The 118,735-nt window shown below is 44.0% G+C and overlaps 3 protein-coding genes across 3 annotated transcripts in view; 2 read left to right on the forward strand and 1 right to left on the reverse strand.

The window, feature by feature from the left end:
* The window catches only part of piezo2b (piezo-type mechanosensitive ion channel component 2b), a 285,749-nt gene extending 277,884 nt beyond the window's left edge, over positions 1-7,865 (reverse strand). The window contains exon 1 of the mRNA XM_082961036.1: positions 7,220-7,865. Within this exon, the coding sequence (XP_082817162.1) occupies positions 7,220-7,283 (64 nt within the window). The 5' untranslated portion in view covers positions 7,284-7,865. The remainder of the gene's footprint in view (positions 1-7,219) is intronic.
* A 10,236-nt stretch (positions 7,866-18,101) lies between these two features.
* On the forward strand, positions 18,102-38,465 carry LOC106569716 (cathepsin Z). The gene is made up of 6 exons (XM_014141287.3): positions 18,102-18,284; positions 31,910-32,073; positions 32,596-32,775; positions 34,264-34,411; positions 34,665-34,830; positions 37,638-38,465. The coding sequence occupies exons 1-6, from the start codon at positions 18,145-18,147 to the stop codon at positions 37,749-37,751; spliced, it is 912 nt and encodes a 303-aa protein (XP_013996762.1). The 5' UTR covers positions 18,102-18,144; the 3' UTR covers positions 37,752-38,465.
* A 2,168-nt stretch (positions 38,466-40,633) lies between these two features.
* On the forward strand, positions 40,634-109,425 carry LOC106569717 (metallophosphoesterase 1-like). Its single transcript, XM_045694523.2, has 9 exons — positions 40,634-41,131; positions 41,393-41,501; positions 42,947-43,050; positions 45,172-45,252; positions 95,073-95,184; positions 101,732-101,809; positions 103,537-103,659; positions 105,145-105,285; positions 109,137-109,425. Exons 1-9 carry the CDS (start codon positions 40,875-40,877, stop codon positions 109,332-109,334), a joined length of 1,203 nt encoding a protein of 400 aa, XP_045550479.1. The 5' UTR covers positions 40,634-40,874; the 3' UTR covers positions 109,335-109,425.
* The last annotated feature ends 9,310 nt before the right edge of the window (positions 109,426-118,735 follow it).

The raw sequence follows: 118,735 nt of genomic DNA on the forward strand, positions 1-118,735 counted from the left end.
ATGGAATAGAACTCAACCTGATTTAGACAGCCAGTCTAACTAACATAAAGGTCCTAATAACAGATACAGAGATCCAAGCTCTGGGCCTGGGCTGACGGGGACAGACAGAGAGATAACAGAGAGAATTGAAGACCCACTAACCTGTCAGCCTATAATAGAAACCCTTATACCAGTACATCACTACAGAGAAGAGATTTACTAGTTGAATAAACCTTTTGTCTCCTCTACAGCAGATACAATGGTGTAAGAGAAAAGGAGAGTCAGTAAAGTAAGGTACTGGAAGCAAATTATAGGAAGATAGCCACTCTCAGTGGTGCTGCTCTCAGTGGTGCTGCTCTCAGTGGGTTAAACCCTCATAGTGGTGCTGCTCTCAGTGGGTTAAACCCTCATAGTGGTGCTGCTCTCAGTGGTGCTGCTCTCAGTGGGTTAAACCCTCATAGTGGTGCTGCTCTCAGTGGGTTAAACCCTCATAGTGGTGCTGCTCTCAGTGGGTTAAACTCTCATAGTGGTGCTGCTCTCAGTGGGTTAAACCCTCATAGTGGTGCTGCTCTCAGTGGGTTAAACCCTCATAGTGGTGCTGCTCTCAGTGGTGCTGCTCTCAGTGGGGAAAACCCTCATAGTGGTGCTGCTCTCAGTGGGTTAAACCCTCATAGTGGTGCTGCTCTCAGTGGGTTCAACTCTCATAGTGGTGCTGCTCTCAGTGGGTTAAACCCTCATAGTGGTGCTGCTCTCAGTAGGTTAAACCCTCATAGTGGTGCTGCTCTCAGTGGTGCTGCTCTCAGTGGTGCTGCTCTCAGTGGGTTAAACCCTCATAGTGGTGCTGCTCTCAGTGGGTTAAACCCTCATAGTGGTGCTCACACAGGATGGACAGATGGATATAGATATGGATAGCAAATACTTTCTCTTGACAGTGAGAGAGAGAGAGAGAGAGAGAGAGAGAGAGAGAGAGAGAGAGAGAGAGAGAGAGCGAGAGTAACACAATTAGACCCAACCAAATCATGAGAAAACAAAAAGATAATTACTTGACACATTGGAAAGTATTAACAAACAAAAACAGAGCCAACTAGAATGCTATTTGGCCCTAAACAGAGAGTCCACAGTGGCATAATATCTGACTGACCCAAACTTAAGGAAAGCTTTGACTCAGAATGAGTCAACACTAACCCTAACCCTAACCCAAAATGAGGTGGAAACTGAGCTGCACTTCCTAACCTCCTGCCCGATGTATGACCATATTAGAGACACATATTTCCCTCAGATTACACAGATCCACAAAGAATTTGAAAACAAACCCAATTCTGACAAACTCTCATATCTACTGGGTGAAATACCACAATGTGCCATCACAGCAGCAATATTTGTGACCTGTTCCCACAAGAAAAGGGCAACCAGTGAAGAACAAACACCATAGTAAATGAACCCATATTTATGCTTATTTTCACTTTTGTACTTTAACCACTGGCACATCGTTACAACACTGTATATAGACATAATCAGACATTTGAAATGTCTTTATTCCTTTGGAACTTCTGTGAGTGTAATGTGTACTGTTCATTTTTACTGTTTATTTCACTTTTGTTTACAATCTACTTCACTTGCTTTGGCAATGTAAACATATGTTTCCCATGCCAATAAAGTGCCGGACAGATGGATATAGATATGGATAGAAAATACTTTCTCTTGACAGAGACAGAGACAGAGACAGAGAGACAGAGACAGAGACAGAGACAGAGACAGACAGACAGACAGACAGACAGACAGACAGACAGACAGACAGACAGACAGACAGACAGACAGACAGACAGTGAAGCAGGCAGTGAAGCAGGCAGTGAAGCAGGCAGTGAAGCAGGCAGTGAAGCAGGCAGTGAAGCAGGCAGTGAAGCAGGCAGTGAAGCAGGCAGTGAGAGGGGTAGAGAATCCTGTGGTCTGGCAGTGTGTGTGGTAATGGGGACTGTGTCACTGTGTCACTGTGTACACACTGCCTCCATTCAGCCCTCTGTTTGCTCTCCTACAGGTCCTGTCAGATGGGCAACAGGAAACAGTCGCCATGTAACGTCACAGGGCCAGACACCTCTCTCTACCTCTTCTCTACCTCTTCTCTACCTCTCTCTACCTCTCTCTACCTCTTCTCTATCTCTCTCTACCTCTCTATCTCTCTCTACCTCTTCTCTACCTCTATCTACCTCTTCTCTACCTCTCTCTACCTCTCTCTACCTCTTCTCTACCTCTATCTACCTCTCTCTACCTCTTCTCTACCTCACTCTACCTCCCTTGTTGTGTCCCTCTTCCTCTCTCTAACTATATCTATCTCTACCTCTCTCTACCTCTCTATCTCTCTCTACCTCTTCTCTACCTCTATCTAACTCTCTCTACCTCTTCTCTACCTCACTCTACCTCCCTTGTTGTGTCCCTCTTCCTCTCTCTAACTATATCTATCTCTACCTCTCTCTACCTCTCTCCATCTCTCTCCACCTCTCTCTGCCTTTCTTTGCCTCTCTCTGCTTCTCTCGTTTACTCCCTCTGCCTCTCTCTACCTCTCTATATCTCTCTCTGCCTCTCTTGCTGTCTCCCTCTACCTCGCTCTACCTCTCTCTGCCTCTCTTGTTCTCTCCCTCTACCTCTCTATCTCTACCTCTCTCTACCTCTCTCCACCTCTCTCCACCTCTCTCTGCCTTTCTCTGCCTCTCTCTGCTTCTCTTGTTCTCTCCCTCTACCTCTCTATCTCTACCTCTCTCTACCTCTCTCCACCTCTCTCTGCCTTTCTCTGCCTCTCTCTGCTTCTCTCGTTTTCTCCCTCTGCCTCGCTCTACCTCTCTCTACCTCTCTATAGCTCTCTCTGCCTCTCTTGCTGTCTCCCTTTACTTTTCTCTGCCTATCTCTGCCTCCTTCTGCCTCTCTCTACCTCACACACACTAACAAGCAGTAAAGGGAGACAGCGGGAAACACTTTACTGCTGTATCACCAGAGAAACAACAGGGAGTAACTCTTTACTGCTGTAACACCAGAGAGTAACTCTTTACTGCTGTAACACCAGAGAGTAACTCTTTACTGCTGTAACACCAGAGAAACAACAGTGAGTAACTCTTTACTGCTGTAACACCAGAGAGTAACTCTTTACTGCTGTAACACCAGGGAGTAACTCTTTACTGCTGTAACACCAGAGAAACAACAGGGAGTAACTCTTTACTGCTGTAACACCAGAGAGTAACTCTTTACTGCTGTAACACCAGGGAGTAACTCTTTACTGCTGTAACACCAGAGAAACAACAGTGAGTAACTCTTTACTGCTGTAACACCAGAGAGTAACTCTTTACTGCTGTAACACCAGGGAGTAACTCTTTACTGCTGTAACACCAGAGAAACACCAGGGAGTAACTATTTACTGCTGTAACACCAGAGAAACACCAGGGAGTAACTCTTTACTGCTGTAACACCAGGGAGTAACTCTTTACTGCTGTAACACCAGAGGAACACCAGGGAGTAACTCTTTACTGCTATAACACCAGAGAAACACCAGGGAGTAACTCTTTACTGCTGTAACACCAGAGAAACACCAGGGAGTAACTCTTTACTGCTGTAACACCAGAGAAACAACAGGGAGTAACTCTTTACTGCTGTAACACCAGAGAAACACCAGGGAGTAACTCTTTACTGCTGTAACACCAGAGAAACACCAGGGAGTAACTCTTTACTGCTGTAACACCAGGGAGTAACTATTTACTGCTGTAACACCAGAGAAACACCAGGGAGTAACTCTTTACGCTGTAACACCAGAGAAACAACAGGGAGTAACTCTTTACTGCTGTAACACCAGAGAAACACCAGGGAGTAACTCTTTACGCTGTAACACCAGAGAAACAACAGGGAGTAACTCTTTACTGCTGTAACACCAGAGAAACACCAGGGAGTTACTCTTTACTGCTGTAACACCAGAGAAACACCAGGGACTATCACAAATTGTTTGGGAAAAAAAAGAAAAAGAAGGTGTATTGTTTTCAGCTTCATTGACATAAACTCATTCTCAGGAAATCCCCTTTTACAGGCTAAAACATCTCTTCACATTACAACACACACACACCACCAACATCCCACGTTTATGTTTCCATTAGCTACCCCTGTCTTTGCTTTCTCTCTTCTCTATCAGTTTTCCAGTTACTGTGAGTTGTCCCTGTTCCTGGGACTGATTCCTGATCATTGGCACTTTGTGAATAAACATCAAATATTAAAGGTACGTTTACGATAACAGGAAAGGCAGTTCTTCTCATCCCGCTACAACCACATTATTAATTCATCCTGTTAAAACGACTTTCCACCAATTAACAGAGACAAGCCGTGGCCTCACCATGGCTTCTGGAAGAGACAGAAGGAGGGTTCAACTTAGCCTGTCAAGAGGTGCATTATCGTCCTTAGCCTGCATCCCAAAATGTGCATCCCAAATGGTGCCCTATATCCATAGGGCTCTGGTCGAGGGTAGTGGACTACATAGGGGATAAGGTGCAGTTTGGAACACGCATCTCCATAGGGCTCTGGTCAAGGGTAGTGCACTACATAGGGGATAAGGTGCAGTTTAGAACACTCATCTCCATAGGGCTCTGGTCGAGGGTAGTGCACTACATAGGGGATAGGGTGCAGTTTGGAACACTCGTCTCTACTGATGGAGCTGATCTATAGAAAGCCTCTGGTCTGGTTGGCGTGTCAGTGCTGTAATAGCTAGAAGAGTGGCCGGTCGTGGTCCTATACGGACACAGACATTGTACTCATGGACAGTTGTTAGTGGTTATGTCTTAATCGTTTTCCATTGTGGCCTACCACAGTATAGACTATTGCTGTACAGTACAATACACACACACACACACACACACACACACACACACACACACACACACACACACACACACACACACACACACACACACACACACACACACACACACACACACACACACACACACACACACAGCAGACTTGGCCTACCTATAATGTAACACACAAACAGCCAACCTGAGTCACTGGAAGTTGTATAAAAGGTATGAATAGGACCAGCTCTGTTTTGACAATGCAACATAAGTAGACAATGTTTTTGTGTTAATATTAACATGTACAGTACATTAACTGGTGCCAGTTAAACCTTCAGCTGCAGGCCAAATATATTTACAGGAAATAGAAATATAGAATAGGATAGATATGTTATCGTCCATTTGGTTGGAATGGAAAATCGTCTTTTGCCTCGGGGACTTGGACCAGACAACATTCGGTTACTGGTTCACCTGTCTACCCACATACCACCCTAGGCAATGCTGAAGAATGACTTTGCATATCACTTGACATACAATTTATAAATAAATACAATTTATACCTGTGATAAAACTTATACAATAATCCATGTTTCCCCTTCATGTGTTTGAAACTGAACGAAGATCTATATTGGCTGTGACTTCTAATCTGCATTTCTCTCACCATGAAGATGTTTTTAAGCAAAAACATGGCAATAAATCGGTTATTACCCAATACCAAACGGGTAATAAATCAGTTATAACCCAATACCAAACGGATAATAAATCAGTTATAACCCAATACCAAACGGATAATAAATCAGTTATAACCCAATACCAAACGGGTAATAAATCAGTTATAACCCAATACCAAACGGGTAATAAATCAGTTATAACCCAATACCAAACGGGTAATAAATCAGTTATAACCCAATACCAAACGGGTAATAAATCGGTTATAACCCAATACCAAACGGGTAATAAATCGGTTATTACCCAATACCAAACGGGTAATAAATCGGTTATAACCCAATACCAAACGGGTAATAAATCAGTTATAACCCAATACCAAACGGGTAATAAATCGGTTATAACCCAATACCAAACGGGTAATAAATCGGTTATTACCCAATACCAAACGGGTAATAAATCGGTTATAACCCAATACCAAATGGGTAATAAATCGGTTATAACCCAATACCAAACGGGTAATAAATCAGTTATAACCCAATACCAAACGGGTAATAAATCAGTTATAACCCAATACCAAACGGGTAATAAATCAGTTATAACCCAATACCAAACGGGTAATAAATCAGTTATAACCCAATACCAAACGGGTAATAAATCAGTTATAACCCAATACCAGGCGGGTAATAAATCGATTATAACCCAATACCAGGCGGGTAATAAATCGGTTATAACCCAATACCAAACGGGTAATAAATCAGTTATAACCCAATACCAAACGGGTAATAAATCAGTTATAACCCAATACCAGGCGGGTAATAAATCAGTTATAACCCAATACCAAACGGGTAATAAATCAGTTATTACCCAATACCAGGCAGGTAATAAATCAGTTATAACCCAATACCAAACGGGTAATAAATCAGTTATAACCCAATACCAAACGGTTAATAAATCAGTTATAACCCAATACCAAACGGGTAATAAATCAGTTATAACCCAATACCAGGCGGGTAATAAATCAGTTATAACCCAATACCAAAGGGGTAATAAATCAGTTATAACCCAATACCAGGCGGGTAATAAATCGGTTATAACCCATTTTGGTAGCCTACTTTAAATACCACCTAAGAGGAAGGCATTACTTATTTCAGAAGCTAGATCAACTAAAAAGCTGAAAAGGCAATGCGACAGTTACAAACAGGAAGTGAATGGGAAGAGAGGCGCTTTATGGAATAAGACACATTTTCCTGATCAGCTAATCAACAAACCATGTTTATTATACCTATTAAACCATGCTTATTTCAGATATCAACTTGGAGCAGAAGCGTTTGGAAAACGACTGAAAGGTCATGAGAAGCACAATCAACCAGTGTGAAATAATATGGCTTTTTCCATAAATAAATTGATTTTCAGTAAAAAAGACATGGTTAGTACAAAATCACAGAGAACTGTATACTAGTGGCAAAACAAGAATCCCAACACATTACTCAGACGTTTGATTAGCCTTCTGTAAATGTTTAAGCTATTTTAATTCCTTTATTAAAAGTATAATAACTATTATTATTAGGCTAATATACATTATTATTGTATTATTGTAGTCTGTCATCTGCAATGGCTGTGAGGTTTTTTTTTTTTTCTTCTTCTTCTTCGACTGTTTTCATGCCTATTTGGATGGCACATTCAGTGCACAAGAGATGCGGTATATTTTTTAATGCGCAAAGAGATGCGGTACATTTTCATGTGTTAAAACATACCTGTTGCTAAACATATTGGAAGAAGCAATCTGAAGATCAGCCCGCAGACCACCTCGGACGCCATCGCTTTAGGGTAGCCAGTCTTACCACCAGGTAAACGGGAGAGAGGATGGTGTCACGCACGGTGGTTGTCTGACATCCGTTCCGGTAAAGTAAAGTCCTGCTCTCTTTCTAATCCCAGTAAAATCAGCATCAGTTTTCTTCCTGACAACCTGTCGGAACTATAATTCCATAATTGAGAAATTGTACCTTGACCATCAGCGATTTTACTTGTTTTGTTTATAAAAACATGTATTTGAAATTGTTCAAGCAGTTGAAAAAGCACATTTTACATTTTTTCAAGACATGTTGAGCTTGTAAAAAATACACCATAACGGTCCTCAAACTCAGGTGCGTGCGAAGAGACGGGTTCTGCGTGAGCTACAGATGAATAACGCCAAACCGCGGACAAGTTATCCGGTCCTGTGAAGCCGACCTTTTACTGCAAAATTCATCATTTTTTTAAGGAGAGAATGAAGTAGCATAGAAATCACAACCGTCGTGGAAAACGGTAACGTTATAATGTAACTGTAGTTGATGAAGTTATGACTATAGTTCACTCTCAGATGACCGGTCGCAGATTTTTGACGCATTGGTGAAATGTTACTTTCCGACTTCTGGGTTTGACTGTGGAACTCCGCAGGACCACCATGTGATTGACAGGTCTTTCAGCCACTCACAAGGCTTCTCTGAGTAAGCTGTTTGTCTCTTGTTAATTAGGGAGCGGGATGGGACACTTCCCCTCGTAATGACTGTAAACAGCGCCAAGCCATGGTGGGCTACTCTTATCACAAAAACCAAACCGAGTACTTTCCATGAACCACCAGTTGAGTTGAAAATGCAATGGAAAGCAATTTAACTTGTATTTTTGTTTTTATTCCGTAGCGTACATGGGAATTTAAAGGCAAAAGTTATATTATGGGCACTATGTCATCACGCACTGCCTTTTATCTGCAACAAGTCAATCTGATGGAAACACATCTCTGTTGGGAAAAATACGCGTATTGTTTTTATGCAGATGTCGGAATATTCGCGAGAGAATCTGTCGCTAATTTGATGGTAACCTACCTTCTGTAGCCTAATAAACTGTATGGTTTCCCAAGTCATAACGGGAGGACCACACACCATATCATCACTTAACTACAAGTTTACTTCAATATGATGGTTATTTATTTCAATATTTGTGCATATCAATATTTGCTCATAAAAGCGCTTCCGCCGCCATTTGTCGCATGGTACATTTTACAGACACAAAAAGATCAACACCAATTCTCTGTCTTCCCTGTGGCTCAGTTTGCAACGCCAGCATGGTGTGTGCAACGCCAGGGTTGTGGGTTCGATTCCCACGGGGGGCCAGTACAAAAAAAAAATATTATATGAAATGTATGCATTCACTACTGTAAGTCCCTCTGAATAAGAGCGTCTGCTAAATGACGTAAATGTAAGTCAAACGAATTATTTGTTGGCATTTATAGAATTGTACTGAAACTTCCTGTTTCCATCACAGCTGTCTTCGTTTTTTTTTTAATATAGTGTGACTTTACTCACATAAAACTCTGGATAGAAACGTGGTTAGTGTTAAACTGTTTGTTGTTGCAAAAAAAAACTACAAACACTTTAAATCCCAGAGGATATTTAATCATCTCAACTACAGACCACCACTACATTTATTGTCTATATTTTTTTGCCTTTATAAATAAAGTAATACAACTGTTGGTTCTTCAACCTGTGTGTCCACATAATGGTCCCAAAGATTATAGATTACTCAAACATAAAGATTTGCTGTTTGCTGTCTGTTTCTTGCCTGAATCTATTATTAAAGGAAGGTCCTAGAAGGTCTCCATGGCGACATTGCATGCATCCTGACGGTGGTTTATATACTGCCTAAAGGACATACAGTGCCTTCAAAACACTTAATTGATTCCTGGCTCAAAATAATATAGTGTAGAGAGAAACTGCATTAAATGGCTTTAAAAGGTCAAGAGAATTTACGAGCGTAGAATTAATATGGAGTCCTGATCTTTTATTTACTCGTCTGCCGTTTTGGATCCATCCACTGCCAAGGTATAACTCTAATGCAACATTAATGCAAACGTTGTTAAAAATAAAAATATAAAAAAAAAAAAAAAAAATAGATCAATTATGAATTGGTTGCGTTCATCAATATGTATTAATAATCTTTATTGACAAGGAAATGATCCATGATGTTTCCTCCAAAGTATAGCTAGTGCATTAGGTCATCGCTAAGAGCAAACTAACCATCACCTTTGAAAGCCATAGAAATATAATAACTAGAAAGGAACAAAAAAAAACTCAGAACAAGGCAATTTGCCCTGGAATACTCATCATATGTATTTATATAGCCCTTCTTACATCAGCTGATATCTCAAAGTGCTGTACAGAAACCCAGCCTAAAACCCCAAACAGCAAGTAATGCAGGTGTAGAAGCACAGTGGCTAGGAAAAACTCCCCTAGAAAAGAGTTTTGGGTGATTTTACATTTTAGTCATTTAGCAGAAGCTCTTCTTTTTTTTCGCACTGGACCCCCATGGGAATCGAACCCACAACCCTGGCATTGCACACACCAGGCTGGCGTTGCAAACACCATGCTCTACCAACTGAGCCACAGAAAAGACATGATGATGCAACTACGAATGGTAGGAGGCCATGAAAACTACACGATGCTGCAACTATGCATACAAAATAGAAAGCACTTACAGTGACTTCAGAAAGTATTCCATACCCTTTTGACGTATTCTACATTTTGTTGTGTTACAGTCTGAATTTAAAATGGATAAAAAAATAAATATTTTTTTCTCACCCATCTACACACAATAACCCATAATGACAAAGTGCAAACATGTTTTTAGAAATGTTTGCAAATGTATTGAAAATGTATTCACACCCTTTTGCTATGACATGTGAGGGTGAAAGTTCTATAGCTCTTATTTGCAGGACTTTAAAATTAATGGGTTAGTAATACTTTATCTAGCCCTCTCACTCAAGGTCCCACAGGTGACAGTATACATGTCAGAGCCGAAACTACACCGCGTGTACAAAACATTTCTAATGTTTCGTACACTCTTTCTATGACTTAGACTGACCAGGTGAATCCAGTGAAAGATATGATCTCTTATTGATGTCACTTGTTAAATCCACTTCAATGTGGATTGTGTATGTGTGCCATTCGGAGGGTGAATGGACAAGACAAAATATTTAAGCGCCTTGATCAGGGAGGCGAGAAGCACCTTGATCAGGGAGGCGAGCAAGAGCCCAATGACCACTCTGACAGAACTGCAGAGTTCATTGGCTGAAATGGGAGAACCTGCCCCACACACACACACACACACACACACACACACACACACACACACACACACACACACACACACACACACACACACACACACACACACACACACACACACACACACACACACACACACACACACACACACACATAGTGGACAGGACAAACACACACATTCTGGACATTACTAGGGGTTACCAGGTTTAGCCTGGATGTTACTAGGGGTTACCAGGTTTAGCCTGGATGTTACTAGGGGTTACCAGGTTTAGCCTGGATGTTACTAGGGGTTACCAGGTTTAGCCTCGATGTTACTAGGGGTTACCAGGTTTAGCCTGGATGTTACTAGGGGTTACCAGGTTTAGCCCCGACGTTACTAGGGGTTACCAGGTTTAGCCTGGTCCCAAATCTGATTCTGGATGTTACTAGGGGTTACCAGGTTTAGCCTGGATGTTACTAGGGGTTACCAGGTTTAGCCTGGTCCCAAATCTGATTCTGGACGTTACTAGGGGTTACCAGGTTTAGCCTGGTCCCAAATCTGATTCTGGATGTTACTAGGGGTTACCAGGTTTAGCCTGGTCCCAAATCTGATTCTGGATGTTACTAGGGGTTACCAGGTTTAGCCTGGACGTTACTAGGGGTTACCAGGTTTAGCCTCGTTCCAGATCTGATTCTGGACGTTACTAGGGGTTACCAGGTTTAGCCTGGATGTTACTAGGGGTTACCAGGTTTAGCCTGGTCCCAAATCTGATTCTGGATGTTACTAGGGGTTACCAGGTTTAGCCTGGTCCCAAATCTGATTCTGGATGTTACTAGGGGTTACCAGGTTTAGCCTGGACGTTACTAGGGGTTACCAGGTTTAGCCTGGTCCCAGATCGGATTCTGGATGTTACTAGGGGTTACCAAGTTTAGCCTGGACGTTACCAGGGGTTACCAGGTTTAGCCTGGTTCCAGATCGGATTCTGGACGTTACTAGGGGTTACCAGGTTTAGCCTGGATGTTACTAGGGGTTACCAGGTTTAGCCTGGTCCCAGATCGGATTCTGGACGTTACTAGGGGTTATCAGGTTTAGCCTGGATGTTACTAGGGGTTACCAAGTTTAGCCTGGACGTTACCAGGGGTTACCAGGTTTAGCCTGGTTCCAGATCGGATTCTGGACGTTACTAGGGGTTACCAGGTTTAGCCTGGATGTTACTAGGGGTTACCAGGTTTAGCCTGGTTCCAGATCGGATTCTGGACGTTACTAGGGGTTACCAGGTTTAGCCTGGATGTTACTAGGGGTTACCAGGTTTAGCCTGGTTCCAGATCTGATTCTGGACATTACTAGGGGTTACCAGGTTTAGCCTGGTCCCAGATCTGTTTGTGCTGTATACGGCCATTGGAGTTGGCAAGACAACATAAACAGGTCTGGGACCAGGCTGAACGTTTTTGTGACAGGGGCCCAAAAGATGTTGTTCGGCAAGCAACGAAGAGTCAGCAAGCAACACGGTGCCTTAGGGCCTCTGTCCAACGCATCGATATATACTACACGAAAGTCATCCATCGATTTGTTCCCATACTAGTCTAAAGAGCAAACCTCAGAAACTTCAGCCTCTCACGTAGATGGATAGATATCGTCCACTTGTCTTTGATACATTATTCATCCATTCCTTGAGAGGGAGGGTATTGATAAGTTCATGAACCAAATGGACGGAGCAGTTTTAAGTAGCCCATGTAGGACGTTCTAGGAAGACGGTGGATTTCTGGAACATTCTCTGCCTCTCCTTTACTACACATTAAAGTAAGACATTATAGAGAAGTACTACTGAGACTTAAATGTTAGAGAGTTGAAATGAAAACTGAAGTAGTCTACCTACTGCCAGATTACTGGTTGTAAAACTGTACAGGATTTCTTGACTTGATTAGTCTTCTGCATGTGATGGCTGTAGGACTATCTACACGGGTCACCGTGTTTTTATGGTTTAACGAGACAAATCATTTCGGGTTGTCTTTCAAACTTTTAAACAACGTAGTGTACAGTACTTTTGATTTGTTGAATAGTGAAGTGGAGAGAAATGTACAGTGTCTTTATGTCCTTACTTGTAAAGAAAACGGAATTAGGATTGAGGTAACGCACCTAAAAACGCTGGTTTGTGCACCACAGGTAAATTCTATATATAGAACAGAGGGGATGGATTTGTAAAGACACGTGTTTCAGCAGGTGGATTCAGCTACGATATCATATTCACAATTTACCACACGTTTGTTTTGTGTTTTTAAATTTTTTATTATTTTAAAGAAAACGTATTTCATTTCAGAAACAAGTCCAAACAGAATCATCACAACACATTCCTGCCAGACCAATGACTCCGTGTGAAATCCACACCACGTTTGTTGTTCAATATCCACAAGGATTGTTACTTTTTTTCCAATGCAAAGTCTATTTAAGTGGCTTTTGTATGCTACTCCTGTCCGTGTGTATCCTACTGCGGCCTGTTTCAGTGATCTTTACGGTGTTTCTCTTCTGTGGTTGTAGGCTGAAAACATGCTTGAATCTCAGAACAGAAACCCTCTACCGTCAGGTATATGTTTTGGAACATTGTAAATAGTGCTTCGATCAATAAACTGTATAGGAGGGCAACATCTGATTTGAGACTTTGAATCTCAACAGTATCACACAACACAAGACATTTTGTTTGTACAATCACTTTACTGGAGACTTACAGTAGCAGTCAAAAGTTCGGACACTCTTACTCATTCAAGGGTTTTTCTTTATTTTTGTACTATTTTCTACATTGTGGAATAATAGTGATGACATCAAAACTATGAAAAACACATATGAAATAATGTAGTAACCAAAAAAGTTAGAAACAAATCAAAATATATTTTAGATATTTGCTGTGTCAGATGAACTGGCCTCCACAATCACCCGACCTCAACCCAATTGAGATGGTTTGGGAGGAGTTGGACTACAGAGTGAAGGAAAAGCAGCCAAATATGTTGGAACTCCTTCAAAACTGTTGGGAAAGCATTCCAGGTGAAGCTGGTTGAGAGAATGCCAAGCGTGTTCAAAGCTGTCATCAAGGCAAAGGGTGGCTACTTTGAAAAATCTCAAATATATAGTTTTTTATTTAACCAGGCAAGCCAGTTAAGAAAAATTCTTATTTACAATGACGGCCTACTCTGGCCAAACCCTGACGACGCTGGACCAATTGTGCGCCTCCCTATAGGACTCCCAATCATGGCCGGTTGTGATACAGCCTGGAATCAAACCAGGGTCTGTAGTGACGCCTCTAGCACTGACATGAAGTGTCTTAGACCGCTGCACCACACTTTTTTGGTTACTACATGATTCCATATGTGTTATTTCATAGTTTTGAGGTCTTCACGATTATTCTACATTGTAGAAAATAATAAAAATAAAAAAAAGCCCTGGAAGGTGTGTCCAAACTTTTGACTGGTACTGGATATTCCAGCTCAGTTTTAGATAGACTGCCCTTTAACCTTTGTTAAATTGTAAATTGAAGAAAATGATATGGATTGATGATGCACGGTTTTGTTTGTTAAGTAATGTCCTTTAGTATCATAGCATATTAAATTACCTATAAATCACCTTCCATATCCTTCATTATTACTCTGCCATCCAGGAGAATTGTTCATTTGTTTGTTTACCTAACCTCAAAGTGTTCCAGGAAGCATCTCTCCTATTACCCCCTGGATGATGAGTAACATAAACAGCATCCTATTTCCCTAAAACATTATCCTTGTCTGTCCATCTATAGTACCACGATGAGGCTGGGTTTTGCCCATACAGACAGGCATTACCTTTACAGTGTCCAGCTGTGCCTACGGGACTTAGACTAATACACTGCTGTATGGGTTAATATTTGAGAAAGCCCAGAAAGACATACATTATTGAAACTGTTTGCTCATCGTAGGAAATTCTATTCTCACGCAGGTTAATGCACGGGGTAATACAATTAAAGCTTTTAAAACAGGCGAATAATGATCTGAGATACCGTACCTGAGGATAACAGCACTTATAGAAACAAATATGCATGTCAGTCTCTCTTGTCTAACAATTGAGGAGAGACTGACTGCATCACTTCCTGTTTTAATAAGAAAACATTAGTGTGTTGGAAATTCCAAATCGTTTGCATTGTGAACTTACACACAGCTCTGACACACACACTTACCCCACCAGACATGCCACCAGGGGTCTTTTCACAGTCCCCAAAATCCAGAACAAATTCAAGAAAGCGTACAGTATTATATAGAGCCCTTATTGCATGGAACTTCCTTCCATCTCATATTGCTCAAATTAACAGCAAACCTGGTTTCAAAAAACACATAAAACAACAACACCTCACAGCACAACACCTCTCCCCTGTTTGATCTAGATAGTTTGTGTGTATGCATTGATGTGAAGGCTACGTGTGCCATTTTTTAATTGATCTAGTTCTGTCCTTAAGCTGTTCTTGTCTATTAATGGTATTTGAAATGCTCATGACAGTTGATTTAGTGGCCTATATTCTCATTACAGTTGATTTAGTAGCCTATATTCTCATTACAGTTCATTTAGTAGCCTATATTCTCATTTACAGTTGATTTAGTAGCCTATATTCTCATGACAGTTGATTTAGTAGCCTATATTCTCATTACAGTTGATTTAGTGGCTTATATTCTCATTTACAGTTGATTTAGTAGCCTATATTCTCATTACAGTTGATTTAGTAGCTTATATTCTCATGACAGTTCATTTAGTAGCCTATATTCTCATTACAGTTGATTTAGTGGCCTATATTCTCATTACAGTTGATTTAGTGGCCTATATTCTCATTTACAGTTGATTTAGTAGCCTATATTCTAATTTACAGTTGATTTAGTAGCCTATATTCTCAATTATAGTTGATTTAGTAGTCTATATTCATGTGTATTCTAGAAAATACCTGAGAACGTTTAATAAATATCTATTAAATACATACAGTACCATACCAGAATTAATATAAACGTCTTTACATTATAGTCGTTTAGCAGACGCTCTTACCCAGAGCGACTTACACTTCATCTTATTAAGGTAGCTAAGAATGACAACAACCTCTTACAGTCATTGTAAAACTTTTTTTTTTTTAACAGTACTACCTTCCATAGTAAAGCAGCTATCAGCAAAGTCATTATAAAAATAGACCTGTGTTAATCTTTACATGGCTTTTCCTATACATCAGGAGATGGATCAACATTAGAAGACGGATGACAGCGCAGCCCACAGTAATAACACTATTGACCACTGAGTGAACCGTGCATTGTAATGTTCCTGTAGTGCTAGTTAGCGACCTGATGTAAATGTACCTAATGCATGTTTTTTTTTAATGTCATTAACAGAGACAGCAATGTGTTTCCAAGACTCAGCAAGAAAAAAAAAAAACAAGTGTGAATCCCAAATCGCACCCTATTCCCTATATAGTGAACTACTTTTGACCAGAACCCAATAGGAAACCTAGTCAAAAGTAGTGCACTATATAGGGAATAGGATGCGATTTGGAATGCATATCCCAAAGCCTTAATGGGAATAGACGAGTTGAGGCTCCCATTTACCTAAAGCCATAAGAGCTTTGTAATAGCCATATTAGCTGTGTATTATCCATGCAAAACCTCACACTGATCACTTCTATTGAGTTAACCGGTACCTTGATCATCCAGGCAATGGAACAGAATATGTGTATAATGGTACTCAACGTCAGCTTGACGGAAATCATTCGAAACTTTCCTGCTGAGTTATGAAGAATCTGTAGGATTACAGCGATCACACAAGTTTGTTGGAGAAGGAGCGTGTGTTTAACTAACACTGCCGGATCTTTGTACGGGCTGGTGAAAGAGGGACATTGCAAATATAATGATTGCGCCACAACCCCCCCCCCCCCCCCCCCCAAATCATCCGTAATCAATGGCAGTTAAACAGTGCCCCCTAATGGTACAGTAATAAATTACAGTTAGAAGGCCGAGTACGGTCAGTGTTTTCATCTTCTGGTCTCTGCAAAAGACTGTAGGTTATCTGACCTTATCTCGATGAAACTAAACTGTAGTGGTAGTCTATAATGTTATGATGATGATGATGATGATTACAGAAGCAGGTAGCCTAGTGGTTAACGCGTTGGGCCAGTAACTAAAAGGTTGCTAGATCGAATACCCCGAGCTGACAAGGTAATAATCTGTCGTTCTGCCCCTGAACAAGGCAGTTAACCCACTGTTCCTAGGCTGTAAATAAGAATGTGTTCTTAACTAACTTGCCTGGTTAAATAAAGGTACAAAGAAAAAAAAAGCAGGGTTGGAAAAAGTGCCGAATTGTCATACTTGAGTAAATGTAAAGATACCTTCATAGAAAATGACTCAAGTTAAAGTTAACCAGTGTAATACTACTTGAGTAAAATTATTTGGTTATAAATATACTTAAGAATCAAAAGTAAAAGTATAAATCATTTCAAATTGCTTATATTAAGCAAACCAGACAGCACCATTTTCTTGTTTTTTAAAAATGTATTTACGGGTAGCCAGGGGCAACACTCCAACACCCAGACATAATTTACAAATGAAGCATTTGTGTTTAGTGAGCAGGGATGTTCTCTGTTTAGTGAGTCCTCCAGATCAGAGGCAGTAGGGATGACCAGGGATGTTCTCTGTTTAGTGAGTCCTCCAGATCAGAGGCAGTAGGGATGACCAGGGATGTTCTCTGTTTAGTGAGTCCTCCAGATCAGAGGCAGTAGGGATGACCAGGGATGTTCTCTGTTTAGTGAGTCCTCCAGATCAGAGGCAGTAGCGATGACCAGGGATGTTCTCTGTTTAGTGAGTCCACCAGATCAGAGTCAGTAGGGATGACCAGGGATGTTCTCTGTTTAGTGAGTCCACCAGATCAGAGGCAGTAGGGATGACCAGGGATGTTCTCTGTTTAGTGAGTCCTCCAGATCAGAGGCAGTAGGGATGACCAGGGATGTTCTCTGTTTAGTGAGTCCTCCAGATCAGAGGCAGCAGGGATGACCAGGGATGTTCTCTGTTTAGTGAGTCCTCCAGATCAGAGGCAGTAGAGATGACCAGGGATGTTCTCTGTTTAGTGAGTCCTCCAGATCAGAGGCAGTAGGGATGACCAGGGATGTTCTCTGTTTAGTGAGTCCACCAGATCAGAGGCAGTAGGGAGGACCAGGGATGTTCTCTTGATAAGTGTTTGAATTGGACCATTTTCCTGTCCTGCTAAGCATTCAAAATGTAACGAGTACTTTTGGGTGTCAGGGAAAAGTAAAACGTACATAATTCTCTTTAAGGAAGTAGTGAAGTAAAAGTAAAAGCAGTCAAAAAATATAAATAGTAAAATAAAGTACAGATACCCCAAAAAATGACTTAAGTAGTACGTTAAAGTAATTTTACTTAAGTACTTTACACCACTGTAAATAAGCAATGAACAGTATAAACGTCTAGTGAACGGTAATAGGGCAGAAATAAAACCTGAATAAGATTGTTTATAGTTACAAGCCGTGACGCTAGGTGGCACCGGTTCGCCTTTACAGCATAGACGCGCATTAAACATATCAACGAAGAAGAAGTACAGCAACATGGCGTCAGCTGTCACAATGTTTACGTTGTCATTTTTATCCAACGTATTGTTCATTTTGGACGCAGCGGATAGCGATTTCCTGAGTACGCTAGGAGCATGTTACAAACCTATCCGGGACGGTAGTTCTACATCTGTCAAGTAAGTGGTCGTTGATCAGAGATACTTTTAGAAAGAAGAAAGTCACCGCAAAGATTTTTCTCACTAGACTACTGTGAAGTTACATAAGAGACTGAATGTTATTTATAATAAGGGTTACATTGAGAAAATTGGACCCATTCAATTAAATGGCCATCCCTTTAGCAAAATATGTACTGAACAAAAATATAAATGTTAAGTGTTGTTCCCATGTTTCATGAGCTGAAGTAATAGATCACAGAAATTATCAATGTGCACAAATTTGTTTACATCCCAGTTCGTGAGCATTTCTCCTTTGCCAAGATAATTCATCCACCTGACAGGTGTGGCATATCAAGAAGCTGATTATACAGCATGATCATTACACAGGTGCACCTTGTGCTGGGGACAATAAAAGGCCACTCTAAAATGTGCAGTTTTGTCACACAACACAATGCCACAGATGTCAAACTGTTTGAGGGAGTGTGAAATTGGCATGTTGACTGCAGGAATGTCCACCAGAGCTGTTGCCAGATAATTTCATGTTTCTTTCTCTGCCATATGCCGCCTACAACCGCCCTCCCAACTGCAGACCATGTGTAACCACGCCAGCCCAGGGCTCTCATTTACCAACGTTGCATAGAAAAGCTTCTAAATTATCTAAGAAAATGTATAATGTTCGCAAGTACAAAAAAGTTTCTTTGCGGACGCAGAAATATAACTTTTCACCGAAAGTGGAAGCAAAACAATACTTTTTGGAGCCCTCAGCAATGGCTTGACAAATAAGATTAAAAAAATATTACTTGGGAGCAGGTTAGAGTTGTGGTAAAGTCTGCCTCATCTGAGTGCAGAACAGTTAAAGAAATGTAAAAAGAAATGGTTTGATTTGAAAACATAAAATAAAATTATGGTATAAGTGCAACGGGAGAAGGGCAGAGTGACTCTTCACTGTCTGCTATGGACCAGCACATTGGCACAGTAATTGGAGAGACCTCAGTGTGTGGCATCATTTGTGATACTGAGGACCCTTTCCCAGACCCTGAAGGAATACCAGACACACCATCTGATGGTGGTACTGAGGACCCTCTCCCAGACCCTGAAGGAATACCAGACACACCATCTGATGGTGGTACTGAGGAACCTCTCCCTGACCCTGAAGGAATACCAGACACACCAACTGATGGTGGTAATGAGGACCCTCTCCCAGACCCTGAAGGAATACCAGACACACCAACTGATGGTGGTACTGAGGACCCTCTCCCAGACCCTGAAGGAATACCAGACACACCATCTGATGGTGGTACTGAGGACCCTCTCCCAGACCCTGAAGGAATACCAGACACACCATCTGATGGTGGTAGTGAGGACCCTCTCCCAGACCCTGAAGGAATACCAGACACACCATCTGATGATGGTACTGAGGACCCTCTCCCTGACCCTGAAGGAATACCAGATACACCAACTGATGGTGGTAGTGAGGACCCTCTCCCAGACCCTGAATACCAGACACACCAACTGATGGTGGTAGTGAGGACCCTCTCCCAGACCCTGAATACCAGATACACCAACTGATGGTGGTACTGAGGACCCTCTCCCAGACCCTGAAGGAATACCAGACACACCATCTGATGGTGGTAGTGAGGACCCTCTCCCAGACCCTGAATACCAGACACACCATCTGATGGTGTTACTGTGGACCCTCTCCCAGACCCTGAATACCAGACACACCATCTGATGGTGGTAGTGAGGACCCTCTCCCAGACCCTGAATACCAGACACACCATCTGATGGTGGTAGTGAGGACCCTCTCCCAGACCCTGAATACCAGACACACCAACTGATGGTGGTAGTGAGGACCCTCTCCCAGACCCTGAATACCAGACACACCAACTGATGGTGGTACTGAGGACCCTCTCCCAGACCCTGAAGGAATACCAGACACACCATCTGATGGTGGTAGTGAGGACCCTCTCCCAGACCCTGAATACCAGATACACCAACTGATGGTGGTAGTGAGGACCCTCTCCCAGACCCTGAATACCAGACACACCATCTGATGGTGTTACTGTGGACCCTCTCCCAGACCCTGAATACCAGATACACCAACTGATGGTGGTAGTGAGGACCCTCTCCCAGACCCTGAATACCAGACACACCAACTGATGGTGGTAGTGAGGACCCTCTCCCAGACCCTGAATACCAGATACACCAACTGATGGTGGTAGTGAGGACCCTCTCCCAGACCCTGAATACCAGACACACCAACTGATGGTGGTAGTGAGGACCCTCTCCCAGACCCTGAATACCAGATACACCAACTGATGGTGGTAGTGAGGACCCTCTCCCAGACCCTGAATACCAGATACACCAACTGATGGTGGTAGTGAGGACCCTCTCCCAGACCCTGAATACCAGACACACCAACTGATGGTGGTAGTGAGGACCCTCTCCCAGACCCTGAATACCAGACACACCAACTGATGGTGGTAGTGAGGACCCTCTCCCAGACCCTGAATACCAGACACACCAACTGATGGTGGTAGTGAGGACCCTCTCCCAGACCCTGAATACCAGACACACCAACTGATGGTGGTAGTGAGGACCCTCTCCCAGACCCTGAATACCAGACACACCAACTGATGGTGGTAGTGAGGACCCTCTCCCAGACCCTGAATACCAGACACACCAACTGATGGTGGTAGTGAGGACCCTCTCCCAGACCCTGAATACCAGACAAACCATCTGATGGTAAGTCAAGCTTTATTATATATAACAAAACATCAACTGACCCCTCAGCCATCCCAGGCCTACAAGAAGGAGGGTACAAGAAGGGTGTCCCCCTTTGGCGAGTGCTTCAGGTGTGCCGCATGTTTTGACTGACTCAGTCCTGAAACAACAAGAAGAGATCAACACATCAATTATTGGACTCAAACAGCAGCTGGAGAATGTATGCAATGGCCTGAGAGAGAGAAAGAGAGAAATCAATCATTGCAATCAAAAATGTCATTCCACTGAATGATCCACCCAGACCCGATGAGGCAATGCCTGACAGGGAGTGTTTCCCACCACCCATAGCCCTGGCACTGAGGACTTTATCATACAACGGTGTTAGCTATCTGTTCTTCCAAATATTGTAATCAAATCGACAAGGAAAACACATTTACATTGCACCAGAATTTATTGTCTCACATGTTTGACACAATCAACAAGTTCTTTCAATGTTGTGGAGCACACTGCAATCCTTGACAACGTAGCAAACCTAAAAATACATTTTCACATTTGTATTACATTAACGTAATGGCATTTTGAAGGAATGTCATTTCAGAGGCAAACCTTGCTAGGCTGGTATTGCAGTGTGCTTCCTGTCCCAGACAAGCACAGCCAACGCCCTTTCAGCAGGCCTATGGTGCGCTTCACTGTTCTTATGCTTGCGTGGGCTTGGTTGTACCTAGCCTCTTGTTGGTTTGAGGGGGTTTGTGAGGGGAGTCATCAGCCATGTTTTTAATGGGTAGCCCCGGTCTCCTGCAGTTATGAACACAACCTATTGTTTCCTAGTAGAGGTCTAACATGACAAATAAAAGCTTGCTAATAAAACATAAGCTATCCATCCTCAACAGCTCCTTCCTGGAGGTTAAGGTCCTACTGAACTGTTCTGCACAATGAATTAATCATGTTTCCCACCTGGCCGTTTGGCCACTACATTCAACGAAAGCCAAATGTGAATCACAGATGACCTGCAAATTGACAGAATGGAAACTTTTTCTGTTGACAAAGTTGAATTTGTTCAACGATGGTGTTTTTATTGTGATGTGGGTGCAGTCCATTGCTTCAATGACATTTGGTAAATCCAGCTACGGTATGGAAATCCCTTTTCACTCTGGCCTGTTGCACAGCAGTGTACGGAAACTGTATGTATTGTGGGTCAATGAAATAATACCATGAAGGACTGCAGGCAATATATTCGGCTCATGGTTGGTTGTGAAATGCCAGAGCGATCCACAATCTCCCGTTGGAATGTTCCAGTGGCCAGAAATCCCAAGGTGGAGAGGACTTGGGTATGGTATTGGTACGTTTCATCTCCCTTTCTAATACTGGAGAGAGTTTGGTTGCAGAGATTCAATAAAATATGTCTTGGAAAACTAAATCTATTAATAAGCCATGCGTCGCTCTCAGCAACAACAACAAAAAATCTGCACGCTCATTAAAAACTCCCTGTGTAATGCAGCTTGTGCCACGTCCTCCAGAAATGCAAGATTTGCCATTTTGGACAAGTCACAGTGTTGCCTTTTTACATTATTTAACAAAATTTCCTCCAACCTTACATTCCACTGTCTTTCTAATTTACTTTATTATTGAATTAGACTTAAATGGTTTCATGTTTATGAATTTGATAAACTATTAGTAGCTTAAGTGTCTATAAAATAAATACATGAATAAACTATTAATGTATTATCTTTTGTCTTCATAGTTTATGATTTGGTCCAGTATGTTAATCTGTTCTCCATTTGGTGGATGGTATTTCATTACGGCAGTTTGAGTTTTCTACCACAAGGTGCTGTGCGTACGCACGGTCGACAGGTGTGCTTAAATTTACACACATTCTCAAGTATAAGTACAAATTGATAAATCCCACACTTTGCTTAGAAATGATCGCACGCAGCATGGTTTACCAACACTTCTGTACGTGGGAAACATGGAATAATGAGAGCCCTGTAACCTCCACTTCCTGCTTCTTCACCTGCGGGATCGTCTGAGACCAGCCACACCAACAGCTGATTCAATTGAGGAGTATTTCTGTCTGTAATAAAGCCCTTTTGTGGGGGGGAAAACAAATTCTAATTGGCTGGGCCTGGTTCCTCAATGGATGGGCCTGGCTTCCAAGTGGGTGGGCCTATGTCTTCCCAGGCCCACCTATGGCTGCATGCCTGCCCAGTCATGTGAAATCCATAGATTAGGGCCTAATGAATTTATTTCTTTTGACTGATTTCCTTATATGAATTGTAACTTAGTAAAATCGTTGAAATTGGCACGTTGCGTTTTTTATATTTTTGTTCAGTATATTTTAGCAAACTCTACCTGAACGCTTGGGGAAAAAAAAAGAAAAGTGACCCTCCCCTATACTCAAAATAATAATTAAAACAGGAAGTGCATAGCGGATAACATGTCTACCGTTTACCCTCACTTCTTGTACAGACCAGAGCCTTAGATATGCCATTTTATAAACTGTTCTTCCTCTTGTAAGCATTACATGGCAGGAATTTTGATGGCTCACAGGGCTGCGGGCCAAAAGGTTGTGGGTTCACAGACCACAGTGGACAAGAGTAGGGGTGGAAAGATCTTTTATAGTAAAAGCATTGCATGAATCTATCATCGTATTTGCAGATCCAAGAAAAAATGGCCTTTTGTGAACATTTCATGCAAGTCTACATAATTTAACATATTAACAGAATATGTATAAAAATACCACACAAATGACAGGAGTTACAGGCTAAGAATGGACAGAGAGAGAATGGACAGAGAGAGAATGGACAGAGAGAGAATGGACAGAGAGAGAATGGACAGAGAGAGAATGGACAGAGAGAGAACGGACAGAGAGAGAACGGACAGAGAGAGAACGGACAGAGAGAGAACGGACAGAGAGAGAACGGACAGAGAGAGAACGGACAGAGATAGTCCTATGTGTTCATCTCATCATTATTTCTCCAAGGTCAAATCAGTCTGTCTTGTTTACAACAAAACTGTCCTTGTTTGAAAATCATTTTATCTGAGACGTCATTAGGAATCTGAGCATGGTACTTTCAGAAGTTAAGCCTACCTTTCCACCCCAGACAGAGTAGGGCCTACCTTTCCACCCCAGACAGAGTAGGGCCTACCTTTCCACCCCAGACAGAGTAGGACTTTACCTTTCCACCCCAGACAGAGTAGGGCTTTACCTTTCCACCCCAGACAGAGTAGGGCTTTACCTTTCCACCCCAGACAGAGTAGGGCTTTACCTTTCCACCCCAGACAGAGTAGGGCTTTACCTTTCCACCCCAGACAGAGTAGGGCTTTACCTTTCCACCCCAGACAGAGTAGGGCTTTACCTTTCCACCCCAGACAGAGTAGGGCTTTACCTTTCCACCCCAGACAGAGTAGGGCTTTACCTTTCCACCCCAGACAGAGTAGGGCTTTACCTTTCCACCCCAGACAGAGTAGGGCTTTACCTTTCCACCCCAGACAGAGTAGGGCTTTACCTTTCCACCCCAGACAGAGTAGGGCTTTACCTTTCCACCCCAGACAGAGTAGGGCTTTACCTTTCCACCCCAGACAGAGTAGGGCTTTACCTTTCCACCCCAGACAGAGTAGGGCTTTACCTTTCCACCCCAGACAGAGTAGGGCTTTACCTTTCCACCCCAGACAGAGTAGGGCTTTACCTTTCCACCCCAGACAGAGTAGGGCTTTACCTTTCCACCCCAGACAGAGTAGGGCTTTACCTTTCCACCCCAGACAGAGTAGGGCTTTACCTTTCCACCCCAGACAGAGTAGGGCTTTACCTTTCCACCCCAGACAGAGTAGGGCTTTACCTTTCCACCCCAGACAGCGTAGGGCTTTACCTTTCCACCCCAGACAGCGTAGGGCTTTACCTTTCCACCCCAGACAGCGTAGGGCTTTACCTTTCCACCCCAGACAGCGTAGGGCTTTACCTTTCCACCCCAGACAGCGTAGGGCTTTACCTTTCCACCCCAGACAGCGTAGGGCTTTACCTTTCCACCCCAGACAGCGTAGGGCTTTACCTTTCCACCCCAGACAGCGTAGGGCTTTACCTTTCCACCCCAGACAGCGTAGGGCTTTACCTTTCCACCCCAGACAGCGTAGGGCTTTACCTTTCCACCCCAGACAGCGTAGGGCTTTACCTTTCCACCCCAGACAGCGTAGGGCTTTACCTTTCCACCCCAGACAGCGTAGGGCTTTACCTTTCCACCCCAGACAGCGTAGGGCTTTACCTTTCCACCCCAGACAGCGTAGGGCTTTACCTTTCCACCCCAGACAGCGTAGGGCTTTACCTTTCCACCCCAGACAGCGTAGGGCTTTACCTTTCCACCCCAGACAGCGTAGGGCTTTACCTTTCCACCCCAGACAGCGTAGGGCTTTACCTTTCCACCCCAGACAGCGTAGGGCTTTACCTTTCCACCCCAGACAGCGTAGGGCTTTACCTTTCCACCCCAGACAGCGTAGGGCTTTACCTTTCCACCCCAGACAGCGTAGGGCTTTACCTTTCCACCCCAGACAGCGTAGGGCTTTACCTTTCCACCCCAGACAGCGTAGGGCTTTACCTTTCCACCCCAGACAGCGTAGGGCTTTACCTTTCCACCCCAGACAGCGTAGGGCTTTACCTTTCCACCCCAGACAGCGTAGGGCTTTACCTTTCCACCCCAGACAGCGTAGGGCTTTACCTTTCCACCCCAGACAGCGTAGGGCTTTACCTTTCCACCCCAGACAGCGTAGGGCTTTACCTTTCCACCCCAGACAGCGTAGGGCTTTACCTTTCCACCCCAGACAGCGTAGGGCTTTACCTTTCCACCCCAGACAGCGTAGGGCTTTACCTTTCCACCCCAGACAGCGTAGGGCTTTACCTTTCCACCCCAGACAGCGTAGGGCTTTACCTTTCCACCCCAGACAGCGTAGGGCTTTACCTTTCCACCCCAGACAGAGTAGGGCTTTACCTTTCCACCCCAGACAGCGTAGGGCTTTACCTTTCCACCCCAGACAGCGTAGGGCTTTACCTTTCCACCCCAGACAGAGTAGGGCTTTACCTTTCCACCCCAGACAGAGTAGGGCTTTAATTAACTGCTGGTTGTTCTTCTTCTTGTGGTTTAACCCAATGAGAGAAGGTCACATGTGTTTTCCTAAAAGCTGTCTGGGTTTAAACATCTTCTATTGTACACAAAGTGACTAGCTTAATCAATTGAAAATGACAGAATTAGATTACTTCCCAAGCAAAGTCTATTTTTTTCTTCTCCTCGGCTATCGAAGGTTGTAGCTCAGCCTCAATGTCAAATAAACTAAACAATGATATTCCCATATGCATCGGAGTCACGTCTTTCCCAGCTTCACTATATATATACACAGCAGTATGTGGACACCCCTTCAAATTAGTGGATTCAGCTATTTCAGCCACAGCCGTTGGTGACAGGCCCTTTCCTGTTTCTGCATGACAATGCCCCCATGCACAAAGCGAGGTCCATTCTGAAATGGTTTGTCGAGATCAGTGTGGAAGACCATTGACTGGCCTGCACAGAGCTCTGACCTCAACCCCATCGAACACCTTTGGGATGAATTGGAACGCCGACTGCGAGCCAATCTCACCGACTGTGCCCGATCTCACTAATGCTCTTGTGGATGAATGGAGCAAGTCCCTGCAGCAATGAAGAAATAGGTGGAAATAGGCTCCAACACAAAGCCCTCTTGTTGTTAGTAGAGTCTAATTAAAATGAAGACTGTTTTAAATGAATCATGCCTTCTCGAATTTGCCTACTTTCAGCACCATGAGCTGTCAATTTCTGATTGGTTGTGGCTGCAGCTGCTGCTGCTTCAGCATCACAATGTAACTTTCTAGAATCTGGCTTATTGTGAGGACAATAACTCTGGTAAATGCATCATGGACAAGAAACATATTTTTATTAAAATCAATTATAGTAGTTGCAAGTTTTTTTTATTTTTTTTATTTTATAAAGTTGACCTCCGGTTTTCATCTTTACGTTTTCCTTCTCAAACGGAACAGAACATCTGGTTCTAGCTAGTCCGTACGCAAGATATAGAGCATCGCAATGTCGCTTTCTCGAATCTGGCTTATTATGAGGTCAATAACTGCATTATGGGTACAATAACTGCATTATGGGTACAATAACTGCATTATGGGTACAATAACTGCATTATGGGTACAATAACTGCATTATGGGTACAATAACTGCATTACGGGGTCAATAACTGCATTACGGGGTCAATAACTGCATTACGGGGTCAATAACTGCATTACGGGTACAATAACTGCATTACGGGTACAATAACTGCATTACGGGGTCAATAACTGCATTACGGGGTCAATAACTGCATTACGGGGTCAATAACTCAATAACCCAAGTGTATGTTTTGGGACTAGGCCTAATCAAACATTATTTTCAGATGAAACCTTTTGACTCTCCTCTTGAACTGCCACTGTAGACCTACAGCCATTGGTTAATAAGGAGCACACACACACACACAAAAAAACGTTTTTTTATCAGGAAGAGAAGAGCAGGCTGGGGATCAGGGTTGAAACATCCATTGCAGTGTGTAATGCAGCCTAGGTTTATTCACACCAGCCCAGCAGCGCGAAAGACTCAGGAAGTACATTTTCTTAGAAGCACATAGCAAAGTTATATTTATAAGAAAATGTACTTCGTATAGCCTACTGTGTAGCCAGCCTACTGTGTAGCCAGCCCACTGTATAGGCTACCGTATAGCCCACTGTATACCCAGTCTACTGTATAGCCCACTGTATAGCCAGTCTACTGTATGCTACAGTATAGCCAACCTACTGTATAGCCCACTGTATAGCCAGCCTACTGTATAGCCCACTGTATAGCCAGCCTACTGTATAGCCTACTGTATAGCCAGCCTACTGTATAGCCAGCCTACTGTATAGCCAGCCCACTGTATAGCCAGCCCACTGTATAGCCAGCATACTGTATAGCCAGCCCACTGTATAGGCTACTGTATAGCCCACTGTATAGCCAGTCTACTGTATGCTACAGTATAGCCAACCTACTGTATAGCCCACTGTATAGCCAGCCTACTGTATAGCCCACTGTATAGCCAGCCTACTGTATAGCCCACTGTATAGCCAGCCTACTGTATAGCCTACTGTATAGCCAGCCCACTGTATAGCCAGCCCACTGTATAGCCAGCCCACTGTATAGCCAGCCCACTGTATAGCCAGCCCACTGTATAGCCAGCCTACTGTATAGCCCACTGTATAGCCTACTGTATAGCCAGCCTACTGTATAGCCAGCCTACTGTATAGCCAGGCTACTGTATAGCCAGCCTTGTGTATAGCCTACTGTATAGCCAGCCTACTGTATAGCCAGCCTACTGTATAGCCAGTCTACTGTATAGCCTACTGTATAGCCAGCCTACTGTATAGCCTACTGTATAGCCAGCCCACTGTATAGCCTACTGTATAGCCAGCCTACTGTATAGCCAGCCCACGGTATAGCCCACTGTAAAGCCTACTGTATAGCCAGTCTACTGTATAGCCCACTGTATAGCCTACTGTATAGCCTACTGTATAGCCAGCCTACTGTATAGCCTAATGTGTAGACTACTGTATAGCCAGCCCACTGTATAGCCAGCCCACTGTATAGCCAGCCCACTGTATAGCCAGCCTACTGTATAGCCAGCCTACTGTATAGCCAGCCTTGTGTATAGTCTACTGTATAGCCAGCCTACTGTATAGCCTACTGTATAGCCAGCCTACTGTATAGCCAGTCTACTGTATAGCCCACTGTATAGCCAGTCTACTGTATAGCCTACTGTATAGCCAGCCTACTGTATAGCCTACTGTATAGCCAGTCTACTGTATAGTCTACTGTATAGCCTACTGTATAGCCAGTCTACTGTATAGCCAGTCTACTGTATAGCCAGTCTACTGTATAGCCTACTGTATAGCCAGTCTACTGTATAGCCTACTGTATAGCCAGTCTACTGTATAGCCAGCCCACGGTATAGCCCACTGTAAAGCCTACTGTATAGCCAGCCCACTGTATAGCCCACTGTATAGCCTACTGTATAGCCTATTGTATAGCCTACTGTATAGCCCACTGTATAGCCAGCCTACTGTATAGCCAGCCTACTGTATAGCCAGCCTACTGTATAGCCAGCCCACTGTATAGCCAGCCTTGTGTATAGCCTACTGTATAGCCAGCCCACTGTATAGCCTACTGTATAGCCAGCCTACTGTATAGCCAGTCTACTGTATAGCCCACTGTAAAGCCTACTGTATAGCCAGTCTACTGTATAGCCAGCCTACTGTTTAGCCTACTGTATAGACTACTGTATAGCCAGCCTACTGTATAGCCTAATGTGTAGACTACTGTAAAGCCAGACTACTGTATAGCCTAATGTGTAGACTACTGTATAGCCAGACTACTGTATAGCCAGACTACTGTATAGCCAGACTACTGTATAGCCTACTGTATAGCCAGCCTACTGTATAGCCAGCCTACTGTATAGCCAGTCTACTGTATAGCCTACTGTATAGCCAGTCTACTGTATAGACTACTGTATAGCCAGTCTACTGTATAGCCTACTGTATAGCCAGCGACTACTGTATAGCCAGCCTACTGTATAGCCAGCCTACTGTATAGCCAGTCTACTGTATAGCCCACTCTATAGCCAGTCTACTGTATAGCCCACTCTATAGCCTACTATATAGCCCACTGAATAGCCAGCCTACTGTATAACCTACTGTATAGCCAGCCTACTGTATAGCCAGCCTACTGTATAGCCCGCTGTATAGCCCACTGTATAGCCAGCCTACTGTATAGCATACTGTATAGCCAGCATACTGTATAGCCAGCCTACTGTATAGCCTACTGTATAGCCAGTCTACTGTATAGTCTACTGTATAGCCTACTGTATAGCCAGTCTACTGTATAGTCTACTGTATAGTCTACTGTATAGCCTACTGTATAGCCAGTCTACTGTATAGCCTACTGTATAGCCAGTCTACTGTATAGCCTACTGTATAGCCAGTCTACTGTATAGCCAGCCCACGGTATAGCCCACTGTAAAGCCTACTGTATAGCCAGCCCACTGTATAGCCCACTGTATAGCCCACTGTATAGCCTACTGTATAGCCTACTGTATAGCCAGCCCACTGTATAGCCAGACTACTGTATAGCCAGCCTACTGTATAGCCAGCCTACTGTATAGCCAGCCCACTGTATAGCCAGCCTTGTGTATAGCCTACTGTATAGCCAGCCTACTGTATAGCCTACTGTATAGCCAGCCCACTGTATAGCCAGTCTACTGTATAGCCCACTGTAAAGCCTACTGTATAGCAAGTCTACTGTATAGCCAGCCTACTGTTTAGCCTACTGTATAGACTACTGTATAGCCAGCCTACTGTATAGCCTAATGTGTAGACTACTGTAAAGCCAGACTACTGTATAGCCTAATGTGTAGACTACTGTATAGCCAGACTACTGTATAGCCAGACTACTGTATAGCCAGACTACTGTATAGCCAGTCTACTGTATAGCCAGTCTACTGTATAGCCAGTCTACTGTATAGCCAGTCTACTGTATAGCCTACTGTATAGCCAGTCTACTGTATAGCCAGCCCACGGTATAGCCCACTGTAAAGCCTACTGTATAGCCAGCCCACTGTATAGCCCACTGTATAGCCTACTGTATAGCCTACTGTATAGCCTACTGTATAGCCAGCCCACTGTATAGCCAGCCCACTGTATAGCCAGCCTACTGTATAGCCAGCCTACTGTATAGCCAGCCCACTGTATAGCCAGCCTACTGTATAGCCAGCCCACTGTATAGCCAGCCTTGTGTATAGCCTACTGTATAGCCAGCCTACTGTATAGCCAGCCCACTGTATAGCCAGCCCACTGTATAGCCAGTCTACTGTATAGCCCACTGTAAAGCCTACTGTATAGCAAGTCTACTGTATAGCCAGCCTACTGTTTAGCCTACTGTATAGACTACTGTATAGCCAGCCTACTGTATAGCCTAATGTGTAGACTACTGTAATGCCAGACTACTGTATAGCCTAATGTGTAGACTACTGTATAGCCAGACTACTGTATAGCCAGACTACTGTATAGCCAGACTACTGTATAGCCTACTGTATAGCCAGTCTACTGTATAGCCAGTCTACTGTATAGCCAGACTACTGTATAGCCTACTGTATAGCCAGTCTACTGTATAGACTACTGTATAGCCAGTCTACTGTATAGCCTACTGTATAGCCAGCCTACTGTATAGCCAGCCTACTGTATAGCCAGTCTACTGTATAGCCCACTCTATAGCCAGCCTACTGTATAGCCAGCCTACTGTATAGCCAGTCTACTGTATAGCCCACTCTATAGCCAGTCTACTGTATAGCCCACTCTATAGCCTACTATATAGCCCACTGAATAGCCAGCCTACTGTATAGCCTACTGTATAGCCAGCCTACTGTATAACCTACTGTATAGCCAGCCTACTGTATAGCCAGCCTACTGTATAGCCAGCCTACTGTATAGCCCGCTGTATAGCCCACTGTATAGCCAGCCCACTGTATAGCATACTGTATAGCCAGCATACTGTATAGCCAGCCTACTGTATAGCCTACTGTATAGCCAGTCTACTGTATAGCCCACTCTATATGAATACCTTAATGTATCTGAGCTGTTTGTTGTTGTTGTCATTTCCCAGGACGTATCCACGACCACATGAATACCTTAATGTATCTGAGCTGTTTGTTGTTGTTGTCATTTCCCAGGACGTATCCACGACCACATGAATACCTTAATGTATCTGAGCTGTTTGTTGTTGTTGTCATTTCCCAGGACGTATCCACGACCACATGAATACCTTAATGTATCTGAGCTGTTTGTTGTTGTTGTCATTTCCCAGGACGTATCCACGACCACATGAATACCTTAATGTATCTGAGCTGCCAGCAGTTTGGGACTGGAGGAACATTGAGGGGAAAAACTATGTGAGCATCACGAGGAACCAACACATTCCACAGTACTGTGGCTCGTGCTGGGCCATGGGATCTAGCAGTGCGATTGCCGGTAATGTCTCCTCCACAATCATGTACAATGTTGTTACAATGTTGTTACAATGTTGCCAAATTAAACTCCTCCAATAATACACATTTGACCATTTTTGGACTAGTATAACTCACTCTGACTTGTTACAATGTAACAACAACATTGTAACAATGAACTTAACAAACAATTAACTTGTTACAATGTAACAACATTAATGAACGTAACGTGAACAATTAACTTGTTACAATGTAACAACTACATTGTAACAATGAACTTAACGTGAACAATTACCGTGTTACAATGTAACAACTTTGTAACAATGAACTTAACGTGAACAATTAACTTGTTACAATGTAACAACTTTGTAACAATGAACTTACCCTGAACAATTACCGTGTTACAATGTCACTCTGTATTATATTTTTTTGGCATAAGAAAAATGTATTTTTACAGGCTAACCTTTCATCATAAGTGACCTAATAAACTTATTTAAAGTCATGCCTCTATCATATCAATACATTTGATGACGGGTTTTTTTCCCAGACCGTATCAACATCAAGCGTGGTGGTACGTGGCCATCAGCCTATCTGTCTGTCCAGAACGTGATAGACTGTGGCCATGCTGGGTCCTGCTACGGAGGAGACCACACGGGGGTGTACCAATACGCTCACCAGAAGGGCATCCCTGACGAGACATGCAACAACTATCAGGCTAAGAACCAAAGTAAGACCTATAACATGGAATTTAACATTTGGTTTTTATCCTGCATCTTGTTTTGACTTGTGCTAGTTCCTCATAACTCCTGATTTGGATCTGGGTGATAAGAGATTAGTTTTGCTAACTATTTTTCTGTATGCACTAGTTTAAAGCAGTGCACTATGGGGAATAGGGTGCATGGATTGTTACATTTAAATTTTGTTTCATAGCGTCGTCACTCATTCATGTGCGTAATTTACATTCACAAGTACACTTCGGCAGTTTACATTACATTATCCATCACTCACCCTTGTGATCTCTATGTTCTACACAGTGTGAGCTGTTCAACCAGTGATCTCTATGTTCTACAGTGTGTGAGCTGTTCAACCAGTGATCTCTATGTTCTGCAGAGTGTGAGCTGTTCAACCAGTAATCTCTATGTTCTACAGTGCGTGCTGTTCAACCAGTGATCTCTATGTTCTACAGTGTGAGCTGTTCAACCAGTAATCTCTATGTTCTACAGTGTGAGCTGTTCAACCAGTGATCTCTATCTTCTACATTGTGAGCTGTTCAACCAGTGATCTCTATCTTCTACATTGTGAGCTGTTCAACCAGTGATCTCTATCTTCTACATTGTGAGCTGTTCAACCAGTAATCTCTATGTTCTACAGTGTGAGCTGTTCAACCAGTGATCTCTATCTTCTACATTGTGAGCTGTTCAACCAGTGATCTCTATCTTCTACATTGTGAGCTGTTCAACCAGTGATCTCTATCTTCTACATTGTGAGCTGTTCAACCAGTAATCTCTATGTTCTACAGTGTGAGCTGTTCAACCAGTGATCTCTATGTTCTACAGAGTGTGAGCTGTTCAACCAGTGATCTCTATGTTCTACAGAGTGTGAGCTGTTCAACCAGTGATCTCTATGTTCTGCAGAGTGTGAGCTGTTCAACCAGTGATCTCTATCTTCTACATTGTGAGCTGTTCAACCAGTGATCTCTATGTTCTACAGAGTGTGAGCTGTTCAACCAGTGATCTCTATGTTCTACAGAGTGTGAGCTGTTCAACCAGTGATCTCTATGTTCTACAGAGTGTGAGCTGTTCAACCAGTGATCTCTATGTTCTACAGAGTGTGAGCTGTTCAACCAGTGATCTCTATGTTCTACAGAGTGTGAGCTGTTCAACCAGTGATCTCTATGTTCTACAGAGTGTGAGCTGTTCAACCAGTGATCTCTATGTTCTACAGAGTGTGAGCTGTTCAACCAGTGATCTCTATGTTCTACAGAGTGTGAGCTGTTCAACCAGTGATCTCTATGTTCTACAGAGTGTGAGCTGTTCAACCAGTGATCTCTATGTTCTGCAGAGTGTGAGCTGTTCAACCAGTGATCTCTATGTTCTGCAGAGTGTGAGCTGTTCAACCAGTGATCTCTATGTTCTGCAGAGTGTGAGCTGTTCAACCAGTAATCTCTATGTTCTACAGTGCGTGCTGTTCAACCAGTGATCTCTATGTTCTGCAGAGTGTGAGCTGTTCAACCAGTGTGGGACGTGTTCCTCTGATGCGTGTGCTGTGGTGCAGAACTACACCCTGTGGAAGGTAGGAGACTACGGGGAGGTGTCCGGACGAAACCAGATGAAGGCTGAGATATACACCAACGGGCCTATCAGGTGAGATCGTTTTTTTTTAAATCAGGAAGTAGAAAATAGGAGTTTCCCTTTTTGAATCTCAAAATGATACAATCTTTTTGATATCAACAAAATGCCCTATTTTAGCCTTGAGTGTTGTTCAAATGTATAAAGCGAGTAATGTGTATATGTAATACATGTAGTAAAATGTCCTTTGTAACTTGTGTTTTTAATTGTTCTTTCTTTTGATAAACCTCATTCTCACATTGTGGCTATTGTTCTGTTCTCTCCTCAGCTGTGGCGTGATGGCTACGAAGGGCCTGGAGGCGTATCGTGGTGGTGTGTTTGCCGAGTTCCACCCTTTGTCTCTAATGAACCATATCATCTCAGTAGCAGGCTGGGGGGTGGCGGAGGACGGGACAGAGTACTGGGTGGTCCGCAACTCCTGGGGAGAGCCTTGGGTTAGTCTCTCTTGTACAATACATTCATTATTACACTTGTATGGAATATTTACTTATTGAAAGACTGGACAACATACACAATATATACAAAAGTATGTGCACACTCCTTTAAATTAGTGGATTCAGCTATTTCAGCCACACCCGTTGCTGACAGGTGTATAAAATCAAGCACACCGCCATGCAATCTCCATAGACAAACACTGACAGTAGAATGGTGTTACTGAAGAGTTCAGTGACTTTTAACGTTCCCGAAAAGATGTCTGGGTTTAAACATGTTCTATTGTACAGAAAGTGAATAGCTTAATTAGGGATAGGGGGCAGTATTTTCACATCTGGATGAAAAGCGTGCCCAAAGTAAACTGCCTGTTACTCAGGCCCAGAAGCTAGGATATGCACATAATTGGTCGATTTGGATAGAAAACACTCTAAAGTTTCTACAATTGTTAAAATAATGTCTGTGAGTATAACAGAACTGATTTGGCAGGCGAAACCCCGAGGACAAACCATCCAGGGAAAAAACGAATTGAGGTCACTGTGTTTTCCATTGGGATTCTATGGGAAGCCCTATTTTAATAGGAACCTGGTTGCAGTTCCTATGGTTTCCACTAGATGTCAACAGTCTTTAGAAATTGTTCGATGTTTTTCTTTTGAGAAATGAAGAAGTAGGGCTGTTCTTAGTAGGTGTCACTCTGAAGGGCTTTAGTCTTTTGGTGCACGTGAACTGGAGCGCGCTTCACGTTGTTTTTATCCGGTATTCGAAACAGTTTATCCCGTCTTAAATGTTATCGATTATTTACATTTTAGGATACCTGAGGTTGGATTAGGAACGTTGTTTGAAATGTTTGGACCAAGTTTACAGGTAACTTATTAGATACTTTGTAGTCATGTTGGGCTTGTTGGAACCGGTGTATTTCTGAGTCAAACGCGCCAAATAAATATACATTTTGGGGATATAAAGAAGGACATTATCGAACAAAAGGACCATTTGTGATGTTTCTGGGACATTTGAATGCCAACAGAAGAAGATCTTCAATGGTAAGGCATTTATTATATCGTTATTTCTGACTTTTGTGTCGCCACCTGCCTGGTTGAAAATTATTTTCATGTGTTTGTATGCGGGGCGCTGTCCTCAGATAATCGCATGGTCTGCTTTCGCCGTAAAGCCTTTTTGAAATCTGACACTGCGGCTGGATTAACAAGAAGTTAAGCTTTATTTTGATGTATTACACTTATATTTTCGTGAATATTGATATTTCTGTAGTTTGAATTTGGCGCTCTGCAATTTCACTGGATGTTGTCAAATCGATCCCGATAAAGGGATGGGGGCGTGAAGTGATCACTAACAGGTTAAACAAGATGGCGCCAACAGACATGGCAGCTCTGCTTCTAACTCCTAAGCAACTTCGCAGTATTTTGTTTTTTTGTGCTCCAAAACACCACCGGCGAAGTGGATCATTTGTTTGTACCCCCCCCCAGGGCAATTGAACTTATTCCAAAGGCTGCTCCAAGAGTCCGCTGGGGGAGAAGAGGTATTCGGAGTGGACTTCTAGTCTGACTCAGGAGGCAGGCACACCATCCACCGCTTCCGAGTATATTACTTGCTAATGTTCAGGCTCTGGATAATAAAGTAGACAAGCTCAGGGCGAGGATCTCCTTCCAGAGAGACATCAGGGATTGTAACATACTCTGTTTTCAACGAGAACATGGCTCTCTCTGGATATACTGTACCCATCCATACAGCCAGCTGGGTTCTCAGTACATCACACAGACAGGAATAAAGAACTCTCCGGGAAGAAGAAAAGCGGGGGTGAATGTTTCATGATTAACTACTCATGGTGTGAATGTGGTAATGTACAGAAAATCAAGTCATTTTGTTCACCCGACCTAGAATACCTCACAATCAAATGCCGACCGTATTACCTCCCAAGAGAATTCTCTTCAGTTATAGTCACAGCCGTGTATATCCCGCTTCACCATGTGGCAGTCCGACGGGCGAATCTGGTTTTGCGTTTGGAGCACGCTACCTGCCCCAATGCATAGTGCCAACTGTAAAGTTTGGTGGAGGAGGAATAATGGTCTGGGGCTGTTCTTCATGGTTCGGGCTAGGCCCCTTAGTTCCAGTGAAGGGAAATTATTAAATGCTACAGCATACAATGACATTCTAGATGATTCTGTGCTTCCAACTTTGTGGCAACAGTTTGGGGAAAGCTCTTTCCTGTTTCAGCATGAACAATGCCCCTGTGCATAAAGCGAGGTTCATACAGAAATGGTGTGTCAAGATCAGTGTGAAGGAACTTGACTGGCCTGCACAGAGCCCTGACCTCAACCCCGTTGAACACCTTTGGGATGAATTGGAACGCCAACTGCGAGCCAGGCTTAATTGCCCAACATCAGTGCCCGACCTCACTAATGCTCTTGTGGATGAATGGAAGCAAGTTCCCGCAGCAATGTTCCAACATCTAGTGGAAAGCCTTCCCAGAAGAGTGGAGGCTATTATAGCAGCAATGTTCCAACATCTAGTGGAAAGCCTTCCCAGAAGAGTGGAGGCTGTTATAGCAGCAAAGGGGGGACCAACTCCATATTAATGCCCATGATTTTGGAATGAGATGTTTGACGTGCAGGTGTCCACATCCTTTTGGTCATGTAGTGTATGAGCTTCCCTTTCTGTTGATCCTGTTTTGGATGATTTTATAGATTAGGGACAACCTTTGTCTTTTACTCATCTATACATTTATGATGTATCCGCGGAGGCTAACGGGGGAGGTATCCGCGGAGGCTAACACAGTGTTTTGTTTTGTGTTTTGCAGGGAGAGTACGGCTGGGCGAGGATCGTAACCAGTGCTTATAAAGGAGGGAAAGGTAACTGGTACAACCTGGCCATAGAGAAGAGTTGTGCTTACGGAGACCCCATCATTACGTAGAGGACGAGAGGAAACGAGTCTGATTTCTATGGTGTCATAACCATCAGCTGGCTGACCTGATCGCTGAATATTAATATTGGAGAATACAGTGCGTCACTCGAAACAGGTGACCAGTGCTGCCATCAACTGAATGTGCTGTCAAATGGTTCACATAGTAGGACATTCAAGTTCATCTGGGCCCCGTATTCATTAAAAACCGTCTTAGAGTCAGTTCTGATCTAGGACCAGTTTAACCTTTTTAGATTGTAGTGAATAAGATTACATGGATAGAGGAGGTTCTGATCCGAGACCAGCACTCCTACTGTGAGACGCTTTGTGAATACGGGACCTGGATACTTCCTGTTATTTAACTGAGAAGCAGTGGGATGTGACACAGGTCCATCCTGAAGCTATGTATCAGAGAAAGAGTTCTGACCTAGGATCAGTTTAACCTTTTTAGATTGTAGTGAATAAGATTACATGGACAGGGGAGGATCTGATCTGAGACCAGCACTCTTACTGTGAGACGCTTTGTGAATATGGGACCTGGACATGGCTTTCAGCTCAGTCAAGGTCTGTCGCAGGATTACTTTCAACTCTTTCAGTCTTGTGACAGCGCTGAAATACTGTCAAACACAACTACACTAAACCACACTACACACTAATTCTGCACTGGGCTATTTGACTGGTGTTTATTAACAAATGTTTTTGAAAGAATAAACAATTATATTTTTTTGTTGCCTTTTTTTCTTTTGGTTTTGTAATTTGTACGGCAAAACATGGATCTAACAAACCCGGGTTAAGCAGGTAATTGTGCCTTAAAGCTGTTCATCGGTCAGGAAAGGTCAGGATAATGTGGATAATCTGGTTAGTTACATTACGCTCCCGATCTTTCTTTAGATTGGATAGTTTGCCAGTCCTGATGGTCAAATCCCAGATACAAACTAATCTACAGGCGAGGCTGTCGTCGTTAGTTTAGTAAATTAGATAGCCGCTCTAAAGACATTAATCTCGTTTAAAGGCCCAGTTCAGTCAAAAACATCATTTTCCACTGTCTTTTATATATACTTCCACACTATGAGGTTGGAATAATACTGTGAAATTAAGAAAATTATAATGTTATTTTAGTGTAAGAGTTTGTTTTGAAAAGGCCGCTTGAAATTTCAGCATGTTTTCTGGGGGATGACGTTTTAATTTGTTAGATAGAGTTCTCTCCATCACAATACCATTACAGCAGTACAGCATGCCTTTACTGTTTAACAAACATGCCACATGCACAAGCATTTCAAAATAAATATACACATACGTTATTCAATAATTTCATCCATTCTATTTGACCAGAACGTGGTTCTATTTGACCAGAACGTGGTTCTAGTTGACCAGAACGTGGTTCTAGTTGAACAGAACGTGGTTCTAGTTGACCAGAACGTGGTTCTAGTTGAACAGGACTCGGTTCTAGTTGAACAGAACTCGGTTCTAGTTGAACAGAACTCGGTTCTAGTTGAACAGGACTCGGTTCTAGTTGAACAGGACTCGGTTCTAGTTGAACAGGACTCGGTTCTGTTTTAGAGGCTTGAGATGCTGCAACAAAACCGAAGGTGCACAGCTATGGGACAATGGGGGTTGGCTTAGATTGTTGAATACATGTAAACTATATTTAGTCTCCAATGTTTATTGAAAACATAAATACATTTTCACAATGAGCACTTGTTATCTCTCAATTACATTGTTACAGTTGTTGGTCAGCTAGCTAAATGACATGAAATCAGTCAAAACACCTCAAAATAAGACATGGTATCAAGGACAAGATAAAACGAGCTGAAACGAGCCACTTATGATTCCCCACATGGCAGTTTCTTGTTCATTGTTGGTAGCAATCTGGCCATCCAGACTCACGGCAACACACGGACTACTGGCCCATTGAAGCGTGCGCATCGTTTTTCCTGATGTTGTCAGGTAACCCATCCACTGGTTTTTAGGAGGACCATGTGGAGGGGTTGAAAGATGAACAAGGTCCACACTCCAGTCCAGCTGGAAACTGTAATGCACCTTTAATAAAGGTGGTTGCCAACTGCCATATAAAATCCACAGAAGAAGAAACGTGATGATGAGAGATTAATAAAGGAAACGAACTCGGGGTTTCCCCTTTTATCTGTGGGTAAATTGTTGCAATAGAGAACATACGATTTTGAAATAATTCAAAATGTGTCAAAATTCTATAAAAAATCCAGTTAAAAGAAAAAAGGACCATATATAATTTCAGGTCAAATAAAAACACAATGCTTATCTCCCAGGACAGGATTACCTCAGAACAGCAAGCTAGCTAAATGTCCATGAATGTTTCATGTGTTTCTGCTTGTGAATGATATGAACTATATGAATATAGTTGATTCACAGTTTTGGTATTTTAACCTGCATGTCATGAGGGATAGACCAAATCAACATGCAGCACGATGGTCCACGCAGACGCACAAGACGCACAAGAGCACAGCCAGTTTGGTCAGCGTGTTACAATAGAGGTTTATATTGACTATACAGTTTACACTGGGGCCGTGTCATTGGCCTGCACAATAACGGACTCAATGTGTTTTTTCTCAAAAACCTTTGCTGTATTGACCTTCTTGACCAAGAATGAACTGAAGTATGTGTGAACTATATTATTATTATTATTATTAGCCTACGATCAATGAGTCATTATTATGACCAGTGTGATGTAAATGGCGGGGAAACACATCCTCAGCAATGACATAAAAAACTATATTATTGAATGAACCCCGGTGATTATTCCATTTAAAAGACCGCAGAATCCATAAAGTCTCCCGTCAATCTCCCCGGAAGTGGTGAAAATATACCCTTTAAAGACCCCCCCCCCCCCCCCCCAGAACTCAACTGCACACCAATCGACCGCTTGATTGGAGGAGATAAGGCTCTCGGCCGGATCTTTGAATTATTATTTTATTATTATAGGCCTATACGGTATTTATATTACATTTTGCACAATGCGATGAGAACGTCACGCAGGTATTGCTATTTAGGTTTAAAGATAATACAAAAAAAAACAAAAAAGACGATGCCTGGTGTAGCGCGGCTCCATCAGTGCGCCTCTATTGCAGGTCATCTGAAAACAACAACAATAGATATATCATGTCGTGTTTGAGCGTTTCGTGCAGCGCTGTTATTGTCCTGTTCGGAGCGGTTTGCAGCGTTTTCATATTCTGTGAGTATCTGATTTATTACGCCGCGATATTACAGTGCGGTTGGCCGGGGATCGACCATGGTTCCCCGGCGAGTGAGAGGAGCGCAGACGGCCAACCAGAACCGGAGGTTCTCCGCGCTATGGTTCTGTCAGACACGCACCTCCTCGGCGCTGTCGGCGGGCACTGGTTCGACAAACTGCGAAGGTAAATGATCCTCATCAATATATATGTTATTAATATGCATTTTATTTTATTGTGAAACAACAACAAACAAACAAAAAAAAGTATGTTTTGCATAGTTTCTTAGGAACGCATGACGCTCCGTGTCAGGCCATATCCACGCTGTCTCTAAGCAGATTAGAGCAGTTCAGTCGTCAGCAATAACAACAGGCAACAGGGTAATGCATGGTGCGCTAAACTGACGGATGACTGACTGACTGTATGGTCTGTCTCTGTGCCACCCAGGGAATGGCAGATGGAACGAGCTTTCCAGACCGCCCTGGCCCTGCTCCGACCTGAGGTCGTTTTTATACTGGGGGATGTGTTCGATGAGGGGAAATGGAGCTCTCCGAAGGTATATAGCCGTAAAAGCACTTTATAAGCCTACTGCAGTGAATTTGGAGGGGGTTGTTCAAGTGAGAATCGAAACCCACTATTCTTAGTCTTAACCGTTGATGTTATTCTCGCAACACTAGGCATGTTTCTGTAATGGTCCTAGACCTAAAGTATTTAGTACTTTTGTTCCCAACATGTATCTATCTGTAATAGTGTATATATCTGCTATATTTATAACTATTGTTCTACTCTATTCTACGACATGTATTCATATATATATATATATATATGTGTGTACAGTTGAAGTCGGAAGTTTACATACATTTAGGTTGGAGTCATTAAAACTCGTTTTTCAACCACTCCACAAATTTCTTGTTAACAAACTATAGTTTTGGTAAGTCTGTTAGGACATCTACTTTGTGCATGACACAAGTAATTTTTCCAACAATTGTTTACAGACAGATTATTTCACTTATATTTCACTGTATCACAATTCCAGTGGGTCAGAAGTTTACATACTAAGTTGACTGTGCCTTTAAACAGCTTGGAAAATTCCAGAAAATGATGTCATGGCTTTAGAAGCTTCTGATAGGCTAATTGACATCATTTGAGTCAATTGGAGGTGTACCTGTGGATGTATTTCAAGGCCTACCTTCAAAGTCAGTGCCTCTTTGCTTGACATCATGTGAAAATCAAAAGAAATCAGCCAAGACCCCAGAAAAATAGTTGTAGACCTCCACAAGTCTGGTTCAGCATTGGGAGCAATTTCCAAACGCCTGAAGGTACCACGTACATCTGTACAAACAATAGTACGCAAGTATAAACACCATGGGACCACGCAGCCGTCATACCGCTCAGGAAGGAGACGCATTCTGTCTCCTAGAGATGAACGTACTTTGGTGCGAAAAGTGCAAATCAACCCCCGAACAACAGCAAAGGACCTTGTGAAGATGCTGGAGGAAACAGGTACAAAAGTATCTATATCCACAGTAAAACGAGTCCTATATCGACATAACCTGAAAGGCTGCTCAGCAAGGAAGAAGCCACTGCTCCAAAACCGCCATATAAAAAGCCAGACTACGGTTTGCAACTGCACATGGGGACAAACATTCACCCAACTTATTGTGGGAAGCTTGTGGAAGGCTACCCAAAACGTTTGACCTAAGTTAAACAATTTAAAGGCAATGCTACCAAATACTAATTGAGTGTATGTAAACTTCTGACCCACTGGGAATGTGATGAAAGAAATAAAAGCTGAAATAAATCAATTCTCTCTACTATTATTCTGACATTTCACATTCTTAAAATAAAGTGGTGATTCTAACTAACCTAAAGACAGGGGAATTTTTACTAATATTAAATGTCAGGAATTGTGAAAAACGGAGTATAAAATGTATTTGGCTAAAGGTGTATGTAAACGTCCGACTTCAACTGTACATACGGTCTTATTTCCCAACATAACAGAACTGGGACGATGATGTTTGCCGTTTCCAGAAGATGTTCAGGCACTCCAGTGACACAGAACTGGTGGTTCTGGTTGGAAACCACGACATCGGCTTCCACTACGAGTAGGTTAACATCCATCAGCATGGAGCTGCAGACTCTATACTGTACATACCGTATACTGTAGACCCTATACTGTACATACCGTATACTGGGTTAACATCCATCAGCATGAAGCTGTAGACTATACTGTACATACCGTATACTGTAGACTCTATACTACACATACCGTATACTGCAGACTCTATACTGTACATACCGTATACTGCAGACTCTATACTGTACATACCGTATACTGTAGACTCTATACTGTACATACCGTATACTGCAGACTCTATACTGTATATACCGTATACTGCAGACTCTATACTGTACATACCGTATACTGGGTTAACATCCATCAGCATGAAGCTGTAGACTCTATACTCTATATAGCGTATACTGTAGACTCTATACTGTACATACCGTATACTGGGTTAACATCCATCAGCATGGAGCTGTAGACTCTATACTGTACATACCGTATACTGCAGACTCTATACTGTACATACCGATGGTTAACATCCATCATCATGAAGCTGGAGACTATACTGTACATACCGTATACTGTAGACTCTATACTGTACATACCGTATACTGCAGACTCTATACTTTACATACCGTATACTGCAGACTCTATACTGTACATACCGTATACTGGGTTAACATCCATCATGTACTGAACGTACAGTATACTGTATCCCCTTTATAGGAATACTGTAGAATCTATACTGATGTTACAGTATACTGTATCCCATATCGGTATACTGTAGAATCTATACTGATGGTACAGTATACTGTATCCCATATCGGTATACTGTAGAATCTATACTGATGGTACATTATACTGTATCCCATATCGGTATACTGTAGAATCTATACTGATGGTACATTATACTGTATCCCATATCGGTATACTGTAGAATCTATACTGATGGTACATTATACTGTATCCCAAGTTGCCATGTCCATACTGTAAACCTGAATTATGAATGTTATGTCAAGTCAATGACGCCTTTCAAAATCTATGTTTTTGCCTTCTCGTTTGCGGATTACGAAAAGGCCAAAGCATAATGTGGAATAGTGAAATAATTCAATGTATAGACCTAGTACTGTACGGTAGCCTCTCTGTTTCGTGAACATTCTAGTACTGTACGGTAGCCTCTCTGTTTGGTGAACATTCTAGTACCGTACGGTAGCCTGTCTGTTTCGTGAACATTCTAGTACCGTACGGTAGCCTCGTGAACATTCTAGTACCGTACGGTAGCCTCTCTGTTCCGTGAACATTCTAGTACCGTACGGTAGCCTCGTGAACATTCTAGTACCGTACGGTAGCCTCGTGAACATTCTAGTACCGTACGGTAGCCTCGTGAACATTCTAGTACCGTACGGTAGCCTTTCTGTTTCCTGAACATTCTAGTACCGTACGGTAGCCTCGTGAACATTCTAGTACCGTACGGTAGCCTCTCTGTTCCGTGAACATTCTAGTACCGTACGGTAGCCTCGTGAACATTCTAGTACTGTACGGTAGCCTTTCTGTTTCCTGAACATTCTAGTACTGTACGGTAGCCTCTCTGTTCCGTGAACATTCTAGTACCGTACGGTAGCCTCGTGAACATTCTAGTACTGTACGGTAGCCTTTCTGTTTCCTGAACATTCTAGTACTGTACGGTAGCCTTTCTGTTTCCTGAACATTCTAGTACTGTACGGTAGCCTTTCTGTTTCCTGAACATTCTAGTACCGTACGGTAGCCTTTCTGTTTCCTGAACATTCTAGTACCGTACGGTAGCCTCGTGAACATTCTAGTACCGTACGGTAGCCTTTCTGTTTCCTGAACATTCTAGTACCGTACGGTAGCCTCGTGAACATTCTAGTACTGTACGGTAGCCTTTCTGTTTCCTGAACATTCTAGTACCGTACGGTAGCCTCGTGAACATTCTAGTACTGTACGGTAGCCTTTCTGTTTCCTGAACATTCTAGTACCGTACGGTAGCCTCTCTGTTTCGTGAACATTCGTGATAAATGATCGAGTATTGAGTCAAACTGTAATGAGATAAAAAGAAGCCGATAGAGTCTAACAGATAATCCACACAGCAGTTTGGATTTGGACTGAAGTCTAACTGGCTTGGTTCTTTGTCCTCCTGAAGAATGGACTGGTTCAAGTTACAGCGCTTTGAGAAGGCCTTCAATACCACCTCCAACAGAATGGTCACCAAGAAAGGAGTGAAGTAAGTCACTGAGCTGTTTGACCTCCTTATGTAAATCTCTCTCCATCCCCACTCTTATCATCTCTACCCAGTCTCTCTCTTCTCTCTGTCTTGCTTGCTCCCTTCTCTCTCTCTCTCTCTCTCTCTCTCTCTCTCTCTCTCTCTGTCTTGCTTGCTCCCTTCTCTCTCTCTCTCTCTCTGTTTGTCTTTCTCGTTTGTTCCCCCCTGTCTCTTCCTCTCTTTCTCTCTCTATTCTCTCTATTCAACCCCCAGCCTGTATAAATGCTGTTCTCACAGAATACAAATCCCTTCATGATCATCCATCCTATTTTGTTTGTTGTGTTATACTCTCTACTGTATGAACCCTAAGGTGCTGTCTCTCTACTGTATAAACCCTAAGGTATTGTCTCTCTACTGTATAAACCCTAAGGTGTTGTCTCTCTACTGTATAAACCCTAAGCTGTTGTCTCTGTCTCTCTACTGTATGAACCCTAAGGTGTTATACTCTCTACTGTATGAACCCTAAGGTGTTGTCTCTGTATCTCTACTGTATGAACCCTAAGGTGTTGTCTCTGTCTCTCTACTGTATAAATCCTAAGGTGTTGTCTCTGTCTCTCTACTGTATAAACCCTAAGGTGTTGTCTCTCTGCTGTATAAACCCTAAGGTGTTGTCTCTCTACTGTATAAACCCTAAGGTGTTGTCTCTCTACTGTATGAACCCTAAGGTGTTGTCTCTCTACTGTATAAACCCTAAGGTGTTGTCTCTGTCTCTCTACTGTATGAACCCTAAGGTGCTGTCTCTCTACTGTATGAACCCTAAGGAGTCGTCTCTCTACTGTATGAACCCTAAGGTGTTGTCTCTCTACTGTATAAACCCTAAAGTGTCGTCTCTCTACTGTATAAACCCTAAGGTGTCGTCTCTCTACTGTATAAACCCTAAGGTGTCGTCTCTCTACTGTATAAACCCTAAGGTGTCGTCTCTCTACTGTATAAACCCTAAGGTGTCGTCTCTCTACTGTATAAACCCTAAGGTGTCGTCTCTCTACTGTATAAACCCTAAGGTGTCGTCTCTCTACTGCATGAACCCTAAGGTGTTGTCTCTCTACTGTATAAACCCTAAGGTGTTGTCTCTCTACTTTATGAACCCTAAGGTGCTGTCTCTCTACTGTATGAACCCTAAGGTGTCGTCTCTCTACTGTATAAACCCTAAGGTGTTGTCTCTGTCTTTCTACTGTATGAACCCTAAGGTGCTGTCTCTCTACTGTATGAACCCTAAGGTGTCGTCTCTCTACTGTATAAACCCTAAGGTGTTGTCTCTCTACTGTATGAACCCTAAGGTGTTGTCTCTCTACTGTATGAACCCTAAGGTGTCGTCTCTCTACTGTATGAACCCTAAGGTGTCGTCTCTCTACTGTATAAACCCTAAGGTGTTGTCTCTCTACTGTATAAACCCTAAGGTGTTGTCTCTCTACTGTATGAACCCTAAGGTGTTGTCTCTCTACTGTATGAACCCTAAGGTGTTGTCTCTCTACTGCATAAACCCTAAGGTGTTGTCTCTGTCTCTCTACTGTATAAACCCTAAGGTGTTGTCTCTCTACTGTATAAACCCTAAGGTGTTGTCTCTCTACTGTATGAACCCTAAGGTGCTGTCTCTCTACTGTATGAACCCTAAGGTGTCGTCTCTCTACTATATGAACCCTAAGGTGTCGTCTCTCTACTGTATAAACCCTAAGGTGTCGTCTCTCTACTGAATAAACCCTAAGGTGTCGTCTCTCTACTGTATAAACCCTAAGGTGTCGTCTCTCTACTGTATAAACCCTAAGGTGTCGTCTCTCTACTGTATGAACCCTAAGGTGTCGTCTCTCTACTGTATAAACCCTAAGGTGTTGTCTCTCTACTGCATAAACTTTAAGGTGTTGTCTCTCTACTGTATAAACCCTAAGGTGTTGTCTCTCTACTGTAAACCCTAAGGTGTTGTCTCTGTCTCTCTACTGTATGAACCCTAAGGTGCTGTCTCTCTACTGTATGAACCCTAAGGTGTCGTCTCTCTACTGTATAAACCCTAAGGTGTTGTCTCTGTCTCTCTACTGTATGAACCCTAAGGTGCTGTCTCTCTACTGTATGAGCCCTAAGGTGTCGTCTCTCTACTGTATAAACCCTAAGGTGTTGTCTCTGTCTCTCTACTGTATAAACCCTAAGGTGTTGTCTCTGTCTCTCTACTGTATAAACCCTAAGGTGTTGTCTCTCTACTGTATGAACCCTAAGGTGTCGTCTCTCTACTGTATGAACCCTAAGGTGTCGTCTCTCTACTGTATGAACCCTAAGGTGTCGTCTCTCTACTGTATAAACCCTAAGGTGTTGTCTCTCTACTGTATGAACCCTAAGGTGTTGTCTCTCTACTGTATGAACCCTAAGGTGCTGTCTCTCTACTGTATAAACCCTAAGGTGTCGTCTCTCTGCTGTATAAACCCTAAGGTGTTGTCTCTGTCTCTCTACTGTATAAACCCTAAGGTGTTGTCTCTCTACTGTATAAACCCTAAGGTGTTGTCTCTCTACTGTATGAACCCTAAGGTGTTGTCTCTCTACTGTATGAACCCTAAGGTGTTGTCTCTCTACTGTATGAACCCTAAGGTGTCGTCTCTCTACTGTATGAACCCTAAGGTGTCGTCTCTCTACTGTATGAACCCTAAGGTGTCGTCTCTCTACTGTATGAACCCTAAGGTGTCGTCTCTCTACTGTATAAACCCTAAGGTGTTGTCTCTGTCTCTCTACTGTATGAACCCTAAGGTGCTGTCTCTCTACTGTATGAACCCTAAGGTATCGTCTCTCTACTGTATAAACCCTAAGGTGTTGTCTCTGTCTCTCTACTGTATAAACCCTAAGGTGTTGTCTCTCTACTGTATAAACCCTAAGGTGTTGTCTCTCTACTGTATAAACCCTAAGGTGTCGTCTCTCTACTGTATAAACCCTAAGGTGTCGTCTCTCTACTGTATGAACCCTAAGGTGTCGTCTCTCTACTGTATGAACCCTAAGGTGTATTCTCTCTACTGTATGAACCCTAAGGTGTCGTCTCTCTACTGTATGAACCCTAAGGTGTCGTCTCTCTACTGTATGAACCCTAAGGTGTCGTCTCTCTACTGTATAAACCCTAAGGTGTTGTCTCTCTACTGTATAAACCCTAAGGTGTTGTCTCTGTCTCTCTACTGTATGAACCCTAAGGTGCTGTCTCTCTACTGTATGAACCCTAAGGAGTCGTCTCTCTACTGTATGAACCCTAAGGTGTTGTCTCTCTACTGTATAAACCCTAAGGTGTTGTCTCTGTCTCTCTACTGTATGAACCCTAAGGTGCTGTCTCTCTACTGTATGAACCCTAAGGAGTCGTCTCTCTACTGTATGAACCCTAAGGTGTTGTCTCTCTACTGTATAAACCCTAAAGTGTCGTCTCTCTACTGTATAAACCCTAAGGTGTCGTCTCTCTACTGTATAAACCCTAAGGTGTCGTCTCTCTACTGTATAAACCCTAAGGTGTCGTCTCTCTACTGTATAAACCCTAAGGTGTCGTCTCTCTACTGTATAAACCCTAAGGTGTCGTCTCTCTACTGTATAAACCCTAAGGTGTCGTCTCTCTACTGTATAAACCCTAAGGTGTCGTCTCTCTACTGCATGAACCCTAAGGTGTTGTCTCTCTACTGTATAAACCCTAAGGTGTTGTCTCTCTACTTTATGAACCCTAAGGTGCTGTCTCTCTACTGTATGAACCCTAAGGTGTCGTCTCTCTACTGTATAAACCCTAAGGTGTTGTCTCTGTCTTTCTACTGTATGAACCCTAAGGTGCTGTCTCTCTACTGTATGAACCCTAAGGTGTCGTCTCTCTACTGTATAAACCCTAAGGTGTTGTCTCTCTACTGTATGAACCCTAAGGTGTTGTCTCTCTACTGTATGAACCCTAAGGTGTCGTCTCTCTACTGTATGAACCCTAAGGTGTCGTCTCTCTACTGTATAAACCCTAAGGTGTTGTCTCTCTACTGTATAAACCCTAAGGTGTTGTCTCTCTACTGTATGAACCCTAAGGTGTTGTCTCTCTACTGTATGAACCCTAAGGTGTTGTCTCTCTACTGCATAAACCCTAAGGTGTTGTCTCTGTCTCTCTACTGTATAAACCCTAAGGTGTTGTCTCTCTACTGTATAAACCCTAAGGTGTTGTCTCTCTACTGTATGAACCCTAAGGTGCTGTCTCTCTACTGTATGAACCCTAAGGTGTCGTCTCTCTACTATATGAACCCTAAGGTGTCGTCTCTCTACTGTATAAACCCTAAGGTGTCGTCTCTCTACTGTATAAACCCTAAGGTGTCGTCTCTCTACTGTATAAACCCTAAGGTGTCGTCTCTCTACTGTATAAACCCTAAGGTGTCGTCTCTCTACTGTATGAACCCTAAGGTGTCGTCTCTCTACTGTATAAACCCTAAGGTGTTGTCTCTCTACTGCATAAACTTTAAGGTGTTGTCTCTCTACTGTATAAACCCTAAGGTGTTGTCTCTCTACTGTAAACCCTAAGGTGTTGTCTCTGTCTCTCTACTGTATGAACCCTAAGGTGCTGTCTCTCTACTGTATGAACCCTAAGGTGTCGTCTCTCTACTGTATAAACCCTAAGGTGTTGTCTCTGTCTCTCTACTGTATGAACCCTAAGGTGCTGTCTCTCTACTGTATGAGCCCTAAGGTGTCGTCTCTCTACTGTATAAACCCTAAGGTGTTGTCTCTGTCTCTCTACTGTATAAACCCTAAGGTGTTGTCTCTGTCTCTCTACTGTATAAACCCTAAGGTGTTGTCTCTCTACTGTATGAACCCTAAGGTGTCGTCTCTCTACTGTATGAACCCTAAGGTGTCGTCTCTCTACTGTATGAACCCTAAGGTGTCGTCTCTCTACTGTATAAACCCTAAGGTGTTGTCTCTCTACTGTATGAACCCTAAGGTGTTGTCTCTCTACTGTATGAACCCTAAGGTGCTGTCTCTCTACTGTATAAACCCTAAGGTGTCGTCTCTCTGCTGTATAAACCCTAAGGTGTTGTCTCTGTCTCTCTACTGTATAAACCCTAAGGTGTTGTCTCTCTACTGTATAAACCCTAAGGTGTTGTCTCTCTACTGTATGAACCCTAAGGTGTTGTCTCTCTACTGTATGAACCCTAAGGTGTTGTCTCTCTACTGTATGAACCCTAAGGTGTCGTCTCTCTACTGTATGAACCCTAAGGTGTCGTCTCTCTACTGTATGAACCCTAAGGTGTCGTCTCTCTACTGTATGAACCCTAAGGTGTCGTCTCTCTACTGTATAAACCCTAAGGTGTTGTCTCTGTCTCTCTACTGTATGAACCCTAAGGTGCTGTCTCTCTACTGTATGAACCCTAAGGTATCGTCTCTCTACTGTATAAACCCTAAGGTGTTGTCTCTGTCTCTCTACTGTATAAACCCTAAGGTGTTGTCTCTCTACTGTATAAACCCTAAGGTGTTGTCTCTCTACTGTATAAACCCTAAGGTGTCGTCTCTCTACTGTATAAACCCTAAGGTGTCGTCTCTCTACTGTATGAACCCTAAGGTGTCGTCTCTCTACTGTATGAACCCTAAGGTGTATTCTCTCTACTGTATGAACCCTAAGGTGTCGTCTCTCTACTGTATGAACCCTAAGGTGTCGTCTCTCTACTGTATGAACCCTAAGGTGTCGTCTCTCTACTGTATAAACCCTAAGGTGTTGTCTCTGTCTCTCTACTGTATGAACCCTAAGGTGCTGTCTCTCTACTGTATGAACCCTAAGGTGTGTCTCTCTACTGTATAAACCCTAAGGTGTTGTCTCTGTCTCTCTACTGTATGAACCCTAAGGTGCTGTCTCTCTACTGTATGAACCCTAAGGTGTCGTCTCTCTACTGTATAAACCCTAAGGTGTTGTCTCTGTCTCTCTACTGTATGAACCCTAAGGTGCTGTCTCTCTACTGTATGAGCCCTAAGGTGTCGTCTCTCTACTGTATAAACCCTAAGGTGTTGTCTCTGTCTCTCTACTGTATAAACCCTAAGGTGTTGTCTCTGTCACTCTACTGTATAAACCCTAAGGTGTTGTCTCTCTACTGTATGAACCCTAAGGTGTCGTCTCTCGACTGTATGAACCCTAAGGTGTCGTCTCTCTACTGTATGAACCCTAAGGTGTCGTCTCTCTACTGTATAAACCCTAAGGTGTTGTCTCTCTACTGTATGAACCCTAAGGTGTTGTCTCTCTACTGTATGAGCCCTAAGGTGCTGTCTCTCTACTGTATAAACCCTAAGGTGTCGTCTCTCTACTGTATGAACCCTAAGGTGTCGTCTCTCTACTGTATGAACCCTAAGGTGTCGTCTCTCTACTGTATGAACCCTAAGGTGTCGTCTCTCTACTGTATGAACCCTAAGGTGTCGTCTCTCTACTGTATGAACCCTAAGGTGTCGTCTCTCTACTGTATAAACCCTAAGGTGTTGTCTCTGTCTCTCTACTGTATGAATCCTAAGGTGCTGTCTCTTGACTGTATGAACCCTAAGGTGTCGTCTCTCTACTGTATAAACCCTAAGGTGTTGTCTCTGTCTCTCTACTGTATAAAGCCTAAGGTGTTGTCTCTCTACTGTATCAATCCTAAGGTGTCGTCTCTCTACTGTATAAACCCTAAGGTGTTGTCTCTGTCTCTCTACTGTATAAAGCCTAAGGTGTTGTCTCTCTACTGTATAAACCCTAAGTTGTTGTCTCTCTACTGTATGAACCCTAAGGTGTCGTCTCTCTACTGTATGAACCCTAAGGTTTCGTCTCTCTACTGTATAAACCCTAAGGTGTCGTCTCTCTACTGTATAAACCCTAAGGTGTCGTCTCTCTACTGTATAAACCCTAAGGTGTCGTCTCTCTACTGTATAAACCCTAAGGTGTCGTCTCTCTACTGTATAAACCCTAAGGTGTTGTCTCTGTCTCTCTACTGTATAAACCCTAAGGTGTTGTCTCTCTACTGTATGAACACTAAGGTGTCGTCTCTCTACTGTATAAACCCTAAGGTGTTGTCTCTCTACTGTATAAACCCTAAGGTGTCGTCTCTCTACTGTATAAACCCTAAGGTTTCGTCTCTCTACTGTATGAACCCTAAGGTGTCGTCTCTCTACTGTATGAACCCTAAGGTGTATTCTCTCTACTGTATGAACCCTAAGGTGTCGTCTCTCTACTGTATGAACCCTAAGGTGTCGTCTCTCTACTGTATGAACCCTAAGGTGTCGTCTCTCTACTGTATAAACCCTAAGGTGTTGTCTCTGTCTCTCTACTGTATGAACCCTAAGGTGCTGTCTCTCTACTGTATGAACCCTAAGGTGTGTCTCTCTACTGTATAAACCCTAAGGTGTTGTCTCTGTCTCTCTACTGTATGAACCCTAAGGTGCTGTCTCTCTACTGTATGAACCCTAAGGTGTCGTCTCTCTACTGTATAAACCCTAAGGTGTTGTCTCTGTCTCTCTACTGTATGAACCCTAAGGTGCTGTCTCTCTACTGTATGAGCCCTAAGGTGTCGTCTCTCTACTGTATAAACCCTAAGGTGTTGTCTCTGTCTCTCTACTGTATAAACCCTAAGGTGTTGTCTCTCTACTGTATGAACCCTAAGGTGTCGTCTCTCTACTGTATGAACCCTAAGGTGTCGTCTCTCTACTGTATGAACCCTAAGGTGTCGTCTCTCTACTGTATAAACCCTAAGGTGTTGTCTCTCTACTGTATGAACCCTAAGGTGTTGTCTCTCTACTGTATGAGCCCTAAGGTGCTGTCTCTCTACTGTATAAACCCTAAGGTGTCGTCTCTCTACTGTATGAACCCTAAGGTGTCGTCTCTCTACTGTATGAACCCTAAGGTGTATTCTCTCTACTGTATGAACCCTAAGGTGTCGTCTCTCTACTGTATGAACCCTAAGGTGTCGTCTCTCTACTGTATGAACCCTAAGGTGTCGTCTCTCTACTGTATAAACCCTAAGGTGTTGTCTCTGTCTCTCTACTGTATGAATCCTAAGGTGCTGTCTCTTGACTGTATGAACCCTAAGGTGTCGTCTCTCTACTGTATAAACCCTAAGGTGTTGTCTCTGTCTCTCTACTGTATGAACCCTAAGGTGCTGTCTCTCTACTGTATGAACCCTAAGGTGTGTCTCTCTACTGTATAAACCCTAAGGTGTTGTCTCTGTCTCTCTACTGTATGAACCCTAAGGTGCTGTCTCTCTACTGTATGAACCCTAAGGTGTCGTCTCTCTACTGTATAAACCCTAAGGTGTTGTCTCTGTCTCTCTACTGTATGAACCCTAAGGTGCTGTCTCTCTACTGTATGAGCCCTAAGGTGTCGTCTCTCTACTGTATAAACCCTAAGGTGTTGTCTCTGTCTCTCTACTGTATAAACCCTAAGGTGTTGTCTCTCTACTGTATGAACCCTAAGGTGTCGTCTCTCTACTGTATGAACCCTAAGGTGTCGTCTCTCTACTGTATGAACCCTAAGGTGTCGTCTCTCTACTGTATAAACCCTAAGGTGTTGTCTCTCTACTGTATGAACCCTAAGGTGTTGTCTCTCTACTGTATGAGCCCTAAGGTGCTGTCTCTCTACTGTATAAACCCTAAGGTGTCGTCTCTCTACTGTATGAACCCTAAGGTGTCGTCTCTCTACTGTATGAACCCTAAGGTGTATTCTCTCTACTGTATGAACCCTAAGGTGTCGTCTCTCTACTGTATGAACCCTAAGGTGTCGTCTCTCTACTGTATGAACCCTAAGGTGTCGTCTCTCTACTGTATAAACCCTAAGGTGTTGTCTCTGTCTCTCTACTGTATGAATCCTAAGGTGCTGTCTCTTGACTGTATGAACCCTAAGGTGTCGTCTCTCTACTGTATAAACCCTAAGGTGTTGTCTCTGTCTCTCTACTGTATAAAGCCTAAGGTGTTGTCTCTCTACTGTATCAATCCTAAGGTGTCGTCTCTCTACTGTATAAACCCTAAGGTGTTGTCTCTGTCTCTCTACTGTATAAAGCCTAAGGTGTTGTCTCTCTACTGTATAAACCCTAAGTTGTTGTCTCTCTACTGTATGAACCCTAAGGTGTCGTCTCTCTACTGTATGAACCCTAAGGTTTCGTCTCTCTACTGTATAAACCCTAAGGTGTCGTCTATCTACTGTATAAACCCTAAGGTGTCGTCTCTCTACTGTATAAACCCTAAGGTGTTGTCTCTCTACTGTATAAACCCTAAGGTGTTGTCTCTGTCTCTCTACTGTATAAACCCTAAGGTGTTGTCTCTCTACTGTATGAACACTAAGGTGTCGTCTCTCTACTGTATAAACCCTAAGGTGTTGTCTCTCTCCTGTATAAACCCTAAGGGGTCGTCTCTCTCCTGTATAAACCCTAAGGTGTCGTCTCTCTACTGTATGAACCCTAAGGTGTTGTCTCTCTACTGAATGAACCCTAAGGTGTTGTCTCTGTCTCTCTACTGTATGAACCCTAAGGTGCTGTCTCTCTACTGTATGAACCCTAAGGTGTCGTCTCTCTACTGTATAAACCCTAAGGTGTTGTCTCTGTCTCTCTACTGTATGAACCCTAAGGTGCTGTCTCTCTACTGTATGAACCCTAAGGTGTCGTCTCTCTACTGTATAAACCCTAAGGTGTTGTCTCTGTTTCTCTACTGTATAAACCCTAAGGTGTTGTCTCTCTACTGTATAAACCCTAAGGTGTTGTCTCTGTCTCTCTACTGTATAAACCCTAAGGTGTCGTCTCTCTACTGTATAAACCCTAAGGTGTCGTCTCTCTACTGTATAAACCCTAAGGTGTCGTCTCACTACTGTATAAATCCTAAGGTGTCGTCTCACTACTGTATAAATCCTAAGGTGTCGTCTCTCTACTGTATGAACCCTAAGGTGTCGTCTCTCTACTGTATGAACCCTAAGGTGTCGTCTCTCTACTGTATGAACCCTACGGTGTATTCTCTCTACTGTATGAACCCTAAGGTGTCGTCTCTCTACTGTATGAACCCTAAGGTGTCGTCTCTCTACTGTATGAACCCTAAGGTGTCGTCTCTCTACTGTATGAACCCTAAGGTGTATTCTCTCTACTGTATGAACCCTAAGGTGTCGTCTCTCTACTGTATGAACCCTAAGGTGTCGTCTCTCTACTGTATGAACCCTAAGGTGTCGTCTCTCTACTGTATAAACCCTAAGGTGTTGTCTCTGTCTCTCTACTGTATGAACCCTAAGGTGCTGTCTCTCTACTGTATGAACCCTAAGGTATCGTCTCTCTACTGTATAAACCCTAAGGTGTTGTCTCTGTCTCTCTACTGTATAAACCCTAAGGTGTTGTCTCTCTACTGTATAAACCCTAAGGTGTTGTCTCTCTACTGTATAAACCCTAAGGTGTTGTCTCTCTACTGTATGAACCCTAAGGTGTCGTCTCTCTACTGTATGAACCCTAAGGTGTCGTCTCTCTACTGTATGAACCCTAAGGTGTATTCTCTCTACTGTATGAACCCTAAGGTGTCGTCTCTCTACTGTATGAACCCTAAGGTGTCGTCTCTCTACTGTATGAACCCTAAGGTGTCGTCTCTCTACTGTATAAACCCTAAGGTGTTGTCTCTGTCTCTCTACTGTATGAATCCTAAGGTGCTGTCTCTTGACTGTATGAACCCTAAGGTGTCGTCTCTCTACTGTATAAACCCTAAGGTGTTGTCTCTGTCTCTCTACTGTATAAAGCCTAAGGTGTTGTCTCTCTACTGTATCAATCCTAAGGTGTCGTCTCTCTACTGTATAAACCCTAAGGTGTTGTCTCTGTCTCTCTACTGTATAAAGCCTAAGGTGTTGTCTCTCTACTGTATAAACCCTAAGGTGTCGTCTCTCTACTGTATGAACCCTAAGGTGTCGTCTCTCTACTGTATGAACCCTAAGGTTTCGTCTCTCTACTGTATAAACCCTAAGGTGTCGTCTCTCTACTGTATAAACCCTAAGGTGTCGTCTCTCTACTGTATAAACCCTAAGGTGTCGTCTCTCTACTGTATAAACCCTAAGGTGTTGTCTCTGTCTCTCTACTGTATGAACCCTAAGGTGCTGTCTCTCTACTGTATGAGCCCTAAGGTGTCGTCTCTCTACTGTATAAACCCTAAGGTGTTGTCTCTGTCTCTCTACTGTATAAACCCTAAGGTGTTGTCTCTGTCACTCTACTGTATAAACCCTAAGGTGTTGTCTCTCTACTGTATGAACCCTAAGGTGTCGTCTCTCTACTGTATGAACCCTAAGGTGTCGTCTCTCTACTGTATGAACCCTAAGGTGTCGTCTCTCTACTGTATAAACCCTAAGGTGTTGTCTCTCTACTGTATGAACCCTAAGGTGTTGTCTCTCTACTGTATGAGCCCTAAGGTGCTGTCTCTCTACTGTATAAACCCTAAGGTGTCGTCTCTCTACTGTATGAACCCTAAGGTGTCGTCTCTCTACTGTATGAACCCTAAGGTGTATTCTCTCTACTGTATGAACCCTAAGGTGTCGTCTCTCTACTGTATGAACCCTAAGGTGTCGTCTCTCTACTGTATGAACCCTAAGGTGTCGTCTCTCTACTGTATAAACCCTAAGGTGTTGTCTCTGTCTCTCTACTGTATGAATCCTAAGGTGCTGTCTCTTGACTGTATGAACCCTAAGGTGTCGTCTCTCTACTGTATAAACCCTAAGGTGTTGTCTCTGTCTCTCTACTGTATAAAGCCTAAGGTGTTGTCTCTCTACTGTATCAATCCTAAGGTGTCGTCTCTCTACTGTATAAACCCTAAGGTGTTGTCTCTGTCTCTCTACTGTATAAAGCCTAAGGTGTTGTCTCTCTACTGTATAAACCCTAAGTTGTTGTCTCTCTACTGTATGAACCCTAAGGTGTCGTCTCTCTACTGTATGAACCCTAAGGTTTCGTCTCTCTACTGTATAAACCCTAAGGTGTCGTCTCTCTACTGTATAAACCCTAAGGTGTCGTCTATCTACTGTATAAACCCTAAGGTGTCGTCTCTCTACTGTATAAACCCTAAGGTGTTGTCTCTCTACTGTATAAACCCTAAGGTGTTGTCTCTCTCCTGTATAAACCCTAAGGGGTCGTCTCTCTCCTGTATAAACCCTAAGGTGTCGTCTCTCTACTGTATGAACCCTAAGGTGTTGTCTCTCTACTGAATGAACCCTAAGGTGTTGTCTCTGTCTCTCTACTGTATGAACCCTAAGGTGCTGTCTCTCTACTGTATGAACCCTAAGGTGTCGTCTCTCTACTGTATAAACCCTAAGGTGTTGTCTCTGTCTCTCTACTGTATGAACCCTAAGGTGCTGTCTCTCTACTGTATGAACCCTAAGGTGTCGTCTCTCTACTGTATAAACCCTAAGGTGTTGTCTCTGTTTCTCTACTGTATAAACCCTAAGGTGTTGTCTCTCTACTGTATAAACCCTAAGGTGTTGTCTCTGTCTCTCTACTGTATAAACCCTAAGGTGTCGTCTCTCTACTGTATAAACCCTAAGGTGTCGTCTCACTACTGTATAAATCCTAAGGTGTCGTCTCACTACTGTATAAATCCTAAGGTGTCGTCTCTCTACTGTATGAATCCTAAGGTGTCGTCTCTCTACTGTATGAACCCTAAGGTGTCGTCTCTCTACTGTATGAACCCTACGGTGTATTCTCTCTACTGTATGAACCCTAAGGTGTCGTCTCTCTACTGTATGAACCCTAAGGTGTCGTCTCTCTACTGTATGAACCCTAAGGTGTCGTCTCTCTACTGTATGAACCCTAAGGTGTATTCTCTCTACTGTATGAACCCTAAGGTGTCGTCTCTCTACTGTATGAACCCTAAGGTGTCGTCTCTCTACTGTATGAACCCTAAGGTGTCGTCTCTCTACTGTATAAACCCTAAGGTGTTGTCTCTGTCTCTCTACTGTATGAACCCTAAGGTGCTGTCTCTCTACTGTATGAACCCTAAGGTATCGTCTCTCTACTGTATAAACCCTAAGGTGTTGTCTCTGTCTCTCTACTGTATAAACCCTAAGGTGTTGTCTCTCTACTGTATAAACCCTAAGGTGTTGTCTCTCTACTGTATAAACCCTAAGGTGTCGTCTCTCTACTGTATGAACCCTAAGGTGTCGTCTCTCTACTGTATGAACCCTAAGGTGTCGTCTCTCTACTGTATAAACCCTAAGGTGTTGTCTCTGTCTCTCTACTGTATGAATCCTAAGGTGCTGTCTCTTGACTGTATGAACCCTAAGGTGTCGTCTCTCTACTGTATAAACCCTAAGGTGTTGTCTCTGTCTCTCTACTGTATAAAGCCTAAGGTGTTGTCTCTCTACTGTATCAATCCTAAGGTGTCGTCTCTCTACTGTATAAACCCTAAGGTGTTGTCTCTGTCTCTCTACTGTATAAAGCCTAAGGTGTTGTCTCTCTACTGTATAAACCCTAAGTTGTTGTCTCTCTACTGTATGAACCCTAAGGTGTCGTCTCTCTACTGTATGAACCCTAAGGTTTCGTCTCTCTACTGTATAAACCCTAAGGTGTCGTCTCTCTACTGTATAAACCCTAAGGTGTCGTCTCTCTACTGTATAAACCCTAAGGTGTCGTCTCTCTACTGTATAAACCCTAAGGTGTTGTCTCTCTACTGTATAAACCCTAAGGTGTTGTCTCTGTCTCTCTACTGTATAAACCCTAAGGTGTTGTCTCTCTACTGTATGAACACTAAGGTGTCGTCTCTCTACTGTATAAACCCTAAGGTGTTGTCTCTCTCCTGTATAAACCCTAAGGGGTCGTCTCTCTCCTGTATAAACCCTAAGGTGTCGTCTCTCTACTGTATGAACCCTAAGGTGTTGTCTCTCTACTGAATGAACCCTAAGGTGTTGTCTCTGTCTCTCTACTGTATGAACCCTAAGGTGCTGTCTCTCTACTGTATAAACCCTAAGGTGTTGTCTCTGTCTCTCTACTGTATGAACCCTAAGGTGCTGTCTCTCTACTGTATGAACCCTAAGGTGCTGTCTCTCTACTGTATGAACCCTAAGGTGTCGTCTCTCTACTGTATAAACCCTAAGGTGTTGTCTCTGTTTCTCTACTGTATAAACCATAAGGTGTTGTCTCTCTACTGTATAAAACCTAAGGTGTTGTCTCTGTCTCTCTACTGTATAAACCCTAAGGTGTCGTCTCTCTACTGTATAAACCCTAAGGTGTCGTCTCACTACTGTATAAATCCTAAGGTGTCGTCTCACTACTGTATAAATCCTAAGGTGTCGTCTCTCTACTGTATGAACCCTAAGGTGTCGTCTCTCTACTGTATGAACCCTAAGGTGTTGTCTCTCTACTGTATGAACCCTAAGGTGTAGTCTCTCTACTGTATGAACCCTAAGGTGTCGTCTCTCTACTGTATGAACCCTAAGGTGTCGTCTCTCTACTGTATGAACCCTAAGGTGTCGTCTCTCTACTGTATGAACCCTAAGGTGTCGTCTCTCTACTGTATAAACCCTAAGGTGTTGTCTCTGTCTCTCTACTGTATGAACCCTAAGGTGCTGTCTCTCTACTGTATGAACCCTAAGGTGTCGTCTCTCTACTGTATAAACCCTAAGGTGTTGTCTCTGTCTCTCTACTGTATAAACCCTAAGGTGTTGTCTCTCTACTGTATAAACCCTAAGGTGTTGTCTCTCTACTGTATAAACCCTAAGGTGTTGTCTCTCTACTGTATGAACCCTAAGGTGTCGTCTCTCTACTGTATGAACCCTAAGGTGTCAGTCTCTCTACTGTATGAACCCTAAGGTGTCGTCTCTCTACTGTATGAACCCTAAGGTGTCGTCTCTCTACTGTATGAACCCTAAGGTGTCGTCTCTCTACTGTATAAACCCTAAGGTGTCGTCTCTCTACTGTATAAACCCTAAGGTGTTCGTCTCTCTACTGTATAAACCCTAAGGTGTCGTCTCTCTACTGTATAAACCCTAAGGTGTCGTCTCTCTACTGTATAAACCCTAAGGTGTTGTCTCTCTACTGTATGAACCCTAAGGTGCTGTCTCTCTACTGTATGAACCCTAAGGTGTCGTCTCTCTACTGTATAAACCCTAAGGTGTTGTCTCTGTCTCTCTACTGTATGAACCCTAAGGTGCTGTCTCTCTACTGTATGAACCCTAAGGTGTCGTCTCTCTACTGTATAAACCCTAAGGTGTTGTCTCTCTCCTGTATAAACCCTAAGGTGTCGTCTCTCTACTGTATAAACCCTAAGGTGTCGTCTCTCTACTGTATAAACCCTAAGGTGTCGTCTCTCTACTGTATGAACCCTAAGGTGTTGTCTCTCTCCTGTATAAACCCTAAGGTGTCGTCTCTCTACTGTATGAACCCTAAGGTGTCGTCTCTCTACTGTATGAACCCTAAGGTGTCGTCTCTCTACTGTATAAACCCTAAGGTGTTGTCTCTGTCTCTCTACTGTATGAACCCTAAGGTGCTGTCTCTCTACTGTATGAACCCTAAGGTGTCGTCTCTCTACTGTATAAACCCTAAGGTGTTGTCTCTGTCTCTCTACTGTATAAACCCTAAGGTGTTGTCTCTCTACTGTATAAACCCTAAGGTGTCTGTCTCTCTACTGTATAAACCCTAAGGTGTCGTCTCTCTACTGTATAAACCCTAAGGTGTCGTCTCTCTACTGTATAAACCCTAAGGTGTCGTCTCTCTACTGTATAAACCCTAAGGTGTCGTCTCTCTACTGTATAAACCCTAAGGTGTCGTCTCTCTACTGTATAAACCCTAAGGTGTCGTCTCTCTACTGTATAAACCCTAAGGTGTTGTCTCTGTCTCTCTACTGTATGAACCCTAAGGTGCTGTCTCTCTACTGTATGAACCCTAAGGTGTCGTCTCTCTACTGTATAAACCCTAAGGTGTTGTCTCTGTCTCTCTACTGTATGAACCCTAAGGTGTCTGTCTCTCTACTGTATGAACCCTAAGGTGTCGTCTCTCTACTGTATAAACCCTAAGGTGTTGTCTCTGTCTCTCTACTGTATAAACCCTAAGGTGTTGTCTCTCTACTGTATAAACCCTAAGGTGTCGTCTCTCTACTGTATGAACCCTAAGGTGTCGTCTCTCTACTGTATGAACCCTAAGGTGTCGTCTCTCTACTGTATAAACCCTAAGGTGTTGTCCTGTCTCTCTACTGTATGAACCCTAAGGTGCGTCTCTCTACTGTATGAACCCTAAGGTGTCGTCTCTCTACTGTATAAACCCTAAGGTGTTGTCTCTGTCTCTCTACTGTATAAACCCTAAGGTGTTGTCTCTCTACTGTATGAACCCTAAGGTGTTGTCTCTCTACTGTATAAACCCTAAGGTGTCTGTCTCTCTACTGTATGAACCCTAAGGTGTCGTCTCTCTACTGTATGAACCCTAAGGTGTCGTCTCTCTACTGTATAAACCCTAAGGTGTTGTCTCTGTCTCTCTACTGTATGAACCCTAAGGTGTCGTCTCTCTACTGTATGAACCCTAAGGTGTCGTCTCTCTACTGTATGAACCCTAAGGTGTCGTCTCTCTACTGTATAAACCCTAAGGTGTCGTCTCTCTACTGTATAAACCCTAAGGTGTCGTCTCTCTACTGTATAAACCCTAAGGTGTCGTCTCTCTACTGTATGAAACCCTAAGGTGTCGTCTCTCTACTGTATAAACCCTAAGGTGTTGTCTCTGTCTCTCTACTGTATAAACCCTAAGGTGTCTGTCTCTCTACTGTATGAACCCTAAGGTGTCGTCTCTCTACTGTATAAACCCTAAGGTGTTGTCTCGTCTCTCTACTGTATAAACCCTAAGGTGTCGTCTCTCTACTGTATAAACCCTAAGGTGTTGTCTCTCTACTGTATAAACCCTAAGGTGTTCGTCTCTCTACTGTATAAACCCTAAGGTGTTGTCTCTCTACTGTATGAACCCTAAGGTGTCGTCTCTCTACTGTATAAACCCTAAGGTGTTGTCTCTCTCCTGTATAAACCCTAAGGTGTCGTCTCTCTACTGTATAAACCCTAAGGTGTCGTCTCTCTACTGTATGAACCCTAAGGTGTTGTCTCTCTACTGAATGAACCCTAAGGTGTTGTCTCTGTCTCTCTACTGTATGAACCCTAAGGTGCTGTCTCTCTACTGTATGAACCCTAAGGTGTCGTCTCTCTACTGTATAAACCCTAAGGTGTTGTCTCTGTCTCTCTACTGTATGAACCCTAAGGTGCTGTCTCTCTACTGTATGAACCCTAAGGTGTCGTCTCTCTACTGTATAAACCCTAAGGTGTTGTCTCTGTCTCTCTACTGTATAAACCCTAAGGTGTTGTCTCTCTACTGTATAAACCCTAAGGTGTTGTCTCTGTCTCTCTACTGTATAAACCCTAAGGTGTCGTCTCTCTACTGTATAAACCCTAAGGTGTCGTCTCTCTACTGTATAAACCCTAAGGTGTCGTCTCTCTACTGTATAAACCCTAAGGTGTCGTCTCTCTACTGTATAAACCCTAAGGTGTCGTCTCTCTACTGTATGAACCCTAAGGTGTTGTCTCTCTACTGTATGAACCCTAAGGTGTTGTCTCTCTACTGTATGAACCCTAAGGTGTCGTCTCTCTACTGTATGAACCCTAAGGTGTCGTCTCTCTACTGTATAAACCCTAAGGTGTTGTCTCTGTCTCTCTACTGTAACCCTAAGGTGCGTCTCTCTACTGTATAACCCTAAGGTGCTGTCTCTCTACTGTATGAACCCTAAGGTGTCGTCTCTCTACTGTATAAACCCTAAGGTGTTGTCTCTGTCTCTCTACTGTATAAACCCTAAGGTGTTGTCTCTCTACTGTATAAACCCTAAGGTGTTGTCTCTCTACTGTATAAACCCTAAGGTGTCGTCTCTCTACTGTATGAACCCTAAGGTGTCGTCTCTCTACTGTATGAACCCTAAGGTGTCGTCTCTCTACTGTATGAACCCTAAGGTGTCGTCTCTCTACTGTATGAACCCTAAGGTGTCGTCTCTCTACTGTATGAACCCTAAGGTGTCGTCTCTCTACTGTATGAACCCTAAGGTGTCGTCTCTCTACTGTATGAACCCTAAGGTGTCGTCTCTCTACTGTATGAACCCTAAGGTGTCGTCTCTCTACTGTATGAACCCTAAGGTGTGTCTCTCTACTGTATGAACCCTAAGGTGTCGTCTCTCTACTGTATAAACCCTAAGGTGTTGTCTCTGTCTCTCTACTGTATGAACCCTAAGGTGCTGTCTCTCTACTGTATGAACCCTAAGGTGTCGTCTCTCTACTGTATAAACCCTAAGGTGTTGTCTCTGTCTCTCTACTGTATAAACCCTAAGGTGTTGTCTCTCTACTGTATAAACCCTAAGGTGTCGTCTCTCTACTGTATAAACCCTAAGGTGTTGTCTCTGTCTCTCTACTGTATAAACCCTAAGGTGTCGTCTCTCTACTGTATAAACCCTAAGGTGTCGTCTCTCTACTGTATAAACCCTAAGGTGTCGTCTCTCTACTGTATGAACCCTAAGGTGTCGTCTCTCTACTGTATAAACCCTAAGGTGTCGTCTCTCTACTGTATAAACCCTAAGGTGTTGTCCCTGTCGTCTCTCACTGTATAAACCCTAAGGTGTTGTCTCTGTCTCTCTACTGTATGAACCCTAAGGTGCTGTCTCTCTACTGTATGAACCCTAAGGTGTCGTCTCTCTACTGTATAAACCCTAAGGTGTTGTCTCTGTCTCTCTACTGTATAAACCCTAAGGTGTTGTCTCTCTACTGTATAAACCCTAAGGTGTTGTCTCTCTACTGTATGAACCCTAAGGTGTCGTCTCTCTACTGTATGAACCCTAAGGTGTCGTCTCTCTACTGTATAAACCCTAAGGTGTCGTCTCTCTACTGTATAAACCCTAAGGTGTCGTCTCTCTACTGTATAAACCCTAAGGTGTCGTCTCTCTACTGTATGAACCCTAAGGTGTCGTCTCTCTACTGTATAAACCCTAAGGTGTCGTCTCTCTACTGTATAAACCCTAAGGTGTTGTCTCTCCCTCAGGGTGTCTCTCTACTGTATAAACCCTAAGGTGTCGTCTCTCTACTGTATAAACCCTAAGGTGTCGTCTCTCTACTGTATGAACCCTAAGGTGTCGTCTCTCTACTGTATGAACCCTAAGGTGTCGTCTCTCTACTGTATGAACCCTAAGGTGTCGTCTCTCTACTGTATGAACCCTAAGGTGTCGTCTCTCTACTGTATGAACCCTAAGGTGTCTGTCTCTCTACTGTATAAACCCTAAGGTGTTGTCTCTCTACTGTATGAACCCTAAGGTGTTGTCTCTCTACTGTATGAACCCTAAGGTGTTGTCTCTCTACTGTATGAACCCTAAGGTGTTGTCTCTCTACTGTATGAACCCTAAGGTGTTGTCTCTCTACTGTATAAACCCTAAGGTGTCGTCTCTCTACTGTATAAACCCTAAGGTGTTGTCTCTCTACTGTATAACCCTAAGGTGCGCTCCTACTGTATAAACCCTAAGGTGCTGTCTCTCTACTGTATGAACCCTAAGGTGTCGTCTCTCTACTGTATAAACCCTAAGGTGTCGTCTCTCTACTGTATAAACCCTAAGGTGTCTGTCTCTCTACTGTATAAACCCTAAGGTGTCGTCTCTCTACTGATAACCCTAAGGTGTCGTCTCTCTACTGTATAAACCCTAAGGTGTCGTCTCTCTACTGTATAAACCCTAAGGTGTCGTCTCTCTACTGTATGAACCCTAAGGTGTCGTCTCTCTACTGTATGAACCCTAAGGTGTCGTCTCTCTACTGTATAAACCCTAAGGTGTTGTCTCTGTCTCTCTACTGTATGAACCCTAAGGTGCTGTCTCTCTACTGTATGAACCCTAAGGTGTCGTCTCTCTACTGTATAAACCCTAAGGTGTTGTCTCTCTACTGTATGAACCCTAAGGTGTTGTCTCTGTCTCTCTACTGTATGAACCCTAAGGTGCTGTCTCTCTACTGTATGAACCCTAAGGTGTCGTCTCTCTACTGTATAAACCCTAAGGTGTTGTCTCTGTCTCTCTACTGTATAAACCCTAAGGTGTTGTCTCTCTAGTCTCTCTACTGTATGAACCCTAAGGTGTCGTCTCTCTACTGTATAAACCCTAAGGTGTTGTCTCTGTCTCTCTACTGTATAAACCTAAGGTGTCTGTCTCTCTACTGTATAACCCTAAGGTGTTGTCTCTCTACTGTATGAACCCTAAGGTGTCGTCTCTCTACTGTATGAACCCTAAGGTGTCGTCTCTCTACTGTATGAACCCTAAGGTGTCGTCTCTCTACTGTATAAACCCTAAGGTGTTGTCTCTGTCTCTCTACTGTATGAACCCTAAGGTGCTGTCTCTCTACTGTATGAACCCTAAGGTGTCGTCTCTCTACTGTATAAACCCTAAGGTGTCGTCTCTCTACTGTATAAACCCTAAGGTGTTGTCTCTCTACTGTATAAACCCTAAGGTGTTGTCTCTCTACTGTATAAACCCTAAGGTGTTGTCTCTCTACTGTATGAACCCTAAGGTGTCGTCTCTCTACTGTATGAACCCTAAGGTGTCGTCTCTCTACTGTATGAACCCTAAGGTGTATTCTCTCTACTGTATGAACCCTAAGGTGTCGTCTCTCTACTGTATGAACCCTAAGGTGTCGTCTCTCTACTGTATGAACCCTAAGGTGTCGTCTCTCTACTGTATAAACCCTAAGGTGTTGTCTCTGTCTCTCTACTGTATGAACCCTAAGGTGCTGTCTCTCTACTGTATGAACCCTAAGGTGTCGTCTCTCTACTGTATAAACCCTAAGGTGTTGTCGTCTGTCTCTCTACTGTATGAACCCTAAGGTGTCGTCTCTCTACTTATAAACCCTAAGGTGCTGTCTCTCTACTGTATGAACCCTAAGGTGTCGTCTCTCTACTGTATAAACCCTAAGGTGTTGTCTCTGTCTCTCTACTGTATAAACCCTAAGGTGTTGTCTCTCTACTGTATAAACCCTAAGGTGTCTGTCTCTCTACTGTATAAACCCTAAGGTGTCGTCTCTCTACTGTATAAACCCTAAGGTGTCGTCTCTCTACTGTATGAACCCTAAGGTGTCGTCTCTCTACTGTATAAACCCTAAGGTGTCGTCTCTCTACTGCATAAACCTTAAGGTGTTGTCTCTCTACTGTATAAACCCTAAGGTGTTGTCTCTCTACTGTAAACCCTAAGGTGTTGTCTCTGTCTCTCTACTGTATGAACCCTAAGGTGCTGTCTCTCTACTGTATGAACCCTAAGGTGTCGTCTCTCTACTGTATAAACCCTAAGGTGTTGTCTCTGTCTCTCTACTGTATGAACCCTAAGGTGCTGTCTCTCTACTGTATGAACCCTAAGGTGTCGTCTCTCTACTGTATAAACCCTAAGGTGTTGTCTCTGTCTCTCTACTGTATAAACCATAAGGTGTTGTCTCTCTACTGTATAAACCCTAAGGTGTTGTCTCTCTACTGTATGAACCCTAAGGTGTCGTCTCTCTACTGTATGAACCCTAAGGTGTCGTCTCTCTACTGTATAAACCCTAAGGTGTCGTCTCTCTACTGTATGAACCCTAAGGTGTCGTCTCTCTACTGTATAAACCCTAAGGTGTCGTCTCTCTACTGTATAAACCCTAAGGTGTTCGTCTCTCTACTGTATGAACCCTAAGGTGTTGTCTCTCTACTGAATGAACCCTAAGGTGTTGTCTCTGTCTCTCTACTGTATGAACCCTAAGGTGCTGTCTCTCTACTGTATGAACCCTAAGGTGTCGTCTCTCTACTGTATAAACCCTAAGGTGTTGTCTCTGTCTCTCTACTGTATGAACCCTAAGGTGCTGTCTCTCTACTGTATGAACCCTAAGGTGTCGTCTCTCTACTGTATAAACCCTAAGGTGTTGTCTCTGTCTCTCTACTGTATAAACCCTAAGGTGTTGTCTCTCTACTGTATAAACCCTAAGGTGTCTGTCTCTCTACTGTATAAACCCTAAGGTGTCGTCTCTCTACTGTATAAACCCTAAGGTGTCGTCTCTCTACTGTATGAACCCTAAGGTGTCGTCTCTCTACTGTATAAACCCTAAGGTGTCGTCTCTCTACTGTATAAACCCTAAGGTGTTGTCTCTCTACTGTATAAACCCTAAGGTGTTGTCTCTCTACTGTATGAACCCTAAGGTGTCGTCTCTCTACTGTATGAACCCTAAGGTGTCGTCTCTCTACTGTATAAACCCTAAGGTGTTGTCTCTGTCTCTCTACTGTATAAACCCTAAGGTGTTGTCTCTCTACTGTATAAACCCTAAGGTGTTGTCTCTCTACTGTATAAACCCTAAGGTGTCGTCTCTCTACTGTATGAACCCTAAGGTGTCGTCTCTCTACTGTATGAACCCTAAGGTGTCGTCTCTCTACTGTATGAACCCTAAGGTGTCGTCTCTCTACTGTATGAACCCTAAGGTGTCGTCTCTCTACTGTATGAACCCTAAGGTGTCGTCTCTCTACTGTATGAACCCTAAGGTGTCGTCTCTCTACTGTATAAACCCTAAGGTGTTGTCTCTGTCTCTCTACTGTATGAACCCTAAGGTGCTGTCTCTCTACTGTATGAACCCTAAGGTGTCGTCTCTCTACTGTATAAACCCTAAGGTGTTGTCTCTGTCTCTCTACTGTATGAACCCTAAGGTGTGTCTCTGTCTCTCTACTGTATAAACCCTAAGGTGTCTGTCTCTCTACTGTATGAACCCTAAGGTGTCGTCTCTCTACTGTATGAACCCTAAGGTGTCGTCTCTCTACTGTATAAACCCTAAGGTGTTGTCTCTGTCTCTCTACTGTATAAAGCCTAAGGTGTTGTCTCTCTACTGTATAAACCCTAAGGTGTTGTCTCTCTACTGTATAAACCCTAAGGTGTCGTCTCTCTACTGTATAAACCCTAAGGTGTCGTCTCTCTACTGTATGAACCCTAAGGTGTCGTCTCTCTACTGTATAAACCCTAAGGTGTTGTCTCTGTCTCTCTACTGTATAAAGCCTAAGGTGTTGTCTCTCTACTGTATAAACCCTAAGGTGTTGTCTCTCTACTGTATGAACCCTAAGGTGTCGTCTCTCTACTGTATGAACCCTAAGGTGTCGTCTCTCTACTGTATAAACCCTAAGGTGTCGTCTCTCTACTGTATAAACCCTAAGGTGTCGTCTCTCTACTGTATAAACCCTAAGGTGTGTCTCTGTCTCTCTACTGTATAAACCCTAAGGTGTCGTCTCTCTACTGTATAAACCCTAAGGTGTCGTCTCTCTACTGTATAAACCCTAAGGTGTCGTCTCTCTACTGTATAAACCCTAAGGTGTCGTCTCTCTACTGTATAAACCCTAAGGTGTCGTCTCTCTACTGTATAAACCCTAAGGTGTTGTCTCTCTACTGTATGAACCCTAAGGTGTGTCTCTCTACTGTATAAACCCTAAGGTGTCGTCTCTCTACTGTATAAACCCTAAGGTGTCTGTCTCTCTACTGTATAAACCTAAGGTGTTGTCTCTCTACTGTATAAACCCTAAGGTGTTGTCTCTCTACTGTATGAACCCTAAGGTGTTGTCTCTCTACTGTATGAACCCTAAGGTGTCGTCTCTCTACTGTATGAACCCTAAGGTGTCGTCTCTCTACTGTATGAACCCTAAGGTGTCGTCTCTCTACTGTATAAACCCTAAGGTGTTGTCTCTGTCTCTCTACTGTATGAACCCTAAGGTGCTGTCTCTCTACTGTATGAACCCTAAGGTGTCGTCTCTCTACTGTATAAACCCTAAGGTGTTGTCTCTGTCTCTCTACTGTATAAACCCTAAGGTGTTGTCTCTCTACTGTATAAACCCTAAGGTGTTGTCTCTCTACTGTATAAACCCTAAGGTGTTGTCTCTCTACTGTATGAACCCTAAGGTGTTGTCTCTCTACTGTATGAACCCTAAGGTGTCGTCTCTCTACTGTATAAACCCTAAGGTGTCGTCTCTCTACTGTATAAACCCTAAGGTGTCGTCTCTCTACTGTATAAACCCTAAGGTGTCGTCTCTCTACTGTATAAACCCTAAGGTGTCGTCTCTCTACTGTATGAACCCTAAGGTGTTGTCTCTCTACTGTATGAACCCTAAGGTGTCGTCTCTCTACTGTATAAACCCTAAGGTGTCGTCTCTCTACTGCATAAACCTTAAGGTGTTGTCTCTCTACTGTATAAACCCTAAGGTGTTGTCTCTCTACTGTAAACCCTAAGGTGTTGTCTCTCTACTGTATGAACCCTAAGGTGTCGTCTCTCTGCTGTATGAACCCTAAGGTGTCGTCTCTCTACTGTATAAACCCTAAGGTGTTGTCTCTGTCTCTCTACTGTATAAACCCTAAGGTGTTGTCTCTCTACTGTATAAACCCTAAGGTGTTGTCTCTCTACTGTATAAACCCTAAGGTGTTGTCTCTCTACTGTATGAACCCTAAGGTGTCGTCTCTCTACTGTATGAACCCTAAGGTGTCGTCTCTCTACTGTATGAACCCTAAGGTGTATTCTCTCTACTGTATGAACCCTAAGGTGTCGTCTCTCTACTGTATGAACCCTAAGGTGTCGTCTCTCTACTGTATGAACCCTAAGGTGTCGTCTCTCTACTGTATAAACCCTAAGGTGTTGTCTCTGTCTCTCTACTGTATGAACCCTAAGGTGCTGTCTCTCTACTGTATGAACCCTAAGGTGTCGTCTCTCTACTGTATAAACCCTAAGGTGTTGTCTCTGTCTCTCTACTGTATGAATCCTAAGGTGCTGTCTCTCTACTGTATGAACCCTAAGGTGTCGTCTCTCTACTGTATAAACCCTAAGGTGTTGTCTCTGTCTCTCTACTGTATAAACCCTAAGGTGTTGTCTCTCTACTGTATCAACCCTAAGGTGTCGTCTCTCTACTGTATAAACCCTAAGGTGTTGTCTCTGTCTCTCTACTGTATAAACCCTAAGGTGTTGTCTCTCTACTGTATAAACCCTAAGGTGTTGTCTCTCTACTGTATGAACCCTAAGGTGTCGTCTCTCTACTGTATGAACCCTAAGGTGTTCGTCTCTCTACTGTATGAACCCTAAGGTGTCGTCTCTCTACTGTATAAACCCTAAGGTGTTGTCTCTGTCTCTCTACTGTATAAAGCCTAAGGTGTTGTCTCTCTACTGTATCAACCCTAAGGTGTCGTCTCTCTACTGTATAAACCCTACGGTGTTGTCTCTGTCTCTCTACTGTATAAAGCCTAAGGTGTTGTCTCTCTACTGTATAAACCTTAAGGTGTCGTCTCTCTACTGTATGAACCCTAAGGTGTCGTCTCTCTACTGTATGAACCCTAAGGTGTTGTCTCTGTCTCTCTACTGCATAAACCCTAAGGTGTTGTCTCTCTACTGTATGAACACTAAGGTGTCGTCTCTCTACTGTATAAACCCTAAGGTGTCGTCTCTCTACTGTATAAACCCTAAGGTGTCGTCTCTCTACTGTATGAACCCTAAGGTGTCGTCTCTCTACTGTATAAACCCTAAGGTTTCGTCTCTCTACTGCATAAACCTTAAGGTGTTGTCTCTCTACTGTATAAACCCTAAGGTGTTGTCTCTCTACTGTAAACCCTAAGGTGTTGTCTCTGTCTCTCTACTGTATGAACCCTAAGGTGCTGTCTCTCTACTGTATGAACCCTAAGGTGTCGTCTCTCTACTGTATAAACCCTAAGGTGTTGTCTCTGTCTCGCTACTGTATGAACCCTAAGGTGCTGTCTCTCTACTGTATGAACCCTAAGGTGTCGTCTCTCTACTGTATAAACCCTAAGGTGTTGTCTCTGTCTCTCTACTGTATAAACCATAAGGTGTTGTCTCTGTCTCTCTACTGTATAAACCCTAAGGTGCTGTCTCTCTACTGTATGAACCCTAAGGTGTTGTCTCTCTACTGTATGAACCCTAAGGTGTCGTCTCTCTACTGTATGAACCCTAAGGTGTCGTCTCTCTACTGTATGAACCCTAAGGTGTTGTCGCTGTCTCTCTACTGTATGAACCCTAAGGTGCTGTCTCTCTACTGTATGAACCCTAAGGTGTCGTCTCTCTACTGTATAAACCCTAAGGTGTTGTCTCTCTACTGAATGAACCCTAAGGTGTTGTCTCTGTCTCTCTACTGTATGAACCCTAAGGTGCTGTCTCTCTACTGTATGAACCCTAAGGTGTCGTCTCTCTACTGTATAAACCCTAAAGTGTTGTCTCTGTCTCTCTACTGTATGAACCCTAAGGTGCTGTCTCTCTACTGTATGAACCCTAAGGCGTCGTCTCTCTACTGTATAAACCCTAAGGTGTTGTCTCTGTCTCTCTACTGTATAAACCCTAAGGTGTTGTCTCTGTCTCTCTACTGTATAAACCCTAAGGTGTTGTCTCTCTACTGTATGAACCCTAAGGTGTCGTCTCTCTACTGTATGAACCCTAAGGTCTCGTCTCTCTACTGTATGAACCCTAAGGTGTCGTCTCTCTACTGTATAAACCCTAAGGTGTTGTCTCTCTACTGTATGAACCCTAATGTGTTGTCTCTCAACTGTATGAACCCTAAGGTGCTGTCTCTCTACTGTATAAACCCTAAGGTGTCGTCTCTCTGCTGTATAAACCCTAAGGTGTTGTCTCTGTCTCTCTACTGTATAAACCTTAAGGTGTTGTCTCTCTACTGTATAAACCCTAAGGTGTTGTCTCTCTACTGTATGAACCCTAAGGTGTCGTCTCTCTACTGTATGAACCCTAAGGTGTCGTCTCTCTACTGTATGAACCCTAAGGTGTCGTCTCTCTACTGTATGAACCCTAAGGTGTCGTCTCTCTACTGTATAAACCCTAAGGTGTTGTCTCTGTCTCTCTACTGTATGAACCCTAAGGTGCTGTCTCTCTGCTGTATGAACCCTAAGGTGTCGTCTCTCTACTGTATAAACCCTAAGGTGTTGTCTCTGTCTCTCTACTGTATAAACCCTAAGGTGTTGTCTCTCTACTGTATAAACCCTAAGGTGTTGTCTCTCTACTGTATAAACCCTAAGGTGTTGTCTCTCTACTGTATGAACCCTAAGGTGTCGTCTCTCTACTGTATGAACCCTAAGGTGTCGTCTCTCTACTGTATAAACCCTAAGGTGTTGTCTCTGTCTCTCTACTGTATGAATCCTAAGGTGCTGTCTCTCTACTGTATGAACCCTAAGGTGTCGTCTCTCTACTATATAAACCCTAAGGTGTTGTCTCTGTCTCTCTACTGTATAAAGCCTAAGGTGTTGTCTCTCTACTGTATCAATCCTAAGGTGTCGTCTCTCTACTGTATAAACCCTAAGGTGTTGTCTCTGTCTCTCTACTGTATAAAGCCTAAGGTGTTGTCTCTCTACTGTATAAACCCTAAGGTGTTGTCTCTCTACTGTATGAACCCTAAGGTGTCGTCTCTCTACTGTATGAACCCTAAGGTTTCGTCTCTCTACTGTATAAACCCTAAGGTGTCGTCTCTCTACTGTATAAACCCTAAGGTGTTGTCTCTGTCTCTCTACTGTATAAAGCCTAAGGTGTTGTCTCTCTACTGTATCAATCCTAAGGTGTCTTCTCTCTACTGTATAAACCCTAAGGTGTTGTCTCTGTCTCTCTACTGTATCAACCCTAAGGTGCTCTCTCTCTACTGTATGAACCCTAAGGCGTCGTCTCTCTACTGTATAAACCCTAAGGTGTTGTCTCTGTCTCTCTACTGTATAAACCCTAAGGTGTTGTCTCTGTCTCTCTACTGTATAAACCCTAAGGTGTTGTCTCTCTACTGTATAAACCCTAAGGTGTCGTCTCTCTACTGTATGAACCCTAAGGTCTCGTCTCTCTACTGTATGAACCCTAAGGTGTCGTCTCTCTACTGTATAAACCCTAAGGTGTTGTCTCTCTACTGTATGAACCCTAATGTGTTGTCTCTCAACTGTATGAACCCTAAGGTGCTGTCTCTCTACTGTATAAACCCTAAGGTGTCGTCTCTCTGCTGTATAAACCCTAAGGTGTTGTCTCTGTCTCTCTACTGTATAAACCTTAAGGTGTTGTCTCTCTACTGTATAAACCCTAAGGTGTTGTCTCTCTACTGTATGAACCCTAAGGTGTTGTCTCTCTACTGTATGAACCCTAAGGTGTCGTCTCTCTACTGTATGAACCCTAAGGTGTCGTCTCTCTACTGTATGAACCCTAAGGTGTCGTCTCTCTACTGTATAAACCCTAAGGTGTTGTCTCTGTCTCTCTACTGTATGAACCCTAAGGTGCTGTCTCTCTGCTGTATGAACCCTAAGGTGTCGTCTCTCTACTGTATAAACCCTAAGGTGTTGTCTCTGTCTCTCTACTGTATAAACCCTAAGGTGTTGTCTCTCTACTGTATAAACCCTAAGGTGTTGTCTCTCTACTGTATAAACCCTAAGGTGTTGTCTCTCTACTGTATGAACCCTAATGTGTTGTCTCTCAACTGTATGAACCCTAAGGTGCTGTCTCTCTACTGTATAAACCCTAAGGTGTCGTCTCTCTGCTGTATAAACCCTAAGGTGTTGTCTCTGTCTCTCTACTGTATAAACCTTAAGGTGTTGTCTCTCTACTGTATAAACCCTAAGGTGTTGTCTCTCTACTGTATGAACCCTAAGGTGTTGTCTCTCTACTGTATGAACCCTAAGGTGTCGTCTCTCTACTGTATGAACCCTAAGGTGTCGTCTCTCTACTGTATGAACCCTAAGGTGTCGTCTCTCTACTGTATAAACCCTAAGGTGTTGTCTCTGTCTCTCTACTGTATGAACCCTAAGGTGCTGTCTCTCTGCTGTATGAACCCTAAGGTGTCGTCTCTCTACTGTATAAACCCTAAGGTGTTGTCTCTGTCTCTCTACTGTATAAACCCTAAGGTGTTGTCTCTCTACTGTATAAACCCTAAGGTGTTGTCTCTCTACTGTATAAACCCTAAGGTGTTGTCTCTCTACTGTATGAACCCTAAGGTGTCGTCTCTCTACTGTATGAACCCTAAGGTGTCGTCTCTCTACTGTATGAACCCTAAGGTGTATTCTCTCTACTGTATGAACTCTAAGGTGTCGTCTCTCTACTGTATGAACCCTAAGGTGTCGTCTCTCTACTGTATGAACCCTAAGGTGTCGTCTCTCTACTGTATAAACCCTAAGGTGTTGTCTCTGTCTCTCTACTGTATGAACCCTAAGGTGCTGTCTCTCTACTGTATGAACCCTAAGGTGTCGTCTCTCTACTGTATAAACCCTAAGGTGTTGTCTCTGTCTCTCTACTGTATGAATCCTAAGGTGCTGTCTCTCTACTGTATGAACCCTAAGGTGTCGTCTCTCTACTATATAAACCCTAAGGTGTTGTCTCTGTCTCTCTACTGTATAAAGCCTAAGGTGTTGTCTCTCTACTGTATCAATCCTAAGGTGTCGTCTCTCTACTGTATAAACCCTAAGGTGTTGTCTCTGTCTCTCTACTGTATAAAGCCTAAGGTGTTGTCTCTCTACTGTATAAACCCTAAGGTGTTGTCTCTCTACTGTATGAACCCTAAGGTGTCGTCTCTCTACTGTATGAACCCTAAGGTTTCGTCTCTCTACTGTATAAACCCTAAGGTGTCGTCTCTCTACTGTATAAACCCTAAGGTGTTGTCTCTGTCTCTCTACTGTATAAAGCCTAAGGTGTTGTCTCTCTACTGTATCAATCCTAAGGTGTCGTCTCTCTACTGTATAAACCCTAAGGTGTTGTCTCTGTCTCTCTACTGTATAAAGCCTAAGGTGTTGTCTCTCTACTGTATAAACCCTAAGGTGTCGTCTCTCTACTGTATGAACCCTAAGGTGTCGTCTCTCTACTGTATGAACCCTAAGGTTTCGTCTCTCTACTGTATAAACCCTAAGGTGTCGTCTCTCTACTGTATAAACCCTAAGGTGTCGTCTCTCTACTGTATAAACCCTAAGGTGTCGTCTCTCTACTGTATAAACCCTAAGGTGTTCTCTCTCTACTGTATAAACCCTAAGGTGTTGTCTCTCTACTGTATAAACCCTAAGGTGTTGTCTCTGTCTCTCTACTGCATAAACCCTAAGGTGTTGTCTCTCTACTGTATGAACACTAAGGTGTCGTCTCTCTACTGTATAAACCCTAAGGTGTTGTCTCTGTCTCTCTACTGTATGAACCCTAAGGTGCTGTCTCTCTACTGTATGAACCCTAAGGTGTCGTCTCTCTACTGTATAAACCCTAAGGTGTTGTCTCTGTCTCTCTACTGTATAAACCCTAAGGTGTTGTCTCTCTACTGTATAAACCCTAAGGTGTTGTCTCTGTTTCTCTACTGTATAAACCCTAAGGTGTCGTCTCTCTACTGTATGAACCCTAAGGTGTCGTCTCTCTACTGTATAAACCCTAAGGTGTCGTCTCTCTACTGCATAAACCTTAAGGTGTTGTCTCTCTACTGTATAAACCCTAAGGTGTTGTCTCTCTACTGTAAACCCTAAGGTGTTGTCTCTGTCTCTCTACTGTATGAACCCTAAGGTGCTGTCTCTCTACTGTATGAACCCTAAGGTGTCGTCTCTCTACTGTATAAACCCTAAGGTGTTGTCTCAGTCTCTCTACTGTATGAACCCTAAGGTGCTGTCTCTCTACTGTATGAACCCTAAGGTGTCGTCTCTCTACTGTATAAACCCTAAGGTGTTGTCTCTGTCTCTCTACTGTATAAACCCTAAGGTGTTGTCTCTGTCTCTCTACTGTATAAACCCTAAGGTGTTGTCTCTCTACTGTATGAACCCTAAGGTGTCGTCTCTCTACTGTATGAACCCTAAGGTGTCGTCTCTCTACTCTATGAACCCTAAGGTGTTGTCTCTGTCTCTCTACTGTATAAACCCTAAGGTGTTGTCTCTCTACTGTATAAACCCTAAGGTGTTGTCTCTGTCTCTCTACTGTATAAACCCTAAGGTGTCGTCTCTCTACTGTATAAACCCTAAGGTGTCGTCTCTCTACTGTATGAACCCTAAGGTGTCGTCTCTCTACTGTATAAACCCTAAGGTGTCGTCTCTCTACTGCATAAACCTTAAGGTGTTGTCTCTCTACTGTATAAACCCTAAGGTGTTGTCTCTCTACTGTAAACCCTAAGGTGTTGTCTCTGTCTCTCTACTGTATGAACCCTAAGGTGCTGTCTCTCTACTGTATGAACCCTAAGGTGTCGTCTCTCTACTGTATAAACCCTAAGGTGTTGTCTCTGTCTCTCTACTGTATGAACCCTAAGGTGCTGTCTCTCTACTGTATGAACCCTAAGGTGTCGTCTCTCTACTGTATAAACCCTAAGGTGTTGTCTCTGTCTCTCTACTGTATAAACCCTAAGGTGTTGTCTGTCTCTCTACTGTATAAACCCTAAGGTGTTGTCTCTCTACTGTATGAACCCTAAGGTGTCGTCTCTCTACTGTATGAACCCTAAGGTGTCGTCTCTCTACTCTATGAACCCTATGGTGTCGTCTCTCTACTGTATAAACCCTAAGGTGTCGTCTCTCTACTGTATAAACCCTAAGGTGTTGTCTCTCTACTGTATGAACCCTAAGGTGTTGTCTCTCTACTGTATGAACCCTAAGGTGCTGTCTCTCTACTGTATAAACCCTAAGGTGTTGTCTCTGTCTCTCTACTGTATAAACCCTAAGGTGTTGTCTCTCTACTGTATAAACCCTAAGGTGTTGTCTCTCTACTGTATGAACCCTAAGGTGTTGTCGCTCTACTGTATGAACCCTAAGGTGTCGTCTCTCTACTGTATGAACCCTAAGGTGTCGTCTCTCTACTGTATGAACCCTAAGGTGTTGTCTCTGTCTCTCTACTGTATGAACCCTAAGGTGCTGTCTCTCTACTGTATGAACCCTAAGGTGTCGTCTCTCTACTGTATAAACCCTAAGGTGTTGTCTCTGTCTCTCTACTGTATAAACCCTAAGGTGTTGTCTCTCTACTGTATAAACCCTAAGGTGTTGTCTCTCTACTGTATAAACCCTAAGGTGTTGTCTCTCTACTGTATGAACCCTAAGGTGTCGTCTCTCTACTGTATGAACCCTAAGGTGTCGTCTCTCTACTGTATGAACCCTAAGGTGTATTCTCTCTACTGTATGAACCCTAAGGTGTCGTCTCTCTACTGTATGAACCCTAAGGTGTCGTCTCTCTACTGTATGAACCCTAAGGTGTCGTCTCTCTACTGTATAAACCCTAAGGTGTTGTCTCTGTCTCTCTACTGTATGAACCCTAAGGTGCTGTCTCTCTACTGTATGAACCCTAAGGTGTCGTCTCTCTACTGTATAAACCCTAAGGTGTTGTCTCTGTCTCTCTACTGTATGAATCCTAAGGTGCTGTCTCTCTACTGTATGAACCCTAAGGTGTCGTCTCTCTACTGTATAAAGCCTAAGGTGTTGTCTCTCTACTGTATCAATCCTAAGGTGTCGTCTCTCTACTGTATAAACCCTAAGGTGCTGTCTCTGTCTCTCTACTGTATAAAGCCTAAGGTGTTGTCTCTCTACTGTATAAACCCTAAGGTGTTGTCTCTCTACTGCATAAACCCTAAGGTGTTGTCTCTCTACTGTATGAACACTAAGGTGTCGTCTCTCTACTGTATAAACCCTAAGGTGTTGTCTCTCTCCTGTATAAACCCTAAGGTGTCGTCTCTCTCCTGTATAAACCCTAAGGTGTCGTCTCTCTACTGTATGAACCCTAAGGTTTTGTCTCTCTACTGAATGAACCCTAAGGTGTTGTCTCTGTCTCTCTACTGTATGAACCCTAAGGTGCTGTCTCTCTACTGTATGAACCCTAAGGTGTCGTCTCTCTACTGTATAAACCCTAAGGTGTTGTCTCTGTCTCTCTACTGTATGAACCCTAAGGTGCTGTCTCTCTACTGTATGAACCCTAAGGTGTTGTCTCTCTACTGTATAAACCCTAAGGTGTTGTCTCTGTCTCTCTACTGTATAAATCCTAAGGTGTTGTCTCTCTACTGTATAAACCCTAAGGTGTTGTCTCTCTACTGTATAAACCCTAAGGTGTTGTCTCTGTCTCTCTACTGTATAAACCCTAAGGTGTTGTCTCTCTACTGTATGAACACTAAGGTGTTGTCTCTCTACTGTATAAACCCTAAGGTGTTGTCTCTGTCTCTCTACTGTATAAACCCTAAGGTGTCGTCTCTCTACTGTATAAACCCTAAGGTGTCGTCTCTCTACTGTATAAACCCTAAGGTGTCGTCTCACTACTGTATAAACCCTAAGGTGTCGTCTCTCTACTGTATAAACCCTAAGGTGTCGTCTCTCTACTGTATAAACCCTAAGGTGTCGTCTCTCTACTGTATAAACCCTAAGGTGTTGTCTCTCTACTGTATGAACCCTAAGGTGTCTGTCTCTCTACTGTATGAACCCTAAGGTGTCGTCTCTCTACTGTATGAACCCTAAGGTGTCGTCTCTCTACTGTATAAACCCTAAGGTGTTGTCTCTGTCTCTCTACTGTATGAACCCTAAGGTGCTGTCTCTCTACTGTATGAACCCTAAGGTGTCGTCTCTCTACTGTATAAACCCTAAGGTGTTGTCTCTCTACTGTATGAACCCTAAGGTGTCGTCTCTCTACTGTATGAACCCTAAGGTGTGTCTCTCTACTGTATGAACCCTAAGGTGTCGTCTCTCTACTGTATAAACCCTAAGGTGTCTGTCTCTCTACTGTATGAACCCTAAGGTGCTGTCTCTCTACTGTATGAACCCTAAGGTGTCGTCTCTCTACTGTATAAACCCTAAGGTGTTGTCTCTGTCTCTCTACTGTATGAACCCTAAGGGTGCTCTGTCTCTCTACTGTATAAACCCTAAGGTGTTGTCTCTCTACTGTATGAACCCTAAGGTGTCGTCTCTCTACTGTATGAACCCTAAGGTGTCGTCTCTCTACTGTATGAACCCTAAGGTGTCGTCTCTCTACTGTATAAACCCTAAGGTGTTGTCTCTGTCTCTCTACTGTATGAACCCTAAGGTGCTGTCTCTCTACTGTATGAACCCTAAGGTGTCGTCTCTCTACTGTATAAACCCTAAGGTGTTGTCTCTGTCTCTCTACTGTATAAACCCTAAGGTGTTGTCTCTGTCTCTCTACTGTATAAACCCTAAGGTGTTGTCTCTCTACTGTATAAACCCTAAGGTGTCGTCTCTCTACTGTATGAACCCTAAGGTGTCGTCTCTCTACTGTATGAACCCTAAGGTGTCGTCTCTCTACTGTATAAACCCTAAGGTGTCGTCTCTCTACTGTATAAACCCTAAGGTGTGTCTCTCACTGTATAACCCTAAGGTGCTGTCTCTCTACTGTATGAACCCTAAGGTGTTGTCTCTCTACTGTATGAACCCTAAGGTGTCGTCTCTCTACTGTATAAACCCTAAGGTGTCGTCTCTCTACTGTATAAACCCTAAGGTGTTGTCTCTGTCTCTCTACTGTATAAACCCTAAGGTGTTGTCTCTCTACTGTATAAACCCTAAGGTGTTGTCTCTCTACTGTATAAACCCTAAGGTGTTGTCTCTCTACTGTATGAACCCTAAGGTGTCGTCTCTCTACTGTATGAACCCTAAGGTGTCGTCTCTCTACTGTATGAACCCTAAGGTGTATTCTCTCTACTGTATGAACCCTAAGGTGTCGTCTCTCTACTGTATGAACCCTAAGGTGTCGTCTCTCTACTGTATGAACCCTAAGGTGTCGTCTCTCTACTGTATGAACCCTAAGGTGTCGTCTCTCTACTGTATAAACCCTAAGGTGTTGTCTCTGTCTCTCTACTGTATGAACCCTAAGGTGCTGTCTCTCTACTGTATGAACCCTAAGGTGTCGTCTCTCTACTGTATAAACCCTAAGGTGTTGTCTCTGTCTCTCTACTGTATAAAGCCTAAGGTGTTGTCTCTCTACTGTATCAATCCTAAGGTGTCGTCTCTCTACTGTATAAACCCTAAGGTGTTGTCTCTGTCTCTCTACTGTATAAAGCCTAAGGTGTTGTCTCTCTACTGTATAAACCCTAAGGTGTTGTCTCTCTACTGCATAAACCCTAAGGTGTTGTCTCTCTACTGTATGAACACTAAGGTGTCGTCTCTCTACTGTATAAACCCTAAGGTGTTGTCTCTCTCCTGTATAAACCCTAAGGTGTCGTCTCTCTCCTGTATAAACCCTAAGGTGTCGTCTCTCTACTGTATGAACCCTAAGGTGTTGTCTCTCTACTGAATGAACCCTAAGGTGTTGTCTCTGTCTCTCTACTGTATGAACCCTAAGGTGCTGTCTCTCTACTGTATGAACCCTAAGGTGTCGTCTCTCTACTGTATAAACCCTAAGGTGCTGTCTCTGTCTCTCTACTGTATGAACCCTAAGGTGCTGTCTCTCTACTGTATGACCCCTAAGGTGTCGTCTCTCTACTGTATAAACCCTAAGGTGTTGTCTCTGTCTCTCTACTGTATAAACCCTAAGGTGTTGTCTCTCTACTGTATAAACCCTAAGGTGTTGTCTCTGTCTCTCTACTGTATAAACCCTAAGGTGTCGTCTCTCTACTGTATAAACCCTATGGTGTCGTCTCACTACTGTATAAATCCTAAGGTGTCGTCTCTCTACTGTATGAACCCTAAGGTGTCGTCTCTCTACTGTATGAACCCTAAGGTGTCGTCTCTCTACTGTATGAACCCTAAGGTGTCGTCTCTCTACTGTATGAACCCTAAGGTGTATTCTCTCTACTGTATGAACCCTAAGGTGTCGTCTCTCTACTGTATGAACCCTAAGGTGTCGTCTCTCTACTGTATGAACCCTAAGGTGTCGTCTCTCTAATGTATAAACCCTACGGTGTTGTCTCTGTCACTCTACTGTATGAACCCTAAGGTGCTGTCTCTCTACTGTATGAACCCTAAGGTGTCGTCTCTCTACTGTATAAACACTAAGGTGTTGTCTCTGTCTCTCTACTGTATGAACCCTAAGGTGCTGTCTCTCTACTGTATGAACCCTAAGGTGTCGTCTCTCTACTGTATAAACCCTAAGGTGTTGTCTCCGTCTCTCTACTGTATGAACCCTAAGGTGTCGTCTCTCTACTGTATAAACCCTAAGGTGTCGTCTCTCTACTGTATAAACCTTAAGGTGTCGTCTCTCTACTGTATAAACCTTAAGGTGTCGTCTCTCTACTGTATGAACCCTAAGGTGCTGTCTCTCTACTGTATGAACCCTAAGGTGCTGTCTCTCTACTGTATAAACCCTAAGGTGTCCTGTCTCTATTGTATAAACCCTAAGGTGTTGTCTCTCCACTGTATAAACCCTAAGGTGTTGTCTCTCTACTGTATAAACCCAAAGGTGTTGTCTCTGTCTCTCTACTGTATAAACCCTAAGGTGTTGTCTCTCTACTGTATGAACACTAAGGTGTTGTCTCTGTCTCTCTACTGTATAAATCCTAAGGTGTCGTCTCTCTACTGTATAAACCCTAAGGTGTCGTCTCACTACTGTATAAATCCTAAGGTGTCGTCTCACTACTGTATAAATCCTAAGGTGTCGTCTCTCTACTGTATAAACCCTAAGGTGTCGTCTCTCTACTGTATAAACCCTAAGGTGTCGTCTCTCTACTGTATAAACCCTAAGGTGTCGTCTCTCTACTGTATAAACCCTAAGGTGTCGTCTCTCTACTGTATAAACCCTAAGGTGTCGTCTCTCTACTGTATAAACCCTAAGGTGTTGTCTCTGTCTCTCTACTGTATAAACCCTAAGGTGTCGTCTCTCTACTGTATAAACCCTAAGGTGTTGTCTCTCTCCTGTATAAACCCTAAGGTGTCGTCTCTCTCCTGTATAAACCCTAAGGTGTCGTCTCTCTACTGTATAAACCCTAAGGTGTTGTCTCTGTCTCTCTACTGTATAAACCCTAAGGTGTTGTCTCTCTACTGTATAAACCCTAAGGTGTTGTCTCTGTCTCTCTACTGTATAAACCCTAAGGTGTTGTCTCTCTACTGTATAAACCCTAAGGTGTCGTCTCTCTACTGTATAAACCCTAAGGTGTCGTCTCTCTACTGTATAAACCCTAAGGTGTCGTCTCTCTACTGTATAAACCCTAAGGTGTCGTCTCTCTACCTTATAAACCCTAAGGTGTCGTCTCTCTACTGTATAAACCCTAAGGTGTCGTCTCACTACTGTATAAATCCTATGGTGTCGTCTCACTACTGTATAAATCCTAAGGTGTCGTCTCTCTACTGTATGAACCCTAAGGTGTCGTCTCTCTACTGTATGAACCCTAAGGTGTCGTCTCTCTACTGTATGAACCCTAAGGTGTCGTCTCTCTACTGTATGAACCCTAAGGTGTCGTCTCTCTAATGTATAAACCCTACGGTGTTGTCTCTGTCTCTCTACTGTATGAACCCTAAGGTGCTGTCTCTCTACTGTATGAACCCTAAGGTGTCGTCTCTCTACTGTATAAACCCTAAGGTGTTGTCTCTGTCTCTCTACTGTATAAAGCCTAAGGTGTTGTCTCTCTACTGTATAAACCCTAAGGAGTTGTCTCTCTACTGTATGAACCCTAAGGTGTCGTCTCTCTACTGTATGAACCCTAAGGTGTCGTCTCTCTACTGTATAAACCCTAAGGTGTCGTCTCTCTACTGTATGAACACTAAGGTGTTGTCTCTCTACTTTATAAACCCTAAGGTGTTGTCTCTGTCTCTCTACTGTATAAACCCTAAGGTGTTGTCTCTCTACTGTATGAACACTAAGGTGTTGTCTCTCTACTGTATAAACCCTAAGGTGTTGTCTCTGTCTCTCTATGTCTCTCTACTGTATAAATCCTAAGGTGTTGTCTCTCTACTGTATAAACCCTAAGGTGTCGTCTCTCTACTGTATAAACCCTAAGGTGTCGTCTCACTACTGTATAAACCTAAGGTGTCGTCTCTCTACTGTATAAACCCTAAGGTGTCGTCTCTCTACTGTATAAATCCTAAGGTGTCGTCTCTCTACTGTATAAACCCTAAGGGTGCTCGTCTCTCTACTGTATAAACCCTAAGGTGTCGTCTCTCTACTGTATAAACCCTAAGGTGTCGTCTCTCTACTGTATAAACCCTAAGGTGTCGTCTCTCTACTGTATAAACCCTAAGGTGTTGTCTCTGTACTGTATAAACCCTAAGGTGTCGTCTCTCTACTGTATAAACCCTAAGGTGTTGTCTCTCTCCTGTATAAACCCTAAGGTGTCGTCTCTCTCCTGTATAAACCCTAAGGTGTCGTCTCTCTACTGTATGAACCCTAAGGTGTTGTCTCTCTACTGAATGAACCCTAAGGTGTTGTCTCTGTCTCTCTACTGTATGAACCCTAAGGTGCTGTCTCTCTACTGTATGAACCCTAAGGTGTCGTCTCTCTACTGTATAAACCCTAAGGTGTTGTCTCTGTCTCTCTACTGTATGAACCCTAAGGTGCTGTCTCTCTACTGTATGAACCCTAAGGTGTCGTCTCTCTACTGTATAAACCCTAAGGTGTTGTCTCTGTCTCTCTACTGTATAAACCCTAAGGTGTTGTCTCTCTACTGTATAAACCCTAAGGTGTTGTCTCTGTCTCTCTACTGTATAAACCGTAAGGTGTTGTCTCTCTACTGTATAAACCCTAAGGTGTCGTCTCTCTACTGTATAAACCCTAAGGTGTCGTCTCTCTACTGTATAAACCCTAAGGTGTTGTCTCTGTCTCTCTACTGTATAAACCCTAAGGTGTTGTCTCTCTACTGTATAAACCCTAAGGTGTCGTCTCTCTACTGTATAAACCCTAAGGTGTCGTCTCTCTACTGTATAAACCCTAAGGTGTCGTCTCTCTACTGTATAAACCCTAAGGTGTCGTCTCTCTACCTTATAAACCCTAAGGTGTCGTCTCTCTACTGTATAAACCCTAAGGTGTCGTCTCTCTACTGTATAAACCCTAAGGTGTCGTCTCACTACTGTATAAATCCTATGGTGTCGTCTCACTACTGTATAAATCCTAAGGTGTCGTCTCTCTACTGTATGAACCCTAAGGTGTCGTCTCTCTACTGTATGAACCCTAAGGTGTCGTCTCTCTACTGTATGAACCCTAAGGTGTCGTCTCTCTACTGTATGAACCCTAAGGTGTCGTCTCTCTAATGTATAAACCCTACGGTGTTGTCTCTGTCTCTCTACTGTATGAACCCTAAGGTGCTGTCTCTCTACTGTATGAACCCTAAGGTGTCGTCTCTCTACTGTATAAACCCTAAGGTGTTGTCTCTGTCTCTCTACTGTATAAAGCCTAAGGTGTTGTCTCTCTACTGTATAAACCCTAAGGAGTTGTCTCTCTACTGTATGAACCCTAAGGTGCTCGTCTCTCTACTGTATAAACCCTAAGGTGTCCTGTCTCTACTGTATAAACCCTAAGGTGTTGTCTCTCCACTGTATGAACCCTAAGGTGCTGTCTCTCTACTGTATAAACCCTAAGGTGTCCTGTCTCTATCTGTATAAACCCTAAGGTGTTGTCTCTCCACTGTATAAACCCTAAGGTGTTGTCTCTCTACTGTATAAACCCAAAGGTGTTGTCTCTGTCTCTCTACTGTATAAAACCTAAGGTGTTGTCTCTCTACTGTATGAACACTAAGGTGTTGTCTCTCTACTTTATAAACCCTAAGGTGTTGTCTCTGTCTCTCTACTGTATAAATCCTAAGGTGTTGTCTCTCTACTGTATAAACCCTAAGGTGTTGTCTCTCTACTGTATAAACCCTAAGGTGTTGTCTCTGTCTCTCTACTGTATAAACCCTAAGGTGTTGTCTCTCTACTGTATGAACACTAAGGTGTTGTCTCTCTACTGTATAAACCCTAAGGTGTTGTCTCTGTCTCTCTACTGTATAAATCCTAAGGTGTCGTCTCTCTACTGTATAAACCCTAAGGTGTCGTCTCACTACTGTATAAACCCTAAGGTGTCGTCTCACTACTGTATAAATCCTAAGGTGTCGTCTCTCTACTGTATAAACCCTAAGGTGTCGTCTCACTACTGTATAAACCCTAAGGTGTCGTCTCTCTACTGTATAAACCCTAAGGTGTCGTCTCTCTACTGTATAAACCCTAAGGTGTCGTCTCTCTACTGTATAAACCCTAAGGTGTCGTCTCTCTACTGTATAAACCCTAAGGTGTCGTCTCTCTACTGTATAAACCCTAAGGTGTCGTCTCTCTACTGTATAAACCCTAAGGTGTCGTCTCTCTACTGTATGAACCCTAAGGTGTTGTCTCTCTACTGAATGAACCCTAAGGTGTTGTCTCTGTCTCTCTACTGTATGAACCCTAAGGTGCTCGTCTCTCTACTGTATGAACCCTAAGGTGTCGTCTCTCTACTGTATAAACCCTAAGGTGTTGTCTCTGTCTCTCTACTGTATGAACCCTAAGGTGCTGTCTCTCTACTGTATGAACCCTAAGGTGTCGTCTCTCTACTGTATAAACCCTAAGGTGTTGTCTCTGTCTCTCTACTGTATAAACCCTAAGGTGTTGTCTCTCTACTGTATAAACCCTAAGGTGTTGTCTCTGTCTCTCTACTGTATAAACCGTAAGGTGTTGTCTCTCTACTGTATAAACCCTAAGGTGTCGTCTCTCTACTGTATAAACCCTAAGGTGTCGTCTCTCTACTGTATAAACCCTAAGGTGTCGTCTCTCTACCTTATAAACCCTAAGGTGTCGTCTCTCTACTGTATAAACCCTAAGGTGTCGTCTCTCTACTGTATAAACCCTAAGGTGTCGTCTCACTACTGTATAAATCCTATGGTGTCGTCTCACTACTGTATAAATCCTAAGGTGTCGTCTCTCTACTGTATGAACCCTAAGGTGTCGTCTCTCTACTGTATGAACCCTAAGGTGTCGTCTCTCTACTGTATGAACCCTAAGGTGTCGTCTCTCTACTGTATGAACCCTAAGGTGTATTCTCTCTACTGTATGAACCCTAAGGTGTCGTCTCTCTACTGTATGAACCCTAAGGTGCTGTCTCTCTACTGTATGAACCCTAAGGTGTCGTCTCTCTAATGTATAAACCCTAAGGTGTTGTCTCTGTCTCTCTACTGTATGAACCCTAAGGTGCTGTCTCTCTACTGTATGAACCTTAAGGTGTCGTCTCTCTACTGTATAAACCCTAAGGTGTTGTCTCTGTCTCTCTACTGTATGAACCCTAAGGTGCTGTCTCTCTACTGTATGAACCTTAAGGTGTCGTCTCTCTACTGTATAAACCCTAAGGTGTTGTCTCTGTCTCTCTACTGTATAAAGCCTAAGGTGTTGTCTCTCTACTGTATAAACCCTAAGGTGTTGTCTCTCTACTGTATGAACCCTAAGGTGTCGTCTCTCTACTGTATGAACCCTAAGGTGTTGTCTCTCTACTGTATGAACCCTAAGGTGTCGTCTCTCTACTGTATGAACCCTAAGGTGTCGTCTCTCTAATGTATAAACCCTACGGTGTTGTCTCTGTCTCTCTACTGTATGAACCCTAAGGTGCTGTCTCTCTACTGTATGAACCCTAAGGTGTCGTCTCTCTACTGTATAAACCCTAAGGTGTTGTCTCTGTCTCTCTACTGTATAAACCCTAAGGTGTTGTCTGTCTCTCTACTGTATAAACCCTAAGGTGTTGTCTCTCTACTGTATGAACCCTAAGGTGTCGTCTCTCTACTGTATGAACCCTAAGGTGTCGTCTCTCTACTCTATGAACCCTATGGTGTCGTCTCTCTACTGTATAAACCCTAAGGTGTCGTCTCTCTACTGTATAAACCCTAAGGTGTTGTCTCTCTACTGTATGAACCCTAAGGTGTTGTCTCTCTACTGTATGAACCCTAAGGTGCTGTCTCTCTACTGTATAAACCCTAAGGTGTTGTCTCTGTCTCTCTACTGTATAAACCCTAAGGTGTTGTCTCTCTACTGTATAAACCCTAAGGTGTTGTCTCTCTACTGTATGAACCCTAAGGTGTTGTCTCTCTACTGTATGAACCCTAAGGTGTCGTCTCTCTACTGTATGAACCCTAAGGTGTCGTCTCTCTACTGTATGAACCCTAAGGTGTTGTCTCTGTCTCTCTACTGTATGAACCCTAAGGTGCTGTCTCTCTACTGTATGAACCCTAAGGTGTCGTCTCTCTACTGTATAAACCCTAAGGTGTTGTCTCTGTCTCTCTACTGTATAAACCCTAAGGTGTTGTCTCTCTACTGTATAAACCCTAAGGTGTTGTCTCTCTACTGTATAAACCCTAAGGTGTTGTCTCTCTACTGTATGAACCCTAAGGTGTCGTCTCTCTACTGTATGAACCCTAAGGTGTTGTCTCTCTACTGTATGAACCCTAAGGTGTATTCTCTCTACTGTATAAACCCTAAGGTGTCGTCTCTCTACTGTATAAACCCTAAGGTGTCGTCTCTCTACTGTATAAACCCTAAGGTGTCGTCTCTCTACCTTATAAACCCTAAGGTGTCGTCTCTCTACTGTATAAACCCTAAGGTGTCGTCTCTCTACTGTATAAACCCTAAGGTGTCGTCTCACTACTGTATAAATCCTATGGTGTCGTCTCACTACTGTATAAATCCTAAGGTGTCGTCTCTCTACTGTATGAACCCTAAGGTGTCGTCTCTCTACTGTATGAACCCTAAGGTGTCGTCTCTCTACTGTATGAACCCTAAGGTGTCGTCTCTCTACTGTATGAACCCTAAGGTGTATTCTCTCTACTGTATGAACCCTAAGGTGTCGTCTCTCTACTGTATGAACCCTAAGGTGCTGTCTCTCTACTGTATGAACCCTAAGGTGTCGTCTCTCTAATGTATAAACCCTAAGGTGTTGTCTCTGTCTCTCTACTGTATGAACCCTAAGGTGCTGTCTCTCTACTGTATGAACCTTAAGGTGTCGTCTCTCTACTGTATAAACCCTAAGGTGTTGTCTCTGTCTCTCTACTGTATGAACCCTAAGGTGCTGTCTCTCTACTGTATGAACCTTAAGGTGTCGTCTCTCTACTGTATAAACCCTAAGGTGTTGTCTCTGTCTCTCTACTGTATAAAGCCTAAGGTGTTGTCTCTCTACTGTATAAACCCTAAGGTGTTGTCTCTCTACTGTATGAACCCTAAGGTGTCGTCTCTCTACTGTATGAACCCTAAGGTGTTGTCTCTCTACTGTATGAACCCTAAGGTGTCGTCTCTCTACTGTATGAACCCTAAGGTGTCGTCTCTCTAATGTATAAACCCTACGGTGTTGTCTCTGTCTCTCTACTGTATGAACCCTAAGGTGCTGTCTCTCTACTGTATGAACCCTAAGGTGTCGTCTCTCTACTGTATAAACCCTAAGGTGTTGTCTCTGTCTCTCTACTGTATAAACCCTAAGGTGTTGTCTGTCTCTCTACTGTATAAACCCTAAGGTGTTGTCTCTCTACTGTATGAACCCTAAGGTGTCGTCTCTCTACTGTATGAACCCTAAGGTGTCGTCTCTCTACTCTATGAACCCTATGGTGTCGTCTCTCTACTGTATAAACCCTAAGGTGTCGTCTCTCTACTGTATAAACCCTAAGGTGTTGTCTCTCTACTGTATGAACCCTAAGGTGTTGTCTCTCTACTGTATGAACCCTAAGGTGCTGTCTCTCTAGTCTCTCTACTGTATAAACCCTAAGGTGTTGTCTCTGTCTCTCTACTGTATAAACCCTAAGGTGTTGTCTCTGTCTCTCTACTGTATAAACCCTAAGGTGTTGTCTCTCTACTGTATAAACCCTAAGGTGTTGTCTCTCTACTGTATGAACCCTAAGGTGTTGTCTCTCTACTGTATGAACCCTAAGGTGTCGTCTCTCTACTGTATGAACCCTAAGGTGTCGTCTCTCTACTGTATGAACCCTAAGGTGTTGTCTCTGTCTCTCTACTGTATGAACCCTAAGGTGCTGTCTCTCTACTGTATGAACCCTAAGGTGTCGTCTCTCTACTGTATAAACCCTAAGGTGTTGTCTCTGTCTCTCTACTGTATAAACCCTAAGGTGTTGTCTCTCTACTGTATAAACCCTAAGGTGTTGTCTCTCTACTGTATAAACCCTAAGGTGTTGTCTCTCTACTGTATGAACCCTAAGGTGTCGTCTCTCTACTGTATGAACCCTAAGGTGTTGTCTCTCTACTGTATGAACCCTAAGGTGTATTCTCTCTACTGTATGAACCCTAAGGTGTCGTCTCTCTACTGTATGAACCCTAAGGTGTCGTCTCTCTACTGTATGAACCCTAAGGTGTCGTCTCTCTACTGTATAAACCCTAAGGTGTTGTCTCTGTCTCTCTACTGTATGAACCCTTAGGTGCTGTCTCTCTACTGTATGAACCCTAAGGTGTCGTCTCTCTACTGTATAAACCCTAAGGTGTTGTCTCTGTCTCTCTACTGTATGAATCCTAAGGTGCTGTCTCTCTACTGTATGAACCCTAAGGTGTCGTCTCTCTACTGTATAAACCCTAAGGTGTTGTCTCTGTCTCTCTACTGTATAAAGCCTAAGGTGTTGTCTCTCTACTGTATCAATCCTAAGGTGTCGTCTCTCTACTGTATAAACCCTAAGGTGTTGTCTCTGTCTCTCTACTGTATAAAGCCTAAGGTGTTGTCTCTCTACTGTATAAACCCTAAGGTGTTGTCTCTCTACTGCATAAACCCTAAGGTGTTGTCTCTCTACTGTATGAACACTAAGGTGTCGTCTCTCTACTGTATAAACCCTAAGGTGTCGTCTGTCTCCTGTATAAACCCTAAGGAGTCGTCTCTCTCCTGTATAAACCCTAAGGTGTCGTCTCTCTACTGTATGAACCCTAAGGTGTTGTCTCTCTACTGAATGAACCCTAAGGTGTTGTCTCTGTCTCTCTACTGTATGAACCCTAAGGTGCTGTCTCTCTACTGTATGAACCCTAAGGTGTCGTCTCTCTACTGTATAAACCCTAAGGTGTTGTCTCTGTCTCTCTACTGTATGAACCCTAAGGTGCTGTCTCTCTACTGTATGAACCCTAAGGTGTCGTCTCTCTACTGTATAAACCCTAAGGTGTTGTCTCTGTCTCTCTACTGTATAAACCCTAAGGTGTTGTCTCTCTACTGTATAAACCCTAAGGTGTTGTCTCTGTCTCTCTACTGTATAAACCCTAAGGTGTTGTCTCTCTACTGTATAAACCCTAAGGTGTCGTCTCTCTACTGTATAAACCCTAAGGTGTCGTCTCACTACTGTATAAATCCTATGGTGTCGTCTCACTACTGTATACATCCTAAGGTGTCGTCTCTCTACTGTATGAACCCTAAGGTGTCGTCTCTCTACTGTATAAACCCTAAGGTGTTGTCTCTGTCTCTCTACTGTATAAACCCTAAGGTGTTGTCTCTCTACTGTATAAACCCTACGGTGTTGTCTCTGTCTCTCTACTGTATGAACCCTAAGGTTCTGTCTCTCTACTGTATGAACCCTAAGGTGTCGTCTCTCTACTGTATAAACCCTAAGGTGTTGTCTCTGTCTCTCTACTGTATAAAGCCTAAGGTGTTGTCTCTCTACTGTATAAACCCTAAGGTGTTGTCTCTCTACTGTATGAACCCTAAGGTGTCGTCTCTCTACTGTATGAACTCTAAGGTGTCGTCTCTCTACTGTATAAACCCTAAGGTGTCGTCTCTCTACTGTATAAACCTTAAGGTGTCGTCTCTCTACTGTATAAACCCTAAGGTGTCGTCTCTCTACTGTATGAACCCTAAGGTGCTGTCTCTCTACTGTATGAACCCTAAGGTGCTGTCTCTCTACTGTATAAACCCTAAGGTGTCCTCTCTCTATTGTATAAACCCTAAGGTGTTGTCTCTCCACTGTATAAACCCTAAGGTGTTGTCTCTCTACTGTATAAACCCAAAGGTGTTGTCTCTGTCTCTCTACTGTATAAACCCTAAGGTGTTGTCTCTCTACTGTATGAACACTAAGGTGTTGTCTCTGTCTCTCTACTGTATAAACCCTAAGGTGTCGTCTCTCTACTGTATAAACCCTAAGGTGTTGTCTCTCTACTGTATGAACACTAAGGTGTTGTCTCTGTCTCTCTACTGTATAAATCCTAAGGTGTTGTCTCTCTACTGTATAAACCCTAAGGTGTTGTCTCTCTACTGTATAAACCCTAAGGTGTTGTCTCTGTCTCTCTACTGTATAAACCCTAAGGTGTTGTCTCTCTACTGTATGAACACTAAGGTGTTGTCTCTCTACTGTATAAACCCTAAGGTGTTGTCTCTCTACTGTATAAACCCTAAGGTGTTGTCTCTGTCTCTCTACTGTATAAACCCTAAGGTGTTGTCTCTCTACTGTATGAACACTAAGGTGTTGTCTCTGTCTCTCTACTGTATAAACCCTAAGGTGTCGTCTCTCTACTGTATAAACCCTAAGGTGTTGTCTCTCTACTGTATGAACACTAAGGTGTTGTCTCTGTCTCTCTACTGTATAAATCCTAAGGTGTTGTCTCTCTACTGTATAAACCCTAAGGTGTTGTCTCTCTACTGTATAAACCCTAAGGTGTTGTCTCTGTCTCTCTACTGTATAAACCCTAAGGTGTTGTCTCTCTACTGTATGAACACTAAGGTGTTGTCTCTCTACTGTATAAACCCTAAGGTGTTGTCTCTGTCTCTCTACTGTATAAATCCTAAGGTGTCGTCTCTCTACTGTATAAACCCTAAGGTGTCGTCTCACTACTGTATAAATCCTAAGGTGTCGTCTCACTACTGTATAAATCCTAAGGTGTCGTCTCTCTACTGTATGAACCCTAAGGTGTCGTCTCTCTACTGTATAAACCCTAAGGTGTCGTCTCTCTAATGTATAAACCCTACGGTGTTGTCTCTGTCTCTCTACTGTATGAACCCTAAGGTTCTGTCTCTCTACTGTATGAACCCTAAGGTGTCGTCTCTCTACTGTATAAACCCTAAGGTGTTGTCTCTGTCTCTCTACTGTATAAAGCCTAAGGTGTTGTCTCTCTACTGTATAAACCCTAAGGTGTTGTCTCTCTACTGTATGAACCCTAAGGTGTCGTCTCTCTACTGTATGAACTCTAAGGTGTCGTCTCTCTACTGTATAAACCCTAAGGTGTCGTCTCTCTACTGTATAAACCTTAAGGTGTCGTCTCTCTACTGTATAAACCCTAAGGTGTCGTCTCTCTACTGTATGAACCCTAAGGTGCTGTCTCTCTACTGTATGAACCCTAAGGTGCTGTCTCTCTACTGTATAAACCCTAAGGTGTCCTCTCTCTATTGTATAAACCCTAAGGTGTTGTCTCTCCACTGTATAAACCCTAAGGTGTTGTCTCTCTACTGTATAAACCCAAAGGTGTTGTCTCTGTCTCTCTACTGTATAAACCCTAAGGTGTTGTCTCTCTACTGTATGAACACTAAGGTGTTGTCTCTGTCTCTCTACTGTATAAACCCTAAGGTGTCGTCTCTCTACTGTATAAACCCTAAGGTGTTGTCTCTCTACTGTATGAACACTAAGGTGTTGTCTCTGTCTCTCTACTGTATAAATCCTAAGGTGTTGTCTCTCTACTGTATAAACCCTAAGGTGTTGTCTCTCTACTGTATAAACCCTAAGGTGTTGTCTCTGTCTCTCTACTGTATAAACCCTAAGGTGTTGTCTCTCTACTGTATGAACACTAAGGTGTTGTCTCTCTACTGTATAAACCCTAAGGTGTTGTCTCTCTACTGTATAAACCCTAAGGTGTTGTCTCTGTCTCTCTACTGTATAAACCCTAAGGTGTTGTCTCTCTACTGTATGAACACTAAGGTGTTGTCTCTGTCTCTCTACTGTATAAACCCTAAGGTGTCGTCTCTCTACTGTATAAACCCTAAGGTGTTGTCTCTCTACTGTATGAACACTAAGGTGTTGTCTCTGTCTCTCTACTGTATAAATCCTAAGGTGTTGTCTCTCTACTGTATAAACCCTAAGGTGTTGTCTCTCTACTGTATAAACCCTAAGGTGTTGTCTCTGTCTCTCTACTGTATAAACCCTAAGGTGTTGTCTCTCTACTGTATGAACACTAAGGTGTTGTCTCTCTACTGTATAAACCCTAAGGTGTTGTCTCTGTCTCTCTACTGTATAAATCCTAAGGTGTCGTCTCTCTACTGTATAAACCCTAAGGTGTCGTCTCACTACTGTATAAATCCTAAGGTGTCGTCTCACTACTGTATAAATCCTAAGGTGTCGTCTCTCTACTGTATAAACCCTAAGGTGTCGTCTCTCTACTGTATAAACCCTAAGGTGTCGTCTCTCTACTGTATAAACCCTAAGGTGTCGTCTCTCTACTGTATAAACCCTAAGGTGTCGTCTCTGTACTGTATAAACCCTAAGGTGTTGTCTCTGTCTCTCTACTGTATAAACCCTAAGGTGTCGTCTCTCTACTGTATAAACCCTAAGGTGTTGTCTCTCTACTGTATAAACCCTAAGGTGTTGTCTCTCTCCTGTATAAACCCTAAGGTGTCGTCTCTCTCCTGTATAAACCCTAAGGTGTCGTCTCTCTACTGTATAAACCCTAAGGTTTTGTCTCTCTACTGTATAAACCCTAAGGTGTTGTCTCTCTACTGTATAAACCCTAAGGTGTCGTCTCTCTACTGTATAAACCCTAAGGTGTCGTCTCTCTACTGTATAAACCCTAAGGTGTCGTCTCTCTACCGTATGAACCCTAAGGTGTTGTCTCTGTCTCTCTACTTTATAAACCCTAAGGTGTTGTCTCTCTACTGTATGAACCCTAAGGTGTCGTCTCTCTACTGTATAAACACTAAGGTGTCGTCTCTCTACTGTATGAGCCCTAAGGTGTTGTCTCTGTCTCTCTACTGTATGAACCCTAAGGTGTCGTCTCTCTACTGTATGAACCCTAAGGTGTTGTCTCTCTACTGTATAAACCCTAAGGTGTCGTCTCTCTACCGTATGAACCCTAAGGTGTTGTCTCTGTTTCTCTACTGTATAAACCCTAAGGTGTCGTCTCTCTACTGTATGAACCCTAAGGTGTCGTCTCTCTACTGTATAAACCCTAAGGTGTTGTCTCTCTACTGTATAAATCCTAAGGTGTCGTCTCTCTACTGTATGAACCCTAAGGTGTTGTCTCTCTACTGTATGAACCCTAAGGTGTCGTCTCTCTACTGTATAAACCCTAAGGTGTCGTCTCTCTACTGTATGAACCCTAAGGTGTCGTCTCTCTACTGTATAAACCCTAAGGTGTTGTCTCTCTACTGTATAAACCCTAAGGTGTCGTCTCTCTACTGTATAAACCCTAAGGTGTTGTCTCTGTCTCTCTACTGTATAAACCCTAAGGTGTTGTCTCTCTACTGTATGAATCCTAAGGTGTCGTCTCTGTCTCTCTACTGTATAAACCCTAAGGTGTCGTCTCTCTACTGTATAAACCCTAAGGTGTCGTCTCTCTCCTGTATAAACCCTAAGGTGTTGTCTCTCTACTGTATAAACCCTAAGGTGTCGTCTCTCTACTGTATAAACCCTAAGGTGTCGTCTCTCTACTGTATAAACCCTAAGGTGTCGTCTCTCTCCTGTATAAACCCTAAGGTGTCGTCTCTCTACTGTATAAACCCTAAGGTGTCGTCTCTCTACTGTATAAACCCTAAGGTGTCGTCTCTCTACTGTATAAACCCTAAGGTTTTGTCTCTCTACTGTATAAACCCTAAGGTGTCTTCTCTCTACTGTATGAACCCTAAGGTTTTGTCTCTGTCTCTCTACTGTATAAACCCTAAGGTTTTGTCTCTCTACTGTATAAACCCTAAGGTGTTGTCTCTCTACTGTATAAACCCTAAGGTGCTGTCTCTCTACTGTATAAACCCTAAGGTGTCGTCTCTCTACTGTATAAACCCTAAGGTGTTGTCTCTCTCCTGTATAAACCCTAAGGTGTCGTCTCTCTCTGTCTCTGTACTAGTGAACGGGTGTTTTGTTTCTCATTGTTTTTTTCTCTAGCTTTCTATTGGTCAACAGCGTGGCTTTGCATGGTGACGGTTGTCCTATCTGCCAATCAGTGGAGAAACAGCTTTACACACTGTCCAGAGACCTCAACTGTTCACTACTTCAGGTGGGTCTTCTAACACACACACACACACACACACACACACACACACACACACACACACACACACACACACACACACACACACACACACACACACACACACACTGTCCAGAGACCTCAACTGTTCACTACTTCAGGTGGGTCTTCTAACACACACACACACACACACACACACACACACACACACACACACACACACACACACACACACACACACACACACACACACACTGTCCAGAGACCTCAACTGTTCACTACATCAGGTGGGTCTTCTAACACACACACACACACACACACACACACCACACACACACACACACACTGTCCAGGGACCTAAACTGTTCACTACTACAGGTGGGTCTTCTACCACACACACACACTGTCCAGGGACCTAAACTGTTCCCAGTGAGTGCCCTCTACAACACAGACATTTAAAGGAGTTAAAGCTGGAATCAGTCTGATTCGTTACGACCAGAAATACGACTTTCCTGAAATGGATCATTTGTTCGTACCCCTCAGGGAAATTGAACTTATTCCAAAGGCTGCTCCAACAGTCCGCTGGGGGAGAAGAGGTATTCGGAGTGGACTTCTAGTCCGACTCAGGAGGCGTGTACACCATCCACCGCTTCTGAGTATATTACTCGCTAATGGTCAGGCTCTGGATAATAAAGTAGACAAACTCAGGGCGAGGATCTCCTTCCAGAGAGACATCAGGGATTGTAACATACTCTGTTTTCAACGAGAACATGGCTCTCTCCGGATATACTGTCCCCCGTCCATACAGCCAGCTGGGTTCTCAGTACATCACACAGACAGGAATAAAGAACTTTCTGGGAAGAAGAAAGGCGGGGGGCGGGGGCAAAGATAACTGAAGAACCCAAGAAAGCAATGATAACTGAACTAAATTACTTTCGCCCCGTAGCACTCACTTCTGCCATCATGAAGTGCTTTGATAGACTAGTCAAGGATCATATCTCCTCTACCTTACCTGACACCCTAGACCCACTACAATTTGCTTACTGCCCCAATAGGTCCACTGACGATGCAATCGTCATCACTCTGCACACTGCCCTATCCCATCTGGACAAGAGGAATACCTATGTAAGAATGCTGTTCATTGACTATAGCTCAGCATTCAACACCATAGTACCCTCCAAACTCGTCATTAAGCTGGAGGCCCTGGGTCTGAACCATGCCCTGTGTAACTGGGTCCTGGACTTCCTGACAGGCCGCCCCCAGGTGGTGAAGGTAGGAAACAACATCTCCACTTTGCTGATGCTCAACACAGGGGCCCCACAAGGCAGCGTGCTCAGCCCCCTCCTCTACTCCCTGTTCACCCATGACTGTGTGGCCATGCACGCCTCCAACTCAATCATCAAGTTTGCAGACGATACAACAGTAGTAGGCTTGATTACCAACAATGACGAGACAGCTTACAGGAAGAAGATGAGGGCCTTCACTGCCTGGTACGGCAACTGCACCACCCGCAACCACAGGGCTCTCCAGAGGGTGGTGCGGTCTCCCCAACGCATCACCGGGGGCAAACTACCTGTCCTCCAGGACAGCTATAGCACCCGATGCCACAGGAAGGCCAAAAAGATCATCAAGGACAATAACCACCCGAGCCACTGCCTGTTCACCTCGCTGTCATTCAGAAGGCGAGGTCAGTACAGGTGCATCGAAGTTGGGACCGAGAGACTGAAAAACAGCTTCTATCTCAAGGCCATCAGATTGTTAAATTGCCATCACTAGCCGGCTACCACCCGGTTACTCAACCCTGCACCTTAGAGGCTGCTGCCCTATAAACATAGACTTGGAATCACTGGCCACTTTAATAATGGAACACTAGTCACTTTAATAATGTTTACGTACTGCTTTACTCATAATTGCATTACAGCCTTATTCTAAAATGGATTAAAAAAAAGGTTTTTCCTCTCAACACTGTCAAACGCTCCCTGAAACACTTCAGCGAGCAAGCCTTTCTAATCGACCTGGCCCGGGTATCCTGGAAGGATATTGACCTCATCCCGTCAATAGAGGATGCCTGGTTATTTTATTTCAATGCCTTCCTCACCATCTTAAATAAGCATGCCACATTCAAGAAATTTAGAACCAGGAACAGATATCGCCCTTGGTTCTCTCCAGACCTGACTGCCCTTAACCAACACAAAAACATCCTGTGGCGGTTCTGCATTAGCATCGAATAGCCCCGGCGATATGCAACATTTCAGGGAAGTTAGAAACCAGTATACACAGGCAGTTAGAAAAGCCAAGGCTAGCTTTTTCAAACAGAAATTTGCTTCCTGCAACACAAACTCAAAAGAGTTCTGAGACACTGTAAAGTCCATGGAGAATAAGAACACCTCCTCCCAGCTGCCCACTGCACTGAGAATTGGAAACTCTGTCACCACCGATAATTCCACTATAATTGAGAATTTCAATAAGCATTTTTCTACGGCTGGCCACGCTTTCCCCCTGGCTATCCCTACCGCGGTCAACAGCACTGCACCCCCCACAGCTATTCGCCCAAGCCTTCCCCATTTCTCCTTCTCCCAAATCCAGTCAGCTGATGTTCTGAAAGAGCTGCAAAATCTGGACCCTACAAATCAGCTAGGCTAGACAATCTGGACCCTTTCTTTCTAAAATTGTCTGCCGAAATTGTTGCAACCCCTATTACTAGCCTGTTCAACCTCTCTTTCGTGTCGTCTGAGATTCCCAAAGATTGGAAAGCAGCTGCGGTCATCCCCCTCTTCAAAGGGGGGGACACTCTTGACCCAAACTGCTACAGACCTATATCTATCCTACCCTGCCTTTCTAAGGTCTTCGAAAGCCAAGTCAACAAACAGATTACCGACCATTTCGAATCCCTCCACTATGCAATCTGGTTTCAGAGCTGGTCATGGGTGCACCTCAGCCACACTCAAGGTCCTAAACGATATCGTAACCGCCATCGATAAGAAACAATACTGTGCTGCCGTATTCATTGACCTGGCCAAGGCTTTCGACTCTTGTCAATCAACACATCCTCATTGGCAGACACAATAGCCTTGGTTTCTCAAATGATTGCCTTGCATGGTTCACCAACTACTTCTCTGATAGAGTTCAATGTGTCAAATCGGATGGCCTGTTGTCTGGGTCTCTGGCAGTCTCTATGGAGGTGCCACAGGGTTCAATTCTTGGGCCAACTCTCTTCTCTGTATACATCAATGATGTCGCTCTTGCTGCTGGTGAGTCTCTGATCCACCTCTACGCAGACGACACCATTCTGTATACTTCTGGCCCTTCTTTGGACACTGTGTTAACCTGTTATGGCTAGGGGGCAGTATTTTCACGTCCGGATAAAAAACGTACCCGATTTAATCTGATTATTACTCCTGCCCAGAAACTAGAATATGCATATAATTATTAGCTTTGGATAGAAAACACACAGTTTCTAAAACTGTTTGAATGGTGTCTGTTAGTATAACAGAACTCATTTGGCAGGCCAAAACCTGAGAAGATTCCTTACAGGAAGTGCCCTCTCTGACCATTTCTTGGCCTTCTACACTCTCTTTATTGAAAACTGAGGATCTCTGCTGTAACGTGACACTTCCTACGGCTCCCATAGGCTCTCAGAAGGCGGCAAAACGCTGAATGATGCCTTTGGAGCCCCTGGCTGAAAAACAGTAGCGCATTTGGATAGTGGTCGATCTGAGAACAATGAGACTGAGGCGCATGCACGAGGCGACACCATATTTTTATTTTTTCGTCTTTGAACGAAAACAGGGTTTCCCGGTCAGAATATTATCGCTTTTTTACGAGAAAAATCGCATAAAAATTGATTTTAAACAGCGGTTGACATGCTTCGAAGTACGGTAATGGAATATTTAGACATTTTTTGTCACGAAACGCGTCGGGCGCGTAACCCTTCGTCACCCTTCGGATAGTGTCTTGAACGCACAACAAAACGCCGCTAATTGGATATAACTATGGATTATTTGGAACTAAACCAACATTTGTTATTGAAGTAGAAGTCCCGGGAGTGCATTCTGACGAAGAACAGCAAAGGTAATCCAATTTTTCTTATAGTAAATCTGACTTTGGTGAGGGCTAAACTTGGTGGGTGTCTAAATAGCTAGCCCGTGATGGCCGGGCTATCTACTCAGAATATTGCAAAATGTGCTTTCACCGAAAAGCTATTTTAAAATCGGACATGGCGATTGCATAAAGGAGTTCTGTATCTATAATTCTTAAAATAATTATGTTTTTTGTGAACGTTTATCGTGAGTAATTTAGTAAATTCACCGGAAGTTTCGGTGTGTATGCTAGTTCTGAACGTCACATGCTAATGTAAAAAGCTGTTTTTTGATATAAATATGAACTTGATTGAACAAAACATGCATGTATTGTATAACATAATGTCCTAGGAGTGTCATCTGATGAAGATTATCAAAGGTTAGTGCTGCATTTAGCTGTGGTTTGGGTTTAGGTGACATTATATGCTAGCTTGAAAAATGGGTGTCTGATTATTTCTGGCTGGGTACTCTGCTGACATAATCTAATGTTTTGCTTTCGCTGTAAAGCCTTTTTGAAATCGGACAGTGTGGTTAGATAAACGAGAGTCTTGTCTTTAAAATGGTGTAAAATAGTCATATGTTTGAAAAATGGTAGTTTTTGGATCTTCGAGGACTTTGTATTTCGCGCCACGCCCATCATTGGATATTGGAGCAGGTGTTCCGCTAGCGGAACGTCTAGATGTAAGATTAACAACCCTCCAGACGAGCTTCAATGCCATACAACTCTCCATCCGTGGCCTCCAACTGCTCTTAAATACAAGTAAAACTAAATGCATGCTCTTCAACCGATCGCTGCATGCACCTGCCTGCCCGTCCAGCATCACTACTCTGGACGGTTCTGACTTAGAATATGTGGACAACTACAAATACCTAGGTGTCTGGTTAGACTGTAAACTCTCCTTCCAGACTCACATCAATCATCTCCAATCCAAAGTTAAATCTAGAATTGGCTTGCTATTTCGCAACAAAGCATCCTTCACTCATGCTGCCTAACATACCCTCGTAAAACTGACCATCCTACCAATCCTCGACTTCGGCGATGTCATTTACAAAATAGCCTCCAATACCCTACTCAATAAACTGGATGCAGTCTATCACAGTGCCATCCGTTTTGTCACCAAAGCCCCATATACTACCCACCACTGCGACCTGTACGCTCACGTTGGCTGGCCTTCGCTTCATAATCGTCGCCAAACACATTGGCTCCAGGTCATCTACAAGACCCTGCTAGGTAAAGTCCCCCCTTATCTCCGCTCACTGGTCACCATAGCAGCACCCACCTGTAGCACGCGCTCCAGCAGGTATATCTCTCTGGTCACCCCCAAAGCCAATTCCTCCTTTGGCCGTCTCCTCTCCTTCCAGTTCTCTGCTGCCAATGACTGGAACGAACTACAAAAATCTCTGAAACTGGAAACACTTATCTCCCTCACTAGCTTTAAGCACCAGCTGTCAGAGCAGCTCACAGATTACTGCACCTGTACATAGCCCATCTATAATTTAGCCCAACCAACTACCTCTTCCCCTACTGTATTTATTTATTTTGCTCCTCCGCACCCCATTATTTCTATTTCTACTTTGCACTTTCTTCCACTACAAATCTACCATTCCAGTGTTTTACTTGCTATATTGTATTTACTTTGCCACCATTGCCTTTTTTGCCTTTACCTCCCTTATCTCACCTCATTTGCTCACATTGTATATAGACTTACTTTTCTACTCTGTGTTTTTGTATGTGTCGAACTGCTTTGCTTAATCTTGGCCAGGTCGCAATTGTAAATGAGAACTTGTTCTCAACTTGCCTACCTGGCTAAATAAAGGTGAAATAAAATCTACACACAATACCCCATAATGACAAAGAGAAAACAGGTTTTCCTAATTTATTCAACATTTAAAACAGAAACACCTTATTTACATAAGTATTCAGACCCTTTGCTATGAGACTCGAAATTGAGCTCAGGTTCATCCTGTTTCCATTGATCATCCTTGATGTTTCTACAACTTGGAGTCCACCTGTGGTAAATTCAATTGATTGGACATGATTTGGAAAGGCACACAGCTGTCTACATGAAGGTCCCACAGTTGACAGTGCATGTCAGAGCAAAAAACCAAGCCATGAGGTCGAAGGAATTGTCCGTAGAGCTCCGAGACAGGATTGTGTCGAGGCACAGATCTGGGGAAGGGTACCAAAACATTTCTGCAGAATTAAAGGTCCCCAAGAACACAGTGGCTTCCATCATTCTTAAATGTAATAAGTTTGGAACCACCAAGACTCTTCCTAGAGCTGGCCGCCCGGACAAACTGAGCAATCGGGGGAGAAGGTTCTTGGAAAACATTGCACGCGCGATAAAACAGCTGCGTGTCTATTGTGACTGTATGTACCACAATGCTCGATGCTGCTCTACTCTGTTTCACTTTCATGTTTTGTTATAGTCATGTTTTGTTATCTTCATGTTTTGTTATCTTTATTTTGTTATCTTTGTTTTATTATCTGCCAGAATTCTGAGTCCAGCATTATAAGAGAATACTGCCAAGACGCATGGACCTATCCTTCTACACCACCTATCATCCTGCAGGTAGATACTCTCTTTATTAGATAACAATAACCACTACACTGTTACATAGTAATAACCACTATACTATTACATAGTAATAACACAACACTGTTACATAGTAATAACCACTATATTATTACATAGTAATAACCACTACATTGTTACATAGTAACAACCACTACACTGTTACATAGTAATAACCCCTATTACATAGTAATAACCACTACACTGTTACATAGTAATAACCCCTATTACATAGTAATAACCCCTAACCCCTATTACATAGTAATAACCCCTATTACATAGTAATAACCAATGTTATATAGTAATAACCCCTTTCACATGCTTTGCTTGCTGTTTGGGGTTTTAGGCTGGGTTTCTGTACAGCACTTTGAGAATATCAGCTGATGTACGAAGGGCTATATAAAAATAAATTTGATTTGATTTGATATTACATAGTAATAACCCCTACACTGTTACATAGTAATAACCACTACACTGTTCACAGTAATAACCCCTATTACATAGTAATAACCACTACACTGTTACATAGTAATAACCACTACACTATTACATAGTAATAACCCCTACACTGTTAGATAGTAATAACCACTACAATATTACATAGTAACAGCCACTACACTATTACATAGTAATAACCACTACACTGTTACATAGTAATAACCACTATACTATTACATAGTAACAGCCACTACACTATTACATAGTAATAACACTACACTGTTACATAGTAATAACCCCTACACTATTACATAGTAACAGCCACTACACTATTACATAGTAATAACACTACACTGTTACATAGTAATAACCCCATTACATAGTAATAACCCCTATTACATAGTAATAACCACTACACTGTTACATAGTAATAACCACTACACTGTTACATAGTAATAACCCCTATTACATAGTAATAACCCCTATTACATAGTAATAACCCCTGTTACATAGTAATAACCCCTGTTACATAGTAATAACCACTACACTGTTACATAGTATTAACCACTACACTGTTACATAGTAATAACACCTATTACATAGTAATAACCACAACACTGTTACATAGTAATAACCCCTATTACATAGTAATAAACACTACACTATTACATAGTAATAACCCCTATTACATAGTAATAACCCCTATTACATAGTAATAACCACTACACTGTTACATAGTAATAACCCCTATTCCATAGTAATAACCACTACACTGTTACACAGTAATAACCCCTATTCCATAGTAATAACCACTACAGTGTTACATAGTATTAACCACTACAGTGTTACATAGTAATAACACCTATTACATAGTAATAACCACTACACTGTTACATAGTAATAACCCCTATTACATAGTAATAACCACTACACTGTTACATAGTAATAACCACTACACTATTACATAGTAACATTAGTTACATAGTAATAACCCCTACTACATAGTGTAGAGATGGGGAAGCAATATGTTTCCCATAATGCCCCTTCATCCTGGAACATGCTAGGGAAGTCGGTTAGGGAAGTCAGCGTCCTGCTTTTAAGACGCTGGTTGACAACACCGTTCGTGATTGCTGCAGTTGTTTCTAATTTTCAAATGTATCTGGAACTTGTGACATTGTCTTTTGTATTTTTCTGTAATATTTCATGTACATGTTAGTATTTCCCTGTTGGAAAGCCAGGTATTCAACAGCTGGCCAGATGTTCCTGTCTGTCTGTTTCTCCCTTAGCATTACCCTCTTTACCGGGTGAGTGATGCGGGCTGTACGGGTCGGGACGCTGCTCCTCCTGAAGAGCGCCACCTGCTGTTCAGAGAGAAGTACGACGTGCTGTCTCAGGAGGCCTCTCACAGGGTACGTGGACCAATGATGGCAAGAGCCCAAACTGATCTGGGACCAGGCTAACTCCATTGCTGTTATTGTTGCCTGCCTCTAACCACTAGGCCCCACTAGGCTACCTGCCGCTTTCAACATCTATAATGTGGCCAGTGGTCATAATGCAGCTCTCTCTTACCTTTCATCAGCAGAGCATCTTTTATGGGCGTCTTGGTTATCCAGTAAATTATTATTTTGTTGAGGGCCACCCGGTACTATAGGATATATAGTGCATTCGGGAAGTATTCAAACCCCTTCACTTTTTCCACATTTTGTTACATTACAGCCTTATTCTAAAATGTATTAAATTGTTTTTCCCCCCATCAATCTACACACAATACCCCATAATGACATCACAATACCCCATAATGACATCACAATACCCCATAATGACATCACAATACACCACAATGACATCACAATACCCCATAATGACATCACAATACCCCATAATGACATCACAATACACCACAATGACATCACAATACCCCATAATGACAAAGAAAAAGTTTTTTATACATTTTTGAAAATGTATAAAAAAAATATAGAACTATCACATTTACATAAGTATTCAGACTCTTTACTCAGTACTTTGTTGAAGCACCTTTGGCAGCGATTACAGCCTCGAGTCTTCTTGGGTATGATGCTGCAAGCTTGGCACACCTGTATTTGGGGAGTTTCTCCCATTCTTCTATGCAGATCCTCTCAAGCTCTGTCAGGTTTGATGGGGAGCATTGCTGCACAGCTATTTTCAGCTGTCTCCAGAGATGTTCGATCGGGTTCAAGTCCGTGCTCTGGCTGGTCCACTCAAGGACAGAGCCTTGTCCCGAAGCCACTCCTGCATTGTCTTGGCTGTGTGCTTAGGGTTGTTGTCCTATTGGAAGGTGACCGTTCATGTTTTGGTACCCTTCCCCAGATCTCTGCCTCTACACAATCCTGTCTCTGAGCTCTAGGGACAATTCCTTCGAACCTCATGGCTTGGTTTTTGTTCTGACATGCACAGTCAACTGTGGGGCCTTATATAGACATCTGTGTGCCTTTCAAAATCATGTCCAATCAATTGAATTTACCACAGGTGGACTCCAATAAAGTTGTACAAACATCTCAAGGATGATCAGTGGAAACAGGATGCACCCGAGCTCAATTTCAAGTCTCATAGTAAAGGGTCTGACTACTTATGTAAATAAGGTGTTTCAGTTTTTTTTATTTTTAATACATTTACAAAAATATCTAGAAAACTGTTTTCTCTTTGTTATTATCGGGTATTTTGTGTAGATTGGTGAGGGGGGTGGGAAATAATTTGATACATTTTTGAATAACATAACAATATGTGGAATTTGGGAAGGGGTCTGAAGACTTTCCGATTTGTAAAGTCAGAATTTCATTAGGGTGGTGATCTGAACAGATACAGGAACTGGTTATCAAGCGTGTTTGATTGGTTCTCACCCTCCTTCCACCTCCCAGCTGCTGCAGTGGTTTAAGCCCCGCCTGGTTCTCAGTGGCCACACCCACAGTGGTTGTCAGGTTCTCCATGACAACCAGTACCCAGAGATCAGTGTTCCATCCTTCAACTGGAGGAACCGCAACAACCCCAGTTTCATACTGGTAAGTCACTAACTAACTAAGAAATAAACTAACTGAATTATACATACTGTACCTCAACTCTAATATTGCCTTGGTACAGTGAGGGGGAAAATGTATTTGATCCCCTGCTGATTTTGTACGTTTTCCCACTGACAAAAAAATGATCAGTCTTTCATTTTAATGGTAGGTTTATTTGAACAGTGAGAGACAGAATAACAACAAAATAATCCAGAAAAACGCATGTCAAAAATGTTTTAAATTATTTGCATTTTAATGAGGGAAATAAGTATTTGACCCCTCTGCAAAACAAGACGTAGTACTTGGTGGCAAAACCCTTGTTGACAATCACAGAGGTCAGACGTTTCTTGTAGTTGGCCACCAGGTTTGCACACATCTCAGGAGGGATTTTGTCCCACTCCTCTTTGCAGATCTTCTCCAAGTCATTAAGGTTTCGAGGATGACGTTTGGCAACTCGAACCTTCAGCTCCCTCCACAGATTTTCTATGGGATTAAGGTCTGGACACTGGCTAGGCCACTCCAGGACCTTAATGTGCTTCTTCTTGAGCCACTCATTTGTTGCCTTGGCCGTGTGTTTTGGGTCATTGTCATGCTGGAATATCCATCCACGACCCATTTTCAATGCCCTGGCTGAGGGATGGAGGTTCTCACCCAAGATTTGACGGTACATGGCCCCGTCCATCGTCCCTTTGATGCGGTGGAGTTGTCCTGTCCCCTTAACAGAAAAACACCCCCAAAGCATAATGTTTCCACCTCCATGTTTGACAGTGGGGATGGTGTTCTTGGGGTCATAGGCAGCATTCCTCCTCCTCCAAACACGGCGAGTTGAGTTGATGCCAAAGAGCTCCATTTTGGTCTCATCTGACCACAACACTTTCACCCAGTTGTCCTCTGAATCATTCAGATGTTCATTGGCAAACTTCAGACGGGCATGTATATGTGCTTTCTTGAGCAGGGGGACATTGCGGGCGCTGCAGGATTTCAGTCCTTCACGGCGTAGTGTGTTACCAATTGTTTTCTTGGTGACTATGGTCCCAGCTGCCTTGAGATCATTGACAAGATCCTCCCGTGTAGTTCTGGGCTGATTCCTCACCGTTCTCATGATCATTGCAACTCCACGAGGTGAGATCTGCATGGAGCCCCAGGCCGAGGGAGATTGACAGTTCTTTTGTGTTTCTTCCATTTGCGAATAATCGCACCAACTGTTGTCACCTTCTCACCAAGCTGCTTGGCGATGGTCTTGTAGCTCATTCCAGCCTTGTGTAGGTCTACAATCTTGCCCCTGACATCCTTGGAGAGATCTTTGGTCTTGGCCATGGTGGAGAGTTTGGAATCTGATTGATTGATTGTTTCTGTGGACAGGTGTCTTTTATACAGGTAACAAACTGAGATTAGGAGCACTCCCTTTAAGAGTGTGCTCCTAATCTCAGCTCGTTACCTGTATAAAAGACAACTGGGAGCCAGAAATCTTTCTGATTGAGAGGGGGTCAAATACTTATTTCCCTCATTAAAATGCAAATCAATTTATAACATTTTTGACATGCGTTTTCTGGATTTTTTTGTTGTTATCCTGTCTCTCACTGTTCAAATAAACCTACCATTAATATTATAGATTAATCATTTCTTTGTCAGTGGGCAAACGTACAAAATCAGCAGGTGATCAAATACCTTTTTCCCTCACTGTATATAGAACATTCTACTGGTATATATGTCTACATGGGATTACTGGAACGGCTTTAAATATGTCTACATGGGATTACCCTACTGTACCTCTTAGCCTGATCCCACATCAGTTTGTGCTTCAGCCGTCTCCTTTACTCCCAGGATGTACATACACATCTCTACCTCTCTCTCTCCTCTCCCTCCGTCACCCCCTCTCTCTCCCCTCTCCCTCCATCACTCCCCTCTCTCTCTCCTCTCCCTCCATCACCCCCCTCTCTCTCCTTTCCCTCCATCACCCCCCTCTCTCTCTCCTCTCCCTCCGTCACCCCTCTCTCTCTCTCCTCTCCCTCCGTCACCCCTCTCTCTCTCTCCTCTCCCTCCGTCACCCCCCTCTCTCTCTCCTCTCCCTCCGTCACCCCCCCTCTCTCTCCTCTCCCTCCGTCACTCCCCTCTCTCTCTCCCTCCATCACCCTTCTCTCTCTCCTCTCCCTCCATCACTCCCCTCTCTCTCTCCTCTCCCTCCATCACCCTCCTCTCTCTCCTTCCGTTACCCCTCTCTCTCTCTCCTCTCCCTCCATCACCCCCCTCTCTCTCCTCTCCCTCCATCACCCTCCTCTCTCTCCCTCCGTTACCCCTCTCTCTCTCTCTCCTCTCCCTCCATCACCCCCCTCTCTCTCCTTTCCCTCCATGACCCCCCTCTCTCTCCTCTCCCTCCGTCACCCCTCTCTCTCTCTCCTCTCCCTCCGTCACCCCTCTCTCTCTCTCTCTCCTCTCCCTCCGTCACCCCTCTCTCTCTCTCCTCTCCCTCCGTCACTCCCCTCTCTCTCTCCTCTCCCTCCATCACTCCCCTCTCTCTCTCCCTCCGTCACCCCCCTCTCTCTCTCCTCTCCCTCCGTCACCCCCCTCTCTCTCTCCTCTCCCTCCGTCACCCCTCTCTCTCTCTCTCTCCTCTCCCTCCGTCACCCCTCTCTCTCTCTCCTCTCCCTCCGTCACTCCCCTCTCTCTCTCCTCTCCCTCCATCACTCCCCTCTCTCTCTCCCTCCGTCACCCCCCTCTCTCTCTCCTCTCCCTCCGTCACCCCCCTCTCTCTCTCCTCTCCCTCCGTCACCCCTCTCTCTCTCTCCTCTTCTTCCGTCACCCCCCTCTCTCTCTCCTCTCCCTCCGTCACCCCTCTCTCTCTCCTCTCCCTCCGTCACCCCTCTCTTTCTCTCCTCTCCTTCCGTCACCCCCCTCTCTCTCCTCTCCCTCCATCACCCCCTCTCTCCTCTCCCTCCATCACTCCCCTCTCTCTCTCCTCTCCCTCCGTCACCCCTCTCTCTCTCTCCTCTTCTTCCGTCACCCCCCTCTCTCTCTCCTCTCCCTCCGTCACCCCTCTCTCTCTCCTCTCCCTCCGTCACCCCTCTCTTTCTCTCCTCTCCTTCCGTCACCCCCCTCTCTCTCCTCTCCCTCCATCACCCCCTCTCTCCTCTCCCTCCATCACTCCCCTCTCTCTCTCCTCTCCCTCCATCACCCTTCTCTCTCTCTCTCTCTCTCTGTTACCCCTCTCTCTCTCCTCTCCCTCCGTTACCCCTCTCTCTCTCCCCCTCCGTCACCCCCTCTCTCTCTCCCTCCATCACCCTTCTCTCTCTCTTTCTCTCTCTCTCCCTCCGTTACCCCTCCCTCTCTCTCCTCTCACTCCATCACTCCCCTCTCTCTCTCCCTCCATCACCCTTCTCTCTCTCTCTCCCTCCGTTACACCTCTCTCTCTCTCCTCTCCCTCCGTCACCCCTCTCTCTCTCTCCTCTCCCTCCGTCACCCCTCTCTCTCTCTCCTCTCCCTCCGTCACCCTTCGCTCTCTCTCTCTCCATCCTTTACCACTCCCTCTCTCTCCTCTCCCTCCGTCACCCCTCTCTCTCTCTCTCTCTCCTCTCCCTCCGTCACCCCCCTTTCTCTCTCCCTCCATCACCCTTCTCTCTCTCTCCTCCATCACCCCCTCTCTCTCCCTCCGTTACCCCACTCTCTCTCTCTCTCTCTCTCTCTCTCTCTCTCCTCTCTCTCCGTCACCCCCCTCTCTCTCTCCTCTCCCTCCATCACCCCCCTCTCTCTCTCTCCTCTCCCTCCTAAACCCCTCTCTCTCTCTTCTCCCTCCGTCACCCTCCTCTCTCTCTCTCCTCTCCCTCCGTCACCCCCCCTCTCTCTCTCTCCTCTCCAAGGGTTCGTTCTCCTCCAGTGGTTATGGCCTGTCTAAGTGTTTTCTTCCAGAGGAGAGTACAGTGATAGCCCTGTACTGTTCTACAGGAGCCAGCCTCCTCTTCTTCCTCTTCCTCCTCCCTCTGGTCCACTGCCTGTGGATGCGAGGCCTTCTCCGGTGCCTCATCCTCTGTCCAATCAGCAAACACAAGTTTCTCTGACGGTCTCAGGTAGAGGTTGTCCCTGACTGCTGAATGATACAGGGTCAGATATGGGCTACATCCCATCTGAAATGGCACCTTATTCCCTATTTAGTGCACTACTTTTAACCAGGTTAGCCCATAGGTGCTCTGGTAAGAAGTAGTGCACTACGTTGGGAATAGGGTGCCATTTGGGACGTAGCCACGCTGTCCTCCCCCTAAAGCAGGGGTGGCTGGTGCTCCTGCCCTGGGAGGCTGCCGTGGGTTTGTAGGGTTGACGTGTTCACGTGAACACAGTCTCAGCACACAGAACCAAGTCTTGCTGGTCTGCCGACAGGTTTGTTAGATTAGGGCTGAAACAAAAGCCTGCACACCCAGTAGCCTTCCCAAAAGGAAAATTGGTCATCCTATTGGGAGGTAAAGTAATCTGACTCTAGATCTGTAGTTAAGGACAGCTTCTACCTGGAGAGAACCTGTGTAACCTGGACGTGAAATTCAGTGTTTTTCTTTCTTTAAAGCTGTGAAATTCCACATTCCGAAAAGAACAGAGAACAGAGTTCAGGATAGAGAACAAGTGGTCAGGATGGAGAACAGGGGTCAGGATGGAGAACAGGGGTCAGGATGGAGAACAGGGGTCAGGTTGGCGAACAAGAGGTCAGGATGGAGAACAGAGGTCAGGATGGAGAACAGAGGTCAGGATGGAGAACAGAGGTCAGGATGGAGAACAGAGGTCAGGATGGAGAACAGAGGTCAGGATGGAGAACAGAGGTCAGGATGGAGAACAGGGGTCAGGATGGAGAACAGGGGTCAGGATGGAGAACAGGGGTCAGGATGGAGAACAGGGGTCAGGTTGGCGAACAAGAGGTCAGGATGGAGAACAGAGGTCAGGATGGAGAACAGAGGTCAGGATGGAGAACAGAGGTCAGGATGGAGAACAGAGGTCAGGATGGAGAACAGAGGTCAGGATGGAGAACAGAGGTCAGGATGGAGAACAAGAGTCAGGATGGAGAACAAGAGTCAGGATGGAGAACAAGAGTCAGGATGGAGAACAGGGGTCAGGATGGAGAACAGGGGTCAGGTTGGCGAACAAGAGGTCAGGATGGAGAACAGAGGTCAGGATGGAGAACAGAGGTCAGGATGGAGAACAGAGGTCAGGATGGAGAACAAGAGTCAGGATGGAGAACAAGAGTCAGGATGGAGAACAAGAGTCAGGATGGAGAACAGGGGTCAGGATGGAGAACAGACAACCTGATCTACCATCCTGGCAACGCCAGAGGCCTGAGCCAGTGTATTCATACCCTCACCTTGTACAGAGACTGGTCGTTGTCCTTGTTCTGGTGGTGGAAATGGACCATTCAACTACGATGAAGGACAACTTCACTGTCAGTCATCTGGATGTTCCTCTCTTCGCACCAGGAAGTATGGTGACCCCTGAAAGTATAAGGTTCACTGTCTCCCATCTCTCTCTGGGTCTGTATCCATAAAGCAACACAGAGGGCTGATCTGGGATCAGGCTATTCCTGTCCATGTAATCTTTGTGGGCTCCCGAGTGGCGCGGCGGTCTAAGGCACTGCATCTCAGTGCTTGAGGCGTCACTACAGACACCCTGGTTCGATTCCCAGGCTGTATCAAAACCGTCCGTGATTGGGAGTCCATTAGGGCGGCGCACAATTGGCCCCAGCGTCGTCCGGGTTTGGCCGGTGTAGGCCGTCATTGTAAATAAGAATTTGTTCTCATCTGACCTGCCTGGTTAAATATATATATATATATACACACTGCTCAAAAAAATAAAGGGAACACTTAAACAACACAATGTAACTCAGTCAATCACACTTCTGTGAAATCAAACTGTCCACTTAGGAAGCAACACTGATTGACAATAAATTTCACATGCTGTTGTGAAAATGGAATAGACAACAGGTGGAAATTATAGGCAATTAGCAAGACACCCCCAATAAAGGAGTGGTTCTGCAGGTGGGGACCACAGACCACTTCTCAGTTCCTATGCTTCCTGGCTGATGTTTTGGTCACTTTTGAATGCTGGCGGTGCTTTCACTCTAGTGGTAGCATGAGACGGAGTCTACAACCCACACAAGTGAGGTAGTGCAGCTCATCCAGGATGGCACATCAATGCGAGCTGTGGCAAGAAGGTTTGCTGTGTCTGTCAGCGTAGTGTCCAGAGCATGGAGGCGCTACCAGGAGACAGGCCAGTACATCAGGAGACGTGGAGGAGGCCGTAGGAGGGCAACAACCCAGCAGCAGGACCGCTACCTTCGCCTTTGTGCATGGAGGAGCAGGAGAAGCACTGCCAGAGCCCTGCAAAATGACCTCCAGCAGGCCACAAATGTGCATGTGTCTGCTCAAACGGTCAGAAACAGACTCCATGAGGGTGGTATGAGGGCCCGACGTCCACAGGTGGGGGTTGTGCTTACAGCCCAACACCGTGCAGGACATTTGGCATTTGCCAGAGAACACCAAGATTGGCAAATTCGCCACTGGCGCCCTGTGCTCTTCACAGATGAAAGCAGGTTCACACTGAGCACGTGACAAACGTGACAGAGTCTGGAGACGCCGTGGAGAACGTTCTGCTGCCTGCAACATCCTCCAGCATGACCGGTTTGGCGGTGGGTCAGTCATGGTGTGGGGTGGCATTTCTTTGGGGGGCCGCACAGCCCTCCATGTGCTCACGAGAGGTAGCCTGATTGCCATTAGGTACCGAGATGAGATCCTCAGACCCCTTGTGAGACCATATGCTGGTGCGGTTGGCTCTGGGTTCCTCCTAATGCAAGACAATGCTAGACCTCATGTGGCTGGAGTGTGTCAGCAGTTCCTGCAAGAGGAAGGCATTGATGCTATGGACTGGCCCGCCCGTTCCCAGACCTGAATCCAATTGAGCACATCTGGGACATCATGTCTCGCTCCATCCACCAACGCCACGTTTCCCCACAGACTGTCCAGGAGTTGGCGGATGCTTTAGTCCAGGTCTGGGAGGAGATCCCTCAGGAGACCATCCGCCACCTCATCAGGAGCATGCCCAGGCGTTGTAGGGAGGTCATACAGGCACGTGGAGGCCACACCCACTACTGAGCCTCATTTTGACTTGTTTTAAGGACATTACATCAAAGTTGGATCAGCCTGTAGTGTGGTTTTCCACTTTAATTTTGAGTGTGACTCCAAATCCAGACCTCCATGGGTTGATAAATTGGATTTCCATTGATTATTTTTGTGTGATTTTGTTGTCAGCACATTCAACTATGTAAAGAAAAAAGTATTTAATAAGATTATTTCTTTCATTCAGATCTAGGATGTGTTGTTTAAGTGTTCCCTTTATTTTTTTGAGCAGTATATATATTTTTTTATCTTGTTCAAAGGCTAGATCAGCAATCCTACCCAGAGAGGCTTTGTGGGTAACGGGCCCTGATCTCTAGTATATATACTGATACCAGAGCAAGAAGTGCATGTCTTCAAGCAGCATTTAATGTATTAAAGACACACACAGCTTTTATGGTCCCTACAGCGGTAATGGACTTTAATAACCGTTGTCTTACAGCGATGATGTTGTTTTCATTCTTAAATATGAACTTGTTTTTTTTTCTTTTCTGTATGCAAATGTATGTAAATACTAATAAAGTAAATTATGTCAACAGTTTAAAGTTCAGGTGAATTTGTCGTGAGTGTAGAACACTGCGGAAGAACCCTATTTATCTAGTGGGAGGGACCCTATTTATCTAGTGGTAGGAACCCTATTTATCTAGTGGGAGGAACCCTATTTATCTAGTGGGAGGAACCCTATTTATCTAGTGGGAGGAACCCTATTTATCTAGTGGTAGGAACCCTATTTATCTAGTGGGAGGAACCCTATTTATCTAGTGGTAGGAACCCTATTTATCTAGTGGTAGGAACCCTATTTATCTAGTGGGAGGAACCCTATTTATCTAGTGGTAGTAACCCTTTCTGTTACAGTGGGTTGATAACCAGTTAACCAGGAACTAACTTGGCTAACTAGGCTAACTAACTAGGAACTAACTAACTAGGCTAACTAACTGGGAATTAACTAACTAGGCAGGCTAACTAACTAGGAACTAACTAACTAGGCTAACTAACTAGGAACTAACTAACTAGGCTAACTAACTAGGAACTAACTAAGCTAACTAACTAGGCTAACTAACTAGGCTAACTAACTAGGCTAACTAAGCTAACTAACTAGGAACTAACTAGGCTAACTAAGCTAAACTAACTAGGCTAACTAACTAGGAACAAACTAGTCCTGAACTGTTACTGAGGTTTAAATAGCGATCACCTGCTTTATTACCCCTGTAATGACACAGTCATTTAGTAAAGACAAGTGCAACACGAGCAGGTTGTTGTTGTTATTGTTGTTGTTGTTAAAAGGGTGGAAAGTGGCCTGGGAACCACAGCGACCTATTTATGAAAGTATCACCATCTATATACAACACAGGAAGTGACTTACCTAAAACGGATGGGTTTAAAACAAGGAGTGAGCTGCTTCAACCTAGACCACGTTATAACTCAGCATAGCAGAAATACAACATAACTGACTAGAGAAATGGTCACACATGAACACTGGCTGGGTTCTGAAAGGGAACCCATAGGATCCTAGTCAACTGTAGTGCACTATATAGGGAATAGGGTGCCATAGGGCTCTGGTCTAAAGTAGTGCACTACATATAGGGAATAGGGTGCCATAGGGCTCTGGTCTAAAGTAGTGCACTATATAGGGAATAGGGTGCCATATGGCTCTGGTCTAAAGTAGTGCACTATATAGGGAATAGGGTTCCATAGGGCTCTGGTCTAAAGTAGTGCACTATGTAGGGAATAGGGCCCCATAGGACTCTGGTCTAAAGTTGTGCACTATATAGGGAATAGGGTGCCATAGGGCTTTGGTCTAAAGTTGTGCACTATGTAGGGAATAGGGTTCCATAGGGCTCTGGTCTAAAGTAGTGCACTATATAGGGAATAGGGTTCCATAATAGGGTTCCATTTGTGATGCCTGACCTTGTCTTGTTGGTTTGGGTGCTGCTGACAGCCTGGCTGAGCCATGTCGGAATGCATCAGGACTCTTCCTATCCTCCCTCTCTCTCTCTCCCTCTCCATTCTTTAACATGCTGACTTATACTCAATGCACAAAACATTAGGAACACCTTCCTAACATTGAGTTGAATCCCCCCCTTTTGCCCTCAGAACAGCCTCCATTCATCAGGACATGGACTCTACAAGGTGTCGAAAGCGTTCCACAGGGATGCTGGCCCATGTTGACTCCAATGCTTCCCACAGTTGTGTCAAGTTGGCTGGATGTACTTTGGGTGGTGGACCTATCTTGATACACACGGGAAACTGTTGAGCGTGGAAAAACCCAGCAGCGTTGCAGTTCTTGACAAACCGGTGCGCCTGGCATCTACTACCATACCCCGTTCAAAGGCACTTAAATATTTAGTCTTGCCCACTCACCCTCTGAATGGCACACATACACAATCCATGTCTCAATTGTCTCAAGGCTTAAAAATCCTCCTTTAACCCGTCTCCTCCCCTTCATCTACACTGATTGAAGTGGATTTAACAAGTGACCTCAATAAGGGATCAAATCTTTCACCTGGGTTCAGTCTATGTCATGGAAAGAGCAGGTGTTCCTAATGTTTTGTCCACTCAGTGTAGGTTTGTAATGTATAAATATTTACCGTATACAGGTATGTATACTGACCGTACATCTCCTACGTACACACATAATTAAACATGAATACTTTGTACATATATATTTATATAGACATATACATGTACATTCAATGTATAAAAGGTAACACACACCAACGTACAGTACACACTCGCTCTTCATCATCATCATCATTCACACAATACGACTCTGTGAGTCTATCTTCCTTATATGCACACACACACACACACACACGCACACGCACACACACACATATACACACACACACACACCGAAAAAGAGTTGGGCTCCTATTCAAAAACAGTGTCCAGATTGCAATTTGGACACTTTTCAATGAACTGCCAATGTGTTTTTCCATTAAAGCTGTGGAAGAATCTCACATTTTTTGGGATAAGATGGGAGAGGAAAAGGCATGTGGTTTGTGTCCCCAATGGTAGCCTACTCCCTGTGTAGTGCTATAGGGCCCCTTTGGGCCCCTGGTCAAAAGTATATAGGGAATAGGCTGCCAACAGGGTTCAATTACAGTGCCAATAGGATGCCGACAGGATTCAATTACAGTGCCAATAGGCTGCCAATAGGGTTCAATTACAGTGCCAATAGGCTGCCAATAGGGTTCAATTACAGTGCCAATAGGCTGCCAATAGGGTTCAATTACAGTGCCAATAGGCTGCCAATAGGGTTCAATTACAGTGCCAATAGGCTGCCAATAGGGTTCAATTACAGTGCCAATAGGCTGCCAATAGGGTTCAATTACAGTGCCAATAGGCTGCCAATAGGGTTCAATTACAGTGCCAATAGGCTGCCAATAGGGTTCAATTACAGTGCCAATAGGCTGCCAATAGGATTCAATTACAGTGCCAATAGGCTGCCAATAGGGTTCAATTACAGTGCCAATAGGCTGCCAATAGGGTTCAATTACAGTGCCAATAGGCTGCCAATAGGGTTCAATTACAGTGCCAATAGGCTGCCAACAGGGTTCAATTACAGTGCCAATAGGCTGCCAATAGGGACGCAAGTCATGGCGTTCATTCGCTGCAATGTCTCATCTTCTCCTCGCAGCTCGGCGGTTCATTTGCATAATATATTCAGGGTTCTATTTTTTATTTGTTTTGCTAAATAGCATTTCCTTTTTATTATAAAGCAGAAACCCTGTAAAGAGAAAGTGGTGTCTCTACAACACCACAGTCAGAGAGTCGTCGTCTCACCAGTCTGATCTGTCACTGCAGTCAGAGAGTCGTCGTCTCACCGAGAGTCGTCGTCTCACCAGTCTGATCTGTCACTGCAGTCAGAGAGTCGTCGTCTCACCAGTCTGATCTGTCACTGCAGTCAGAGAGTCGTCGTCTCACCGAGAGTCGTCGTCTCACCAGTCTGATCTGTCACTGCAGTCAGAGAGTCGTCGTCTCACCAGTCTGATCTGTCACCGCAGTCAGAGAGTCGTCTCACCAGTCTGATCTGTCACCGCAGTCAGAGAGTCGTCTCACCAGTCTGATCTGTCACCGCAGTCAGAGAGTCGTCTCACCAGTCTGATCTGTCACCACAGTCAGAGAGTCGTCTCACCAGTCTGATCTGTCACCACAGCCAGAGTCGTCGTCTCACCAGTCTGATCTGTCACCGCAGTCAGAGAGTCGTCTCACCAGTCTGATCTGTCACCGCAGTCAGAGAGTCGTCTCACCAGTCTGATCTGTCACCACAGCCAGAGAGTCGTCTCACCAGTCTGATCTGTCACCGCAGTCAGAGAGTCGTCTCACCAGTCTGATCTGTCACCGCAGTCGGAGAGTTGTCTCACCAGTCTGATCTGTCACCGCAGTCAGAGAGTCGTCTCACCAGTCTGATCTGACACCGCAGTCAGAGAGTCGTCGTCTCACCAGTCTGATCTGACACCGCAGTCAGAGAGTCGTCTCACCAGTCTGATCTGACACCGCAGTCAGAGAGTCGTCGTCTCACCAGTCTGATCTGACACCGCAGTCGGAGAGTCGTCTCACCAGTCTGATCTGTCACCGCAGTCAGAGAGTCGTCTCACCAGTCTGATCTGTCACCGCAGTCGGAGAGTTGTCTCACCAGTCTGATCTGTCACCGCAGTCAGAGAGTCGTCTCACCAGTCTGATCTGACACCGCAGTCAGAGAGTCGTCGTCTCACCAGTCTGATCTGACACCGCAGTCAGAGAGTCGTCTCACCAGTCTGATCTGACACCGCAGTCAGAGAGTCGTCGTCTCACCAGTCTGATCTGACACCGCAGTCGGAGAGTCGTCTCACCAGTCTGATCTGTCACCGCAGTCAGAGAGTCGTCTCACCAGTCTGATCTGTCACCACAGCCAGAGAGTCGTCTCACCAGTCTGATCTGACACCGCAGTCAGAGAGTCGTCGTCTCACCAGTCTGATCTGTCACCGCAGTCAGAGAGTCGTCTCACCAGTCTGATCTGTCACCGCAGTCAGAGAGTCGTCGTCTCACCAGTCTGATCTGTCACCGCAGTCGGAGAGTCGTCTCACCAGTCTGATCTGACACCGCAGTCGGAGAGTCGTCTCACCAGTCTGATCTGTCACCGCTGCATGTGCTTCTATAGACAGGGTTGTTGACATCAAGCTTTAGAGCGCAGGTCAAGGGGTCAGAAAACAAACATCCCAGCTTAATGAACAGGTACAGCCATAATCAAGGCACAAAGATCTACAAGTATATTTGTTTTTCATTCAATAAAGTAGTTGTACAAAATAATATTACATTTGACAGTCTGTACAGGATAAATCAAGAAGCCTTGTTCAGTTCAGTCTGTCCCCTCCCGTCCCCCCTCCGTCTGTCCCCTCCCATCCCCCCTCTGTCTGTCCCCTCCCGTCCCCCCTCCGTCTGTCCCCTCCCGTCCCCCCTCCGTCTGTCCCCTCCCGTCCCCCCTCTGTCTGTCCCCTCCCGTCCCCCCTCTGTCTGTCTCCGCCCGCCCCTCTGTCTGTCCCCACCCGTCCCCCCTCCGTCTGTCCCCTCCCGTCCCCCCTCCGTCTGTCCCCTCCCGTCCCCCCTCTGTCTGTCCCCTCCCGTCCCCCCTCTGTCTGTCCCCTCTGTCTGTCCCCTCCCGTCCCCCCTCTGTCTGTCCCCTCCCGTCCCCCCTCCGTCTGTCCCCTCCCGTCCCCCCTCCGTCTGTCCCCTCCCGTCCCCCCTCCGTCTGTCCCCTCCCGTCCCCCCTCCGTCTGTCCCCTCCCGTCCCCCCTCTGTCTGTCCCCTCCCGTCCCCCCTCCGTCTGTCCCCTCCCGTCCCCCCTCTGTCTGTCCCCTCCCGTCCCCCCTCCGTCTGTCCCCTCCCGTCCCCCCTCAGTCTGTCCCCTCCCGTCCCCCCTCCGTCTGTCCCCTCCCGTCCCCCCTCTGTCTGTCCCCTCCCGTCCCCCCTCCGTCTGTCCCCTCCCGTCCCCCCTCTGTCTGTCCCCTCCCGTCCCCCCTCCGTCTGTCCCCTCCCGTCCCCCCTCCGTCTGTCCCCTCCCGTCCCCCCTCAGTCTGTCCCCTCCCGTCCCCCCTCTGTCTGTCCCCTCCCGTCCCCCCTCCGTCTGTCCCCTCCCGTCCCCCCTCCGTCTGTCCCCTCCCGTCCCCCCTCAGTCTGTCCCCTCCCGTCCCCCCTCCGTCTGTTCCCTCCCGTCCCCCCTCTGTCTGTCCCCTCCCGTCCCCCCTCCGTCTGTCCCCTCCCGTCCCCCCTCCGTCTGTCCCCTCCCGTCCCCCCTCCGTCTGTCCCCTCCCGTCCCCCCTCCGTCTGTCCCC

This window comes from Salmo salar, chromosome 14 (assembly GCF_965601325.2).
Source record: "Salmo salar chromosome 14, fSalSal1, whole genome shotgun sequence".
NCBI lineage: Eukaryota > Metazoa > Chordata > Actinopteri > Salmoniformes > Salmonidae > Salmo > Salmo salar.

Excerpts from the sequence above, each read along its gene's own strand:
- LOC106569716 (XM_014141287.3), top strand. The coding sequence starts at position 18,145 with ATGGCGTCAGCTGTCACAATGTTTACGTTGTCATTTTTATCCAACGTA. Across the intron at positions 18,285-31,909 it reads GGTAGTTCTACATCTGTCAA|GACGTATCCACGACCACATG; the intron begins GTAAGTGGTCGT and ends GTCATTTCCCAG. Across the intron at positions 34,412-34,664 it reads TACACCAACGGGCCTATCAG|CTGTGGCGTGATGGCTACGA; the intron begins GTGAGATCGTTT and ends TTCTCTCCTCAG.
- LOC106569717 (XM_045694523.2), top strand. The coding sequence starts at position 40,875 with ATGTCGTGTTTGAGCGTTTCGTGCAGCGCTGTTATTGTCCTGTTCGGA. Across the intron at positions 45,253-95,072 it reads GTCACCAAGAAAGGAGTGAA|CTTTCTATTGGTCAACAGCG; the intron begins GTAAGTCACTGA and ends TTTTTTCTCTAG. Across the intron at positions 101,810-103,536 it reads CACCACCTATCATCCTGCAG|CATTACCCTCTTTACCGGGT; the intron begins GTAGATACTCTC and ends TTTCTCCCTTAG.